Below are 141169 nucleotides of genomic sequence, written 5' to 3'. Positions count from 1 at the left end.
CCTGATGCTGAAGCTGAAGCTCCAGAGCTTGACCAGGTGCGATGTTACAAGGTTCGGCCCCACTGTCTGGGGACCACACACCCCTCCCCCAGCAGGCTGCAGAAGGGGGAGGGGACTGCCAGGGGGGCATGTGGGAGGCACCTGCAGCGAGGGGCTGGGGCTGGGTGACAGCGTCCACTGTTTGCTCATCCTCCCTGGGGTTGCTCCGTCAAAACAGAATTCACAGGCCATCACTTTTATTTGAACCTAGAAATGGCTCTCCCATTCCCTGAAGGAACATCAGTCACAAAGATAAAGCCCTGGCACCTGGTCCCACGTGCATGGACCCTGAGGACATGGGAGCGGACACCAGGGTCACACGTCCTTGATTTCATTCATATGAATCATCACAGCAGCCAACCTGTGCAGACAGAAGCGCCCGCAGTTTCCAGAGGAAGCGTAGGGGGCACCGGCTGACTGGACTTCACTGGTGGCTCAGTGGTGAAGAGTCCGCCTGCAATGCAGGAGATCCCTCTGCCGGGAAGATTCCCCTAGGGGAGGAAATGGCAGCCCACTCCAATATCCTTCCCTGGGAAATCTCACAGAGGAGCCTGGAGGACTGGTCCCTTGGGCTGCAAGGAGATCCAAACAGTCAATCCTAAAGGAAATCAGTCCTGAATATTCACTGGAAGGACTGATGCTGAAGCTGAAGCTCCAATACTTTGGCCACCTGAAGCAATGAACTGACTGATTGGAAAAGATCGTGATGCTGGGAAAGATTGAAGGCGGGAGGAGAAGGGGATGACAGAGGATGGGATGGTTGGATGGCATCACCGACTTGACGGACATGAGTTTGAGCGAGCTCCTGGATTTGGTGATGGACAGGGAGGCCTGGCGTGCTGCGGTCCATGGGGTCGCAGAGTCAGACACGACTGAGCGACTGAGCACACCTCTCACTGTGTGGCTGTGAGAGGCAGCTGGAGGGCTGCGAGGAGGAGGCGGTGGGGCCTCTGAGCTGCGCCTGGAGGAAGAAGGTGGGGGTGGGGTCAGGCAGGGGAGCAGCAGCAGCTGGAGCAGTGTCCAGAAAAGGCCTGGCTGTAAAAAGGCACAAGCTTATTGTCATGTCCACAGGTCACTGGCTGCACGGGTGGCTGTGACCAGGACGGTCCCCCACGGGGGCTCCAGCGGAGGTCGGCGCCCTGCCCGCCCAGCTCCAGTGGAGGTCGGTGCCCTGCCCGCCCAGCGCCAGTGGAGGTCGGCACCCTGCCTGTCCAGCCCCTGAAGCCCCAGCATCCTTGGGGGGCCCCCTGCATGCAGAGCCAGCGATACCAGGGGGACGCCTCCCTTTAGGGTCTCTGGTCCCTTCTCCTGTCTCTGACCCCCCACCGCCCACCAGGGTGAGGAGGGACATCCCCCTGCTTCATGCTCAGCCATCCAGAGGGCAATGTCCCTCTATCTGGAACCTGAGGGAACTGTGCAGTCCTGCCGCAAGGCCACAGAAGCAGAGCCAAGAACCAAGGTAACCTCAGAAGATGACTTGAGCCCTTTTGTCCTGTTAAGTCTGACTCTTTGCGACCCCATGGACCACAGCCCGCCAGGCTCCTCTGTCCATGGGATTCTACAGGCAAGAATTCTGGAGTGGGTTGCCATGCCTTTCTCCTGGGGATCTTTCCTACTCAGGAATTGAACCCAGGGATCCTGCATTGCAGGCAGATTCTTTACCATCTGAGCCACCGGCGAAGCCCTCAGGACAGAAAATTCCTGCTAGATGGCTGGCTTTAGGTGACTGGTTGTGGCACTATAGGGCTTTACTAGAGTGGGCATCTTTGTGTAATTCTGGGGTCTGGAAGCTTGTTAGCGAAGATCAGGAGGCTTTACGCAACCAGTAGAAAGGGACTGGGGCTTCCCAGGTGGCGCTAGTGGCAAAAACCCTCCTGCCAATGCAGGAGATTTAAGAGACCCAGGTTCGATCCCTGGGTCAGGAAGATCCCCTGGAGGAGGGCATGGCAAACAATCGGATGCGCCTGAGCGACTTAGCACGCAGAGGGTATAAACACTGGCTCCTGACCCCTGCGAACTGTCGGGTCCCCTGCTGCACCAGGTAGTCAGCCTGCTTCGCTCACGGTGCTCACAGGATCTCTGCTCTTGGTTCTCAATCAGCTCACTCCCTTCTGAAATCCCATCAGCTCACTCTCTTCTGAAATCCCTTCTGTGTCTGGAAATTCTTTTCCAGCAGAAAGCAGGACTTCTGGAGACTTGGAGAAATCCGGGTGCTGTGACTGAGGAGGGTGACAGCGAGGCGGGGAGGGGACCTGGCTTGGAGGGAGAGGAGTTGGGGCGGCAGGAAGCCCTGCCCGGAGAGAGGGACAGGGGCAGGAGGGAGCTCAGATGAACATGGGAGGCGAGCCCCCAGAGGGAACAAGCAGCTCCTGCAACAGGAACTCAGGGGCAAGGGGGCCACCTGCAGCTGTTTCTCTTAGCCACCCTGTGCTGTCTCTTCCAGCCCCCAGGGACTGTGGCCCCCAGGCTCCTCTGCCATGGGGCTCTGCAGGCATGACCACCGGACTGGGTTGATGCTTCCTCCTCTGGGGTACCTTCCCCACCCAGGGCTTGAACCCGCTCTCTGGCATTGCAGGCAGATTCTTTACCTGCGAAGCCTGGCCACCAGGAGGGTTCCCGGCAATGAGCTGGAATTCATGGTCCGGCTCTGATCCCTTGACCTCCAGCAATGATGTGGGGAAGGGAGGACGGTGGACAAGCCACTTCACTGCGAGGAGCAGAGGGGCTCGTGGAGGGCGAGGGACTGACCCGCCTGGGCTCTGTCACCTCAGGCCAGCGGGTCTGCAGTCGAGGACTCGCCCTGGGGATCCACCTTCACCCGCAGAGACCACACACGGCAGTCAGGGCTGGGACAAGGGCCACTCGGGGCACAAGGGCCGGACACTTCAGTGTAGGACTTGGCCACCTGCCACCCAGCGTGACCCGGCGGGATCAAAGGCTTAGAGGCCTGGATGATGCAACGGAGCCCTGCGCTGACAGTCCTGTTTGCCCCGGTCCTGGGCAGCAGCAACCACATGCTGGACAGCGGCCAGTGCTCAGCCAGGTGGTCAGGTTGCCCTAGCCCAGCTCACGGCCCTCAGGGTCCCTGTGGTCACACCCGGGTCGCGCTGGCATCCCACCGTCTGGGCACTGGGCCCACGACGGCCCCTGGGCAGGGCTGGGCCCTGCAGACTGTCTGTCGGCGGCACCCGGGTCCCCCCACCCGGCCAGGCAGCGCTGTCCGCACAGGAGTCCGCCGCCTAGAGCCGGGCGATGCAGGGGTCGGGGCGGGGCAGGTCTGGGAGGCGGTCCCTCTACCTCGGGGAGTGGGTGTTCCCGGCATCCAGTCGGGCCTTTGAGGAAATGCCTGAGGCTCCCGCGGGCAGAACGAGCTCAGCGAGCAACCCGGAGTCCCGGCTGGATTCCGCGATCAGAGACTGCGGTGCGCACGCGGCGTCCCCCGGGGAGACACAAGGGCAGACTTCCGAGGTGAGGCGGGGGTCCCGGGAGGTCTGCGCGCTCGGGCCCCGGGCCCCGGGCGGCTGGACTGGGCGGCGGGAGGGGCTGGAGGGCTGGGACCTCCCGGGGGAAGGGAGGCATCCGCCTGGAGTCTCCACGTGGAAGGAGAGTCCCTTCGGGTGGTAGCGCGGAGCTCGACAGAGACCCTGGACTGCGGCTCGCGGGGAGCAGTGACAAGCCCGTCACGAGTCCTGAGCCGGTGCTGACCCTCTGCTGGCTGTTGCCACTGGGGGAGGTCTCCATCCTGTCCTGACGCCGAGGGGGTAGGGCCACGGGCTGGTCAGAGTGGATGGGCACTTTGGGAGCCCGGGAAGTGCTTGGGGGACCCAGTGAGTGTTTCAGGGGGCTGGCGGAGTTTGCGGGACAGTGAGCCTTTAAGGGGGCTGGTGAGTTTGGGGATTCAGTGAGTGTTTCACGGGGCGGCGAGTATCTCAGGGACCCAGTGAGTGTTTCAGGGGGGCTGGTGAGTTTGGGGGACCCAGTGAGACTTTCAGGGGGCAACGAGTATCTGGGGAACCCAATGAGCCTTTCAGGGGACTGGCGAGTATCTGGGGGACCCAGTGAGCTTTTCAGGGGGCCAGCGAGAATCTGGGGGACCCAGTGAGTGTTTCAGGGGGCTGGTGAGTTTAAGGATCCATTGAGTGTTTCAGGGGGCTGGTGAGTTTGAGGATCCAGTGAGTGTTTCAGGGGGCTGGTGAGTTTGGGGGACCCAGTGAGTGTTTCACAGGGCTGGCGAGTATCTGGGGGGCCCAGTGAGCTTTTCAGGGGGCTGGCAAGTATCTGGGGGACCCAGTGAGCCTTTCAGGGGGCTGGTGACTTTGGGGACCTGAGCAAAGGTCTAGGAGCCTAGCGCTTGTGAGGCCTGCTGACCACTCGGGGCCGGGTGAGCTGGACAACAGGAACGGCTATGTGCTGGGTTCGCCGGCCCTGCGTTGCTCCATCCATTCATTCACCCGAGAACTATGTCCTGGGCGCCTCTGTGGCCATCCCACCCGCAGATGTGCGTGCAGTCACACGGGGCCTCCCCCGTGTCTCCCCGGGGCCCGCGGGGGTGGAACCTGCACGTGCCCCGCACACTCACCTGAGTGGCCAGAGGACACAGGGCGCGGCAGGCACATGAGGAAGTGCCCCGCGGAGCGAAGCCATGGGGGCATGCTCCCTGGGGTGCTGTCCGAGGCCTCGAGGCTGGGTGGCCCTACTGCCGAGCACTCCTGAATCTGCACTTGGAAACCAGACAGCTGGGGCTGACAGCCAAGGTAGAGAGGGTAGGTGACCGACACATACGTACCTGGCAGACGGGAGAGTGCCCTGCAAGAACGGGATGGGTGTCCACGGGGCATGGGACATTGTCCCTCCCTTTACAGTGAAGCCACCACGGTCTCAGGCCAGCACAAACAGGAGGGGGAAGGGCTTGTGGCACAGTGGCCTGGATTCTGATGGGACAGAGAGGTCCAGGGGTGTGGACACGGGAGGGCTCAGGACTCGGCAGACCTGTGTTATGGGCAGACGTGGACAGGGCACCCAGCGGGCAGGAGGCCTGTGTTATGGGGAGGTCTCCTCTGCGAGGGGAAGAGACAGACACACACACACACACAGGTGTCCGCAGGATGCTGACACAGACGCACCAAAGGAACCCTGTGAGACGGGGCGCACACACCCACAGGCGCTCCCCACGGTGCTGTGCTCGGGCTTCCGACATACTGTTTTGCTGTGTGTTCTACTTGCATCTCGCTGAAGCAGATGAAAATCATATTCGGATTAGACGAGACTTCTGAAGGGTTATTGTGAAGAGCAAAGGGGACTATTACAGGAGGATAAGAGTCCTCCAGGGAGAAGGACTGCTACTCTAGAGAGCCGATTACATAGGGGTGGGGCTTTATGTGTACAAGGGGCACTACTGCTGTAGAGAGTAGTGGCATAGATACCTCCCCTCTAATATGATAGAGGGGAGGTACAACAATAAATGGGGCTATGACCATGCAGGGGGATATTCCTGTGGAGAAAGTGAAAGTCGCTCACTCGTGTCCGACTCTATCAGGCCATGGGATTCTCCAGGCCATAATACTGGGGTGGGTAGCCTTTCCCTTCTCCAGGGTGTCTTCCCAACCCAGGGAGTGAACCCAGGTCTCCCGCAATGCAGGCGGGTTCTTTACCAGCTGAGCCACCAGGGAAGCCCTACTGTGGAGAGGGGACTCTTAATAAAGGAGGACCCTTAGTAGCGGGGGACTATTACTGTGGAGGGGACAGTGATAATAGGGGCACTCTGATAGCTTGGGGGCTGTTACAGTAGAAGGACGACGACAATGGGGAAAATTGTAATAAAGGGAACTATTACAATAGAGGGGGCCATTCTGCAGAGGGGGACCATTACAGAAGAGGCAGAACTATTTCTGTGGAGGGAGGACTCTTAGCATAGAGGGGCTGTTACAAGAGAGGAGGGCTCTCACTGTTGACAGGGAACTATTAGAGTATAGGTGAGACTCTTCTAGTAGAGGGTGGTCCACCACTGTAGAGGGGGGACTATTGCTGTACAGAGGGGACTACGACAAAGGGAGAGTGACTATTATAATAGAAGAGGACTATTACCTTAGGGGGACTACTGTAAGGAATGGGGGTCTATTACTGCAGACAGGGACTATTACAATAGAAAGGGGACTGCTGAAATTGAGGAGGACTATTACTATAGAGCAGAGAAGGCCCTGGCACCCCACTCCAGTGCTCTTGCCTGGAAAATCCCATGGACGGAGGAGCCTGGTGGGCTGCAGTCCATGGGGTCGCTAAGAGTTGGACACAACTGAGCGACTTCACTTTCAGTTTTCACTTTCATGCATTGGAGACGGAATTGGCAGCCCACTCGTGTTCTTGCCTGGAGAATCCCAGGGATGGCGGAGCCTGGTGGGCTGCCGTCTATGGGGTCACACAGAGTCGGACACGACTGAAGCAACTTAGCAGCAAGTACTATAGAGGGGGGAATATTATGATAGGGGAGAGACTATTAATATAGAGTAGCGACAACAGAAGGGGACTATTAGTGTAGAGGGGAAACTATGAGAATAGAAGCAGGACTGTTATAGTAGAAGGGGGACTTTGACTGTGGAGGGGAACACTGACAATAGAGGGAGATTATTAGACTTTTACATAGAAACAGAATTATTACAACAGGGGGTGGACTATGCCAGTAGAGGGGGACGTTTACCACAGAGGGAGATTATAGCAATGGAGGACTTTTACTCTAGAGGGGGCTATCAGAAGCAGACGATTGTAACTATGGGGACTCCTGCAATCAAGGAGGACTATTATTGCAGAGAGGGGACTATGACAGTATAGGATTATTACTCCAGGGCAGACTACTCCTGTAGAGGGGGAACTTTGACAACAGGGGGGGAACTATCACTATAGAGTAGGACTATGACTTTAAAGGGGGCTTATTTTTAGAGGAGAGACTTTTACCACAGAGGGGGTACTATTACAAGAGAAGTATGACAACCGAGACAGGACTATTAGTGCATCGGGCGGAGGGCTCTGACACTAAAGAACTATTACTCTATGGGGAAACCGTTACTGTAGAGGGAGACTGACAACAGAGGGGAGCTCATGCTGTGGCAGAGGAACTATTACTGTAGAGGGGGGACTATGACAACAGAAGGGGACTATTACTGTAGAGGGGGGACTATGACAACAGAAGGGGACTAGTACTGTAGAGGGGAGACTATGACAACAGAAGGGGACTAGTACTGTAGAGGGAGGACTATGACAACAGAAGGGGACTATTACTGTAGAGGGGGGACTATGACAACAGAAGGGGACTATTACTGTAGAGGGGGGACTATGACAACAGAAGGGGACTAGTACTGTAGAGGGGAGACTATGACAACAGAAGGGGACTAGTACTGTAGAGGGAGGACTATGACAACAGAAGGGGACTATTACTGTAGAGGGGGGACTATGACAACAGAAGGGGACTATTACTGTAGAGGGGGGACTATGACAACAGAAGGGGACTATTACTGTAGAGGGGGGACTATGACAACAGAAGGGGACTATTACTGTAGAGGGGGGACTATGACAACAGAAGGGGACTATTACTGTAGAGGGAGGACTATGACAACAGAAGGGGACTAGTACTGTAGAGGGAGGACTATGAAAACAGAAGCAAACTATTACTATAGAGAGGGGACCTTAAGAATAGAGACAACCCCCTGTCCATGGAGAGCAGTAAACCCAAGAATAAAGGCCCAGGCGTGTGTTTGCCATGAAAGGAGTCCTGATGGCATGTGGACCACAGGCCCTGACCCGGGAGGAGCCGTGAGGGGAGGCTTCTGCCCAAGCAGGCACAGTGGCTGCAGTTGGGGCTGGGCAGGTGGAACCAGCGGGTCACAGGCCCATGTTCTGACCGGTCCTGGGAATGACCGGGTCAGCCGCGACGGACGATCCCGGGCAGGGACTGGTCTGTGTGCCGGGTCAGGGAAGTGAGGATCTCGGTCTCTACAGGGAGGGGTCTTTGGGGAAACTGTTTCCAGGACATGGGGGGTGAGGGCAGGGCTTCCTGGACCCCCAGGTCACCTTCAACACCACGCAGAGGGCTCTGTCCCCTCTCCCCGGTGTGAAGACAAGGCAGAGGCTCGGGAGCGATGTCAGGGGCCAGGCAGGTGGCCGAGTCTGCAGCCGCCACTGAAGTCCCGGTCCGTGTCTACAGGTGATTGTGTTTTAAACTGTCTCCTTGCATCATGGGATGGCCGCGCTTGGCCCCGCGGTGGTCAAGACCACTGTTTTCACTCCCCCATCCCCGCCCTGTCAGGACACCCACCCAAAACAGGAGAGAGGGGACGCTCAGACCATGACGGGAGGCGCTCCCAGCTTCTTAGCTGCTCAGCTTGGCGCTCCATCCTGGGAGCCTGTCCAGTCACGTTTCCTGCAGCAACACCCACCAGCTGGACAGAGTGCCTCGGGGGCATGAAGCGGGTGTGATGTAGTGCCTGCGCTCCATCTCCCTAGGATGGAAGCCCCCATTCCTGGAGACCCGCAGGGTCAACCGGGGCCCCTTAGAGGAGGGGGTTGGTGCACAGCGCGAGGGTGGGGGGCCCTCTGGAGGGGGTCGCCAGCTCCAGCCGCAGGGAGAACAACTTGAGCTGCTGGGGTCTGGTCCCTGTCCCTCCTCCCTTGCTCCCCTTCAAACCCTCACTTCACCTCCCGTGTCTCTCTTCACATCTCTGTCCATTTCTCTCTGTCTCATTCTCTGTCTCTAGAGCTCGTCTGCCCTCTGCAGCACCCCATCCTTTCTCTTGGAGAGAAGCCCGCAGGTTCCCGTTTCTCAGAGCCACGCCTCCGCACCGCCAGCACCACGCCTTCTGCACGTCCTGTTTTAACTCCTGCAGAGCCCCGTTTCCTCCCCAAGATCTCCCGGCTCAGCCTCCAATGGGCGGGCATGTGAGCTCGCCCGGCTCTGGCTCCTTCCTCGGCCTGCCCTACGCCTCCAAGGCGAACGCGGACTGGATGTCGGCGCTGAGCTCTCCGCTCTGGGACGTGCCGCTGCACCAGCTCTCCATCCCAGGTGAGGCCCCGCGGGCTCGGCTCAGCAGGAAGGCGATCGCCAGACGGTCCCGGGTGTGTGAAACCTCAGTGCCAAACATGCACACATGCAGGCACACACACGTGCATGCACACACACACACACACCACACGCATGCACACATACAGACCGAACACACATGCACACACAGATACATGCACACATACTGCATACATACATACACACACCAGCACCTTCCCTTCTGAGTCCACTTTATCCCCATTCAACCTGGAAGGTACATGAACCCCGGAGAGCCTGCCTTCAGGACACATGGCACCCTGGGGCAGGGGAGGGGGGCGGGGTCGTGCTTTCTCAGCCACTGACCTACTCCCGGGGACCCCTGGGAACTTCAGCTCCCTCACCTTCGCGCCCTCGTTTTCCATCAGAGCTCGTGCGGCACCTTCTGCACTTGAGCCTGGAGGGCCCAAAGTTTAAGGTGTCCACCCGCCCCCAGACGACTCGGTAAGTGGTACCGGAACTATCTAATTAAAATGAGGAACCTCTGACTCCAGTCAGTTTGGTCGCAAAGTGCTGCAAAGCTCAGCCGTGAGCGAGCATCTCGATTTGGGAATGCCCAGCGGTGCCCAGGCAGGTGGGCACTTCCAAGGCGACACCGCTGTGCTCAGGCCATCGGAGGGGCAGCCACTGGGGCCTGGGCGGGGAGGGTTCCCACCGGCCAGCACCAGCCTGCTCACCTCCCAAGGTGCAAATGCGCCGTTCTCCACCCGCACTCCTCTGGCCGCGACCCTGGGCACTGCCCGCTGGGCGTGCACACGAACAGCGGGAAAAACAGGAAGTGCTGTTTCCTACAGAAGGCAGCTTCAGACCCCTCCTCGCCCTCTCCACGGCTCTGGAGTTTGATGCCCGCCACCCCACCCTCCCCGGGAGGAGGCCCACATGGCCCTTCCCTGCGGGTGTGGAGCAGGCAGGGAACCTCGGACCCCATCTCCGCCCTTCCGCTGCTTCCCTGCGAGCAAGGCCGTGGGGGCCCCGAAAGGAAGGGGTGTCCAGGTCTTCAGGCCGCCTCCACCCACGAGGGGCCCGCTCTCCTTACATAGAACTCCTGAGGCCCTCCTCCAGGCCCGGGCACCACTCGCCTGCTTCGGTCTTTGCAAATGCACCTGTTCTGGACATTTCTTATAAATGGGCATGAAAAATGTGTCCTTCTGTGTCTGCTTCTCTCGCTGACCATCATGTGTTCAAGGTCCATCCACGATGTAGCCTGTGTCAGAGCTTCACTCCTTTTCATGGTGAGTCACACACCACCGTATACATGGACCACATGCTGAGAACCCACCCATCCGGCCACCCATACACTCATCCATCCGTCCATGCACTCACTATCCATCCACTCATCCATACAACCACCCCCTACCCATCCACCCATCCGTACCTCCATCAACCCAGCTACGCACCCACCATCCATCCATCCATCCATCCATCCACTTATCTATCCACCCTCCCATCCACTCTGCCATAACAGCATCAAATCAAATTATACTGTGAACTTGTAAATCCTCCTTGACCCTGAGAATAAATTAAAAAAAAAAATGGGAGAAAGGAATAAAGCTCATCCAAACCTATATTCAGAGACGGAAGGGAAGGATTTCTGGATTGTCCCCAGGTGACTGCTAAGGTGTGGATCTGTCCACACTGTCTCTGAAACAGACCACACAGATTTAAAAGGAAAAAGAACTGATGAAACCGGCATCATAAAGAGCCTGAAAATACTATAAATAACTTCAAGGTACTTGTGACTAGAGAGGGTCTGTCTGTGCTCACTCATGTCACACTCCCTGTGGCCCCACAGACTGCACCCGCCAGGCTCCTCTGTCCATGGAATGCTCCAGGCAAGAATTCTGGACTGGGTTCCCGTGCCCTCCTCCAGGGGCTCTTCCCGAGGGATCACACCTTCGTCTTTTATGTCTCCTGCATCTGCAGGCGGGTTCTTTGCCACTAGCACCACCTGGGAAACAACAAACCATAAAATCAAAAGCCATCTTGAGCCTTTCCTGTCCAAGAATGGGACTCCTTAAAGAAACTGCTCTTCACTTTCTCACATCTGCTGAGACCCCATTGCGAAATAGGATTCAGTTCCCCGGTCTCAGGGGATGTGACTTTCAGGATTCCCTGTGCCCTACAGCGCTATAGCTGTGCGTTCCAAGGGCGGCTTGGGGGCAGAGGACAGGCTCGGGAGGCACAGAGGTCAGGCTCGGGGGTGACGTGTCCCCTGCCTGGCCTGCCCACAGGGAGCCATGACACGATGACCTACTGCCTGGACAGGAAGTCGCCCATCTCCAGCAAGGAGCCGAGGCTGCTGCAGCTTCTGTGCAAAGTGCTGCCGTGTGTCGCCCTGCCCGTGGTGCTCAGGTGGTCCACCACCCAGGTGAGGGTCTGCGGGCACGCCCGGCCCGGCCCAGCTCCAGGCGCTGGTGTCACCCGCGGGGCTGTGCCCTCATCCCTGCTGGGGAAACGGGACTGAGAACAAACCCCCTGTAAAGCGCAATTGTCCTTCAGTCGCTCAGTCGTGTCTGCGCCTTTGCAACCCCATGGACTGAAGTCCACCAGGCTCCTCCATCCATGGGATTCTCCAGGTGAGAACACTGGAGTGGGTTGCCATGCCCTCCTGCAGGGGATCTTCCCGACCCAGAGAGCCTCCCAGAAAGGTAGCAAAGGACAGAGCTTTACTGTGGACCAGCCTGAAGCCAGAGGGGGACCCGCGTACTAAGAGCATCACAGGCTGAAGTCAGAGAGGCTGGGGGGGGGGGGGAGGGGGAGGGGGAGGGGGAGGGTCCCACCCGTGGTGCAGCTGAGGACAGCTCCTTCCTGCTCCCAGATAAGCAGTAGCTGAGTTTGCGCATCCTCTGAGGTGGGTTTGTGTTTGCGACACCCCCTCCAGGGAGGCTTCCTTGGTGGCTCAGATGGTAAAGAATCCGCCTGCAATGCAGGAAACTCAGGTTTGATCCCTGGGTGGGGAAGATCCCCTGAAGGAGGAAATGGCCACCCACTCGGGTGCTGGCCTGGAGAATCCCATGGACAGAGAGCCTGGCGCGCTGCAGCCCGTGGAGTCCCAGAGAATCAGACACAGGCACTCCCTCCCTTCCTCTCCAGTGCCCCTCCCAGGCGGCTCCGGGTTTAGGGGGTGGGGAGACACCGCGTGGGCGGCAGTCACTGTGCGGGATGGAGAGGGGTCGATGGCGGGGCCTGTCTGTGGGGAGGGGGCACCGACTGGCAGCAGCCCTGTCGCTGGCACACACGCCAGCCGGGGGTGGATGCTGAAGCACAGAGAACCTGCCCGGGCCCAGGGGCCCACCTGGGGGGCAGGCTGCCCCGCCTTCCTGTACCCTGCCTGGGGAGCACTCGCATTCCTGGTTTTTCGGCTCCCAGGCTGGTCCTCCCCAGGCGACCAGAGGCTGTCAAGCACACCTCTTGCCTCGTGTAATTGCTACATCTTGCCTTGAGTAATTACTTCCTCCTGGGAGGTCCCCAGTTGCTGAAATCCTGCTGGGGGACCTGAGAGGCAGAGAGCAAGGGCTGGAATGTAGGCAAGCCTCATTCCTGCTCGGGTCAGGCGCCTGCAGCTCGCACCGAGGGGGCGGGTCCACCAGAGCCCGGGAGGCCTGCAGGGCTGGGGACCCTCTGCTCTGAGGGTCCCTTGGTGCCAGGGTCCCTCCGTCCTGGGGGGCCTGGGTGCCAGGGTCTCAAGCGGTACGGCTGCCAGGGAGGCCCGGGGTGTGCACGGTGGCTGGGGGGGTGTCTTTTGGGGGGTGTTGAAGGTCAGCGGCTGCAGCAGCCCTTGACTTAATCCTTTTAGAGGCGGATGGCAAGTCGTAGCTGACAATATTGACATTAGTCTTTGCTTTTTCTTTTATTTTGGATTGGATGGGGGGGGCTGTGACTTTGTTTCCCATTTTTTTATCCTTTTATTTTTTTCTTTTTCCATTACAACTCCATGCAGAGAACACAGTACCATTTTCTGCTACTAGTTGATGTTAATATTCGTTTTTACTTTTTCTTTTATTTTGGATAGAGGAAGACTATTGCTTTCTTTCCCTTTTTTTAAATCCTTAGATTTTTTTTTTTCTATAATGACTCTGTGTAGCAAACACATACCATTTTCTGCTACTAATTTATGTTAATATTAGTGTTTGCTTCTTTTGTTTTGGATACAGCACATCTGTTATTTTCTTTCCAATTTTTTATCCCTATTTTTTTCTTTTTCCATTATGACTTCCTTGTAGAGGACACAGTACATTTTCTGCTACTAATTTATATTAGGGCTTCCCTGGTGGCTCAGCTGGTAAAGAACCTGCCTACAATGTGGGAGGCCTGGGTTTGATCCCTGGGTTGGGAAGATCCCCTGGAGAAGGGAAAGGCTCCCCACTCCAGTGATCTCGCCTGGAGAACCCCACGGACAGAGGGGCCTGTGGGCCACAGTCCCTGGGACTGCCAAGAGGTGGACACGACTGAGCAACTTTCACTTTTCGTTTACGTTGCTGTTATTCTTTGCTTTTTCCTCTTATTCACACGGCGGGCAGAGGTTCCTTCCTTTCCCTCTCCCCCTCAGTTCCTCCTTGGCTTCCCCAGTGCCTTTGTGGGGGTGGCGGCAGACCTCTGTGGCTCCCGTGTGTCCTCACATCTGAGGGTCCAGCTGGGGTGTCCTGGAGCCTGCGCTGGTGAACCCACTGGGGGCTTCTGCCCAGGGACTGCCAGGGAGGAGGGTGAGGCTGGACCCTGCAGGGACCCCCCAAGACCACGGTCTGGGCCCAGGCTGTGTGGCTGCATGTGACCAGTGACCCTGCAGACCCTGCTGCCGGAAGCAGGGCCTGAGCCTGGCGGCGCCACCACAGCTGACTTCACGGTGACGGCGCGTCCTCAACTGGGCGTCTCCGCGCGGGCCCGGCCCCCGACGGCGCTGACGAGCCGAGGCGGGGCAGCCCTGTGCCCAGCACCGGTGACCGACCCCTGTGTGCAGGTGCTGAGCGTCACGGAGCAGCTGGACGCCGGCGTGAGGTACCTGGACCTGCGGATCGCACACGTGGAGGACGGCTCGGAGAGGAATCTGCACTTCGTCCACATGGTGTACACGACGGCCCTCGTGGAGGTGGGGGCGCGCGCGGACAGGGGCCGCCAGCCAGGGACAGCCACGTGCAGTCCAGGCAGGAGAGGCTGACCTGTAAGGAGCAACACAGGTCCACCCCAGTTAGAAGACGCTGACCCCTAAGGGGATAGACACACGTCCGCTCAGATAGACACACATCCACCTCAGAAGACGCTTACCCCTAAGGGGACAGACACACGTCCACCCCAGTTAGAAGACGCTGACCCCTAAGGGGATAGACACACGTCAGCTCAGACAGACACACATCCACCTCAGAAGACGCTTACCCCTAAGGGGACAGACACACGTCCACCCCAGTTAGAAGACGCTGACCCCTAAGGGGATAGACACACGTCTGCTCAGACAGACACACGTCCACCTCAGAAGACGCTGACCCCTAAGGGGACAGACACACATCCACTCAGATGGACCCATGTCCCCTCTAGTCAAGAGAGGCTGACCCCTAACAGGATGGACACATGTCCACCCCAGTTAGAAGACACTGACTCCTAAGGGGATGGACACACATCTACTCAGACAGACACACATCCACTCCAGTTAGAAGACGGTGACCCCTAATGGGATGGACACACGTCCACTCAGACAGACACACGTCCACTCCAGGCAGGAGAGGGCTGGCCTCTGGCATCAGTCACTCAGAATCCCTGACCAGCGTGCGTTTCTGAACTCACACCTATAGCCCTGGCCTCTGGGGCGTCTCCCGCAGTTTAGCTAAACCGGGTCCCCGGCGCGTCTTCCTGCGTCCAGTCCATCCTCTCGGCTGCCAAGTCACTTCATGGCTCCCTCTGGCCATGGCCCCTGTGCCCCCACCACAGACGCCAGCGACCCTCGGGGTCTGGGGGCACCGTCCCTGGGCCTCGCTGTGCACGCACCCTGCTGGCCTCGCACACTCCCTGCAGTGCATACCTTACACAATTCTATGAGCACTGCTCCCTGCTGCTGTGCACGCACAAACACGCATATGTGTGCACACACACGCATATCTGTGCACACACAGGCCCCGACCACATGCACACACGCGTATGCACCCGTATGTACAGGAGCGTGTACACACACCCACCCACACCCATGGCTCCCCGCTGCCACTCAGGAGAGGCTGGGTCCCTTGGGAGTGGGCGCCTTGCTTTGTGTCTGTGTGTGTCAGGACCCCCTGACCTGTCTGTGGAGTGGCCGTGCTGGGGTCACGCTTGTCTCTCACACAATGCCCTTCTCGCCACCCCCGCCCAGGACACGCTCACGGAGATCTCCGAGTGGCTGCAGAGCCACCCCCGGGAGGTGGTTATCCTGGCGTGCAGGAACTTCGAGGGCATGACGGAGGACCTGCACGAGTACCTGGTGGGCTGCATCAAGAACATCTTTGGGGACATGCTGTGTCCCCGCGGGGTGAGCAGGCGCCGCGGGCTCCCCATGCTCTCGGCGGCCGGGGTGGTGGGAGTGCCAGGCTTCACTGCAATCACGGACCATCCGCTCGCTGCGTGAGGCTGATTCAGGCACCAGTTGACACCACTCACGGAAGTCCAGTAATCCACCCACCACTGTCTCCACTCAAACACCCCAGTAACCAGCCCATCACTGCTCACAGGCACCCCCAATAATCCACCCTGACCGGTCTCCACTCAGACACCCCCAAAATCCATCAATCACTCCTCAAGATGCCCCAGTAACCCACCTGCCATTTCCTATCAGAAACCCCAATAATCCACCCACCTCTGTTTCCACTCAGGAACCCCAATAATCCACCCATCACTGCTCAAGTCATCCAAGTAATCTACCCACTAGTGTCTCCACTCAAGCACCCCCAAAATCTACCAATCACTGCTCAAGACACCCCAATAACCCACCCATCACCATCTCCACTCAGACACCCCAGTGATCTACCCACCAGTGCCTCAGACACGCCAATAATCCACCATGACTGTCTCTTCTCACAGAGAACCCAATAACCAGCCCATCACTGCTCACAGACACCCCAATAATCCGTACACCACTGTGGCTTCTCGCACACCCCCGATAACTGACACATTGTCACAAGGCACCCCAATAACCCCTGTGCACGCGTCTCACGGGCACCCGGATGATCCCCCCAGGAGGTGCCGACTCTGCGCCAGCTGTGGTCACGGGGCCAGCAGGTCATCCTGTCGTATGAGGACGAGGCAGCCGTGAGCCGGCACGCAGAACTGTGGCCCGGGATCCCCTACTGGTGGGGGAACAAGGTGAAGCCCCAGGACCTCATCCACTACCTGGAGCTCATGAAGAGCCGCGGCCGCCCGGGTGAGTGCCACCTCGCACCGCGACACCTAGCCACACGCGTGTCCAAGGGCATGGGGCTGGCTTTGGGTTCAAGTGGAGAAATGGAACGGGACGTGTTAGCGGACATTACTGTGTCCACCACAGGGGGTCAGCATGTAGACAGGATGTGGACATCCGTGTGAACATTACTGTGTCCACCACATGAGGCCAGGACATGGACATCTTTGGGGTCACTGTCCAGCCCGCCTGCCCTCTTTAACAGGAGAAATTCATGAGTCGACACCCCTGTGAGCCCCTGCTGTCTGAACTGTGGTCTCTGTCGGACATCTGAAGCTCTGACCTCTGCGGAGGCCAGAGTCTGGATGGGGTGACGGCGTGGGCAGGTGACCCCATGGGTTAGTGGTCGCATGGGTTGGTGACCACATGGGCAGGTGACCACGTGGGCGGGTGACCAAGTGGGTGGGTGACCAAGTGGGTGGGTGAACAGTTTGAGTTTCTGACCACATGGGTGGGTGACTGTGTGAGCTGATAACCCCCTGAGTGGGTGACCACGTGAGTGGATGACAGTGTGAATGGGTAATCATGTGGACAGGTGACCGCATGACCTCACAGGTTAGGGACTCCGTGGGTGGGTGAACACGTGGCTTGGTGGCCAGGTGGCTTAGTGACCCGTAAGCTGCTGACCCCATGGGTGGGTGACTATGGGGGTGGGTGACCAATCTGAGTTGCTGACCACATGGGTGGGTTACTGTGTGAGTTGCTGACCCCATGGCTGGGTGACCACGTGGGTTGGTGGCCACGTGGAGGGATCACCGCATGGGTTGGTGACCATGTGAGTTGGTGACTACATGGGGTGGTTGGCCACATGACCCTGTGGGTTAGTGACCGCACACGAGGGCGGCTGGAGCCGGCACCATGAACAGAAGCCCCTCTCTTGTCCCAGGCGGGCTGTTCGTGGCCGGCATCAACCTCACGGAGAACCTGGAGTTCATCCTCGTCCACCCGGCCTGGTCCCTGGAGAAGCTGACCCTGAGTGGGCTCCCCTACCTGTGCGCCTGGGTGCGGGCCCAGTGCCCGGGGTCGGCCGCCGGCTGCACCAACATCATCGCGGGCGACTTCATCGGGGCCAGCGGGTTTGTCAGCGATGTCATTGGGCTTAACCAGAAGCTGCTTCGGGGCTGACTGATGGCGCGCGGGTGGAGCGGGGCATCCCGGAGGCTGCTCCTCGGGCGTGTCCTGTGACGTCACCGGGCTGAACTGGAAGCTGCCTGGGGCTGACGGACAGCACGTGGGTGGAGCGGGGCATCCCGGAGGCTTCTCCTCCGTTGCGTCCTTTGACGTCACCGGCCTTAACCGGAAGCCGCCTGGGGCTCACAGACGGCGCGCTGAGGAGCTGGACATCGCCGAGGCCGCTGTCAGTCCTGTCCTATGGGGCGGGCAATCCGTCCATCCATCCAGGGAATGTGGGTGGCTGCAGAGGTGGGGCCGGGTGGCAGGGTCCTCTGTGTCTCAGCGGATGTAGGGTGTGAGGTGATGATTAAAGGCGACTGTGTGATTTGTACAATCACATCTTCCAGGGAGACATACTGGTTCTCAGGTCTGTGGCTTCCCCGTGGGAGAGGCTGGGGAACGCCCTCCCTCTGGGCGCTGAGAGCAGCAGACATAACCCCCAGCTGGGTCAGGGGGCGGGGGAGGAGGCAGTATGACCCAGTTCATAGGAGGGGACTGAGCGCATTAAGATCCCACTGAGAAATCCCTTTTATTAGATGAGGCCTTCCCTGGTGGCTCACCTAAGAAGGCCTTCTTATCTCTCCTTGCTATTCTTTGGGACTCTGCATTCAGGTGGCTGTGTCTCCTTTGCCTGTCTCTTCTCTTCTCAGCTATTTATAAGGCCTCCTCAGACAAGCACTTTGCCTTTTTGCATTTATTTTTCTTGTGGATGCTTTTGATCACCACCTCCTGTACGTTAGGAACCTCCGGCCATAGGTCTTCTGGTACTCTGTGCACCAGATCTAGCCCTTGAATCTATTTGTCACTTCCACTGTATAATCACAAGGGATTGGAATAAAGCAAAGAAACAGGAAAACAATAGAATGGGAAAGACCAGAGATCTCTTCAAGAAACATTGGAGATACCAAGGGAATATTTCATACAAAGACGGGCACAATAAAGGACAGAAATGGTATGGGCCTAACTAAAGCAGAAGAGATTAAGAAGAGGTAGCAAGGATACACAGAAGAACTGTATAAAAAGGTCTTAGTAACCTGGATAACCACGATGGTGCGATCACTCACCTAGAGCCAGACATCCTGGAGTGCAAAGTCAAGTGGACCTTGGGAAGCAACAGTGCAAACAAAGCTAGTGGAGGTGACGGAATTCCAGCTGAGCTATTTCAAATCCTAACAGATGGTGCTGTTAAAGTGCTGCACTCAATATGCCAGCAACTTGGGAAAACTTGGCAGTGGCCACAGGACAAGAAAAGGTCAGTTTTCATTTCAACCCCAAAGACAGGCAATGCCAGAGAATGCTCCAACCACTGCACAACTGCATTCGTTTCACATGCTAGCCAGGTAATGCTCAAAATCCTTAAGGCTAGGCTTCAACGGTATGTGAACCAAGAACTTCCAGATGTATAAGCCTGATGTAGAAAAGGCAGAGGAACCAGAGATCAAACTGCCAACATCTGTTGGATCACAGAAAAAGGGAAATCCAGTAAAACATCTGCTTCATTGATTACACAAAAGCCTTTGACTGTGTGGATCACAACAGACTGTGGAGAATTCTTCAAAAGATGGGAATACCAGACTACCTTACCTGACTCCTGAGAAACCTGTATGCAGGTCAAGAAGCAACAGTTAGAACTGGACATGGAACAACAGACTGGTTCCAAATTGGGAAAGGAGGACGTCAGGGCTGTACACCGTCACCCTGCTTATTTAACTTATATGCAGACTACGTCATAGATGGGCTGGATGAAGCACAAGCTGGAATCAAGATTACTGGGAGAAATAGCAATAATACATGCAGATGATACCACCCTAATGGCAGAAAGTGAAGAGGAACTAAAAAGCCTCTTGATGAGGGTGAAAGAAGGAAGTGAAAAAGCTGGCTTGATACTCAGCATTCAAAAAACTTAAGATCATGGCATCAGGTCCCATCACTTCATGGCAAAAAGATGGAGAAACAATGGAAACAGTGACAGACATTTTCTTGGGCTGCAAAATCATTGTGGACAGTGACTGCAGCCACAAAATTAAAAGATGCTTGCTCCTTGGAAGAAAAGCTATAACAAACCTCGATAGAATACTAAAAAGCAGAGACATCACTTTGCTGACAACAGTCTATAATCAAAGCTATGGTTTTTCTGGTAGTCATGTACAGATGTGAGAATGGAATCATAAAGAAGGCTGAGTGCCGAAGAATTGATGGTTTCGAACTGTGATGCTGGAAAACACTCTTGAGAATCCCATGAACAGCAAGGAGATCAAACCTGTAATCCAAGAGGACATCAACCCTGAATATTCATTGGAAAGACTGATGCTGAAGCTCCAATATTTTGGCCTCCTGATGGAAAGAGCCAACTCATTGGAAAAGACCCCAGTGCTGGGAAAGACTGAGGGCAGGAGGAGAAGGGGGCAGCAGAGGATGAGACGGTTGGATGGCATCACCAACCTGTGCATTGGAAGCACAGAATGTTAACCGCTGGACCACCAGGGAAGTCCCAGTTTGTGGCTTTTTGTGACCAGACAACCGAAGGTTGCTAGCAACTTTCATGATAATCCTTGAAGTATCCTTGAAAGTCCAAGGTTGATGGAGCAAAGTGCACGGCTGCTGGGTCAGAAAATAAACCAGGGCTTCCCTGACAGCTCAGTGAATCCGTCTACCAATGCAGGAGACATGAGTTCTGTCCTTGATCCAGGAAGGTTGCCACATGCTGTGCAGCAACTAAGCCCATGCGCCCCAACTACTGAGCCCTGTACTGTAGCACCTGGGAGCCTCAACTACTGAAGCCTGTGCCTCGAGCCCATGCTCTGCAACAAGAGAAGCCACGGCAACAAAACCCCGCACACCACGGCTAGAGCAGCCGCACTGTCTGCAACTAGGAAGAAGCCCACACAGCAGCAAACGGGCAACAGAGTACAAAACCCAACACAGAGTACAAAACCCAACACAGACTACAAAACCCAACACAGAGTACAAAACCCAACACAGACTACAAAAGCCAACACAGACTACAAAACCCAACACAGACTACAAAACCCAACACAGACTACAAAACCCAACACAGGGTACAAAACCCAACACAGGGTACAAAACCCAACACAGGGTACAAAACCCAACACAGAGTACAAAACCCAACACAGACTACAAAACCCAACACAGAGTACAAAACCCCGCACACCACAGCTAGAGCAGCCCCACTGTCTGCAACTAGAAAGAAGCCCACAGAGCAGCAAATAGCCAACACAGAATAAAAAGCCAACACAAAAATTCAAAGCAGAAACCACTAGCTCACACAGTGAAGGATCTAGGCTCTAAAATTCATCTTGGTACCCACCCGTGTCATACAGGTGTTGCGGGTGCCCCTGGGGGTGGGCCCCCCACTCCCCCTTCCTGTGACCATGGCCTCCCACTCACCTAGCCAGGCCTGTTCTTGAAGCCTCGGGTATCCCTGGGCCCCAATGGGGGTGGGGTGGGCAGGGGGGAGCCTGTCTGCAGGAGGGTCTCAGGACAGTCTGGGTACTTGGGTGGTCTTATACCTGTTCTCACTATATGCCAGCCCAAAGCCTCTCTCTGGGACCCCCACCCCATCCTTGTCCCATGAAACCCCTGCTCTCTGCCCCGTGAGACCCAACATCCTCCTCCTCCCTGGGATCCCCTCTCAGCTCCCTCGGCGGGTGTCAGGCCCAGCAGTTGCCTGCCTGTGTCTGTGGCAGCTCTGAGGTGAGTTCTTCTCCCCTGAGTTCTTGGGGTACAGCTTCTAAGACTTGGGGGGACCCTGGGGAGCAGGGGGGGATACTGGGAGGAGAGGGGACCAGAGGCCAGAAGTGACCTGCACTGTCCTTCCTGTGTCCGACAGACTGGGAGGAGTTGGGAATGGACCTGGGAGGAACCGGGTGGCCAAGCCCTGGGGATCCTGGAAGAGACCATGACTGAGGAGGCCCTGGGACCATGTGGGCACCCCCAGGGCAGCCCTGGCCCGCTGAGGGGGGCTGGACCCCGGGAGCCTGGGGGTTCATCCCAAGTCACATGCTCACCACCCACCGGGGTTAGGGTAAGCGCCCGTCCACCCCACCTAGCAGACCCAGGAGGATGGAGACCAGCAGGGGCTGAGCTGAATGAACGGGAGCGGCCGGAGGCTCAGGTGCCCTGAGGCCCTGGCTGGTGGCTCCCGGGTCTGCTCATCCCTCTGAGAGGGGGCTCTGCTCCCGGCCCGCCTCCACAGCCCCGCTTCACCCCGTGCAGGACCTGGGTGTTAACAGGAAACCCGAACTTGTATTTTCCTTTAGATGAAAACACAACGCCTGTGCGGTGGGTTCTGTGTGCTGGGCCCTATTAATGAGCAGATCCTTCCCGCTTGCTGGGTTCTTGTTTTAATCACTCCCTGGACACTGCCGTGTGCAAGGGCAGGCTGTCGGATGGGACCCGTGTGAGATACACAGCAGACACACAAACTGGACCTGCCTGCCTAGAGGGCAGCGTTCACGGGGTGTCTGCTGGGCGGCTGGTGCACAAAAACCACAGAGGCTAGTTCACACACACACACACACACACCCCGCACAAAGCTTGTACTGTCTGGTGTGTGGTCAACCACCCTGGACAGACATGGGCTCCCCAGACGCCCCGACGGTCGCCCAGAACCACTCGAGTCCCGCTGGGTCCCGTCCCCAGCTGGCTGGCTGGGGTGGGGACAGTGGGGTTGGGGGCGAGCACCCACCGCACGTGCTTGTCTCTGAGACTGAACTATGCAGCGCCCTCATCTGTGGGGAGGGGGGAATGCTTTCACCCCGGAAACAGCTTCCGGAACCTTCCGTAAGCAGAGTCACTGATGATGACTTTCACGTCAGCAGCCCCGGCCTCGGGGATCACGTCCACCGCCTGCACCGTAGCCTCCTGGTGAAGCCAGCTGTGAGGGAGACGCCATTGGCGGGGGTGGGGGGTGCAGGTCACAAGATTGGTGGGCGCGACACGCGACTGGTGGGCGGGACATGCGATTGGTGGGCGGGACATGCGATTGGTGGGCGGGAGATGTGATTGGTGGGCGGGACACGCGATTGGTGGGAGGGAGATGTGATTGGTGGGGGGGGCACGCGATTGGTGCGGGGACACGTAATTGGTGGGCAGGAGACACGTAATTGGGCAGTGACCCAATTGATAGGCGGGAGACGTGATTGGTGGGAGACGCAACTGGTGGGAGGGACACATGATTGGTGGGAGGGGGACGTGATTTGTGAGAGGGACATGCGATTGGTGCGAGACACAACTAGTGGGAGGGACACACAACTGGTGGGAACCAAGACCCCAACAGTGTCTGAACCCCTACCCAGCCTTCCCGGGATTAGGAGGCCAGTATCTCCCACAGTCCTGGCGAGTGGACACAGGGCCATACGCCTGCTCGTGCCGGGAGGGAACCGCAATTGATGGGAATGGAGACCCTGACCGAACCTGAACCCCGACCCAGCCTTCCCAGGGTAGGGTGAGGTAATTGGGGGTGGGGGTAGGGGGGGCAGTACCGTCCGCGTTTCGAGGCATGACACGTGGCTGGACCCCTGCTCATACGTGGTGAGCGTGGGGACGTGGGGGTGACAAAGCCGCCCAGCACCGTGGCCTTGCCCGCTAACATGAATGACACCCCACCCAGTACAGCGATCATCGGCGCTACCACCCCTCCAACCAGGCCCGCCCCACGCACCTCAGCTGCGGTCCGGCCAGCCGCACGCGGAGGGTGAGGGTCCGTCTCCCCGTGGCTCGCAGGATGGCGTCCTCCACCCTGGCCATCAGCTCATCCAGCCCGAGCCCCAGGAGGGCAGACACGGCCAGGACGTCGGGCTCCGCGGGTGTGTACCTGTCCGGGCGGCCGGCACAGCGCACTCAGCAATGACGAGCTCACCCGGGCCCCAGGTCACCTCGTTGTGGACTCGTACCATACACTCCAGGGGTGGGGGGCTCACCCGGGCACCTGGTCCACCTCGTTGTGGATTCCACTGCACACTTCAGGGGTATGGGGCAGGGGTGGCTAACCTGGGTACCAGGTGGCCTCCTTGTGGACTCCACCATACGCTGCAGGGGCCAGGGGAGGGGGCTCACCCGGGCACCAGGTCCACCTTGTTGTGGACTTCCACCATGCTCTCCAGGAGGGTGTTTGGCAGGCCCAGGCCCCGCAGGGCTGACAGGACACTGGCCTTTTGCAGCTCCGTCTCGGGGTGGCTCACATCTCTGACATGGACGATCAGATCCTGAGGACCAGACGGGCCAGGTGGTCAGATCTTGGGGCCAGGGGCTCCCACCCCCAGCCCCGGAGGACCCACCAGCCCCAGGACACTGCTCCTCCCGGTGAGGGCAGAGCGCCCCACCATGGGGGCCTGTACCTCGAGGGGTGGGTGCGACCTGAGACCACAGGGTGGCTCTGTGGTGCACGCAGCCCCCCAGCCCCCTCATTAGGGTTTCTGTAGAGGCTGCCATTCCCTGTGCACCTGGACCTGAGAGACTGCTCGGCACCCCCAAACCTGTCGCCCAGTCTCCCACCCCACAGCAATGACGCTGCACCTGGGTGCGGCCACTGACCCCCAGCAGCAGCCACAGCGCCATGTTCAAAGCTCTGGGCTGCTCCACTTTTCTGTGAAACCTGCAAGCTCGCATTTTAAAGAACTTCTTTCCCCCTGTTTCATGTTTTACACACAGGTTTCTCATGCACTGGGAAAATAGGGATAAAAGGAAAGTAACAACGGAGGGTAATTATGTCACGGAAAGGAGGTGCTCTGTCTGGTTTTAAGGGATTCACTTCTAGGTTCTCTTTTTGATGAAAAAAATTTTCTTTTACTTCAGGTTTCATTTCAGAAATTTTACATTTTAAGGAACCTTGGAGGATGAAGCTGACAGCTGCATGGTGCCCTCAGCCTCAGCTGCTGAACCTAGAAGGCCCCAGGGTGCCTGTACCTGGGCCCTGCCGCCCCCCTGCTGAGTAAACGCCAGGCTCTGTTGGGGTTCACTGTCTCTGGGCCCCAGATACTGCCAACACAGAAAGGAAAACCCCTCTTCATTAGTATTTCCTTCAGAAAAATTACAGTTGTAGGGCTTCCCTGGTCACCTTCCTGGCAAGTGGTAAGAAATCCACCTGCCAGTGCAAGAGATGTGGGTTCAATGCCTGGGCCGGGAAGATCCCACATACTGCGGAGCAGCTAAGCCGGTGCATCACAACTAATGAGCTGGCACCCTGCAACAGCTGACCGCTGCGGGCTAGAGCCCCTGCTCAGCAACAAGAGAAACCACCGCAACGAGAAAACTGGGCACCACAACCAGGGAGAGGCGCCCCACCCGCCGCAACCGGGGAGAGGCGCCCCACCCACCGCAACTGGGGAGAGGCGTCCCACCCACCACAATTAGAAGCCCCCCACAAGCCACAACTAGAGAAAGCCCAAACAGCAATGAAGACCCAGCACAGCCGAAAATAAATGTTAATAAATAAAAACCAAAACTTAAAATTGCACAGTCAGGCCTAGCTCCGAGTGGAGGGGCTTGAGAGGATCTGGTCCCTGTGATATCCCGTGTAAGGGGACACAGCCCTGTGCTGTTGTAAGGACCGAACCACCTCCCCTCCCCGTCTGTTGGTAGCTGAGGGGGGACCGGCCTGGCCCTCCCCACTCACTGAATGGGCCACGTCCTGCAGGGTGGCCGAGAAGGACTCGACCAGGCTGTGGGGCAGCTGGGAGAGAAAGCCGATGGTGTCCATGTAGAGGACGGTCAGCGCGGAGGGCAGCCGCCCCGCGTGGGCCGTGACGTCGAGAGTCGCGAACAGCTGGTCCCGGGGCTGTATGGCGGCGTCCCCGGTCAGGGCCTTGATCAGCGTGGTTTTCCCTGCAAGTCGGGGACAAGGGGACATGCATCTCAGGCCGTCTCGGGTGCCCTAGCGTCCACTTCTGAGGCTGGGCTGCTGGACGGTGGGATGGGCGCAGGGAGGGTGTCTGAGCCCGGAGTTCTCTGCAGGGCCCTGGTTCTAGGCACGGGTCATTGAAGAACACAGCTGCTGTTGTCCAGGATTCGGGGTAGGATAGATCGGGCCTGGGTGGGAGGATTAATGTAGACAGATGAGGGGCATGGTGTAGACAGTGGTCACATGTGTGTGTGAGATGGGGAGGCGTCCCTGGTGACAGAGGGAGGTGTCCTGGACCATGAGTTGTGATGTGGGTGTCCTCATACAGAAGCGTGATGGTGCAGTTGGGCAGATGCTATGTGCCTGCCTCGGGGTGGGAATGTAGACACAGGCCCACCCAGCCCTGCCCCAGGGAGGCCCCGCCTACCAAGGCAGCCTGAGGGAGAGCCCACCCACCACCCTGGCCCCAGGGCGGGTCCATCCACAAGCCCCGCCCCAGCGAGGCCCCGCCCACCAGGACAGTCCCGCCCCAGGGAGGCCCCGCCCACCAGGACAGTCCCGCCCCAGGGAGGCCCCGCCCACCAGCTGCTCCCTGGGGACGGCCCCTGCCCCTAGCCCTGCCCAGGCCCCTGCCCCTGACCCGCCCCTCACCACAGTTCGTGTATCCCACTACAGAGACCACGGGGAACTCCTTCCGCCTACGCTGCTGCCCCAGAAGGTGCCTCTTGCGGCGGAGTCTCTCCAGGGCCTTCTGGATCTTGGCTTCCTTGTCTCTCAGGAGACGCTGCTGCAACTGCAGGAAGGACTCCCCTAAAAACACCCGAGACGGCGAGTCAGCGAGCAGGCCCGGGGTAGAAAGGGGGCAAGAGCTGGGGGGTGGGGGGTGGGGCGGGCGGAGGGGAGGAGGGGCAGCCTGTGGGGCTCTGACAGGTGTCAGGACCCCGGGGACAAAACCCCTAGCCTGCGCCCCCGGCACAGCCTTGGCACCTCCTGTTGGGAGACGGCTCTGTCCGGAGAAAGACGGCCTTGCCCCGGCCCTACTGCCCTTTGGGGTCACCTGGTCTCCCCCTTATCCTGAGAAGGAAAGGCTGAGGGGAGAGTCCGCATGATGGCCACAGTGGGCTGAGCAGTGCCCCAGAGATACATCCACGTCCTCACGCCTAGGACCTACAAAAGGGGCCTTATTTGGAAATGGGGTCTCTGCAGACGGGATGAAGTGAAGGACCTGAAGTAGGGGCGGCCATTAACCCAAGGACAGAGTCCGTATAAGACACAGACACAGAGGAGAAGCCACGTGAAGATGGAGGCAGAGACAGGAGAGAGGCAGCCACCAGCCCATGGATGGACGCCTGGAGGCCCCAGAAGCTGGAAGAGGCGGGAAGGATGCTCCCCTGGCCTCTGGATGGAGCTCAGCCCTGGGGCCCCTTGATACCCACCCTTTTTGAATGCAAACACAGAGAGGCCTTCTCAGGACTTGTGGGGGACACTGTCCCCTTTGTAGGAGTGGTGGCCATGATAACCCCCTTCTGCACATCTAGTGAGGAGACGTCAGACACGTACCTGACCCCATGGTATAGCGAGAGCTCCGTCCGCGTCCGCCCAGGTGGGCAACATTGCTTTTCATGTGGGACCTAGCTGGAAACGGGTTGGCTCAGCAGACGGGCGGACATGTGCGTCCACCACAGGACGTGGGGTGAGGACAGAGCAGGGGGCCAGGATAGGGGTGGGGTTCCTGGAGGAGGGATCGCTGGGGGCCCCCTCCAACGTGGGCCATCACGGGCGAGGACAGAGGGCCCCTCCCTGGGTGACATGTCTCTGCTCGTGTACAGATGGGACCCGCAGCCACAAGCGTGAAGCCCTATCCACCACATCCCACCCTCAGCATGCCTGGCAACATGTCTAGATACATGAAAACTAGATAAAGTCCTGGGAGGGCTCCCTAGAGAGGGTCCCGGTTGGGGGGGGGGGTCCCTAGAGGGTCTCGGTGGAGGGGGGGAGTCCCTAGAGAGGGTCCCGGTTGGGGGTCCCTAGAGAGGGTCTCGGTGGTGGTGGGGGTCTGTCTGCCCCGGCCCGGGTCCTGCTCGCACCTGAGCAGAGGGAGCTCGGCCAGCGCCACCTGCAGTCGCGCCTCCTTGGTGCGGGCGTTGCAGCGGAATATGTGAAGAACCACGGTGAACCGGTCAAACACCGGGACGCGCCAGGCAGCTTCCAGGTCTTTCTAGAAAAAACAGAGAGCGAGGGAGGGAGGGGATCAGCCGTGAGCCCAGGCCCCTGGAGACCTGCTGACCCGCTGCTTCGCCGTACCTTGGTGGGCGTGGCCAGCCTCTCCACGTTCAGGAAGACGGAGGTGATTTCCGGGGAACCTCTGATCCTCTCTAGGAAAAGAGAACCCCCGGTCAGAGGTTGGCACGCCCACAATGTACGTCTGGGGAGCGACTCTGTGTTTTGATCGGCTGTGACCCCGGGACATCCCCTGGGTCTCCGAGCACAGTGTTCAGGGAGCATGGAGCATGAGGTCAGGGAGGACCAGGCTACGGTCCACATCCAGGAAAATAGATCTCATACCTGCTGAAGCTGAAGCTCCACTACTCTAGCCACCTGATGCCAAGAACCAACTTATTGGAAAAGACCCTGATGCTGAGAAAGATTGAGGGCGGGAGGAGAAGGGGACGACAGTGGACGAGATGGTTGGATGGCATCAACCACGTGCCATGAGGCCCAGAGGGACGGTCGAGCTCGTGCCACTCTAGGAGGGGGCTGTGACGCATGCGATGGACTCACCCGTCAGCCGCTCCAAGGTCCCTCTGCCAAAGATGAGCTTCTTGTCTGGCGTCTTGGTGGGTACCACCATCGTGTCCACCACCGACCAGCCGTCCAGCGTGCACACCAGCGCTTGGGCCTCCGCCACCTGCCACTCGGCTTAGGGGAGAGATGGGCCGATGTGAGGGCCACTTCCGGGAGGGTCAGCCCTGCCCAGGGTCCTGGCCCACCTGCCCCCAGGCTGGGATGGCTTCCTGCTTCCTGGCCACATGAAGGTTCCCAGAAAGCACCCGAATGGGCGTTTCCTTTAAGTGGAGATCTGTTCTGGGTGGATGGTCAGGAGTGGGAGGGAGGATCGGGGAGGGAACAGGAGGGGAGGGGAGGGGAGGGGAGGGAAAGGTTAGAGGGGAGGGGAGCCAGAGCTGAGCAGGGGACGCAGGGACAGCACCACCCACCCCCCCACCCCCGCCATCAGAGATGAGCACGGGACGCAGGGACAGTCCCCCCCGCCATGTTGGAATTGGGCAAGTCTGCTCTGTGGGGACTCAGGGTCCTTTGTGACCCACTAGACAGCATCTCCCATGAAGCTCCAAGGGCCCGCAGAGCCTGCCGTCCTGTATGTGGGGTGGGCTGAGTCCCGTCCTGGGAGGCTGTCATGTCCTGGGTGACCAGAGCCTAGTTCCAGCCTCCCTCAGTGGCCGCCCTTGCCGAGCCCATCATGAGCAAGGAGGCGCCCACCCAGGGTCTGTGGCCCTGAGGAGTCAGAATAATGGGGCCGGCGGGAGGCAGGGCCCACCCAGGACAAGAGTCTGGAGGAGTGGGGACACAGGCCGTGGATCAAAGGCGATCAGGACCTGCCCTGTCCTCGTCTCTCCTCCGGCCGGTCCCTCGCAGGGCAGCTGACGGACAACAGACACGTGGGCAGTGGCGCCACCACGCGGCTCTGAGCCCTGACAGCCGGGGTGGACAGGGCTGGCGCAGGTCTGGAGGGGCTGGGAGCCTGGGGGCGATGGCCCGGAGCACAGTTGTGCCCTGGCTGTTCTCCGGTGAGACGTGAAGCTCAGTGGCCAGAGCCTCACGGGAGGTCAGCCTCCCTCCGGAGCCCGTCCCCTCTACCCTGCGACCACAAGCGCCCCCGCCCCGCCGCTCAGGGCTCAGCCGGTTCCCATTTCTGCTACAGAAGCTTGTGCACCATCTCCGGGCTTAGTACTCAGCGGCACAGAGATAAATGGGGTCCATAAAAGGCTTAAAGCCGAGGGGCACCCCGCGTGCACCCCGCGTGAGTTGCTGGGGTCGTTTGCATTATGGATGGGGAGGCCCCGGGGGAGTAGAGCAGAACGACACCCAGGAGTGGCTCAAAGGGAAAGGGGCTCGCTGCGCGCAAAGCAGGAGGGAGCCTGTGCCCAGAATGAGGGTTTCCAGGCCCATGGTGGGGAGGGGGATGCGTCTCCCGGAGCCAGAGAGGGAGTAGGCGGTTCAGCCTCCGAGTCCGCCTCAGAAGCCCCACCTAACGGCCTGCAGCGTCGGAGGTAGGCCCCAGAAACCCCGCCTCCGGCGCCCCGCCCCGAGAAGCCCCGACCATCGAGGTCCAACCCCAGACTGCCCGCCCCCAGAAGCCCCGCCTCTGGCGCCCACGACCTATGAGCTCCAGCCCGCGAGTCCCGCCCCCAGAAGCCCCGCCTCCGAAGCGCCGGCTTCCCCGCCCCTTAAGCTCGAGCCTTCTCGCTCCGCCCGATCCCGCCCCCGTACCCCCCCCCCCCCGGCCCCGCGCTCTCGGTCACCTCGGGTCCCCTGCGGCTTCCCGGGCCCCCACTTGACCTCAGGGTGAACCAGGCACACGCGCTGTGTCCCCGCGGGCAGCAGCGGGTCCCTCCTCAGAAGCTCCTCCTCGTCTTCCTCCTCCTCCGCATCTTCGGGCTCCTCCTCCCCGTCAGCCCGGCTTCTCCGGCCATCCGCACGTGGGCCGCCCCCTCCACCCTCCCGCCCCTCCGAGCACCCCAGACCCCCGCGGAAAGTGGCGAGGGCGCGCTCGGGGTGGGGCGGCTGCGGCGGCAGCGCGGCCCTCGGGGGCCGGCAGCCGCGAACCGCGCGAGACAGCCAGGCGCCCCCGCGGACCGCGGCCCGCAAGGCCCACATCCCGCGCACCTCTGCGCACCAGGGCGGGGCCTCCGGGGCGGAGCCAGCTCCCTTGCCAGCTGCCCGTCGGTCACCCGGGTCAACAGGGCGGGGCCTCCTCCCTTGCCGGCTGCCCATTGGCCACCCGGGTAAACAGAGCAGGGCTTTGGGGCGGACCAGCTCTTACAGGCTGCCCATTGGTCGCCGGGCACACGCCGCCGCCGCCTGATTGCTGTGCGCGAGTCTCTGCCCTGAGGCGGGTCCGGGCGGTTCCGCCAGGCACGCGCCTTTCTCTGTTGGGGATGCTCGCGGCCACCTCCCCCGGCGCGTAGCGCCAGAACCGAGCCGCGCCGCGCACCCAAGCCGGGCCCCACTACAGCCTCCGCGCGGGGACGGCGGTCTGGGCGGTCCAGTTCTGCCCTCGGGAGCCGGGAGCTCTGCCTTGCGCGTCCGAGTGCGCCCCCTAAGCCGAAGGTCCCAGCTCCTGCCTTGGGGCCTGGAATCTGACCCGAGGGGTACCCTGAACCGTGTTTCGGGCTCCACGGCTCTGAAGTGTACGCTGGTGGCTCGACTGTGTTCCTGGGGGGTCCACATAGGTCGCCCCCGGATCCTGAACTCTGCCTTGGGGATGTGTGGGGCTCAGTTCGGTTCAGTTCAGTCGTGTCCGACTCTGCGACCCCATGAACCGCAGCACGCCAGGCCTCCCTGTCCATCACCAACTCCCGGAGTCCACCCAAACCCGGGAGTTTTGGTGGAACTCAATGTCCATTGAGTCTGTGATGCCATCCAACCATCTCATCCTCTGTCGCCCCCCTTCTCCTCCTGCCTTCAATCCTTCCCAGCATCAGGGTCTTTTCAAATGAGTCAGCTCTTCGCATCAGGTGGCCAAAATATTGGAGTTTCAGCTTCAGCATCAGTCCTTCCAATGAATATTAAGGACTGGTTTCCTTGAGGATGGACTGGTTGGATCTCCCTGCAGTCCAAGGGACTCTCAAGAGACTTCTCCAACACCACAATTCAAAAGCATCAATTCTTCGGCGCTCAGCTTTCTTTATAGTCCAACTCTCACATCCATACATGACCACTGGAAAAACCATAGCCTTGACTAGACGGACCTTTGTTGACAAAGTAATGTCTCTGCTTTTGAATATGCTGTCTAGGTTGGTCATAACTTTCCTTCCACGGAGTAAGCGTCTTTTAATTTCATGGCTGCAGTCACCATCTGCAGTGATTTTGGAGCTCGGAAAAATAAAGTCAGCCACTGTTTCCCCATCTATTTGCCATGAAATGAGGGGACCGGATGCCATGATCTTAGTTTTCTGAATGTTGAGCTTTAAGCCAACTTTTTCACTCTACTCTTTCACCTTCATCAAGAGGCTCTTTAGTTCTTCACTTTCTGCCATAAGGGTGGTGTCATCTGCATATCTGAGGTCATTGATATTTCTCCCGGCAATCTTGATTCCAGCCTGTGCTTCCTCCAGCCCAGCGTTTCTCATGATGTACTCTGCATAGAAGTTAAATATGCAGGGTGACAATATACAGCCTTGATGTACTCCTTTTCCTATTTGGAACCAGTCTGTTGTTCCATGTCCAGTTCTAACTGTTGCTTCCTGACCTGCATACAGGTTTCTCAAGAGGCAGGTCAGGTGGTCTGGTATTCCCATCTTTCAGAGTTTTCCACAGTTTATGGTGATCTACACAGTCAAAGGCTTTGGCATAGTCAATAAAGCAAAAAGAGATGTTTTTTCTGGAACTCTCTTACTTTTTCAATGATCCAGCGGATGTTAGCAGTTTGATCTCTGGTTCCTCTGCCTTTTCTAAAACCAGCTTGAACATCTGGAAATTCACAGTTCACATACTGCTGAAGCCTGGCTTGGAGAATTTTGAGCATTACTTTACTAGCATGTGAGATGAGTGCAATTGTGCGGTAGGTTTGAGCATTCTTTGGCACTGCCTTTCTTTGGGATTGGAATGAAAACTGACATTTTCCAGTCCTGTCGCCACTGCTGAGTTTTCCAAATTTGCTGGCATATTGAGTGTAGCACTTTCACAGCATCATCTTTCAGGAATTGAAATAGCTCAACTGGAATTCTATCACCTCCACCAGCTTTGTTCATAGTGATGCTTCCTAAGGCTCACCTGACTTCACATTCCAGGATGTCTGGCTCTAGGTAAGTGAGCACACCATCGTGATTATCTGCGTCATGAAGATCTTTTTTTTACAGTTCTGTGTATTCTTGCCACCTCTTCTTAATATCTTCTGCTTCTGTTAATTCCATACCATTTCTGTCCTTTATCGAGCCCATCTTTGCATGAAATGTTCCCTTGGAATCTCTAATTTTCTTGAAGAGATCTCTAGTCTTTCCCATCCTATTGTTTTCCTCTATTTCTTTGCATTGTTCGCTGAAGAAGGCTTTCTTATCTCTCCTTGCTATTCTTTGGAACTCTGCATTCAAATGGGTATATCTTTCCTTTTCTCCTTTGCTTTCCGCTTCCCTTCTTTTCACAGCTATTTGTCAGGCCTCCTCAGACAGCCATTTTTCATTTCTTTTTCTTGGGAATGATCTTGATTCCTGTCTCCTGTACAATGTCACGAACCTCCGTCCACAGTTCATCAGGCACTCTATCAGATCTAGTCCCTTAAATCTATTTCTCACTTCCACTGTATAGTCATAAGGGATTTGATTTAGGTCATACTTGAATGGTTTAGTGGTTTTCTCCACTTACTTCAATTTCAGTCTGAATTTGGCAATAAGGAGTTAATGATCTGAGCCACAGTCAGCTCCTGGTCTTGTTTTTGCTGACTGTATAGAGCTTTTCCATCTTAGGCTGCAAAGAATATAATCAATCTGATTTTGGTGTCGACCATCTGGTGATGTCCAAGTGTGGCTCACAGACCCCAAATTTGGCCTTGAAGTGTCCTGACTCGGGGGAGTATGACGTCCGCCTGGGTAGCCCGAGTCTGGGACTGCACCCCCAGAGCCCAAGACTCTGCCTTGTGTGGGAAGTGTTACTGGGGTTCCCAGAGGTCCTGAACCCTGCTTTGGGGTCCCGTTCTACCCCTGGAGTGCCTCAAACCCTGCAGCCGGGGCTCCATTCTCTTCTTGGGGACCCGAGAGCCTGCCTTGGTGGGGGGGCTCTGAGTGCAGCCCTGGGGGGGTCCAAAATCCGGCCTGAGAGGTCGAAGCTCATCTCCACTGGCCCCGAACTTGGCCATGGGTGTCCAATGCTGAACCCCCCACCCACCCTCAGAGGTCCCAGATGCCACGTGGGCCTTCCCAATAGGGCCCCGGGGGTTCTGATGGATGCAGGGGATGGAGAAATGGATGGACTGCAGGCTGGGTGGGATGGACAGCTACACGGAGGCGTGGGCCACTGTGCAGGTAAATGGACAGAAAGGTACACACAGGAATGGGTGCGCGGGTGGGCAGAGCGGAAGGACGGACGGGTGGATGGACACAGGTAGAAGGGGAGGCATGGACGGGCAGATGGATAGATACGGATGGCTAACCGCACAGATGTACGGATGGACGCATGGACCAATGGGTGGCCGGTGGGGGCAGGCGTCTGGATGAGCAGACGGAAGGGTGGAAGGAGGGAAGCAGGGGAGGAGGAAGGCTGGATGTGCAGGTAGAAGGTGGGCGGGGTACTCTGCTGGTCACTGTCACCCGCAACCCCCCCACAAAAGGAAGAAGCCCGGTCAGGAGACCGCCGTGCGCACCTCCTGACACGATGGAGCCTTTGTTGTCCTTGGTCACAGGCATTTTCCCCAATGGCCTTTTCAGTCTTACTTTTCCAACGGGGGAATGGGTTCTTATCTCTTCAATCTCTAACCCCCGGGGTCCACACATTCTCACCAGGTTTTCTTTCTCTACGTTCTCTGAGCCTCCTCTCCTCTCCACTGACCTCCCGCGTCCACCTCTCAGCGGGATGAGTCCGGAGACAAGCTGGGTCCCTCTGGGGACTTGGCGGCCAAGGGGAACGCCCGGCCTGTCTGAGCTCTGAGGAGATGGTGGCCACGCCCATCTCCCGGGGACACCCGGAGCCTTTCCCAGGAAGACATGACTGTAGAGTCCGTCCTCTGGACGGCGGGGCGGCCAGGAAGACAGGCCCACGTGGCCCCGTGTGGTCTGGCGTGAGGGACCCCTGCTCCAGCTCTCACCGCCCCACCCACTCTTGGAGCGCCTGTGTCCGGCAGAGGGGCTCAGCTGCGGGAGGGAGGGACCCTCCGCGAGGTCTGCTTGGTGCAGGGACCTGAGACGACCTGCGCAAGGCCTGGTGGGCAAATGCTCCTCGGCCACCTCCACTGGACACACGGGAGCCCACCCTCCCCTGGAATCTCAGGCTGATGCCGAAGCACGGAGCGGTGCTGGACCCGGGGATGGGCGGAGTGGCGTGGAGGCTGGACGTCTGGTCTCACGGTGTGGTGTCTGCAGGGGAGGCTCGCACCCTGTCGTGCACAGAAGTGACCGCAGGAGAGGTGGCCGCCCAGGGCCGTGGCCAGAGTGCAGGCTGCACGGGCCTGGGGCCCCGGCCTGTGACCCGCGCCCGGCGGCTCCGCGTCCGGGGGGCCTGCACGCCCCGCAGTCTCCCTGCAGGGACCCCCACGTCCGTGTCAAGTCCATCTGTGACCCACGTTCAGGATCCCCAGCTACTGTGCCTCGTTTTGTCTCGAGGTTAGCCTCGGGCTGAAAATCCTTAAATTCTTTATTTCAAAATACAAACGTGATCTCATAAAACTCTTTAAACCGCTCTGCACAGCAAATAGAAGGAACTTTACACATTTTGTACACGTACACAGAAACGTTGGGCCACACTGACCTGGGTGCTCCCTCGGCCCTGGCCGGGGCGGCCTCCCCACAGGGGCCCCGAGGGACAGCGGGCGCTGGGGCTCCTGGAATGTTCCTGCCGACACAGCCGGCCCAGGGTCAGCACGGGGACGGCCCGGGCAGACTCGCCACAGCGCCGCCGGGTTCCCACCGGGGTGAACCGTCCGCGGATGGAGGCCTCCACGCGCCTGGACGGGGCAGCGGGCCTAGGCCGCCTGCCCGCTGGGGAGGCACCGCGGGGCCGTCTGCAGCCACTTCTGTGCTGAACAAAGACGCACGCACCACAGACAAACGCACTGCACTTGGTGAGGCCGAAGGCGGCTCGGCCGCGTTTCCCACCCATGGGCCGCGGGGACCCGAGGGGCCACGGGTCACGAGGGCGGCAGGTCGTCGTCCCCACACTCATACTCGTACAGCTCGACGGCGCCCAGGCCGCCCGGCGCCTCCAGGAAGGGCCTCTGGGCCAGCGGCGACCTCAGGGCACTCAGCTTCTGCTCCACCGGGCTGAGCTCGGCCTCGTACCTGCGGGGAGGGGCCCATGAGGACAGCGCCCACCCTCTGCGCCTGCTGAACGGCTGTATGCACCCCGACACCCCGACAAGTGGGGGCAGGACAGCGAGCCCACTGAGTAGATTTCCCCCAAAACCCCCAACACCCCAACATGTGGGGCAGGACAGGCAGGCCCACTGAGCAGCTGTGCCCCCAACACCAACACCCCAACAGGTGGGGGCAGGACAGGCGGGCCCACTGAGCAGCTGTGCACTCAGCAGCTTAGCTGCCCAGCTGGCTCCCCACCCCATCCCCCCACGTGGGGTCTGCGCCACTTGGCGGCCTGTGGGTGCCACCCCCAGAGGGTAGATGGAGCCCTGGTAGGTGCCCCACAGGGGCCCTGGCAGGACGCTCCGTGGGCTGGGGGAGGGCCTGACTTAGCAGGAAGAGCTCCCAGAGTCAGGGTGCTGAGGCTGGGCACCTGGGGCAGGACCAGGAGCAGTTCGGAATCAGAGCGTGCCTGCCCTTGGCGGTAGGGCCACAGTCCCTTGGAAACCCTCCCCCAGAAGTGGCAGCCAGAGGTGGCGTCCTCCCCGGCTGGCAGCCCATTTCCCTGCCCCCATCCCTGGCCTTCCCTCGGCTGGGACCTGGTTCTCCCCCCTCCCATTCCTCCTGCACTCACCCATCCTCCCAGGGGTCCCCTGCGGCCTCCTCAGCCACCAGGATGTCGTACTCCTCGGCAGCGAAGCGCTCCCAGTCGGACAGCTCGGGGCCCTCACTCTCACTCTCCTGTGGGTGACAGGCGGAGCACGGTGCGGCATCGCCCAGGAGCGGCCCGGCGCCCCCACCCCCGCACGTCCCCCACCGGCCTCCCCCGTCACCTCCCCTCACCCTGAGCAGGGATGCCTGCTCTTTCTGCTCGTGGTCCAGGTACTTCTCGATGTTGAAGAAGGTGTCGAAAAACACATTGGCCAACTTGCAGCGCTTCAGGTCTTGCAGCGTGATCCTCCCTGCGGGAGGGGCGCGGCCATGAGCACACGGGTGGGGGTGCACGGAGGGGACTTCAGGGGACAGCTGGGAGCGCAGGTGGGCAGCGTGGGGCGTGAGCGCTCAGGACAGCTGCGGGGTAAGCGCGGAGGAGTCTCATGGGCCCGTGAGGTGGCTCATTGGCACGCGGTGGGCAGCTCCTGGGTGCAGGGCGGCTCACGGATGAGCGGGCATGTCGTGAGCACACACGGGCGGCTCTGAGCACACGCGGCTCCCAGGCACCCCGAGGAACCCAGGCCCCTCACGTGTGCAAAGCCACACGCCTTACAGCACAGCACCGTGCGCTCTGCTGCCAGCCCGGCCACGGGAGTGCTCCCGGTGTGGAGGAAGCCTGGCGGGTGGCTGGGGGACCAGAGCCCTGTCTGTCCCTGACGGTTCGTCGGGGGATACAGGGGGTCCACACCGGGGCTCCGTACCCCCTGGGGTGTCCCCTCCCCAGGAGCACCCCGGTTCCCAAGGGCATCCCCCCCGGGCTGTCCCCCTCCCCTGGGGTGTCCCCCACCGCCGGGTGCCCCACTTCCCTGGGGAACCGCACCCCCCCCAGGCTGAGCCCCGTCTCCCCCGGAGCTCCCCACCCCGGGGGCAACCCTATTCCCCACGGCATCTCCACCCCCTGGGTGTCCCCCTCCCCCATTGGGCCCCACTTCCCTGGGCGCCCCCCTCCCAGGCCATTCCCCTCCCAGGGCCCCGCCCCCGCACAGCACCTTCAGTCTGGGGCTTCACCAGGTCCAGCATTTGGCACAGGCAGTCCTCGAAGGGCAGGGCCTCGATGGCCATGCTGTCCAGCCGCTGGCACTGCTCCTCATAGAAGTACTCCAGCTCGAACATGGACAGCGCCCCGTCCCCGTCCAAGTCCATGCAGCGGAACCAGTACTCGATGCTGCGGCCAGGAGGGTTAGACGTCCACTGGGACAGCCGTCCACCCAGACCCGCTCTGACCAGGGTGACCCCACCCCCGGGTCCAGTACTTGATGCTGCCGCTGGGAGGGTCACACGTCCGCCAGGACAGCCGTCCACCCAGACCTGCTCTGACCAGGGTGACCCGCACGTGGACAGACCCCAACCCCAGGACCACCCCCTTGTGTGACCCCCTCCAAGACGACCTCATGGGGATGGGCCACGGGGAGCGCCCTCACCGATGGGTGACCACTGGGCTCCTCTTGAAAGGGCCCTAACAGCCTGAACAGAGCGCGGGCCCCAACACCCACCTGGTGGGGGTCTTCTTGTCCTCCTCGGAGATCAGAAACCAGACAAAGTCCGCATAGCTGATTTTTCCTTCCTTCTGGACCTTTTTCCCTCTGGATTCAAGAGATAAGGGCGGTGTCAGGGAGAAGCAGCCTGAGGCAGGGGTCCCTGCCCATGCCCAGGGATGACGGGAGCCCTGCAGGGACCCAGTCCCAGACTTCTTCCCACCCGGAGGTGCCTGACAGGCTGTGTGGGTACAGGGGAGGGTCTCTCAGGGCCGGAGGGGGCAGGGGGGCGAGGATTGGGGCAGAAGAACCTGCCCAGCTCAGAGCCCCCTCACAGCCCTGCATGCCCAGGGCCGGAGTCCCCCTCATGCACGGCGTCACATGCCAAGAGCGTGCTTTGTGTGCCCGTAACTTATGATGTCACACACGTGATCATGTGTGTCCTTTATATATGCCTGCACATGGCAAAGGCATGTGTGTCCTTTACATATGACCTTACATGAATAGCACATGTGTCTCTCTTACTCATGACTTCCCGTGACAATGCCGTGTATCCCCGTTGCCTGTGGCCTCGTATGGCAAAACCCTATACACGTGCTCCCAAGGCACGACTTCAGGTGCCTCAGAATACGCCCCCACCCCGGTCAGGAGTGACAGGCAGGGCCGGATGCTTCCGGGAAAGCCAGCCCAGCCCTGCTGGGAGCCCGCTGGCACGCACCGCGTCACGGCTCCGGAGAAGATCCGGTCAATCATCTTGGTGGAAATAGCTGCAAAAGAGGAGTCAGGCCGTGAGTCCTGCTCGGGGGTCCTGGTGCCCCACGCGGCGGCTGTGGACGCGGCCGGGCGGGCTCCAGGCCGAACCTGGAGACCCACGTCTGGCTGGGCGGGACCCTGGGGGCCTGAATTTCCTGCACACACCTCCTCGGACACTGCCCACCGTTTCCCAGTCCTGGGTGTGTGTGTGTCGGTGTGTGTGTACATGTGAGCTGCAAGGGCTGCAAGGAGATCCAACCAGCCCATCCTCAAGGACATCAACACGGAATATTCACTGGAGGGACTGATGCTGAAGCTGAAACTCCAATACTTTGGCCACCTGAGGCAAAGAGCTGACTCACTTTCCCTGATGCTGGGAAAGATTGAGGGCGGGAGGAGAAGGAGACGACAGAGGATGAGATGGCTGGATGGCATCACCGAGTCAATAGACATGAGTTTGGATATACTCCAGGAAATGGTGATGGACAGGGAGGCCTGGCGTGCTGCGGTCCATGGGGTCGCAAAGAGTCGGACACGACCGAGCGGCTGAACAAAGGTGTGTCCCAAGTTGTCTCGGTCATGTCTGACTCTCTGCAACCCCGTGGACTGTAGCCCACCAGGCTCCTCTGTCCATGAGATTCTCCAGGCAAGAAGACTGCAGTGAGTCGCCATTCCCTTCTACAGGGGATCTTCCTAACCCAGGAATTGAACCTGAGTCTCTTGCATCTCCTGCATTGGCAGATGGGTTCTTAAACCAGCTGAGCTGCTGGGGAAACCCACCCAGTCCAGGGACCTGAGCCAGAGTCCAAGTTGCAGAGGGAGGCACTGGCCCCGGAGCTCCAGGAACAAGTGGAATGTGGACGGCAGGACACACGTTCACTCCTGCATGGGCTCTGCCTCCAAACACACAACGCGCTTGTGGTCAGAACCCAGATGCATGTCAACCACGTTCAAGGAAGAAAGAGTGGAAGGCCGGGGCTGTCAGATGGATCACCACACACGGGGTGGCTTAAACAGCACATGGTGACCCTCCCCTCATCCTGGAGCCTGCAGTCGGAGCCCCAGGGGTGGGCAGGGCTGGTCCCTCCTGTGTGTGTGGACGGCGTCTCCTCCCCAAGTCCTCACATGCTTGTCCCTGTGTGCGTCTGTGTCCCGACCTCCCCTTCTCATCAGGACCCCAGTCCTGTGGGATCAGGACCAGCCTAGTGACCTCATTTCACCTTCAGCCCCTGTTTAAAGACCATGTCCAAACACAGCACCTCCTGAAGTCTCAGGGGTCACAACTCAAGTATATTAATCTTGGGGACACTTTTCAGCCCCTACTTAGGCAAGTAGCCACAAAAATGGGGAAATAAAGACAAAACGTCCTTTCCTCCCCATTCATCCTGGCTCAATAAAAGTCTCCTCTGAGACGAACGACTGGATGGTGTCAGAGGCTGAACAGGGTTTTCCAAAGAGATATATCCACATCCTGCCTCCTGGCGTGGGAACTGGATCTTATGTGAAAACAGGGTCTCTGCAGAGGTGATAGTGAAGGTCTGAAATGACACCCTCCTGGACGCAGATGGCCCTAAACCCAGGGACAGGGTCCTTATAAGACACAGAGGAGAAGAGGCACGGACACAGGAGAAGCCATGTGGAGACGGAGGCCGAGACGGGAGGGAGGCGGCCACCAGCCCAGGGACGGACGCCCGGAGCCCCCAGAAGCCGAAAGAGGTGGGAAGGACCCTCCTCTGGAGCCCCTGCAGGGAGCCCAGCCCTGGGACCCCCTGACCTCAGATGTGTGGTCCCCAGGGCTGGGAGAGGACGGGTGTTGAGCCCCCATCTGTGGTCATCTGTTACAGTTGCCTCAGGAAACCCTCACGGCCCTCGTGGGTGTCGGGCCTTGATAAACAAGTTCATTTAGGATCTCCGGTGTCACAACTGGGAGGATAACTTCCTGTTTGAGGGCCCCCCCCACGCACATGAGAACAGCCCCAGGGAACCAGGACAGCTGACTCAGATGCACTCCCACACCTGGCAACATGACGGCAGAAAAACCACTCGGGACGGTCAGCTCCACCCCGGCCCGCTCCTCTGCACACAGGAGGGCGAGCCCATGCAAAACCCGCGCTGACACAGCCTATGGGCACACCGGGGACTGTACTCGAAACCACCCCGTGTCCTGTCCCGGCCGGCAAGACCACCATCCCAGGGTCACTAGCGTCCCCAGGACAAACGAGGCCACGAAGACCCCAGCAAGCGGCCCTGTTTGGTGACAGACCCTCAAAAGTGGCTGACGAGAGCCGCCGGACATGAGAACCACACAGGTGGACAGAAGGCCCTGGGGACGTGGCAACCAGCCCTGGGCCATGAGGTGGGCGCCTCAGGGCCTGATGAGCGCGTCCTGGCCACCAAGGCCTGTGCTGATCTCACAGCGGAGGTCAGAGTCGACACCAACAGTGGAACTGAGAGGAACCCACGCACACTCAGGCGTCCATGCACCAGGATCGCGGGGCCCTTGGGGGACCAGCCTGAGGGATTCAGGGAGCAGACGGCTGTCCTGGGGGGCTGACCTCGGGGGCCCATCCAGGCCACACTGACCACAAACAAATGAATGCCCAAGAATTCAGAAACTCGCTCGCGGCTGCAATTACCTGACAGCCCATCACATCAAAACCCACAGTTTTAAAGAAATAGTTGACACAACTAGAAATCCACCACACAGGTAAATTCTAGCCCATTTTGCGTACCCTGAAGGTTTGGTTTCTTATAAAGGGAGGTGCAGGGAACTCAAACCGGGGTTCTGTGAGAACCTAGAGAGGTGGGAGGGGACATGTATGTACCTATGGCTGACTCACCTTGAGGTTTGGGAGAAACCAACACAATTTTGTAAAGCAATTATCCTTCAATTTAAAAAGTAATAAATTTTTAAAAAGCATTTATACAGGCTTCCTCACTGCTGCTCCTAAAACACAGGGAGGCTGGGATTTAGCTTTTCCAGCCTCTCTGTCGTGAGGACAGACAAAGGCTCTGGGGTCAAACCCAGAGGCTGGAGTCGAAACCTTCCCAGGAAACGTGTCTCTGCTGTTCTCAACAGGCTGAGTCCAGGCCTGACGCCGCCAGCCCACCCGTCGCGGCCACAGGGCCCTGGGCTGGGACTTGGTGTCCAGATGGCACCGTGCCCCCACAGGCAGGCGCTAGAGGGCCTGGCAGCAGGCAGCAGCAGAGACACAGCAGGAAGGGGGACACAGAGCCCTGTGGGAACAGGCGTCTCCCCTGCGGGGACAGGTGCTGTGAGCTCGGCGCTGACCCACAGACTGGCCCCCACCGAGCCCATCAGGGGACCTGGCCTGAGATGGCGGCCGGTGACCCCCTCTCTGCAGGGACACACACGGGAGGAGGGGAGGGACTCAGCCCCTACGTGAACAGGCATCTCCCCTGCGGGGACAGGCTTCCTCACTGTGCTGTGAGCTCGGCGCTGACCCACAGACTGGCCCCCACCAAGCCCATCAGGGGACCCAGCCTGAGATGGCGGCGGGCGTGACCCCCCCTTCTCAGGGACATAGAGGAGACCGGGGGTGGGAAGAGTTGGGGAATGAAAAGGGCTCCGAGGGGGAGCCACCAAGTGCTGGACATCTCCCCGTCCACGCCAGCCTGAGGGCGCCCCCAACGCCACGTGGCCGTGTGTATCCCTGTCTCCCGCGTCCTGCAGCAGGTCCGGCAGGAGTCCAGGTCAGGCCCCGAGGGTAGGGGGTCGCGTGGCATGGGGGCAGCCACGGCCCCTCTCCGGAGACCAGGAGCCCCTGAGTAGCGCCCGCTCCTGCTGAGTCCCGGCCCTGCCCCACCCCCGGCGGACAGAGCGCTCACCATGATCGTTGTGTCGGGCCAGGTCTTGAGCGTCAATGAGCAGGTCGTGGTCCGTGTCCAGCTCCCAGAACTTGCAGTAGATGACGTAGAAGTGCTCGTAGGAGAAGAACTCTGTCAGCTGGTTGATGTCTGCCTCCTCCTCCAGGAGAGCCACATTCTGCGGGACACACCACAGAACTGCCAACGGGGACTCCAGGGCGCGGAGCACAAACAGGCCGTCCAGTGGGGATGGGCCCAGATCCCGTGTTGGGGAGGCAGGGTCAGAGCAGGGCAAGGCCGTGTGAGGGCCGGGAGGGGCAACCAGGTCAGGGGTGCACCGGGGTCAGGCCAGGGTCACAGACACGGAGGGGAGAAGGTGGGGGATGGAGGAGGAGAAGAGGATGGAGGATCGGTTCTGTGCGGAGAGACTACAGGGTGGGAAGTAACTGATGAAGAGAAGGATGGACGGGTGGACGGGTGTGGGGACGTGTGGGAGGGGGGACGGATGGACGGGGAGGGGCGGGGGCGTGCCTGGCCGGGGTGGGGGGGGGGGGGGGACGACGGGCGGGTGGAGGCGGGGTCCCTGTCCCCATCCTGAGGCCATAGCGCGCACCTGCAGGAACGTGCTCCTCCGCAGCTCGGCACACGTGATCCTGCCCGACCAGGACCGGTTGACGGTGTAGAAGATCCTCTGGATGACCTGCGGGGCACGGACGGGGCACGTCAGTCCCGCACAGCGATGTGGGCGCTGCAGGGCTCCACGGGAGGCCCACGTGTGAGCGCGCCAGGCTGCCCGGTGACCCCCAGGTGGCCTCCCCAGGGACTCGGGACGGGGCACTGCAGGACCGCGAGCCGCCAGCAGAGGGCGCCCGCCCCGCACACGGCGGAGGGTCGGGAAGGAGGCCCGCTGGATCCCATGGGGACCTGGTGCGGCGGCGGGAGCTGCCCTCGGCCGCAGTGTGCAGCCCAGCGGAGAGCGGGCCGCCCTCGAGCTGGATGGGGCGGGGACAGCAGCTCTAAGGGGCCGGCAGCCCACACAGTGCGACCTAAAGCTCGGCTCCGGCCCTTCCGCGTGCACCTGACCGACCTCCGGGAGAAGAGCATGAGCTCGAAGCCGAGAGCGCACCCCCCGCCCCTGCACACGGAGGCCCGGCAGAGCACAGGGCCCCCTGGTCCGGACGGCAGTGCCTTGGGACAGGACGCCCCTGTCCCACTCCTCCAGGACGCCCCCTCCCCTGTCCCCTCCTCCAGGACGCCCCTCCCCTGTCCCCTCCTCCAGGACGCTCCCCCTCCCCGTCCTCCTCCCGTCCCCTCCTGTTCCCACCCGGGATGCCCCCTCCCCTGTCCCCTCCTCCAGGACACCCCCTCGCCTGTCCCCCTCCTCCAGGACACCCCCTCCCCTGGCCCCACCTGGACGCCCCTCCCCTGTCCCCTCCTCCAGGACGCTCCCCCTCCCCGCCCTCCTCCCCTGTCTCCTCCCTTTCCCACCAGGGACGCCCCTCCCCTGTCCCCTCCTCCAGGACACCCCCCCTACCCGTCCTCCTCCCCTGTCCCCTCCTGTTCCCACCCGGGACACCCCCTCCCCTGTCCCCCTCCTCCAGGACGTGCCCCCCCAGCCCCCCCCTTCCTCCTCCCCTGTCCCCTCCTCCAGAAGGCCCCCTCCCCTGTCCCCCTCCCCCTCCCATCCCCACCCAGGGCGCCCTCTCTCTGTCCCCATCCACGATGTCCTATCCCCTGCTCCTGTGAGACGGCCCCTACCCACCCCCGCTGTAGGCTGTCCCATCCCCTAGGACAGCCGCCACCCCGTCCCCTGTGTGTTCAGGAGCCCTCGACACGCAGCAGTGTCCGCTCCACCCACACGTGTGCATTCTGTGCTGCAGGACAAGAGTGCTCCCAGCCCGTGTTTCTGGGGGCTGCCCACCCCCCACCTGCACCCAGAGCCAGGCCATGTGTGTGGGCAAGAGCCCTTCCCCCCAGGTGGCCCCAGCCCAGGGCAGGGGCGGGGCCTGGGCGGCGGGGCCTGGGCTGCGGGTCCGTGTCCCCAGGCGGGGCCCATGCCCCACGCAGAGCACCCCCGCCTGATGCTCAGAACCTGAAACCCTGCTGCCCGGGAGGCAGAGGGTAGGCTCTCTGGATGTGCTCTCGCCTGCCGGGACCTGCGCCCCGTCCAACCCTGGGGCTCGGCGACGTGCCCTGCACAGGGCCCGTGTGGGCCTCACCGCTCACCCATCCCGAGCCCGAGAGAAAAGGACCACAGACACCTGAGCCTGGTGACGAAGTGGGGAGTGAGGGCCACGGACACTGCACTCACCGTGGTGATGTAGCGGGAATGGAACTCGGCCGCCTCCTTCAGGAACGCCAGGCCGGGATGCGTGTTCACCACATCCTGCGGGGGGACAGCACCCGGCCCTGGGACGCGCCACAGGACCGCCCGCAGCCCCCAGGGCCGAGAACCCATGTGTCCACCAGAACCCCAGGGTCGCACAGGCAGGCCCAGAGCCGCCCCCATGGAGTCCCCTCGAACACACAGGTACATGAAATCACGTCAGAGCAAGACTGTACTGTCGGGCCGTGTCTGAGGAAGGACGGAGCTCTGAGCGGAGGTGGCGGTCACGGCCTCTCACGACCAAGGGTGACCTGACACGTATGAACACGCACACACCAGCGTGTAAGGGCACCCCACGCTCTGAGAAGGGGAATGTGACACGTCCTCGTGTGATGAAGGACTAGAGTCCCGGGAGCCCTTTACACGGCTCTCACTCGCACCCTCTGCCTAACTTTGCCTGCTCCGTGTTCTAAGTGGAACGTGCAGGTAGCCAGCCATCACTTTAAACTCTCCTCCAGAGAATGGAGCATGAAGTCCTGAACAAACTGTGCTAAAGGAAGCAGAAAGGCATTTGGAATGAGCGTCCTGCAAACCCTGACCCGGTCTGTGACAGCCTGGCACCGAACGGCACGGTGCCTGTCTGAGTCCAGGCTCCCAGGCTCAGGGGTGGAGCTGTCCACTCCGTCCCACTGCTCACACGGCTCCCGAGGGGCTGCACGGGGCCAGCCGGGGAGGCGGCCCCCCGAGGGCACAGAGCCAGGCTTCCACACAGCAGAGGCGGCCCCCGGGGGCAGAGAGCCAGGCTCCCACACACAGGTGTAGAATAGGGATGCGCCTGAGGGGGGGGGGATGCGTGCAGCAGAGACGGGACATGCGTGTGGTGGGCAGGGGCAGAGGGGGTGTGCACTGCACAGGCAGTGACACATGGGCAGTGCCGCGTGCGGAGCACAGCAGGACACACGGGAGGGGGCACGGCGCGGGCGGCGGGCACGCACCTGCAGGAAGGGCACGAAGTCCTCCTGCACCAGGTAGCTGCAGCCGGGGCTCACGAGCAGGTGCACGAACTTGGCGGCGTCGTCGTGACAGTTCTGCAGCACCCTGGGCGACAGAGCACCGCCCACTGGCCCCCGCCCACAGGCCCCGCCCAGACTCGGGCCCCAGGAGGTACAGAGCACCCCCACTGACCCCCGCCCACAGGCCCCGCCCAGACTCGGGCCCCAGGAGGTACAGAGCACCCCCACTGACCCCCGCCCACAGGCCCCGCTCAGACTCGGGCCCCAGGAGGTACAGAGCACCCCCACTGACCCCGCGTCCACAGGCCCCGCGCCCACACTCGGGCCCCAGGAGGTACATGGCCGCTGTGCTGGGAGCCCCAGGCACGGTCTCCCCCAGACGTGACCGTCCCGGCCACCGGGAACCCCCAGCTGTGACTGTCCCAGCTGCCGGGAGCCCCAGGCAGGTCTCACCCAGAGTGACGGTCCCGGCCACAGGAGTACCAGCCGGGGTGGGGGACAGCTGGGGACACCCCCCTCTCGGGACTCACTTTCTCCACATGGCGACGAACTTGTGGACGGACACGGAGCCGGTGCGCTCACCGCCAGCGCTGCAGAAGAGCGGTCCTTTCCAGTAGAGTGGGCAGCCACAGGCCTGCGGGAGGGGCGGGGACACGGGTGAGCTCGTCCTGGCCCCCACAGCGGCCCGACCCCGACGAGGCAGGGAGAGCCGCTGTGTGCAGACGGCACGCCCCGCACAGCCCAGCGTGTCTCTGAGGACACAGCAGTCCCTCGCCCTCGGTCACACGGTGATGGGGACACAGACACTGCGCCTGAGGATGCGCTGTGCACCTCGTCCCCCAACCAGAGCCTGACAGTCAGCAACCGGGACAGGGGAGGTGAACACACCCCCAACGCCAGAGTCTCAGCATCTCATGACCTGTGAGGAGAGCGTACACGACAGAGGAGACCGTGAAATACTCGGGACACGACAAGGACGCTGCTGCAACTGCACATCTCAGGGCTCACGGCGACCACATCACTCACAGCCACAGCTTTCAAGACCCCGATGCTGGGAAAGACTGAAGGCGGGAGGAGAAGGGGACGACAGGGGACGAGATGGTTGGATGGCATCACCGACTCCATGGACGTGGGTTTGAGCAAACTCTGGGGTTGGTGATGGACGAGGGAAGACATACTGCAGTCCATGGGGTCACAAACAGTCGGACATGACTGAGCGACTAAACAACAACAGAAGGCATTGAAGAGGAATGGAAACAACGGAGACGCTCTGACTGCTTCATTTCCTGGTGGCAGGACTGCAGATGGGCTTCAGTTTCGCCCTCAACGCTTTGGTCAAATCCTGGGACAGACACCAGTAGACGTGAACACCTTTACCAACAGTTCTGCAGACACCCAACTCATGCGGGCAGAACCAGCAGAGTCCAAAATACATGGGAACACTCCCCCCAGACCCGGGTTCGACTCCTGGAGGAAGATCCCGTGGAGAGAGAAACGGGAATCCAGTCTACCATCCTTGCCTGGAGAATCCCACGAATAGAGGAACCTGGCGGGCTACATTCCATGGGGTTGCAAAGTCAGACAGCCCGGAGCGACTGAACAAGAACAACAGGAAAAAGGCAAACAGCTCAGTGAACGGCTCAGGGTGACCCCCCTCAGGCCCACGAGCTGTGCACTGATGGGCCCCGCAAGCAAAGAGCATGAACTGGGTCAGGACTGCAGAGGGAGACGTGGGGGAAACACGTAAGCAGATCCCAGCAGACGCGACCGCGTGACGGTCTTGAGAGCTGGACCCGGACACCGGCCACAAGAGGACTTGTGGCTCCCACCGGCGACCAGGGAGGGGGTGCCCTTCCCCAAGGCTGTTCCCGCAGCGCCGGTGCGCATCCCAGCCAGCATCGCACAAACCCAATCAGCACACGAGGCAGGGCACCCCGACGCTGTTCCCGCAGCCCCAGTCTGCATCCACAGAGACCCAGCCACAGCCACGGGGAGACCGTGAGAGCAGGGAAGACACGCAGTGAGGACAGGGAGGGTCAGCACTGAGGAGGGAGCACCACAGTGAGCACGGGGAGGGGTCAGCGCTGAGGAGAGGACCATAGTGAGGACGGGGAGGGTCAGCACTGAGGTGGGAGCACCACAGTGAGGACGAAGAGGGGTCAGCGCTGCGGAGGGAGCACCACAGTGAGTACGGGGAGGGGTCAGCGCTGAGGAGGGAGCACCACAGTGAGCACGGGGAGGGAGCACCACAGTGAGCACGGGGAGGGGTCAGCGCTGAGGAGGGAGCACCACAGTGAGCACGGGGAGGGGTCAGCGCTGAGGAGGGAGCACCACAGTGAGCACGGGGAGGGGTCAGCAGTGAGGAGTGAGCACCATAGTGAGCACGGGGAGGGGTCAGTGCTGAGGAGAGGACAGAGCACCACAGTGAGGATGGCGGTGGGGCAGGCAGGGTCCAGGAGTGTCCAGATCCTGGGGCAGGATCGCCCTGCCCGGCTCTAGAGATGACCCGTTGCCCACATGCAAGAGCATCCAGGGCGTGACTCCTACACGGCTGCAGAAAGTGCCAAGGCAAGTGGGTGTTGGAGGAGGGGCCTGCTGAGCGGGTGAGAAGCCACTCGGCACCATGTGCAGAAGTGCCCCTTCTTCCTGCCCCTTGCAGGCAATCACCCCACTACGAGCGCAGTTCGTACCTGAACAGAAGAGTTTACCACCCCAACTTTCAGAGGAAAACACAATAGAAAATGCTCGTGGCCTACAGTTTCTATCAAGGACAGAAATACGTAAACCACAAAATAAAGAATCTGAGGACCAAGCAGGATGTAAATTAAAACCATCTGTAATTCCAGAGGCTGATAGAAGAGTGGAAAGGCAAGGGAAGACTGGGAAAAAAAAACAGCTGGGACAAGGACCTCTGACCAGTGCTCGTATCTGGAGAACGCACAAGACACGTGGACCTCAACACTAAGGAACACTGAGTGCTTGACGGGCAAACGATCTCAACACACGTGGCGTCAAACAAGGTATAAATGACACAAATGCTCCGTGCACAGATGCTCAGTGCTGTGCGTCATTAGAACTGTGCAGCCAGAACAAGTGCCCGCTGTGATTCTACACAGGTGAGGTGCTACTCAACTAACCAATCCAGGGACAGAAAGTGCCCGGGGGGGCCTGGCTGGACTGGGCTGGACCGACAGTGAGTTGGGGGTTTGCCAGAAACGCTTCTCATCTGACGGGTGGACAGTTTCAAGGAGACACGCACCCCAAAGGGGATGAAGCTGTCCACAGTAAACACCTACTGCTCACCTCACATCACTGTACCCAAGACAGCACCTGAAAAGGGGAAAGATGCCGACGAGAAACACATACATCAGCAGAGACTGAACCTAGCCGTTACGGAAATGAGACTAGAAGCTAGAGTGAGCGACCTCAGCACCCAGACACACACACACAGACACATACACACATCCCAGTGTGACCTCAGCGTGCACACACACCCCCCCCCAGTGTCACCTCAGCATGCACACACACACCCCAGTGTGATCTCAGCACACAGACACATACACACAGACACGGCAGTGTGACCTCAGCACACACACACACACACAGCACTCACACATCCCAGTGTGACCTCAGCATACAAAGACACACACACACACACCCCAGTGTGACCTCAGCACACAAAGACATACACACACAGACCCCAGTGTGACCTCAGCACACACACACAGACACCCACACATCCCAGTGTGACCTCAGCATGCACACACATACACACACACACACACACATCCCAGTGTGACCTCAGCATGCACACACATACACACACACACACACATCCCATGTGACCTCAGCATGCACGCACGCACACACACACACCCCAGTGAGGCTGAAAACCGCAGACACCAAGAGCCGGCGTCTCACTGCTCGCTATACGTGCCCAAGACAGGCACGCCGGAAGACGGCCTTGTACTTCATATTAAATTAAACATACTGCCCGCGGACGACCCAGCAATCCAACAGAGGCATTCCTTACCTCAGGCAGACGCAGAGCCGTCGCTGGAATCCTGGGAATGCAAACGTAAACAGCGGCTATAGTCACGAGACGGCGCTGGGAAGGAGCAAACATTCACGCACCGGTAAACACACACCGAGGGACGCGCGTGCACAGGATGCCACTCGGCAGTAACGCTGGGGACAAATAGCACAGTTGTGCCCAGAAACCAGAGACAGCCCCCACGGGTCCCCCGTGACATTCTTGAGCAGGCGCAACAACGGCAGCAGAAGGCCCGGGAGTAGGCGGTGGGGCCCGGGACAAATGCCGTCTGGAGGGGCAGACACGGAGCCCATAGGGGGCAGCAAGACTGCGCGCAGCTGAGGGGCGCGGCACTGCCGCCAACACACAAAGGCCACGGCGGCCCTTCTGGGGGCTGGGCACAGACGCCCGCCCTGCCCCACTGACCCCTGCATGCAGCCCCGCCAAGGTGGGGCACACGCCCCAGCCAGGCCCTCGGCCCTTCTGGGGGGCTGGGCGCACACGCCCGTCCTGCCCCACTGACCCCTGCACGCAGCCCCGCCAAGGTAGGGGCACACGCCCCAGCCAGGCCCTCGGCCCTTCTGGGGGGCTGGGCGCACACGCCCGTCCTGCCCCACTGACCCCTGCACGCAGCCCCGCCAAGGTGGGGGCACACGCCCCAGCCAGGCCCGGCGGCCCTTCTGGGGAGCTGGGCACAGAAGCCCGTCCTGCCCCACTGACCCCTGCACGCAGCCCCGCCAAGGTGGGGGCACACGCCCCAGCCAGGCCCTCGGGCCCGACCACCGATCAAGTAGTCCAGGAAGCCTGGTCAGCAACACGGGGAGGGGACCTGGAGCAAGAGGGGGCGCATGAGATGTCCTGGGCTGACTGGTGTTCCCTCTGTTCTTCAGTCACTAATTCGTGTCCAACGCCGCGCAACCCCACGGACTGTAGCCCGCTGGACTCCTCTGTCCATGGAAGACTCCAGGCAAGAATACTGCAGAGGGCTGCCGTTTCCTGCTTCAGGGCATCCTGCCAACCCAGGGATCTAACCCACGTCTCCTGCACTGGCAGGCGGGTTCTTTACCACCGAGCCACCTGGGAAGCCTTTAGCGCTGCCTATATAAATCTAAAAATGGAATCACCATGTCATCCAACAGCCCCACTCCTGACCATGTTATCTGGAAAAGATGAAAACTGAAATTCAAAGATTCATGCCCCCAGCGTTCACAGCAGCACTATCCATAACAGTGAAGAGATGGATCCCGGGGCGGACACTGACGCTGTGGAAAACTGTATACTTACGGTGGGGAAATTTTACTCTGTGCCCGTTATATCTCAATAAATCTGACTGAAAAACAAAATTAATTGTTTGATTCAAGAATCTAAGAAAAACTGACAATAGACAAATGTGTAAGAAAACAATAAAGATGTGAGCAGAGACTGATGAAACAGGTAAGCAAAAAACTGAAGTACTCCACAAAGCTGACGGACGCTTATCTGAAAAAAGAGAAGTGAATCTCTAGACTAGTCAAAATGAATCAGAAATAAATAACCCTACAAATAAAAATGGCCACACGTACAGATCTGACGTTCTTGTATTAGAAGAATATTGTCACAATGACTAACTGCGCAAGGTAGTCTCTAGATTCGGTGCAACTGCTATCAAATTAACTGGTGGCATTTTTCACAGAACTAGAACAAAAACTTTAAAAATCTGTATGGAGACATAAAAGACCCCAAATAGCCAAAGAAATCTTGAGAAAAAACTGAGCTGGAGGAGTCATGGCTTTAGACTAGAAAGCTACAGTAATCAAAACTGTATTTGTTGCTGTTCAGTCGCTCAGTCCTGTCCGACTCTTTGCGACCTCGTGGCCTGCAGCACGCCAGGCCTCCCTGTCCTTCACCATCCCCCGGAGCTTACGCAAACTCATGTCCACTGAGTCAGTGATGTCAAAACAGTGCGGTACTATGACGTGAAAACAGTGTGGGACTGGCATAAAAACAGACAAAGACACGATGGAGCAAGACAGAGAGCCCAGAGAGACAGGACGGAACAAGACAGAGAGCCCAGAGGGAGACCCACGCACCTAGGATCAATAATCTATGACACAGGGGGCAAGAACGCAGGATGCAGAAGACAGCCTTTTCAATACGTGCTGCCAGGAAAACTGGAGAGTTACAGGCCAAAGAAGGAAAGCAGAACACACCCTAACAGCACACACAAAAGAAAACTCCAAATGGATGAAAGAGCTAAACGTGAGACCTGTTGGGGGCCGGCGTGAGGCACTCCACCCGTGGCAAAGGTCATGAGGAAGGAGGCTCGACATACGCAAAGGCGGGATCGAGCCTCAGGAGTCCCCCTGGAAATCCTCCAGCATCTACCCCCATAACCAGAGCCTGCCTACTTTACTACTTTGTGCTCTCACCTACACCTCTGACTTTACAGGGAGCTGTCCCCCACCACCTCTTTCGGAGAAGGAGTTAACCTAGAGCTCCAGTTAATAAAAACTCCTGGGCGTGACAAGAGTGTTTTAACCTACAAACTCCTCTGAAGGTTCTCTAGCCTGCCTGACAGGCTTGTCCGGCCACATGTGATTGCTCGCAGCCTCCCAACCGTGAGAGGCATGAGATGCTTTAAACCTTCTAAAAACAGGTTCCTTAGAAAAGTTAGAAAGCTATTAGTATAAGTATAATGGGCGGATTAGAAATTGTATTGGTGAAGGGTTTTTTCATTTGTTGAGCCAATGTTTATTGCTAAGTGTCCATATCCCCTGCCCTTACACACATTAATGAATATATAGAAGAAATAAGTATTAACCTTTGATATAAATCACGTTAGACCTTAGGCTAAGTAAATTCTTTCCTTAACTAAAACCCACTACACCCTCATCCTATAGGAATGTAACTTTATTTGGGTGGCATCTGTTTTAAGAATAATCACCCCTGGAGAAATAAGTGTCCTGGTTGACTGACCGCTGTCACAAGGAGAGGGTCATAAATTGTCAGCAGGTCCCCTGGCCAGAAGATGATGTAACACCCCTAAGACCTCTGTATACATTTGTATGAAGCACCTGACTTTGATAAAAGTCAGGACTGCTGACCCCATGTGACTTTTGCATAACATCTCAGTGTATAAAAGTAGACCATGGAAAATAAAGAATTGGGATCAGTTCCTCGAAAGACTGGTCTCCCCATGTCTCTCTCTCACTCTGGCTGAGTCTCCATCTGGAACGCGGAACCCACCATGCTTACTAATTACGCCTGGGCTTCTAAGATCAGACCGGGGAGGCCTCATTGTCTCCTCTCCTTCGGGAGAACGGAAGGACGCCTGCGGCCTACGTAAGTGGTGCAAACTTCTTGTCTTGAAGTTTTATTGGTCTCCCGCATAAACCAAGCTACTCAGCCTCTTTTCTCCACTGAATTTTCCTACTGAGCTATCCTTATTCTATTACTCTTTATATCCTTAATTAACGTTTAATTAAGCAGTTGTTTCCTGACCCTCGCCTACGCCGTCTCTCCTTCGAATACCCTGGATCAGCTGGGGCTGGACCCCGGCAGACCGGACACTACAAAACTCCTAGAGGAAAACAGAGGCAGAACACTCTCTGACATCAATCACAAAATACCTTTCTGGACCTAACTCTCAGAGTAATAGAAACAAAAACAAAAAATAAACAAATGGGATCTGATGAAACATACAAGCGTTTGCACAGCAAAGGAAACCATAAACAAAATGGAAAGACAGAATGGGAGAAAATATTTGCAAACGATGCGACCAACAGCAATTGATCTACAAAATATACTAATAGCTCGTGCTTGTACAAATAGCTCCTGTTCGTAATACAAACAGTTCAATATGAAAAAACTACCCAAGGGACTTCCCCGCTGAGCCAGTGGCTAAGACTCCATGTTCCCAAAGGGGGCCTGGGATTACTCCCTGATCAGGAAACTGGATCCCACGTGCTGAAACTAGAGCGCCTCATTCCACCAGTATCAAAGATCCTGGATGCTTCAACCAAGACCCAGTAGGACCAAAGAAATAATAAACGTGTGCTCGGTCACTTCAGCCAAATAAATAAACAAACATGTCGCTTCAGTCGCGTCCGACTCTTTGCAACCCCATGGACCATAGCCCACCAGACTCCTCTGTCCGTGGGATTTCCCAGGCAAGAATTCTGGAGTGGGCTGCCAAACCCTACTCCATGGGATCTTCCCGACTCGCGGATCAAACCCAAATCTCCTGCTTTGAAGGTGGATTCTTTACCACTAGCGCCATCCTGGAAGCCCCAAATAAATAAATACATATATTTTTTAAATCCAATCAAAATATGGTCAGAAGAGCTCTGGAGAATGAAATGGAAACCCACTGCAGTATTCTTGCCTGGAAACTTCCATGGACAGAGGAGCCTGGCTGGCTACAGTCCATGGGATTGCGTGGGGCTGGACACGAATGAATGACTGGGTTTACTACCACCAGAGAGCTTCACCCACATGGCACAACATGGCCCAGTCAAATAAAGAAGAAACAAGAAATAAGATGGTCAGCAGAGCTGAACAGGCATTTCTCCAGAGAAGCCAGTACAGATGGCCAAAAGCACGTGAAAAGACATTCAACATAACTGACTGCTGCTGCTGCTGCTAAATCCCTTCAGTTGTGTCCGACTCTGTGCGACCCCACAGGCGGCAGCCCACCAGGCTCCGCCGTCCCTGGGATTCTCCAGGCAAGAACACTGGAGTGGGCTGCCCTTTCCTCCTCCACACACACACTGCTGATATATAAAATAGAGAATCAACAAGGACCCAAAGGGCAAGGGATAAAACAGGGGCTTGGGAGTAACACATACACACTGCTGATATATAAAAGAGACAATCGACAAGGACCTACTGTACGTAGCACAGGGACTCTACTCAGTACTGTGTGATAATCAAATGGGAAAAGAATCTGAAAAAGAGTGGATGCCTGTCTAAGGATGCCTGACTCCCTCTGCTCACACACACTGTAAATCAACTCTTTGTTGTTCAGTTGCCCAGTCACGTCCAACTCTGCGATCCCATGAACTGCAGGCTTTCCTGTCCTTCACTATCTCCCAGAGTTTGCCCAAGTTCATGTCCGGTGAGTCTGTGATGCCATCCAACCATCTCATCCTCTGCTGTCCCCTTCTCCTCCTGCCCTCAATCATTCCCAGCATCAGGATCTTTTCTAGTGAGTCGGCTATTCGCATCAGGTAGCCAAAGGATTGGAGTTTCACCTTCAGCATCAGTCCTTCCAGTGAGTATTCAGGACTGATTTCCTTTAGTATTGACTGATTTGATCCCCTTGCTGTTCAAGGGACTCTCAAGAGTCTTCTCCAACACCACAGCTCAAAAGCATCAATTCTTTGGTGTTCAGCCTTCTTTATGGTCCACCTCACATCCATACAGGACTACCAGGAAAACCAAAGCTTCGTCAGACGGACTTTTGTCGGCAAAGTAGCGTGTCTGTGTTTTAACTCTCTGTCTAGGTTTGTCTGTTTTTTTTCCAAGGAGCAGGCGTCTTTTAATTTCAAGGCTGCACTCACTGTCCACGGTGATTTTGGAGTCCAAGAAAATAAAATCTGTTACTACTACCATTGACAGAAAATAAATAAGATAGAGATAAAAAAAAAATACAATAGACCAAGAACTGATTCTCTGAAAGAGTACACAAAATTGACCAACCTTTGACCAGGCTCACCAAGAAGAGAGAGCAAATCCAAAGAAAATAAGAAATAAAAAAGGAAAAATATCAACGAATATCACAGAAATACAAGAAATCCGTAAGAGAACAGTTGTGAAGACTTATGTGCCAAGCAATCCAACAACCGAGAAGAAAAGGACAGCTTCCCAAGAACACACAGCCCCCAAAACGGAATCTCAAAGAAACAGTAACTCGAACAAAGAGACCATTGGAAGTGAAATAGAATCTGCCATCAGAAAGCTCTGTACAAACAAAAATCCACTACCAGATGGTTTCACCAGCTAAATCTAGAAACACACAAAGAAGAACTCTTACTGATCCTTCTCAAACTGCTTCGAAGATTGAAGAGGAGGGAATACTCTCAAAGACAAGCAAACATCACCCAAATACCAAAACCAACACTACCAAAAAAGAAAATTACAGGCCAACATGTTTGATAAATACAGATGCAAAAATTCTCAACAAAATACTGGCAAACCAAATCCAACAACACATAAAAAAGATCATACACCATGACCAAGTGGGATTCACCCCAAGCTCACAAGGATGGTTCAACATACGCAAATCAATCAATGAGATACACCGTGTCAACCAAGTCCAAAAGTGCGTGTTCAACATCCATACATGACAACAAGTCTGACCACAGTGAGTGTAGAGTCAACACATGTCAACGTAACAGAAGCAGCTATGACCAGGCCACAGCCAGTACTGTCCTCAACGTGAGAAGTCGAAAGCCTTCCCTTTTGGGAACAACACAAGGATGTCCAATCTCACCATTTCTATTCAGCATAGGACTGCAAGTCCCAGCCAGAGCAATCAGACAAGGAAAAGATATAAAAGGTGTTCAAACTGGACCCGGAGCAGTGGGATGGGGTGGGAGATGAGACGGAGGCTCAAGCACACATGTATACCTATGGCTGATCCACGTTGATGGATGGCAAAAACCAACAGAATACTGCAATTAAGCTTCAGTTAAAAATCCATAAATTAAGAAAATAAACGGCATCCAAACTGGAAGCAAGTGGTGAACTGTCACCACAGGCAGATGATACCATAAACAGGAAACCCTAGAGACTCCACACACACAACTCTGCAACTGATAAATGAGTTCAGCAAGACAGCAAGATACAGGACTAACATACAGAAAGCAGCTGCATTTCTTCACACTAATAATGAAATAGCAGAAAGGGAAAGTAAAAAAGAAATTCTTTTTAAAACTGTATCCAAAAAAAATAAAGCCAACCAAGGAGGTGAGAGAGTTACATGCTGAGAAACTACAAAAATCATTAATCAATAAATTAAAGATGATTCAAAGAAACAAATATTTCATGCTCCTGGAGTGGAAAAATTAATATGCTTAAAACGACCATACTATCCAAGCAATCTACAGATTTAACGTGATCCCTATCAAATCAGCCATGGCATTTTTCACAGAACTGGAACAAGCAATCCTAAACTTGATATGGAATCACAAGAGACCCAGAATCGCCACAGCCATCCTGAAGAGAAAGAACAAGGCAGGAGGCGTAATGGCCCCAGGCCTCAGACAGCGCTGCAGAGCTAGAGGCAGCAAAGCAGTACGTGTCGCCGTTATTGCTGCTCAGCAGCTCAGTCGTGTCCGACTCTTTGCGGCCTCATGGACCGCAGCACGCCACGCTCCCCCGTCCTCCACCATCTCCCAGACTTTGCTCAGATTCATGTTCATGGAGTCGGGGATGCCATCCAGCCATCTCATCCTCTGTCGGCCCCTTCTCCTCCCGCCTTGAAAACACGGTGGCGCTGACACAGGAACAGACACCCAGATGAGGGGCTGCAACAGACTCCAGAAATAAACCCACAACTATGGCCAGTCATGCTCTGACCAGGAGGCAGGAATATACAATGGAGAAAAGAAGACAAACGCTTCAGCAAGTGGTGCTGGGAAAGGTGGAGAGATGCATATAAATCCGTGAAGTTAGAACACACCCTCATGCCACACACAAAAAACTCCAAGTGGCTTAAGGACGTAAACGTAAGACATGACGCCATACAACTCCTAGTGCAGAGCAGGCGCAACACGTTTTCTTAGCTCTGTCTCCCAAGGCGACAGGAAGAAAAGCAAAAATAGACAAACCGGACCTAATCAAGCTCACAAGCTTTTGCTCAGCAAAGGAACAAAAGACAACCCACAGAACAGGACAAAATATTTGCAAACAATGTGACTCACAAAGGATTGATTTGCAAAATGTACACGTAGCTCATACAACTCAACAACAACACAACAATCGAAAAACGGGCCAAACGTCTAAACAGACATTTCTCCAAAGAGGACACACAGATGGCCAACAGACTCAGAAAAATATGCTCGACACCAGTAATTATTACAGAAACGCAAATCAAAACTACGATGAGGCACCACCTCACACTGCCCAGAATGGACATCACTGAAAAGGTCTACAAGTAACAAATGCTGGAGAGGGTGTGCAGAGACAGGAACCCTCCTACGGTGTTGGGAAGAATGTAAATTGGTGCAGTCACTATGAAAAAGTTTGGAGTTTCCTCAAAAAACTAAGAACAGAACTGCCATATAATCCAGCAATCCCACTCCTGGGCATATACCCAGAAAAAATTCTAATTCAAAAAAATACACGCACCCATGTTCAGGGCAGCATTATTTACAACAGCCAAGACATGGAAGCAACCTAAATGCTCATCCACAGATGAATAGATAAAGAAGTGGTACAGATACAATGGAATACTACTAGGCCACAAAAAGAATAACATGATGCCATTTGCAGCAACATGGATGGACCTAGAGATGATCATACTAAGTGAAGTCAGTCAGACAGAGAAAGACAAATACCTAAAGATATCATTTATATAACGGATGTAAAATACGGCACAAACGAACTTATCTGAGAAACAGAAAGACTCACAGACACAGAGATCAGACTTGGGGTTGCTGGGACGGGGGAGGGGGTGTGGTTGGAGAGGGATGGACAGGGAGTTTGCGATCAACAGATGCAAACTATTATATATATATGACGGATACACAACAACGTCCTACGACACAGCAGAGGGAACTGCGTCCGATATCCTGTGATAAACCACAGTGGAAAAGAATGTGCGTATCTGTACAATGCACGTTGTTGTACAGCAGAAGTTAGCACATCATTGTACTGCTGCTACTGCTAAGTCACTTCAGTCGTGTCCGACTCTGTGACCCCACAGACAGCAGCCCACCAGGCTCCCCCGTCCCTGGGATTCTCCAGGCAAGAACACTGGAGTGGGTTGCCATTTCCTTCTCCAATGCATGAAAGTGAAAAGTGAAAGTGAAGTCGCTCAATCGTGTCCGACACTCAGCGACCCGATGGATTGCAGCCTACCAGGCTCCTCCACCCATGGGATTTTCCAGGCAGGAGTACTGGAGTGGGGTGCCATTGCCTTCTCCGACAACACTGTAAATCAACTCTAATTCAATTTTTAAAAAGGTGAAAAAAACCTCCCAGAAAATGGGATAAAATATTTACACAGTACATATATCCGATAAGGGATTGTATCTGGACTACAAAGAATGCTTATGAGTCAACAATAAAGTGACAAACACTTCAACTGAAAAACAGTCAAAGGACCTGAAGACACACTGTCGGAAAGAATGCATAGAAATGGCTAACAGGCACACGAACGGAGTCTCAACATCAGGCAGAAAGGAAAGCGGGAGTCGCTTCAGCCGTATCTGAGTCTTTGTGATCGCAGGGACTGTAGCCCGCCAGGCTCCTGTCCAGGGGATTCTCCAGGCCAGAACACTGGAATGGGTTGCCATTCCTTTCTGCAGGGGATCTGCCTGACCCAGGTCTTCTGGGCTCTTTAGCATCTGAGCTACCGGGGAAGCCCGTGGTCAGGAAGGAAATGCAGTCACAACCGCAGGGAGGCAGGCAGCGCTGCCCTCACACCGGGAGGGCCGGTCCTCACCCGGAGAGACGGCGAGCGCTGGGAGAAACGGGAACACGCCGGAGCCCTCGCATGGCGCAGGTGGGAACTGTGGCAGAGTCCTGAGGTTCCTCAGAAAGGCGAACAGCGCCACTGTCTGAGGCCGCCATTCCACTCCCTGGGCCTCGACCCAAGAGAAATGCAAACGCGCCCACCCGCACAGACCTGCAGCACAGGAGAGCCCACAGCCCCATCGCACACAACAGCCAAAGGCCAGAGCCGCCCAAGTGTCCGTGAAGGGCACAGCCGCCCGAGCGTCCCTGTCCACGAAGGGCACAGCCGCCCAAGTGTCCGTGAAGGGCACAGCCGCCCAAGTGTTCCTGAAGGGCACAGCCACCCAAGTGCCCGTGAAGGGCACAGCCGCCCATGTGTTCCTGAAGGGGAAGCACGGAAAGGAACAGTAAAAGGAGGGCAGCTCTGACACAGGCCACGGTGTGGATGGACCCTGAACACATGACGTTCAGTAAGAAGTGCAAGCGCAGAAGGACACACAGCGTGTGATTTCATTGATAGGAAACGTCCAGAACAGGCAAATCCATGGAGACAGGAAGTGGATTCATGGTTGCCAGGGACTGGGGGAGGGGAGTGGGTGGGTACATGGATGGATGGGCAGGGGGGTGGATGGATAGACAGATGGATAAATGGACAAGTGTGTGCGTGGGTGAGTGGGTGGGTGGATGCATGGATGACTGAATAGATGGGTGGTTAGGTGATGAATGGATGGATGATGGAGAGATGGTTGGATGGACAGATGGATGGATAAGTGGGAGTATGGATGGATGGATGATGGATGCATGGTTGGGTGGGTAGACAGGTGGGTGGATGGACTGACAGGTGGATAGATGGGTGGATGGATAGGTATATGGATAGATGGATGGATGGATGGGTGAGTGGGTGGATGGGTGGGTGGATGGATGGATGGATGGATGGGTGGGTGGATGGATGGATCATGGATAGATGGGTGGATGGATGGGTGGGTGGATGGATGGGTGGGTGGACGGATGGGTGGGTGGACGGATGGATGGATAGATGACGGATGGATGAATGGATGGATGGATGGATGGATGGGTGGATGGATGGATCATGGATAGATGGGTGGATGGATGGGTGGGTGGATGGATGGATGGATGGATAGATGATGGACGGATGGATGGATGGGTGGGTGGATGGATGGATGGATGGATGGATAGATGATGGACGGATGGATGGATGGGTGGGTGGATGGATGGATGGATGGATGGATAGATGATGGACGGATGGATGGATGGATGGATGGATAGATGATGGATGGATGGATGCATGATGGATGGGTGGATGGATGGGTGGGTGGATGGATGGATGGATGGGTGGGTGGGTGGATGGATGGATAGATGGATGGATGGATGGATGGATGGACAGAGGATGGACGGATGGATGATGGATGGATGGTTGGATGGGTGGATGGATGGATGATGAATGGATGGATGGATGGATGGGTGGGTGGATGGATGGATGGATGGTGGACGGATGGATGGATGGGTGGGTGGGTGGATGGATGATGGATGGATGGATGGATGGGTGGGTGGGTGGGTGGATGGATGATGAATGGATGGATGGATAGATGATGGATGGATGGATGCATGATGGATTGGTGGATGGATGGGTGGGTGGGTGGATGGATGGATGGATGGATGGGTGGGTGGGTGGATGGATGGATGGATGATGAATGGATGCATGGATGGGTGGGTGGGTGGATGGATGGATGGATGGATGGATGGGTGATGGATGGATCATGGATAGATGGGTGGATGGATGGGTGGGTGGATGGATGGGTGGGTGGATGGATGGATGGACAGAGGATGGATGGATGGATGGATGGATGATGAATGGATGGATGGATGGATGGGTGGGTGGATGGATGGATGGATGGATGGACAGATGGATGGATGGATGGATGGATGGTGGATGGATGGATGGATGGGTGGGTGGGTGGATGGATGATGGATGGATGGATGGATGGGTGGGTGGATGGATGGATGGATGGATGATGGGTGGGTGGATGGATGATGAATGGATGGATGGATGGGTGGGTGGATGGATGGATGGGTGGGTGGATGGATGATGAATAGATGGATGGATGGATGGATAGATGATGGATGGATGGATGGATGGATGGATGGGTGATGGATAGATGGACGGATGAATGGATAAAAGCATGTGGCCCATGCACACACTGGAAGACAACTCAGTGACTGAAGAGGGGGGAAGCTCTGACACAGGCTACAGCGTGGATGGACCCTGAACACAGGGTGCTCAGTGAGAGAAGCAGGCACAGAAGGACAGACAGTGGGTGGTTCCATTTACACAAAGAGTCAGAAAGAGGCAAATCCACAGACACTGGAGGCAGACTCGTGGTTTCCTAGGGATGCAGGGGAAGGGGAGGCGCGATGACAACCACGGGGTACAAGGTTTCTTTCTCAGGTGGTAAGAGCTCACTGTAGAGACGGCTGCACGACCCTGTGAATACACTGACGGCTGAGCTGTCCTCTGTCCAGCAGGCCTCCCAGTGCAGGACAAGCGGGTTCCATCCCTGACACAGGCTGATCCCCTGGAGAAGGAAATGGCAACCCGCTCCAGGATTCTTGCCTGGAGAATCCCACGGACGGAGGAGCCTGGGGGGCTGCGGTCCACGGGGTCATCAACAGTCGGACACGACTGAGTGACGGACACACACACAGAGTGAGACAGCAAGGGACCACAGGGAGCCCGGGCCCCTTACAACAGCCACCCGGCCACTAGGGACGCCGAGGACGCCGTGTCGCGTTCCTGCAGGAGACGGTACACACACCAAAACGACTGGGCGTCCACACGGAGGAGCCAGAGCCGCACTCTCCGCAGTGAGCACTTTGGTCACACTCAGGGTCAGTCTAGAGTCACACACGCAGCGTGTGGACTGTGGACACGCATCCCTTGGACGGGAGACACACGGGAAGGCCTGAGCTGAGCCCGTGGGGACGGTCCCTCCAAGATCACGAGGCCCCGGGGAACAGCACGCAGGCCGTCCGTGTCCTCCAACAGCGAGCACGGAGCTCAGCACGTCCTCTGCGCCTCAGGCTCCAAGGACGGCAGAGAGCGGACGCAGAAGCCGAGCCCTGGGCCTGCCCACACCTGAAAAAGGACCCCCCCCCCAAGTGCCCGCGGGGACACCCACCTTGGCCACGCAGCCCATGTCCTCCATGGTGGCCCTTTCATGCGGGAACTGGGCGAAGGTCCTCTCGATCTTGGCGATGACGGCGTCTATGTTCACCGTGTCCTGCGGGCGGCCGCGGGGGAAGTAGAAGGTGGGGATGCTCCGGCTCGTGGCGGGAGGCAGGGGCTCCTCCTTCCTTGTCTGGACCTGAGGAAGACAAAAGTGAGGGCCTGGGCATGTGGGCACCTCCTCGGGACCCACATTCAGTGAGGGCCTGGGCACATGGGCACCTCCTGGGGATTCACGCTCACTGAGGGCCTGGGCACGTGGGCACCTCCTCAGGACGCACACTCAGTGAGGACCTGGGCACAGGGGCACCTCCTCAGGATGCACACTCATTGAGGGCCTGGGCACGTGGGCACCTCCTCAGGACGCACACTCAGGGAGGGCCTGGGCACGTGGGCACCTCCTTCCTCTATTTTCTTCATCGGAGGCAGGTCTGATTCACGTCTCCCCCAACCGCCCCAAGCCCAGTTGACCCACTGTGGACGGGGCACCCAGACCATCACTGCGGGCTGACTGCAGACACGGGAGGTCACGCAGCCCACACGCAACACCACACGTGACCACTGGCCTGGTCCACACTGCCCCACCTCCCTGATCCTGCTTCAGCTGTGAGCCCCTGGACAGGACAGCTGACCGCCGAGGCTACTGAGAGAACCTGCCCCATGTCCTGCAGGAAGTCAAGGGAGGCGCGGCGGGCTGTCCCCTTGGTGGCAGGTTGCACCTGTGACCGTTTGTGCCCACACCCACCCTGCCCCGTGGAGGTTTCAGTCCCAGCCAGCACGGCCCTCAGGAAACACACGGCCCCAGGGCTCTGCCTCCCAGGACGGGCAGCGGCGGGCACCACACAGGAGCCAACAGCACGCTTTCAGCCACAGCTGACATCAGCCAGGCATCTCCCCATGCACCTGCCACTTGGTGGCGGGGTGTCCACCCGGTGCCTCAGCAGGTGGCCTGTGGGCGGGCACAGTGGCCACCAGCCTCCAGGGCCGGGGGCTGCGAGGGGTCGCATCAGGGAGGGCACAGCAACAGGCCTCTGTCACCCCAGGACAGCCTCCCGTCAGACCCCACCCCTCAGAGGCCCTGTCACCCCAGGTCACGGGGTCATCAGAACTCATGACACACCCTTCCGTCAGAGATCTCTGGAGCCCGTGAGCCCCCAACAGGATCACAGAAAGAAACCCACACCTGGACACAGGAGGCCAAAACCCAAAGACCCAAAGGCAGCCAGCAGGTGCTTAAACGCAGCCCAAGCACAGGAAGCAAGACAGATGAGGAGAAATCTTCAAAAAAGCAAACAACCGGGGCTCCATCCAACTCTCAACAGAAACAACAGATCCTACAAGCCAGAGGAAGACAGTGCCCACCTCATCCCCTTCTACCTGTGAGGAGGTAGCTGTCACATGAGGTGAACACTGAGACGTTTTAATGACCCAAACAGAACAGAAAGCCAAAGTGAGCGTGCAACAGACAGCTGGCCCAGGCGACGCTGAGGCGTGCACGTCAGGGGGGAGCAAAGCGCCCCCAGATGGAAAATCTGAACTACAAGACAGGGTGGGGGGGAGAGCAGTGCCTACCTGGCTAACTCCACACGCATCCACCAGAGAAATCAGTCATAAGAACACCATTTTACTTCTTCCTGAAAACTCCCAAGATGACAGCATAAAACGCAAGGGAGATAGAACGGAAGTGGGTGAGAGTTTTGAGTTGGATGATAAAGATATGGATTAACTCAGTTCCTACAAAAAGGACACTGTCAGCTGAGCAGTGAGCTGGTGGGAAGCACTGCAGAGGGAGACAGGCAACGGAGAGCACACAGAGAAACACAAAACAGACCAGAACAGAGTCAAAGTCATGTAAGTGAACTAAGCGTTCCAGTTAAAAATACAAAGGTCGGAGGCTCTGCCTGGTGGCTCAGTGGTGAAGAACCCACCTGCCAACGCAGGAGAGGTGGGCTCAGTGCCTGGCCGGGGAAGACCGCGCACGCTGCAGAACAACCGAGCCCGTGCACCACCACTGCAGAGCCTGTGTCTAGAACCCGGGAGCCACAGCTACTGAGCCCGACTCCCCAGCTGCCCCGAGCACCCATGCATGCAACAGGAGCATCCACATCCACGAGAAGGCTGCACATCTCAGGCAGAGAGCAGCCCCTGGTCACCAAAACTAGAGAAAAGTTCACACGGCAACTCAGCACAGCCAAAAGCAAACTCAAACCAAGTTAACTTTACAAAACAGAAAGATCAAACCACAAAAAAAAAAGATTTATTTATAAGACACACGCATAAGGTCTCAGGACACAACAGCTCAAACTTAACAAGTGGAAAGAGATACAGTGGCCAACAGCGATGGAAAGAAGGCGGGCACAACTGTGTTCACGCCCACAGAGTGGGCTGGGGGCCTGGACTTCCAGAGAGAGGGTCAGGACACCGCGCTGGGGTCCACCACAGGCCGCGCCGCCGACCCCGAGCTGACCGCTGCCCCGGCGTGGCCTCAGCGCCCACCAAGCCCTGGAGCCGGGAAGTGCGGCGCAGGCAGGCAGGGCCGGGCGACGGGAAAACAGAAGCGCCGGGTGCGGACACGGGAGATTTAGTTATCTCTGGGCCATAAATAGCGGCCGGCACAGCTGCGGGACAGGCGCCCTTCGCCAGCAAACAGGGCGCCGCAGGGGCCGCCGCGTCCGGCCGAGCGGGGCTCCCCAGGGCCGGAGAGAAGCGACGGAGGACGGCGCCCTGAGCTCGGTGCGGCCGGCTGGACGTCCGCGACGAAGGCGGAAGGGCCACAGCCATGTATCTGTGTGGGTGAGAGAGAGACACGCACACACACACAGAGGACTCCCAAGTGGGGCTGGGCCCCCTAAGCAGCCCGCAGAGCAGGGGCGCCGGCCTCGCCCCGCCCCCGCCCCAGGCCTCCCTGTCTCCGGGCGCCGCGGCCGTCAGCACGGCACCTGCTGCCGGCGGCAACTTCTGTCGCGGTGCGGACACCCGCGCTCCCTGACTGATCGCGACTGCGGGGACCAGAGACGCCAGCGGCCCTCGGGACACGCGCAGCCGCGAACAGGACTGAGGACACGGCCTCGTGGAGAAGCGAGGCGCCCCCGTGCGGCGGGAGCGGCCACATGGGGGCAGTGCCCGCCCTCGGGAGCAGCCCGGCGCCCCTCCCGGCACGGCTTCTAGCGCGTCCTCAGCCGGTCGGCGTCTCTGCGGACAGAGGGCGCGCGCTGGGCCGGAGGGGATGACCATGGGTCTAAGCACCCAGGAGGGGCGCGGGGCGAGCGGAGCAGGGCCGGGGCCGGAGCAGCACGCGGGGTGCAGCCGGCAAGGGCCCCATCGGAGCAGAGACCCGGGTGTGGGGACACAGACGGCCGAGGCGCCCCGCGGAGTCCAGCACCAGGCTGGGAGGCCCTGCAGGCCGGAGCCTCTCCTCCTCCAAGCCTGGGAACCCTCCGCACAGGCTGGAGAGGCTGGGGAGGGCCAACTAGGACCTCAAAAGGCCCACCGATGGACACACAAACAGATGAGAACGTGTGCACCCCTGGGCAGAGGACTGTGCGGCCCACGGAGCCAGGAAGCAGGGCTGGGGTGTGGAGCTGGGGAGCAGCCCGAGGGCCCAAGTCCACGGGCTCGGGGACCATGGGGACCACGTCTGACCCCCGGGTCCCAGGAGTGCGGATCAAGGGGGCACACTCAGGGGCACCTTGCACAGTGATGTGACCCCCTCGTGGTCTGACACGGGCAGAGTCTGCACGTTAGGCTGTCAGCACAGGGAGGGGAGGGGAGCCTGGACTGTCACGGCGCCGGGGTCTCCCCTCCGTGGGGCCCCTGCGTCCACCTGAAGGGCCCACAGGGAAGCTGGATGGGTGAGAGCGGGACCAGGACCAGGGATGGCGGAGGGGGGCTAGGGAGCCCATCCCAGGGCGTGCTGCACCCCAGATTCAGTCCCGGGGATGGAGGCCAGCACCCAGCTTGGACGGGGCGGCGGCACAGCCGGGTGGGGTTCTCGTGGGCTTGGGACACGTGCTGAGGGCCGCCATGAAGGATAAGCTGGGGGCCTGAGGGCTGCTCAGCGTGCGCTTGGCCCGGGCGTCCACAAGTAGGGGGTGGACAGGAAAAGGGCTCTGCAGGAAGAAGAGAGCCTCACTCCCAAAACACAACAGCCACACTGCACACCTTCCTGTGGCCCTGAACCCAGCACGGCTGCACCAAACTGCAAGTGCACGCGTGTGAAGCACCGAGTCCATCTCCACATGCCCTCCAAGCCCACACACCCTCACCACCCCCGCCACAGCCCTCATCCCTCCCAACCATCACGTCCCTCCTCACCCCATCCCCTCCTCACCCATCTCCACACACACCCCACCATCCCCCTCCAGACCCCATCTCCACATGCATGGCCCCCACCATCCCCTCCTCACCCCATCTCCGCACACCCTGAGGTTTGCAACTCCCCCAAGGCTATGTCTGGAGTCCACACTCAAACACCGAGACGTGAAGCCATGAAGCCAGCCAGGGAAGCTCCCCTCCCCAACACTCTCCCCAGGACACTTCCCCCTCAAGAGCTGAATTCTGCACCTGAGGAGCACTCACTGCCCAGGGCAGGCACCCTCATTCCCAGGAAAGATCGCCGGGATGTGTTTTCTGTAACCCGAAACTGCTTCCTCCGAAAGGCCTGAGTGACTGGATAAGACGCACAGCTGTCCTGGGAAAATCAGGCTTTCCTGCAGCTCCCGCTTGTAGCCGGTGCTCCCCTCCCCTCCCCTCCCCCTCGACGAACATCAAGGCCTGGCCACCAATGGCGGAGGGCTCCCCGATCCGGGGACACCCCAGCACTACTGTGTACCACATAAACAGCAACCAGCAGACGTACCCCTCCGTCTGTAAAACGAGACCAGCCTCATCTGATCGCACACTCCGAGTCTGAACAGACTTTCCTGCCCAAACGGGGCACCGATTTACAAGCGTCACCCACTCGCAGACCAAAACTCACACGTTAGAAAGACAGCCGTCAGACAGAAAAAAGAAGACCCAATAGCTCTCTAAAAGCTCAGACATGGCCCCAGGATGGGGAAAAACTCGATTTAAAGTACCAGCAGAAAGCAAGGTTTTCCTACCCCAGACAGGCCGGTGTGTAATTCGGCGACTTTTTGCTTTCTTAAGGCCACCAGATGACCTTAACTCCTCGCCTGCGATAAAATACAAGCGATTCACAGTGCCAAACATCCCTAAAACAGCAGAACCTGCCGTTACCAGAAGACCCCAGGGTGGCCGCGGGTTCTACATGCCCCGGTCCCTTTACTCGACTTTATAAACCACAGACGAGGCCCGGGCAGAGAGAGAGACCGGCTCTGCTCTTGTGCCCGCGGGGGAGAAGCACCGAGAAGTTTAAAAGCCGAGTGCCTGCTGAAACCGCCGAGCGATGCGCTTCCTCTAAAGCGCTCAAACTCCACACGCGCTCGCGGCGAACCGCGCTCGGTCCTGAGAGCACTGCGTTAATGCGGCGGGCGCTGTGCTCCGACCACGCGGGGAGGCTGCCTGCGCGCCTGCGGAGCCGGGGCTAAAGCCTCCCCAGCCCGCTCGGTGCGCTCCGCAGGCGTTTTCCAGGCACCGCGGTCCTTGCGGCTGAATCTCCCAGAAAGGAACTGTGGGCACCTCGCTTCAGAGCGGCTGTCCCAACAAACTTTACGGGCCACACACCTGCTCTCCGCGCGCAGGGGCGCTGTTCCCGGGCGGAGGTGAAGCCCCCACCCCCCAGCACGGGCAGCCCCCCGCCCCGACCTCTCCGGGGCTGAGCGGACGCAGCAGCCCCGCGCCCGCACCTGCTGGAAGGCCTTGAGCCGCTTCTTGAAGCGCGAGGGCAGCACGAAGTCGCAGCCGCGGGCCAGCGAGGCTAGCTCCTGCCGCAGGTCGGGGTCCTGGCGCAGGGAGAGGTCACGGAGCCGCATGTCGGCTCGCGTGGGCCGCCGCGGCCCAGGTCGGGTGCGCTCGCGGGGCTGCGGCTGGCCGGGGCCGGCGGGGTCGGGACGGTCCAGGCGGCCGGGCTCAGCGCGCTCCATGCGTCGCCGGCCGGCGCTCTGGGGGCCGGGCCCCGGGCGCGCGCATTCCTCCGGCGGGGCGGGCGCGCACGGCGCGGGCAGGGGAGGCGCGGCCAGCAGGCGGCGGGCGGCCCCTCCCGGGGCCCCGCTGCGCTCCGCGGGGCAGGCCGGAGGCAGGGCGCCCGCCCCGGGCCGGACCGAGCGCTGGACGAAGCGCAGGACGCCCGCCCCGGGCCAGCCCGCTGCGCGCGGAGGGAGGTGGCCGTCCCCCGTCCCCCCCGACCCTTGCTCGGCTCAGCCCGCAGACAGGCCGCCGAGGCCCGCCGCCCGCGGGCTCCCCGGGAGGGACCCGGCCTTCTCTCCGGACGCCGGCAGCCAGCCCAGGGCTAAGCTGGAAACCAGGACAGAGCAAGCCGCCCGGACGCGCGGGCCCACAGCCCGCCTGCGGCCCAAGAGCTGTTCGCTGGGAAACCGGCGGCAAAAGAAGGGCTTTGGAGGTCACCACCCACGCGCACTTAGGAGTGTAGGGGAAAAAAAAAAACAGTGAAACTGTTCGTAGCTCAGTCCTCTCTGACTCTGTGCGACCCAATGGACTGTAGCCCGCCAGGCTCCTCGATCAGTGGGATTCTCCAGGCAAGAATGCCGGGGTGAGCGGCCAATTCCTTCTCCGGGGACATCTTCCCCATCCAGGGATCCAACCCAGGCCTCCTACACTGGCGGCGCGTTCTCTACCCTCTGAACCACCAGTTGGGAAGATGTTCACTCAACTTGCACACTATCTCCTGTGAAAACTCAGGGTGCCGGTGCGAGGGTTCTACCGCATTCCGGGGTGTACACAGGTGCACAGCGTGATGAGAACGAGAACACGGGGACAGGACGGAATCCGACTCAGACTGTCGTGTACTGGGAACCCTGAAAACGGAACCTGGGCCCTGACGTGGGGGTGGACTCCCCACAGAGCCAGGCCCGCTCTGGGCGGGTCTCCCCGCCCCCCCCCCCACACACACACACAGAGTCTACCTCTGGCCTGAGGGTCGCACCCCTGACATCGCAGGACCCCAGGGATGCGTGTCCCTTTGCCCTTCCCTGCCCCAGGACAGAGCTGTCTGGGGAAACGGCCTTGGGGGTCAGGAACCTCTTCACCCACCCACCCTCTTCCTGTCTCTCTAATGGACTTCGGGTTTGGGGCTCGTTTTTCTCCAGTCGTGTTTGTCTTACAGAAACAGAGGGCAGAAAGTCCAGAACCGCCTGCAGGGCCCAGGTTCCCCTGTCAGGAACACCCTGAGCAGGGCACTGCGTCTGTTAGAAATAGGAGCCCACATCACTGCGGTGAGGAACCCACGCAGATAAGGCTGCCCTGAAGACGCGCAGTCTCCCCAGGGTGCGTCTGGTCCCGCACACCCTGAGGGTTCATTGGTTCAAAGGCACAGCGCCTTGTGGCCACCACTGCGGTGTCACTCAGCAGGCTTGCTGCCCTGGGGGCTGTACATTTTTGAAGAGTTTAAAACAGTATTTTTTATGTGGCCCACTTTTTAAAGTTTTTAATGAATTTGCTACAACATTCCTTCTGCTTCCATTTTCAATTTTTGGCCCCGGGGCATGTGGGATCTTAGCTCGCAGATCAGCAATCGAACCATACTCACTGCCTTGGAGGCAAAGGTGTCAGCATGGGACAGCCAGGGAGGTCCCTCCCCCAGCCCCTGCCCTGGAGTCAGTGGGCTCAGCCGGTTCACACCCCTCCCCAGCACCGTCCATCCTCCCCGTATCCTGTCCCGCGTATCCACTCCGCCCGTCCCGAGTGTCCCCAGGAGGAATCACAGGGATGCAGCCTCTTCCAGCTGCAGCGTCACCTGCCCCAAACTCCTGCTCAGGAGCCCCCTGTCGTGTGCCTGCCCTCTGCCTCTGCCCCTGTCTCAGCCCCGCTCTGTCCTCCTGTTCCCAGAACATCCTCAGGGGCTCGGGGCTCGGCGGCTGACCCCCACATCCCCCATTCTGCAGACACGGGGACGGTCTGGGGCAGAGTGTGTACCACTCGGTGGCCACGGCGCCATCGCGTGTGGTGTGAGGTCACGGTGCCCGAGCCCTGCCCTGTCAGACCCGCTCACAACACGCAGGAAGGCCCCCAACAGCGCGCCGGGGGGGGCCCGTGCTCGGGACAGACTTCTCATTCCAGGGTGTCAGCAGGGGCACCGGGGGCTCGGAGACTGCCCGATGCAGGCGCGGCCCTGCCAGTCTGCCCTGGGGGCCAAAAACCAAAACATAAAACAGAAGGAATATTGTGACAAACTCATTAAAAGGTGGTCCACATCAAGATTAAAAAAAAAAAAAGCTTAAAAATATAGTGTCGGGAACATGGTCACTTATTACAGTAATGTCTTCGTACAGTGAGGAATCACAGCCTTGTTGAAATGTACAGAAATATCAAATCACTGTGTTCTGTGCTAGGCTTCCCAGATGATTCAGTGGCAAAGAACCCACCTGCCAATGTAGGAAACTCAGGTTCGATGCCTGGGTTGGGAAGATCCCCTGGAGGAGGAAATGGCACCCCACTCCAGTATTCTTGCCTGGAAAATCCCACGGACAGGAGCCTGGTGGGCTACAGTCCACAGGGTCACAGAGAGTCAGAAACGACTGAAGCAGCTTAGCACGCACGCGAAACTGGTGGGAGAGACGAAACATACAAGTCACTTGCTACAGAGACAGCCTGCCAATCCCACAGTGGTAAATAGAGCAGCTGTACCCAGAACAGACACAGAACTTGCCAACTGAATGAGAAAAAGCAACCAACCCGTGTGTAAACCAGAAGAGCATCTGAAAACACACCCCAGCAGAGAAGATGCTTGAGGACAAGAAGGTCACCTGGGAAACGGTGACGAAGCCCCAGAGGTGCCACCAGAGAGCCGTGTTAGGGACAGGGGCCGGTCAGGTGCCCACCGGGGATGGGTCGCTGGAACCCTGGGCTGCTTTCGGGCAGGGAACACCCACGGTGCAGACCCTCTGGAACACCACTTGACGGGGTCTTGAAAAGAGAAACGGGTCTGTGACAACCTAGATGGGTGGGATGGGGAGGGAGGTGGAAGGGAGGTTCAAGAGGGAGGGGACACGTGTGTGCCTATGGCTGATTCATGCTGATGTACGGCAGAAACCAACACAATATTGTAAAGCAATTGTCCTCCAATTAAAAATAAATAAATTTTCAAAGGAGTCAGAAATGCTGCTGAGCCTTAAAACGCAGCAGTTACTCCGCAGGCGTCTCCCTGAGACCACAGTGGCTTCCCAGGTGGCTCAGGGGTAAAGAACCCGCCTGCTAAGGCAGGAGACCTGGGTTCGATCCCTGGGTAAGGAAGATGCCCTGGAGGAGGAAACAGGAAAGCATTCCGGTATTCCTGCCTGGAATTCCATGCACAGGGGAGCCTGAAGGGCTGCAGTCCGTGGGGTCGCACAGAGTCGGACACGACTAACAGACTGACCCTTTGCTGAGATGAGAAGAGACGAGGTCCTCGTGAGGACTGAGCTTGGACGTCCTCGGTGCAAGGATCTGAGAGCTGGGGGCCAGGGCCAGGGCAAGGGTCCACCTGACACAGCACGAGGCCCCGCGGTCCGGAAGCAGTGCTCAGCGAGGACTCGGGAGGAGGGCCAGGCACTGGACCGTGGGGAGTGTCCTGGAAGAGCTGGCAGGTGCTTGGGCCCCTGCAGCTGTAGGAGAGACCTCAGACGGTGTGCCCTGGCCCAGAACCCTGGATGCCTCGGGGCCCAGGGTAAGACTAGACGAGTTGTGTGCACAGCTTTCCTAGTCCTGTGAAAGCTGACAGGAAAGCGCCTCGTCTTCCAAAACTAAGCCAGCTCCTCTCCACCAGCAGGGATGCCGCAGAAGTGCCCTGCACGGCCCGGGCGCTCTCTGCCCGTGCCAGTGACTGGGAGGACGCGGGCCACCTGACGCTGTTGACCAGGGCGCCGCCTCAAAGCTCACCACAGCGCACACACAGGGACGGAGATCCCAGCCACGGGGCTGGGGTGCAGACGGCCCAGGTCTCGGTCAGACAGGGCCTCCGCCCAGGGGAGCACCGGGGCCCTGCAGCCGCAGGGAACCCCTCAGCCACAGGCACCCCCACATCTAGGGAGCAACAGTGGCTACCACCTCGTGATGGACACCAGCCGCTGCCACATCCTCAAGCAGACTCTGAAAGCCTTCTTCAGAGACCCCACACACGAGACCCTGCATCACCCTCCTAGGGGGCCCCATTCCCCGCTTCCACACGGGGACCCCGCTTCCCCTCTTCAGAGACCCCACACCAAGCTCCTAGGGGACCCCATGCCCCCATCCTCTTCACGGGGACCCCGCTTCCCCTCTTCTCTTCAGAGACCCCACACCAAGCTCCTAGGGGACCCCGTGTGCCTCCTCCTCCTCACGGGGACCCCGCTTCCCCTCTTCTCTTCACAAGACCCCACACCAAGCTCCTAGGGGACCCCGTGCGCTTCCTCCTCCTCACGGGACTCTGCACCCCTCCCCTTCTCACAGGGACCCTGCATGCCCTCTTCTCATAAAACCCTGCATCACCCTATGGGACCCTGTGCCCCTCCTCCTCCTCATGGGGACCCCGCACCTTCCCCCAGGGCAGAAGGCAGTCCCAGGAGGTGAGGAAGCTGAATCTGGACTGAACGTGCACTGAACGTGGACTGAATGTGGACTGAACCCAGGCTGAACATGGACTGGACCTGGACTGAACCAGAGCCCTAAACCAGGGCTAAACCATGACCCTACACCAGGACTAAACCAGTACTGAGTCAGGTCAAGTCAAATCACCAGGTAACTGGACACCCCATATCTACAAACAGAGGCAAAGCACTAAATGTCTAAACAAGTAGATAATAAATTTCACCAAGGAGGCAAAGCACTGGAACGCATGCAACGTCGCTGATGGAAAATGATGAGATGCAAGAAGGCAGAAAGACATCCGGAGCTCGTGGGCTGGGAACCTGACATTTTTAAAGTATTAGTGGTGCGAGATTGATCTACAGACTCAATGCAGCCCAAGTCAAAACTCCAACAGGCTTTCCTGTGGAGGCTGACAAGCTGATTCTCAGGGTTACATGCAGATGAGAACGTTAGGACAGCCTGAGGTCAGAGAACATCTGAGAATCTCAGACCGTTTTAAAAGAACTGGATTGGCCGTACGCCACTTGCTTTCCACAGGTTCACCCCCAAAGAGCTGCAGAGTGAGACTTCAAACACAGATCACGGGATCAGAGATCGGGAAACAGACCCACATGCACAAGGCTGACTGATTTTCGACAATGTGACTCACGGTGCAGCTCTGCAGGAAAAGAGACTTCAAAGACGGCTGGTTACCTGGATGTCTTACACCACACACAGAAACTGAAGAGAAATGGATCGGAACTCTAAACGCAAAAGGGAAAACCAGGAATGTTTTAGGAGGAAAACAAAAGGCAACCCTGACAGCCTGGGAGACTCACACGTTTTGTAGATTGGATGCAATACATAAAAACCATGCAAGAATGAAATTAAAAGAATTAAAAAAAATAACAGCTTTTTGTGTTCAAAAGACATGTTAAACCAACAACAAAATGGGACAAAGACTGAAGAGAAATATGTGAAAATATAAGTCTCACAAAAGAGCTGCATGCAGATTCTACACAGAGCCCTTATGTTGCTGTTGACTGGCTCAGTCGTGTCTGACTCTTTGTGACCCCATGGACTGTAGCCCACAAGACTCCTCTGTCCATGGGATTCTCCAGGCAGGAATACTGGAGTGGGTTGCCATGCCGTCCTCCAGAGGATCTTCCCGACTCGGGGATCAAACCTGTGTCTCCTGCGTCAGCAGGTGGATTCTTTACCACTGAGCCACCAGGAAAGCTCCACATGAGGTTTCTTCACTTCCTATTAGCTCTTAAAGAACACAAACTCATAACTTTTCTTATGGCATTTTATGTAGGAACATTTTCCTAACACTAATTATCCATTTATTGGGGCCAAAGAAGACTTATCATTTTATCCCAATGACAACAGTCCTTTTTGGGTTACTAGCCTCTCAAAATTCAACTGAAGCCAAAAACTCCACATTCACCGAGACATGTTTAAAGCCACCTTCAGGCCCCAGACAAGGTCCATCAACAGTTCTTTTGGCCGCAGCAGAATGTTGGCTGTTCGCTCCCTGACCACAGGTGGAGCCTGTGCCCTCTGCACTGGCAGTGTGGAGCCAACCACTGGACCACCAGGCAGGTCCCCGTCATTCCTTTCTGAAAACTCTTGGGACAGTTAAAAGAGAGTCATTCTGCTTTCCCTCAAAACCGGATCCTCAGGGGACTTCCTTGGTAGCCCAGTGGCTAAGACTCTGGGCCCCCAAAGCAGGGGGCCTGGGTTTGATCACCAGTCAGGGAACTCGATTTCACAGGCCACAAGTAAGACCCTGGTGCAGTCAAATCAGTAAATAAAAATAAGTAAGTATTTAAAACAAAAAACCAAAAACCGGGTCCTCATGATGACTTACTCTATCTGGTCATGGAAACTGCAGACCAGAGAAGGGGTCTTCAGTCTTACCCGCCCCCGTCAGCACTTCTTTCATTCAACAGACGCCCCCCCCACCCCCCCCGACTATTCCAGCCCCACCGCCGAGCCCGGTCGCATCCTTCCGGGCAGAAGCTGGTGTCTCCATGGCCCCAGGCAGCACGGTGCATGAACCTGTTCTTGGGGAAACACCACTCTGGCCTGAGGACTCACGCCCACACTCTGTGGCTTTCTGCCTGCCATGCATAAATGAGGTCTTTCTCAGGCATCAGAGCCGCCCTCCTCAAGTTTTCTGTAAACAGTTCCAGTCCCGGGGGACTCACACACTCTATGGGGTCACGAACACAGGAATTCATCTTCCAGTGGTGTCTGTTGGGCTGTGTCACAGAACGCAGCTAGTGGCAGCGTGGACGGCTCCCCACGTGCGATTCCGGGATCCCAGTAAGAGCACCAGGCGGCGGGAGGGGGGGCTGTCACTACTGCAGGCGGCTCTCCAAGCCCTGGCTTTCCTCACACAGCCACCTCCTCATATGGGGGGGGCTGAGGCAAGACGTCAGCAGCAGGGGTCCCCAACACCTGAGCCGTGCACTGGTACCAGTCTGCAGCCGAGCTGCACAGCAGGAGGTGAGCAACACAGCTTCCTGTCTATTTACAGCCACCCTCAGTGCATCTGGGCTTCCCAGGCAGCACTAACGGTAAAGAACCCGCCTGCTACTGCAGGAGAGGAAGGAGACTAGGGTTCAAGCCCTGGATCAGGAAGCTCCCCTGCAGAAGGGCATGGTAACCCCCTCCAGTATTCTTACCTGGGAACTCCCATGGACAGAGTCTGGCGGGCTACATACAGTCCCCCGGGTCTTGAAGAGTGCGACATGACTAAACATCAAAAGGACGACAAGGGGAGCGATATGCACCCACCACACTTTTTCTTCTTCTTTTGATTCCCGTGTTTTCCATAAACACCCGGAGACGCTTTATTACATTTAACCAACACAGAAGCACTTTACTTTTATAGGCACTGCTGTCCGACTGTCGTTATTGTAGAAAAACTGTTAGTCCCTCAGTTATGTCAGATTCTCTGTGACCCCTTGGACTGTAGCCTACCAGGCTCCTCTGTCCATGCGACTCGCCAGGCAAAAATATTGGAGTGGGTAGCAATTTCCTTCTCCAGGGATCTTCCCCACCCAGGGAATGAACCTAGGTCTCCTGCACTGTGGGCAGATCTTTACCATCTGAGCCACCAGGGAAGCCCTGTTGTCGAAACTCAGGGACAAAGGCAGATGAATCTGGGATAAAATGTCAAGGTTTACAAACTAAGCAGAGCAGGAAAAAAAGCAGCCATGCATGCATAACTAAAACCAACTGTAAACAAACTCCAAAAACATGATCAATGTGGAACATGCTGAAGACAGTACTTTTCAGTGGGCAGGACTTTTTGGGGGGCGAAGGGAGGAGATGAGATGGTTGGATGGCATCACCGACTGGATGGACATGAGTCTGAGCAAGCTCCGGGAGTTGATGATGGACAGGGAAGCCTGGCGTGCAGAAGTCCATGGGGTTGCAAAGAGTCGGTCACGACTGGGCGACTGAACTGATCACTGGTCACTGAAGGAGACAGCCTAGACACTCAAGCGGTTAGCACGCTTGACATTCCTCCACCTGCCTCGGCCACCCCCAGCCATATGTCGGTGGGAACCCCCCAGTTACCTTCGCAGGCGTCAGGAGAAGCAAGAAGAACTTACTACTCTCGTCCCTCCGGATCGTCGAGGCCCTCGAACCGGCGGCCCACTCCTGGCACTGGAGGCGGCTCCCACGGGAAGCGCGGTGGACGCTGGGGTCGGGCCGGGCGCCCCGGGACCTTCGCACTCGCGCGGCCTCCAGGCGGGTTCGGGGGCAGCGGCTGCGAGCCGGGGCCCCGGCTGCTCCGCGTCTCCCGCGCCCCTCTCGGCCCTCGCGGGCATCTGGATCCTCCGCAAGCAGTCCCGGAGCATCGCCTGCGTGCTGGACTCGCTGAGCCAGCACAGGAAGAGCTCGTCCACCTTCATCTTCAGGACCGGCTGCAGGACCTTGCCGGGCGGCATCTCCGGGGCTCCGGCCCTCCTTCCCGAGGGACGCCCCCACCCCTCTTTCCTGGCGCACAGGTGCCTGAAGCCGGGACCCACGTCCTGCCCGAATGGACCACACACGGGGCCGGCGACCAGCCCTTGAGGGCACGAGCCAGTGGGGGTCAAGGGCCCCGGGGCAAGAGACGGGAACCCGGCCGGGGGGCTCCCGGGGTCTGGTGAGGAGGCAGCGACCTGGCGAGGGGCCCGGGCCCGGGGTTCGGGAAAGAGGAGGCCCGGCCCGGTGGGGGTCGCGGGCCTGGGGTCCTGGGGTCCGGGGTGAGGTGGCGCCCGGCCCGGAGCGGGTCCCGGGGTCTGATGAGGAGACAGCCTGGCCCGGCGAGTGTCGCGAGCCCAAGGTTCGGGGAAGAGGAGGTCCGGCCCGGTGGGGGTCCTGGGGTCTGGTGAGGAGGCAGGGACCCGGCGGGGACCGCGAGCCCCGGGTTCGGGGAGGAACTGGTCCGGCCCGGTGGGTTTCGCAGGCCCGGGGTTCAGGAGGTCAGGGGTGAGGCGGCGCCCGGCCCGGTGAGGGTCGAGGGCCTGGGGTTCGCGGAAGAGGACGCCCGGCCTGGTGGGGGTCACGGGCCCGGAGTTCAGGAGGTCAGGGGTGAGGCGAAGCCCCGCCGCGGGGTGCTGCGCGGACTCGAGGTCCCGGCTGAGGCGGACGGTCCGGCCGCGGGGGGACCCGCCCAACTCAGGGCAGCTTCAAAACGGGCGCGCCGGGACGAGCGCCCAAAGAAGGTCGCCTCAGCCGTGCGTCAGCACGACGCGTGGCGTCATCACACGGCGCCGCCCGTCCACGCCCCGAGGCAGTGCGGGGCGCCTTGGTGGGCCGGACGCTGCGCGGGACGTGTGGGCGCACCGGAGGGCGCTCAGGAGCTGGACTGTGGACGGGGGCGAGGGGTGACGGGCACCGGACTCGAGGCCTTTTACTTCTTAGGCTTTTGGTGGGTGTGGCCCCGCGCCAGCGAGACGCCCTGGCTTCCCCCAACCGCCCGCAGAACTGCGCGCATGCGCGGTGAGAGCTCGTCGGGAGGGGCACGCGGGGTAGTTGGCTGGGGGAGGGGGTCGAGCATGCGCAGTGCGTGTCTGTGGTGGCGGCGTTCGGGGGGGGAGGGGCGCCTGTGGGTCGAGCATGCGCAGTGCGTGCCCGCTGGGAGCGAGCCGGAGGCAGGGCCGTGTGCCTGGAGGCGAAGGGCTACAGGGGGAGCATGCTCCGCGTGCCCGCCGAGCGCGGGAGCGGGCACGCGCGCCGCGGGAGCGAGCGCAAGGCGGGGTCGAAGGCCAGGGCAATTTTTTTTAGATAAACGGGCCCCTTGGAACCGCGAGGGTCGCGGTTACGTTTAGTGTGTTAAATCTTAATGATGCATTGGAGGCGTGTAACTGCTTTCAAGCTGGCCTTTCGGGATGGTTTCTTTACTTCTGAGCCATCGGCTAAATAACTCTTGTTAAACTGTGATTTTGTTTGTAATGATTGCAAACTTTTTGTCTACTGAAAAAAATTCTTTTTCTTTTGTCACTCAGTCGTGTCCGACTCTTTGCTACCCCATGGACTGTAGCCTACCAGGCTCCTCTGTCCATGGGATTTTCCAGGCAGGAGTACTGGAGTGGATTGCCATTTCCTTCTCCAGCGGATCTTCCCGACCCAGGGATCAAAAAATAAAATAAAATAAAACATCATCTCAAAGCTGAGAATTGTGTTTTAATTTGAGGACTTGCTGAAGACTTAAGCTCAGGAGGTATCCTCTCAGATCTTTCTGAGGGACTTTTCAGAAGACATAAAGGAAGGGCCGTGATATATAGGGTTTTTTGCAACAAAAAAGATTAGAATATCAAAAGATGACAGTAATTTAAAGAAAACCAGACATTACAAGTTAATGAATTTAGCGCTTTTCTATGTGTGGGAAAATCTAAAATTCTGGGTTCCATCCCTGGGTCGGGAAGATTGCCTGGAGGAGGAAATGGCAACCCACTCCAGAATTCTTGCCTGGAGAATTCCATGGACAGAGGAGGCTGGAGGGCTACGGTCCATGGGGTCATAAAGACTCAGACACGACTGAGGAAATACCATTCCATTGCATTCTGTAGGAATTAATGACAGGATGAGCCTGTGTGTCCTGAGAAAGGGAAAATATTTATATCCAAGTTGATGCTGTTGCAGATCCACAGCCCTCGTCCTTGACGAAGCCCACCTTGGGCTCTCAGTGTCCCCCCCGTGGCTGGAACCTCACTCTTACCGGGGACGCTGTTTAGAAATTGTGACACACAACAGAGCGCACTGTCCAGTGCACAGAATTCTGGTTTCTTCACCCTAAAACCCTCAGGGCGCACCATTGGGGTGTCTGCAGCGGCCAAGGGCTTGGTGGCCTCGACATCCTTTGCTTACCGATACGGCAGACGGTGTTCTGTCCACATTGTGTGGCCGATACTGCAGACGGTGTTCTGTCCACATTGTGTGGCTAAAGATAAAAACGGGAGTATCCTGGGTCACGAGAGGGCCACCACACGGGAATTCTGTGCAGTCAGGAAGCTGATGCTTGTGTGTGCAGGTTGTCAGTTCTGTGAAAGTGTTAGTCCCTCAGTCATCTCTGACTCTTTGCAATTCCATGAACTTTAGCCCCCCAGGCTCCTCTGTCCATGGCATTCTCCAGGCAAGAATACTGGAGTGGGTTGCCATTCCTTCTTCAGGGGATCTTCCTGACCCAGGGATCAAACCCGGGTCTCCTGCCTTACAGGCAGATTCTTTACCATCTGAGCCACCAGGGAAGCCTATGTCAGTTCTGGAGGGAGGCAAATATTAATACGTGTTTCTGTTTGCATTTATCACACACAGACATCTCAGAGCACAAACGGGCTTTTCACTCTGGGTCTGTAAATGAGCTGCCACTCATCCGTGTGGTTTTTTGTGTGTGGGGGTGGGGGTTGGGGGCGGGAATGGGATTTTTCAGTCCCTGCACAAGACGGCTTTATACCCTGGGGTCTGCAAGGCCTGTGCGTCTGCCAGCGGAACATTAACAAACTCCAGGAGGGAAACAGAACCTCCTTCAGTCTGTGCGGTGGAGCGGGAGCCTGCCCCAGGGATCAGAGAGGTGCTGTGAGCTGGAGGCTGGTGGGGCCTGGGATGGGCACAGCCACAGCTAAGCGGGGGCAGGACCCTGCTGATAATAGGAGTGTAAGCTCTGCTGGCTGCATCTGCGTGCCAGGGGTGGCCGGAGGTCTCAGGGCAGAGGGTGGGGGTGAAGAGGAAGATTCTAGAAGCCAAGGACAAATTGGCACTTGCCATCTCATCTGAAAAAGCAGAGACGTCACTTTGCCAACAAAGGTCCATCTAGTCAAAGCTATGGTTTTCCCAGTAGTCTAGTACGGATGTGAGACTTGGACCATAAAGAAGGCTGAGCACTGAAGAACTGATGCTTTTGAATCATGATGTTGGAGAAGACTCTTGAGTGTCCTTTGGACTGCAAGGAGATCAAACCAGGCAATCCTAAAGAAAATCAGTCCTGAATATTCATTGGAAGTAGTGACTAATGCTGAAGCTGAAACTCATACTTTAGCCACCTGTTGTGTGAAAACACGCTGATGCTGGGAAAGATTGAAGGGAGGAGGAGGGGATGGCAGAGGATGAGATGGTTGGATGGCATCACTGACTCAATGGATATAAGTTTGAACAAGCCCTGGGAGATCGTGAAGCACAGGGAAGCCTGGCGTGCTGCAGCTCATGGGGTGAAAAAGAGTTGGACACGACTTTAGTGACTGAACAACGGCAACCAGCGGTAAGGACTTGGTGCCTTCACTACTGAGGCTGTGGTTTCAGTCCCCAGTTAGGGCACTAAGATTCCACAAGCAGTATGGTGTAACCAAAAATTAAAAAAACTTATCTTTTTTGGTTAGTGTGCATTTTGATAAGCATCCAAAGAATAAAAATGTTGAACAAAATAGAAAAAATGACATGAACTCACCCCTGTTCCAGCCAAATTTTAGCATAAAATTTGAAAAATCCCAAATTTTAGCATAAAATTAAAGAAAAAAAATTTCTAAAATAAAATTTGAAAATTGTAAAATTTTAGTATAAGATAAAAAAAATTCTAAACAAAGATTGGGGAGCGTGCAAATAACCTGCCCTTTTATCCGCATGAAACAGTTTTCATGCGTTCCTGTGTTCCTGGTTTTGTACTATTTCTGATGAAACCGTCCAGACGTCCACCGATGGTCTGCATTCAGTATACCCGTTGTAAGCGTGGACTCAGGACCCTGACCTATTAAGGGACTTTGACCCTGCCCTGTTCTGTGTTCTGTTTGTTCGTCCAGGGTCTGTCACGGTTGTGATCAGTTGTAACTTCTCGCCCTCAGCTTGCCGCCTCTCTCGGTCCCTCGTCTTTTAATTTACTGACAGTTTGTTACGCTGGGACGTGGCGTAACTAAATGGGCTAACATTGGGTCGTCTGAGTGTGTGCTACATGCCCAAGAACATGGATAAATAACACAGTCCATAAAAAGGCCAGATCTCGGAGATCTGGTAGCGTAATGGCATGGGAGAGGGGAATCATTTACTTAGATAATTCAGCGTTCAATTACACGGTATGACGCAGAAAGACGACAGAGAAACATAGGGAGAGAGGACAGGCTTGGGAGTGGGGCAGTGCTGTTGAAGCAGAGTCTTTAAAGATGACTAATAGCCTTAAGGGGTTTCCCGCGCGGCGCTGGTGGTCAGGAACCCGCCTGCCAGTGCAGCAGACAGGAGACCCAGGTTCGATCCCTGGGGCGGGAAGATCCCCTGGAGGGGGGCACGGCAACCCACTCCAGTATTCCTGCCTAGAGAATCCCATGGACACAGGAGCCTGGTGGCTACAGTCCGTGGAGTCGCAGAGTCAGACACGACTGAGTGAGCAGGCACTCCAGAGGACAGGAAGAGGACAGGCCTGCTGGCAGCGGCCCTCAGCCGGCGCACGGCTCCTTCCGTCGCTGCTCACCTGGGTCGCACGTCGAACGGGACCCCAGACAGATGCCCCTCTGTCCTGCTTCCCCCCACCCTCACTGCCACCTGTTTGGCAACAAAAAAGTCTGTCAGTAAATGCTCTTGTTAGGGTTTCATGTGTGCTCTGAATTCCCTCCCTGACAAGCCCTGCCGGTTCACCCTCCCCTCCCTGCCCCCAGCTCCATTTCAAGGTTTTTTGATGATACAGAAAAGACTTTGGTATTTGGATAATAAAATTTTCTGACTTGCCTTCCACCACCTTCAACTCAATTTCCTGTCCCAAGAGACGGTGCGTCTCTGTGTGTGTGTGTGTGTGTGTGTGTGTGTGTGTGTGATAGAATCGAATCAAATTCCTTATACATGGGGAAACAGCTGCGGTTTACTCTGAATATTCAGCACTGTGAACAGGTCAGGGTGATGGATGGAGTATGGAAATGTGTCTGGGGCAGGTAATGAAACCGCAGAACGCGCGGCCAGAGTGCAGGAAATAATGAAGTCGATTGCACATCCCCACAAAGTGCGGAATTGCGCATTACAGCGCGCGGCCCCACATCCTCCTGTCATCGGACCCATGAGAGCTCCGTCTTGGGGTGGGGGAAACGGTTGTTCACAGATTACAACTTGATGTACAAGAGGGTATGGAAATACAGGGGCCGCCTGCCACAGCGTCCGCAGACAAGACGGATGTCCCCGTGGGAAATGAGTGTGAGCTGTGGGTCACGCAAGCTCAGACGGTAAAGAGTCCGCCTGCAGTGCAGGAGGTCCAGGTTCCATCCCTGGGTGGAGACAGTCCCCTGGAGGAGGGCGTAACAACCCACTCCAGTATTCTTGCCTGGAGAATCCCGTGGACACAGGAGCCTGGCAGGTACAGTCCATGGGTCCCAGAGAGTTGGACGTGACTGAGCAAATGTCACTGTGGGTCATGCAAGATATCGACGCATCTCGTAAGGACTCCCAGGGCCCTGGAGGTGATACAGAACTGCAGACACATTAGAGTGTGTGCGTATTTGCTCAGTCGTGTATCCCACTATTTGCAAACCCATGGACTGCAGCCTGCCTGGCTCCTCTATCTGTGGGATTTCCCAAGCCAAAATACCGGAGTAGGTTGCCATTTCTTCCTGCAGGGGATCTTCCCAACCCAGGGATTGAACCAGTGTCTCCCACACTGCAGGTGGATTATTTACCATCTGAGCCACTTGGGAAGCCCCACTTTATACAGACAAGGGTGGACTTTCACAGGATGGACAGCCTGGACAATCAGACACTGGCCCATCCCAACACGGGAGGCGGGACAGGGATTCCTGGGCACAGGAGAGTGTTGGGAGGACAATTTGTGCTAAAAATGAAGCAGTTCGCAGTCTGTGAGGGCCCTGGGCTGTGCGCTATGGTGACCTGTCCTGGGTAAGCACACACATTGTAACTGTCTGTTATTTATGCTGCAAAAGCTGGTGTTTACTGTGTTTCTTCCTTGGTCACCATGCCGGACACAATGCTGGGAGAGATTTGGGGTGCACAGAGGCGGGGCTGGAGGGGCTTCGGGAGGGGACGTGCCTTCCTGGGAGGTGTTTAGAGCAGTAAGACTTAGCTTTTCCCCAAAGTCTCGCTGAGACACGTGTGATGCCCACAGGGCCCCTGATACAAAAGGGGGTCAGCGCCGTCCTTGTGCGGACCAATGGGGAAGCAAGGTCTTCAGCCCAGACACTGGGCTGGACCCACAGGGCCCAGGGGCCCAGATGCACTCAGTGGTGCCCTTTCCTCCCCTTCCTTCTTCGTCAGCCTCTCAGAACCTCAGCACGGGGCCTTATGAGAAAGCAGGGTCTCTGCAGCTGTGATGGAGTGAAGGATCTGAGATGAGGTCCTCCTGGATGGGGGTGGCCCTAAACCCAGGGACAGGGTCCTTATAAGACACGGAAGAGGAGAGACACGGACACAGAGGAGAAGCCACGTGGAGACAGAGGCAGAGACGGGAGGGAGGCGGCCACCAGCCCAGGAATGGACGCCCGGAGCCCCCAGAAGCCGAAAGAGGCAGGAAGGACCCTCCCCTAGAGCCTCTGGACAGGGCTCAGCCCTGGGACCCCTTGAGCTCAGACGTCTGGTCTCCAGGGCTGGGGGAGGATGGATACCTTGCTTTTAAGGTGTCCACTTAGCAGGTATCTGCTGGCCCCGGGGAGCCCACACGGTAGGGGACAGCGGGGACTGAACACAGCCCGTCAGCCTGGAGCCTGGCTGCAAGCAGACATCACGACGACTGTACTCAACAGCACACGCGGTGTCTCGTGACAGGCGGTTCAGGCGAGTCTGCCCGGACACCGTGGTCCTTCTCTGACCACCACCCCCGAGGCTGAGGAGGCGGCCGTCTGGGCTACCGTGTCCCCCACCCACCAGGAGCCTCGGGGAGGGGACGGCTGGCAACAGGCTGGCGTTTGGCAGCACATACGTCGCACTATTTTAAGGGCTCGCGTGCGTGCCCCAGAGGTTACATCCCAGCACATTTCGGGAAGTGACAACCACACGTGAACTGCAGCTGCCGGGCTGAGCGGCTGTGGCAGTGAGGCTCTGAGGACAGAGGCGCCCCGGGCGCTGGGGGGCTTTCGCCGGGAGCAGGGGGATGCGGAGCCCGCATGGGTTCCGCTGACAATGTGGAGTTTGGTGTTGGGTGTGCGGGGCCATGCCCGGGAGGAGACTAGATAGTTCCGTGGTGTCGGCAAGTGTCTTCCTCCGTCTCCCCAAGGGCTGTCCTGGCGGCGTGGGAAGCAAACTCTTCCTTGCAGGGGCTCGAAGAGCCAGGGGCACCACTGATGTTCACACAGAGCGGACGCCGTCGGTGGGAGCTGAAGACTGGCCTCTCCACTGCCCGTCCCATCACCATCGTCAGGGACACCAGGGGTCAACACGGGTCTTGTTTTTGGCTGTCTCAACTTCTCTGCCGAACTGTCCTGCCACTGATCACTAGGGCAGAGTTAGATCTGTTCGTCAGGAAAAGTGTTCGTTGCTTGGTCGTGTCCAACTCTTTGTGACCCCATGGATTATAGCCCACCAGGCTCCTCCGTCCATGGGATTCTCCAGACAAGGATGCTGGAGTAGGTTGCCATTCCCTTTTCCAAGGGATCTTCCTGACCCAGCGATCGAATCCACATTTCCTGCATTGCAGGTGGATTCTTTACTGTCTGAGCCAACAGGGAAGCCTGGGTTTCAGAAAGGAATTTGTTTACTCGCTGGGCCTTTGTTTTTGACTCTCTGTAAACCCAAGCCAGACCACATTGCCCAAACCAGTCAAATGCTTTCTATGCAAAGGCACTGGCGTGGTGGATGTTGGAATCCTTGAAAACTAACTCACGTATTGAGCTTGAGTTTCCTTCCAGACACCAGATGAAAGGGAAATAGGTGGTAGACAGACATGACAGACAGACGGATGATAGACAGATGAGCAGATAGATAGATCATAGATACACACATGCAGTAGGTGGATATATAGACTAGAGATACACGGAGAAATGATACATTAGATTAGATGGAAATGTAGGTGATACATAGATGATAGATTTATGATACATACATACATAGATGCTGTGTGCTCAGTCACTCAGCTCTGTCCAGTTTTATGTGACCCCATGGACTGTAGCCGACCAGACTCCTCTGTCCAGGGGATGCTCCAGGCAAGAATACTGAAGTGGGCTGCCCTTTCCTCCTCCAGAGGATCTTCCTGACCCGGGGATGGACCTCGAGTCTTTTGCATCTCCTGCATCGTCAGCCGGGTTCTTTACTGCTGAGCCATCTGGGAAGCCCTGATTAGCAATTAGGTTTTCTCATTAAAAACTAGAGTCCACCCATCGCAGGCAGGGGGTCTTCATCACTCCATGTGTTGAGCAGGCTGCACCCACCAGCCCTTGAAAGTTCCCCACCTGGTGGGTCTGAGGGCACAGGGAAGACTGTGTCGCACCCATGCTCTCGCGGGGGGAGGCGGAGCCCTGGCCCCTTGAACGTGATAACCGCCCCCAAGGAGGCCTCAACCAAGTGCCTTCTGCAGCTCCGAGCTGCTTGTCTGGCAAGGGCTGCAGGTCAATAGCGTATGGTTATGGTGCCAATGAGGGTGTGATCAAGGTGGACTGTGTTGTCAGAGTTCAGAGGACGGAGCCCCATGTGGACGCTGAGCGCCAGGAGAAGGGCTGGGGTGGTCCTTCGGCTCATGAAAAAGAGTGTGGTGGAGGCCTTCCCGGGGCCTCCCAGATGACTGGAGTGGTCAAGAACCCACCAGTCAAGGCAGGAGATCTTAGAGACATGAGTTCGAGTCCTGGGTTGGGCAGATCCCCTGGAGGAGGGCATGGCAACCCACTCCAGTATTCTTGCCTGGAGAAGCCCATGGACGGAGGAGCCTGGTGGGCTACAGCCCATGGGGTCGCAGAGAGTCAGACACGACTGAGCTACTAAGCATAGCACAACTAGAGAAAGCCCGTGCCCGGCAATGAAGACCCAGCACTGCCCGAAATGAATGAAGGTATTTTTACAAAGTATGGTAGACACACACTGGAAAAGACCACGATGCTTGGAAAGAGTCAGGGCAGGAGGAGAAGAGGGTGACAGAGGATGAGATGGCTGGATGGCATCACTGACTCAATGGACGTGAGTCTGAGTTAACTCCGGGAGATGGTGATGGACAGGCAGGCCTGGCGCGCTGCAGTACACGGGGTCGCCAAGAGTCGGACACAACTGAGCGACTGAAGAACAGGACAACCGCAAGCACTTAAGTTCATTTAAGGAACTGTTGTGTATTTTTATAATTTCCCTCCGGCTGAATGCCATTCATTTCATGACGATGATGTTAACTTGAAGCAAGTCGGACACGACTTGACGACCGAGCAGCAGCAATAACAGACACGCAGACACACGACGCCAGTGGGGCCCTGCGGAGGGGCGGCCAGTGAGGGTCCAGGCGTGGACGGGGTGCCATGCTGGGCTGTGTCCAGCATCTCTACAGCGCGGGGGGCGGGGGGACCACATGTCGCCTGGCCCACGTCTCCCGGACGCCTCGCCCATCTGAGTGGGAGAGTTTATTTCTGGCCGCAGCACAAGTGGACCAGATTCCGACGGTCTAAAAACATCCCCCGGGAGCGTGCAGGGGACATGTGTCCACACGCCTCCCTGCCCGACACCTGATATTGGGCGGCCTCGGCAGGGCTATTTTGGGACAGCAGCTGGAGGAAGGCTGGAGCTGGGCGGTTCTGCCGTTCTAGCGGTAGACGGCCGAGGGATTCCTAGCCTGGCTGACGTGTCCACATCCAGGGCTTGGGAGCCCCGAGGGGCTGATAACCTCAAAAGGGTCCCCCCGGGACTTCCCTGGTGGCGCAGTGGCTAAGAACACGCCTGGCAGTGCAGGGTGGTACTCCAGTTCCCTCCCTGGTCTGGGAAGATCCAACATGCCGTGGCACAACCAAGCCCGAGTGCCACGACTCCTGTGCTTGCCTGCCTGGAGCCCGCACTCCACAACAGGAGACGCCACCGCTCTCTCCCGCTGCACAAAGCTTGCTCGGAGCAGCGAACACCCAGCACAGTCAAAAAATAAAATTGTTGATCAGTTGTTCAGTCATGTCCGACTCTTTGTGACCCAATGGACTGCAGGATGCCAGGCCTCCCTGTCCATCAGCAACTCCCGGAGTTTACTCAAACTCATACCCATCGAGTCAGAAATGCCATCCAACCACCTCATCCTCTGCCGTCCCCTTCTCCTGCCCTCAATCTTTCCCAGCATCAGGGTCTTTTCAAATGAGTTAGCTCTTCGCATCAGGTGGCCAAAGCATTGGAGTTTTAGCTTCAACATCAGTCTTTCCAATGAACACCCAGGATGGATTTCCTTTAGGATGAACTGCTTGGATCTCCTTGCAGACCAAGGGACTCTCAAGAGTCTTCTCCAACACCACAGTTCAAAAAGTATCAATTCTCCAGCACTCAGCTTTCTTTACAATCCAACTCTCACATCCATACATAACTACTGGAAAAACTATAGCCTTGACTAGACAGACCTTTGTTGGCAAAATAATGTCTCTGTTTTTAATATGCTGTGTAGGTTGGCCATAGCTTTTCTTCTGAGGAGCAAGCGTCTTTTAATTTCATGGCTGCAGTCACTGTCTGCAGTGATGGTGGAGCCCAAGAGAATAAAAAATAAAGTGATTAATTTTATAAAAAAGCAAGGTAAGCATCCTGTGGTGGGACCACTTGGCCCCAAGGCTCCCGGCTCAGTTATGGAATCCTTGTTATTGAAGTTCGTTTTTATTTTCCTCTGGGTCAGAGACAGAGAAACTGCCCTATATCAGAACCGTGCAGCTTCATCCCAGCCAGGACGCACAATTCCGATTTCTGACCCCTGCACTGCTGACGTCAGAAACCCGTTTCCCCTCCCCGTGCCCTTCAAGCAGAGCAAATGCTGATGGGTTTAAGTCCAGTCTGCGATAAACGAGTCGGCAGTTTAAAGAGGCAGGCAGGACCGAGGTGCAGAGCGCTGACCGCTCCCCGGAGGGAAACAGGTCCTAGATCCTTGGCAGCTGCTTCACTGCTTCCTAAAAGTGTGAGGGCTTATTTAATACACGAAGAATTTTTCAATCAGCTACTAAGATGGGATGCATCAACTCTGTTACTGATGACGGGCTTGCAGGACCAGACTGGCACCCTTCCCTCAGATTTCTATGGGGAAAGTGAATCTAAACTCTTTGTGCTGTTTTGTTTTTTTTTTTTCTTTTTAGCACTTCACAGGCCTGCACATGGTAAGAGCCACAAATTGCATAGCGTAATTGTTTTGTCTTCCCGAGACAAAAAAAAGGGGGGGCTTTTTGTTCAAGCAGGTAATAAACCTGGACAAAACATAACCGTTATTTTTTTTAATGCATATATATGGAATCTAGAGCTTCCCTGGTTGCTCAGTGGTAAAGAATCTACCTGCCAATGCAGGAGACACAGGAGACTTGGGTTCCATCCCTGGGCCAGAAAGATCTCCTGGAGGAGGAAATGGCAACCCACGCCAGTATTCTTGTCTGGAGAATCCCATGGACAGAGGAGCCTGGCGGGCTACAGTCCATGGGGTCGCACAGAGTCAGGCTTGACTGAGAACACTCCCGTGGGTATGGACTCTAGAAGGATGGTACTGAGGAGGCTGTTTGCAGAGCAGCACAGAGAACAGACTCGTGGACAAGGGTGGGAACGAGAGGGAAGGGGAGATGAATGGAGAGCAGCGTGGATGCATGTGCACCAACATTTGTAAACAGACAGCAGTGGGAATTTGCTGTGTGACTCAGGGAACTCAGACTGGGGCTCTGTAACAACCTAGAGGGGTGGGAATGGGCGGAAGGTGGGAGGCAGATTCAAGAGGGAGGGCACGTGCACCCATGGTTAATTCATGTTGATGTATGACAGAAATCAAACCAATATTGTACTCATCAATCAACTACAAATAAATATTAAAAACATATATATCGTTGTGTTAAAGTGAAAACGTTCTACCAAAAAATAAGAAGAGGGATGTCCCTGGGGATTCAGTGGCTAGTGTTCTGTGCTTCACTGCACAGGGCACAGGTTTTGATCCCTGGTTAGGGAACTAAGATCCCACATGCTGTGTGGAACAGCCAAAAGAGGCAGAAAAAAAGAAGAAGAAACCCAAACCGTTCACTGATGTTTACGCATTCCCATGTACCTTTGATCTCCAATGACGAGGCTGTGTTTCTGTGATCTGTTTTCCAAAGGAACAAAAGAGTGCTTGGTTGTAGATAGTCTGTTGGTACGTCTGCTTTGATATCTATTTTAAATAAAACCTAAATTTGTGTTGGAGATCCAACAAGTCACTCCTAAAGGAAATCAGCCCTGAATATTCATTGGAAGGACTGATGCTAAGGCTGAAACTGCAATCCTTTGGCCACCTGATGCGAAGAGCTGACTCATTGGCAAAGACCCTGATGCTGGGAAAGACTGAAGCTGGGAGGAGAAGGGGGCGACAGAGGATGAGGTCGTCGGATGGCATCACCCACTCAATGGATGTGAGTTGGAGCAGGCTCCGGGAGACAGGGAACGACAGGGAAGCCTGCGTGCTGCAGTCCATGGGGTCGCAGAGTGGGACGTGATTGAGCGACTGAAGACCAACAACAGCGGCAGATCTGTGTCGCTGCCCATGGGGCTCCTTTGTGCACTGTGTCTGCTGTGTCCAGGGGTGAAGGATGCTCCCAAGGCTGGGTGCCCCGGGACCCTCAAGGACCCCACAGTTCCCTCATTCCTCTGGGCCGTGCCGGGCTGGGGACAGGGACAGTTCAGGGTCCACTGAGCGGCCAGCGGCTCTCTCTCGCCTTGTGGTAGCCACTGCTCACGCCCTCCCCTTTCTTTCGTGTTTGTTTAAACTCAGACACTCAAAGTCTGTGCTTCCTTTAGCCACGACAGGTGGGCAGGAGGGTGACCACTTAGCTTTTATTTTTTTTCTAATAGAGTTGTTTCCCTCAAATTCACATAAGCATTCAGTATGATGTTAACTGTGGGTTTTTTGTAGACGCCCTTCGTCAGGTTGATGGAGAGCTTTCTGTTCTTTGTGCATTGATTTTTTATCATCAAAGGTGTCGGCCTTTTTTCCCAAATGCTTTTTCTGTGTAAATCACGATAATCATGTTTTTTTTCTTTTCCTTTATGCTATTCGTAAGGTGGCTGAAACAGATTGATCTTGTTTAAAAACAGGGCTTTACTGAGATATGAAAGCTTCCCTGATGGTTCAAGCAGTAACGTTGTCTCTCCACCTACAATGCAGGAGACATGGGTTTGAACCCTGGGTCAGGAAGATCCCATAAAGAAGGGAATGGCTACCCACTCCAGCGTTCTTGCCTGGGAAATCCCACACACAGAGGAGCCTGGTGGTCTATAGGACGTGGGGTCGCAGAGAGTCGGACACGCCTGAAGCCACTGAGCACACAGCAGGCTAAGATATAGCTCACATGAGACAATTTACCCACAGAAGGGCCTGATTCACCGGAGAACTCTGCTCAGTGTCACGTGGCAGCCTGCATGGGAGGGGTTTTGGGGGGAGAACGCATCCATGTATTTGAGTAGCTGAGTCCCTTCACACTCCACCTGAAACCACCACAGCGTTGTTAATTCACGATCAGATCAGATCAGATCAGTCGCTCAGTCGTGTCCAACTCCTCGCGACCCCATGAATCGCAGCACGCCAGGCCTCCCTGTCCATCACCAACTCCCGGGTTTGGCGGGAGAACGCATCCACGTATTTGAGTAGCTGATTCCCTTCACATTCCACCTGAAACCACCACAGCGTTGTTAATTCACTAACCCAATACAAAATAAAAAGGAAAACTAATCAAGTGTTCAGTTCAGGGATGTTTTAACGTGTTCATCGTGGAACAGCCATCAGTTCGGTCACTTTCAGACCATGTTCATCAGCTTAGAAAGAAAGTCCACGTCCCTTTGCCATGACCCTGAAGCCCTCCAAGCAGCTTCTGGCACCATGGATTCATTTTCTGTATCCATGGATTTTCGTGTTTGGGACATTTCCTGTAAATGGAATCCTTTTCCATAGACGGGTGTCCCTGCATGTCTGCTTCCCTCACTGAGAATCTCGTGTTCAAGGTCCATCCTTGCTGTAGCCTGTGTCAGAGCTTCACTCCTTTTCAGGGCCACATAATATTCCACCGTGCTGATAGACCACATTCTGTTTATCCATCCATCCATCCACCTGTCATCTATCCATTCACCCATCCAACCACCCATCCATCCACACACTCATCCATCCACCCATCCATAAACCCTCCACCCATCCATCAATCCATCCTGCACCCCCTCATCCATCCGTGCACACTGGGTCACTTCTCAGATGCTCCTCTGAATAATGCCACTGTGGGCATTGTTGTGAAAGAATGTCCTTCAGACCTTCCTTCCAATTCTTCAGGGTAAACACCCAGAACGAAGGCTGCTGGGTCACATATGCAGTTCAGTTCAGTTCAGGTGCTCAGTCGTGTCTGACTCTTTTCGACCCCATGAATCGCAGCACGCCAGGCCTCCCTGTCCATCACCAACTCCCAGAATTCACTCAAACTCACATCCATCGAGTCGGTGATTGCATCCAGCCATCTCATCCTCTGTCGTCCCCTTTTCCTCCTGCCCCCAATCCCTCCCAGCATGAGTCTTTTCCAATGAGTCAAATCTTCACATGAGGTGGCCAAAGTATTGGCGTTTCAGCTTTAGCATCCTTCCTTCCAAAGAACACCCAGAACGGAGGCTGCTGGGTCACATATTACATCTATGTAATCTTTTTTCCCCACAGCAGCTGCACCATTTTGCCAGCAACATGGATAAACCTTCCCTGTAAAAAGTCAGGTTAACAACTGTGGTCCTGTGAGCTTCTCTTTCTGTTGTTGTCAAGTGCTTAGGGAGGTTGGATATGCCGGGTTGAAAATATGGCCCCAACCTATGCCTGTGCTGGGTTCTTGTTCAGTTGCTAAGGCATGTCTGACTCTGCGACCCCACCGACTGTAGCCCACCAGGCTTCTCTGTCTATCCTCCGTCCATGGGATTCTCCAGGCCAGAACACTGGAGTGGGTTGCCATTTCCTCCTCCAGGGGATCTTCCCAAGCCAGGGATCGAACCCGTGTCTCCTGCATTGAGGGCGTATTCTCTACCACCGAGCCACTGGGGAAATCTCCCTCCTGCAGGGAATTAATGCCTTTAGGGGCTCACAGCGGGCTGCGGCTGGTGGCGGTTGGCGACACCTGGTGGACAAGACGGAAATGACCATCGCAGGCGAATCCTTCCAACCAGCCCGCCCTCCCAGCAGCTTTCAAGGGTTCTCAGCCAGAACCCAGAAACCTGGCCGAGCACAGGCGCCCAGACTTCACCTGACCGCACAGATCTGCTGGTCTCCGTGACCGGACAGCTCTGCCAACCCTGTGAGCACGGCAGTTAACCCAGCTCATGGCCCGGGACGTGGCCACGCTCCGGAGGTGTGTCTGTCTCATCGGTCTCCCAGACCTTCTTCCTGACGGCGGGCGTGGGGGTACCAGCTGCCACCATGGCCGGGGTTGGGGGGGACAGCTGGGCTTGACCTCTCCACCGGTGAGGTGGCTTCCTTCCGCCCTTCCTTCCGGGCAGGCTGGGTCCGTTTACAGGTCTCTGTGGGCGTCGCTACACCCATTTCCCATCTTGTCCCCAGGAGGGTGACCCTTCCATCCTGACGCCCACCCCCTCTCTCCCAGCAGACCTGCCCACTCTGCACCTGCTAGAAGAACAACATTCCAGGGGCTCCAAGGCGGCTTCAGAGGCTTGGTGACGGTCCTCGGGGTGAAAGCCAAGGCAGTATATAGCCCAGGAGGAGGGGACAGACCGGCTGGGTCAGCAAGATCGCACAGGCCTGGATCCGCACGCCATGTGCCTGGCACAGCATCTAAAAAAATGTATAACTTAACGTGCAGTTTATTTTGATTCTCTTTTTAAAACTGCTGTACGCTTGATTTACAAGAGTATACTAGTTCCTTGGAAGAAAAGCTATGACCACCCTAGACAGCACATTAAAAAGCAGAGACGTCACTTTACCAACAAGGGTCCGTCTACTCAGAGCTACGGTTTTTCCAGGAGTCACGTATGGATGTGAGAGTTGAACCATAGAGAAAGCTGAGCTCAGAAGAATTGATGCTTTTGAACTGTGGTCTTGGACAAGACTCTTGACAGTCCCTTGGACAGCAAGGAGATCAAACCTGTCACTCCTAGAGGAAATCAGTCCTGAATGTTCATTGGAAGGACTGATGCTGAACATGAAACTCCAATCCTTTGGCCACCTGATGCGAAGAACTGACTCTTTGGAAAAGACCCTGATGCTGGGCAAGATTGAAAGCAGGAGAACAAGGGGATGACAGAGGATGAGATGGTTGGATGCAATCACCGACTAAATGGACATGAGTTTGAGTAAACTCCAGGAGTTGGTGATGGACAGGGAGGCCTGGCGTGCTGCAGTCCATGAGGTCGCAATGAGTCAGACACGACTGAGCGACTGAAGTGACTGCTTCCAGGTGTACAATGTAGGGGTTGACCACTTTTAAGGGGGGGAGCAGGAGAGACACCAACCTAACCCTCCCAGGCTGGGGGCTGTTGGGTCCAGAGTTCTACCCACCTGTCACTAATCTCTCTCAATAGTTCTGTCTTTTATCTCTCCATCCACCCATCATCCACCCATCCACCCATCCACCCATCCATCCACCAGCCACCCATCTATCCATCCACCATCCATCATCCATCCAGCCATTCATCCACCCATCTATCTATCCACCCATGTATCCACGCACCCATCAATCCATCATCTATCTATCATCCACCCATCCGTCATCCACTCATCCATCCATGGACAACTTGGATGGTTTCCCCCACTTGGCTCTCACCCTCAAGGAGGGTTCTGAAGCTGCGTTGGCTGGACCCAACTCTGGCTCCAGCTGAGAACTGACCATCATGGAGAGTGTGGGGCCAGAGAACCCAAAGCCTGGGCCCAGACCAGAGACCATGGCGGCTCACACCGTGGGGTATGGGAGGCAAGACCCGGCTGGAGATGGAGCCCCAGGAACCTGCCAGCTGCCTGGAGGTGGGGTGCAGAGGAGGACGAGCCCAGGGCTGGCCCAGCCAGCGGGGCCCTGGGGGTTTGCTTTTTACCATCTGAGAAGGAGCCAGGAGCTCACTCATTCGTGTTGACTATTGTTTAGTCACTCAGTTCTGGCCGCTCTCTGTGACCCTATGGACTGTAGCCCCGCCAGGCTCCTCCATCCATGGGATTCTCCAGGCAAGAACACTGGAGGGGGTTGCCATGCCCTCCTCCAGGGGATTTTCCCAGCCCGGGAATCGAACTTGCATCTCTTGCATTGCCAGCGGATTCTTTGCCACGAAGCCTCCAGGGAAGCCCCAGGCTCAGCATTAGCTGCCGCTGTCCCTGAGATGTGAACAGGCTTTGTTTGTGTGGAAAGAAGCGGAAAAGGCTTATAAAGAACACACAGGTTCAGGGTCTCTAGGCGTCCAGCCAGCGCGGTTGAAGTCAAGATGGAAAACGCAGTGGCCGGGAACAGCTGTGGCTGCCGGCTCGCATCCCAGGCCAGCCCCGGGGCCCCGCCCGGAATTCCAAAGCTTTTGCTTTCACGAGGCCAGGGCACATGCTGAAAGCCACTGGCTATTAATAGGGGCCGAGCAGTGAGCCGAGATGCCCACCTGGTGAAAACCTCCCGCCCGGCGTTGCCAAGAGCCAGGACAGTAGCCGGGAGGACGGGGCCAGAGTGACTGGGCCCGGACGTCCAGCAGGACTGAGAATCCCCGATTTCCATGCCTCTGTGGGTGGCAGGGCACACTGCATTTTTAAAAATTGATTAATTTGTGTATATTTTGATTCTTTTTTATTGAAGTACGGTTGATTTGGGCTTCCCAGTTGGCACCAGAGGTAAAGAACCCACCCGTTAGTGCAGGAAGACGTAAGAGACGCTTGTTCGATCCCTGGGTTGGGAAGATCCCCTGGAGGAGGGCATGGCAACCCACTCCAGTATTCTTGGGCTTCCCTGGTGGATCAGTTGGTGAAGAATCCACCTGCAATACGGGAGACCTGGGTTTGATCCCTGGGTTGGGAAGATCCCCTGGAGGAAGTATAGGCACTCCAGTATTCTTGCCTGGAGAATCCTATGGACAGAGGAGCCTGGTGGGCTACAGTCCATGGGGTCACAAAGAGTCGGAGACGACTGAAGCAACTGGCCACGGCACATGGCACATGGTTGAGTTACAAGATTATACTGGTTTCAGGTGTACAACTAGGGATTCACCATTTTTACAGACTGTACCCCATGTATTGGAGAAGGGATAGGCTACTCACTCCAGTCTTCTTGGGCTTCCCTGGTATCTTAGTTGGTAAAGAATCCGCCTGCAATATGGGATACCTGGGTCCAATCCCTGGGTTGGGAAGATTCCCTGGAGAAGGGGACAGCTACCCACTCCAGGATTCTGGCCTGGAGAATTCCCTGGACTATATAGTCCACAGGATCGCAAAGAGTTGGACACGACGGAGTGCCTTTCACGTTTTCACCCCTCGTGTAAAACGTCGCCTCTGTTCTCTGCTGTTCCGTCTATCTCTATTGCTGATTTGCTTTATACACAGCCGTCGTATCTGTTGGTCCCTGTTCCCTAAATTGAACCCTGTCCAGTCTCCTCTCCCCATGCGAACCACCACTTTGTCCCTTATACCCGTCAGTCTCCTGTTTTGTTGTATTTGTTTGTTGCCTCTCCTTCTGCTTTGATATATTTGTTCGTTTCTTCAATTTTCTCAATTCCACACCTAAGTGGTAACGCACAGGAAGTGTCTGACTTATTTCACTTGGCGTCAGGGCCCATCCATGTGGTCACTCGCCTTTTAAAGGGACGCAGAGCGGCTGAGCACGGGCTCGTAAACCTCCGCCGTGACCCCGCACACCGCACACCCTCCGGCCCCGAGCCCGGGGGGCGGCCGGCCAGCGCTGACCTCACCCTCGGGGACCGCGGAGCCCTCCGCGGGTCGGAGGAAATGCATCCACACCCGGGGAAGCAGGGGCGGTAACACAGCCTCCCTAGTCCTCCGGGCCTGGCTCACTCGGAACATCCAGACACCCCTGGGCTGGGCACGGGGCAGGGGCCGAGCTTGACCCCGGAGAGGGCACCCCGGGCGCCCTGGGCCCGGCTCTCTTTCCAAGTGCATGTAAGGAAACAGGATCTCTGCATCTGAGATCTCGGGGCCGCACCCCCGGCCCGCAGCTGTCGCGGGAGCTGTGTTTGTGCGGTTGCTGGGAGACACGGGCTAGAAATAGGTCAGCAGGGGCTGGAGCTGGGCGTGGAGCGGCCAGGGCCCGCGCTGTAACAGCGACAGCCGGGGCTGGCATCTCGGTGGGCACGGGCGGTTATGGCGGAGACGCGCCTCAAAATAGCCTTCCCGGAGGTTTGTGATGTGCCCACAGGCAGTGCCAGCAACCCTGAAGACCCCAGAGGAGGAGGGGCCAAGTCAGAAAACGAAAAGCGCTCTCCCGAGAAGGGTTAACCGTCTGGGCACTTTTGTAACTGCTTAGGGCTTTCCCACGGCTTCTTAAAGCTTCCACTAGCAGATGTTAGGTAATTAACCGCAGCTGCCCGCGGGTATCAATCGACACATCATTCAAACAGAAAACTATTTTTTTCTGGTCTTATGTTCTGTTTTCCCCATCTGTGTTGCGAGATGTGATCAGATATGATTCTTTTTTAACATGTGTGCCTAATTTTGTACAAGGCTGCCAGTTTTGAGGTTTTGTTTACTCTTTTGAGGCAGGAGACCCGGGGTTCGATCCCTGGGCCAGGAAGATCCCCTGGAGAAGGAAATGGCAACCCACTCCAGTATTCTGGCCTGGAGAATCCCATGGACAGAGAAGCCTGGTGGGCTACAGTCCATGGGGCTGCAAAGAGTCAGGCAGGACTGAACCACTAATATTTACTTATTGACACTTTTTAGAGCTTATTACAGGTAGAAATAGCATTGGACTTCCCTGGTGGCTCAGATGGTAAAGAATCTGCCTGCAATGCAGGAGACCCAGGTTTGATCCCTGGGTCAAGAAGATCCGCCTGAGGAGGGAATGGCAACCCACTCCAGTATTCTTGCCGGGAGAATCCCATGCACAGAGGAGGCTTTCGGGCTAAGGTCCATGGGGTCGCAAAGAGTCAGACATTACTGAGTGACTAAGCAACAACAAGAAATAACATTGGTACTTATTTTCCTATAACCTTGCCCATTAGTGAAAAAGATGAACTTTTTAAAAGCATCTAATTGAAAGAAATTAAACTTCCCTTACTAAAGTAAAAAAAAAAAAAAAAATACAAAAAGAAACCCAATGTTACAAAGCATTCCACCTGCTTTATTTACTGAGCCTTGACAGCCTTAGCAAACATCCGAACATCTTTGAATTTGACCCAGAGTCCGTGGATGTGAACTTTGAGCCTGAGAGCGACAGGCCTTTCACTAAGCTGAGACAGATGGGAGGGGAGTTTGGGGAGAATGGACGCGTGTCTATGTCTGGCTGAGCCCCTTCGCTGTCCACCAGAAACTATCACAACAGTGCTAATCAGCTATACCCCAATACGAAAAAGAGGTGGGGGGAGGAAGATGAGACAGAGATGAAAAGAAGACAGCAATTATCTCTTAATTATTTTGCAGTTCAGGACCTGGGCACCCCAGGTAGCTCTGCTTAGTCACTCAGTCGTGTCTGACTCTTTGCGACCCCGTGGACTGTAGCCCGCCAGGCCCCTCTGTCCATGGCATTATCCAGGCAAGAACACTAAAGTGGGTTGCCATGCCCTCCTGCAGGGGATCTTCCCGACCCAGGGATCAAACCCAGGTCTCCTGCACTGCGTGCGGATTCTTTACCATCTGAGCCCCCAGGGACGCCCCCAGGTAGCACTAACTCATGCAAATTGAACGCCAAGCACTTAGTTTTTGCGGCCTCGGAAGCATTTGACGGGAAGTAATTACACAAAGGAACTGAGGTCTGCGACGCAGGCCAGGTCTTGACCCGTGGCTGCTTAACCAGCGCTGTTTATCCTGTGTTGGTAAAATACACAGAACGTAACACTTTCTGTTTTCACTGTTTTAAGCGCACAGCCCAGCAGCATCGATATTGTTCACACTGATGTACGACCCTCCCCACCATCGTCTCCGGGACTTCCTCACCTTCCCAGACCCAGACTCCGTGCCCCTGAAACGTGGACTCCCAGCGCCCGGGCTCACCATCTACCCTCTGTGTCTGTGAATCTGATGACTCCAGGGACCTCCACGAGTGGGATCTCGGTGTCGATCGTTTGCGGTCTTTTTTTCACTTAGTGGAGAATCCCATGGACAGAGGAGCGTGGCAGGCTATACATGGGGTCACAGAGAGTCAGACACGAGGGAGGAAATCCACCCACTGCAAGAAGTACTTCGTCAGACGTGGAGAAGAACCTTCCTCCCCACAACCCAGAGTAGGTTCAGTGAGGTTTGAATAGACTCTGTTTCCAGGGGAACCTTCGTGAATCTGACCCCAGAGCCCAGTGCCTGCTTTAATCGGGAAACCCGTGAGGCCTTGTGGTTGTTGAGTCGCTCAGTCGTGTCGGACTCTCTGCGACCCCATGGACTGCAGCACGCCAGGCCTCCCTGTCCTTCACCATCTCCTGGGGCTTGCTCAGATTTATGTCCATGGGTGAGTTCCAAGACCGAATTCAAAACCACTTCCTGCCACATCTGAGCATCCTATGGCCGGCAGGGAGGAGACGCACAGGATGAAGACACAGAAGGCCCCTGAACACCCACCCAGCAGGGGATCCAGGGCTCCTGGTGGCCCCCGTGGCTGACGGGCCCCCCAGGGACACCGCCCCACCCCCGCTCTGAGACCAGGGACACCCCATGGCCTAGGACCAGGCAGAGGTGGGGCCCGCAGCTGGTTCCCGTGACGCCCACGCCCGGAGCGGAGCTGAGCAAACAGGAGCAATGCTGCTCGTGGCCGCGTTCCCTACGGCCGGATTTCGTGGTCTCTCTTTAGTGGCCTCAGAGCGCCGGGCAGACGGAGCGCTCTCGCTGGTAGACAAACATCGCCGCCACCCGGCACAGAGGCCGTGTTTACAGACGCCGCCGTCTGCCCCGCCGGGTACGGCGCCCTGGGCGCGCATCCGCCCGCGTCTGCGGCGCTAATCCCACGGCCGCCTCCCGGCTACCTCCACACCCAGGAGGGGCGCCCAGGGCTTCCCAGAAGCCAGGAAGGCGTCTGCGGCCACTGGGCTGGGCTAGGGCCCTGCCCGGGGGAGACAAAGTGCAGGGGGGCCGAGGGGCCCCCGCCTGGGACTCACATGTGCGGAACCGGGGGCCAGGCAGGTGGGCGGCCTGGGGTTCCGATGTTGGGCCCAAACCCTTCCTGGGTCTGCTGTGTGGGCAGCAGAATACAGGTCCTTGGGTCTGCTGAGCGCTCTCAGGCTGGGCCCCTTCCTGACCCGGGGGGCGCTCGGTGCTTGTGGAAGACAAGCGGGGGGGGGGGTCCCTTCTTCCTTCAGAGGCTCGGGATGGGGGGCGAGCCCTACCATCCTCCAGACCAAGACGGAAGGAAGGTTTCTCTTGGCTTTTGCACGCCACGAGATGCTTTTCCCTGATGACAAGAGCAGTCCGCACAGGCTCCTGGCAGAAAATGCCAGAGAATAATAAAGAAGAGAATTGAGACAGTGAAAAAGAAAGGGCTTCCCTGGTGGCTCAAACGGTAAAGAGTCTGCCTGCAGTATAGGAGACCTGGGCTCAGTCCCAGGGCCAGGAAGATCCCCTGGAGAAGGGAACAGCAACTCACTCCAGTATATGTACAAACATATGTATATATAGGGCTTCCCTGGTGGCTCAGCTGGTAGAGAATCCGACTCTAATGTGGGAAACCTGGGTTCGATCCCTGGGTGGGGAAGATCCCCTGGAGAAGGGAATGGCTACCCACTCCAGTATTCTTGCCTGCAGAATCGCATGGACAGAGGAGCCTGGAGGGTTACAGTCCATGGGTAGACAGCAACAGCGCGTCTTATAAAGCTGGGATCTCACCAGGAGAACAGCTGCTGCTGCTGCTGCTGAGTCACTTCAGTCGTGTCCAACTCGGTGCGGCCCCAGAGACGGCAGCCCACCAGGCTCCCCCGTCCCTGGCATTCTCCAGGCAAGAACACTGGAGTGGGTTGCCATTGCCTTCTCCAAGGCATGAAAGTGAAAAGTGAAAGTGAAGTCGCTCAGTCGTGTCCGACTCCTAGCGACCCCATGGACTGCAGCCTTCCAGGCTCCTCCGTTCATGGGATTCGCCAGGCAAGAGGACTGAAGTGGGTTGCCATTGCCTTCTCCAGGGTAACAGCAGATGCTTTTATATCCAGAATTTCTTTTTCCAGTTAAATTGTGTGATGAGCAGTCTCTGTACCACACACACACACACACACACAACCCTCAGAGAATGTTTTTTTCTTCTTTCAAGTGACGAAGCTGTTTCGCGGTGTGTCTCCTCCGCGGTTGATTCAGCCGTTTCCTTGCTGTGCAGGCGTTTCGCTTGTTTCCAGATTCAACAGGAGGAGCTGCTCGGTGAGGACGGCGCCCACGCACGGACCCTCGGGCGCGGCTCTGATTTATGGCTCTGGAGCGGAGCCCGGAAGGCAGGGAGGCAGGAGCTCTCTCCAGTCTTCACACCGAGACCCTGAAGGCTGCACCGTCGGCTTTATTACAGCGTCGGCCTCTGCCGGGTTATCATCCCCTCGATGGCCTCCGGCCCCACTGAGGAAAACGGCTTTGTAGGGGTTTCCAGCGGCCGCTGTCACGAAGGACCAGAGTGGGGATTTCAAACCACACACATCCATCCTCCCCCAGCCCTGGACCAGACGTCTGAGGTCAAGGGGTCCCAGGGCTGAGCTCCCTGCAGAGGCTCCAGGGGAGGGTCCTCCCCGCCTCTTCCAGCTTCTGGGGGCTCCAGGCCTGAGTCCCTGGGCTGGTGGCCGCCTCCCTCCCGTCTCTGCCTCCATCTCCACGTGGCTTCTCCGCTGTGTCACTGTCTCCCCTCTTCTGTGTCTTATAAAGACCCTGTTCCTGGGTTTAGGGCCACCCCTATCCAGGAGGATCTCATCTCAGACTCTTCACTCCGTCAGCTTTGCAGAGACCCTGTTTCTAAACAAACCCCATTTGTAGCTTTTGGGGTGTCAGCATGTGGAAGTGTCTTATGTTAAGGGCACAATTCAGTCTATAAGGGCTTCCCTGGTGGCTCAGAGATAAAGAACCTGTTTGCAATGCCGGAGATATAACAGATACATGTTTGACCCCGGACTGGGAAGATCCCCTGGAGGAGGGCATGGCAACCCACTCCAGTATTCCTGCTTGGGAAATCCCATGGACGGAGGAGCCTGGTGGGCTACAGTCCAGGGCGTCACAAAGGGTCGGACGCAACTGAGCAGCTAATGCTTTCATTTTCCACAGAAGAAGCTCGGAGTTTGGGGGCACCTGAGACGGCGCTGGGGCCACAGGATGTAGACGGCTGCTGGCTCCGCAGGCCACGGCAGCGACGGGATATTTATCCCGTGTGTGGCCTCGGAGCCACAGAAGCAAAGAGGCTGCAAGCGGCTCTGGCCCTTGGAGCGGGCCTAGAGAATTCTTTTCTCCTCCGCACTACACCTCTCGGCCCCGCCCTGCGGCGTTTAGCTTAGGAGATGCCCGTTGACCATCCACTGTGGAGACTGAAAGTGCATGCGTGCGTGCTGAATCGCTTCATGCGTGTCTGTTTGTGACCCCATGGCCTGTAGCCCGCCAGGCTCCTCTGTCCATGGGATTCTCCAGGCCAGAATACTGGAGTGGGTTGCCATTTCCCCCTCCAGGGGGTCTTCCCGACCCAGGGATCGAAACTGGGTCTCCTGAATTAGCAGGTGGGTTCTTTACTGTCTGAGCCATCAGGGAGGCCCTGGAAGTGCATAGACAAACAAAATAATATATAACTGCTGCTCGTGGGACGTTCCTGGGAGGAAGTGACCTTGTAGCCTGCAGAGAAGGGCAGAGGGGGCGGTGTCCTTGGGCTGGTGGTGGAGCTGTCCACAAAGAGGGGAGTACATGCAGATGGACACTGAGAGCACCCAGGAGGAGCCAGCTGTGGATGAGGAACAGCAATCCAGGCTGTGCAAAGACTCTGAGCTGCTGGGAAGGAGCTTGGCAAGTTCTCAGAGCTGAAGGCAGTCAGGGTGGGCCAGAGTCCAGGCAGAGTATTCTGGGGGGTAGAAGTGTTTAGAGGCTAAACCCGGGAAGACTCTTGAGAGTCCCTTGGACAGCAAGGAGAGCCAAACAGTCCATCCTAAAGGAAATCAACCCTGAATGTTCAGTGGAAGGACTGATGCTGAAGCTCCAATACTTTGGCCAACTGATGCATAGAACTGACTCCTTGGAAAAGCCCCTGATGCCGGGAAAGACTGAAGGTGGGAGGACAAGGGGACGACAGAGGATGAGATGGTTGGATGGCATCACCGACTCAATGGACATGAAAGTGAAAGTCGCTCAGTCGTGTCCGACTCTGCAACCCCATGGACTATAAAGGCTGTTGAATTCTCCAGGCCAGAATACTGGAGTGGGAAAGCCTTTCCCTTCTCCAGGGGATCTTCCCAACCAGGAGATGGAACCCGGGTCTCCTGCAAGTGTGAGTAAGCTCCAGGAGTTGGTGATGGACAGGGAGGCCTGGCGTGCTGCAGTCCATGGGGTCGCAGAGAGTCAGACCCAGCGACTGAATAAGAAAATCCGGGATCTGGGCGCCCATTCCCCATGTAGCCACACGATGGCGCTGTCACCCACAGAAAAGCGGAGACGTCCCTAAGCGTCTGCACAGTTTTGGAACGCATACTTCTTTACCAGAGTATTTAAAATTTTTTTCTCTGCTGGCCAAATGGAGCCTTCCCCACCTTTCTGTGTTTATCATGGCTGGCATTTCTTTCTTTCTTTTTTTAAAGTTCATTGTAAACTAGGCTTCCCTGATGGCCCAATGGTAAAGAATCCGCCTGTCAATGCAAGAGACGTGGGTTCCATCCCTGGGTCAGGAAGATCCCCTGGAGAAGGAAACGGCAACCTACTCCAGTATTCTTCCCCGGAGAATCGCACGGACAGAGAAGCCTGGCGGGCTACAGTCCATGGGGTTGCAAACAGTTGGGAGGGGACTTATCGACAAGCATTCATAAACTAGCATGAACCCTCTTCCAGCCTGACCCAGGACCCTAACTTGGTCCAGGTTACATCACAAATCAACTAAGCCAGGAGGGATGCTGGCAAGCTTGCAGGCTGCTCCTAACAAACCACACCCCCTCGGCCGTCTTTCTGACTTCTGCCTGACTCTGTGGATTCAAGGGTCACCACGCAGACCCGATGTAATCTGATTCAGGAGACAGCTTCCAGTAATATCCCACGTCCACCCCAGCCGGCCAGTGATCCCAACAGAGCAAACATCAAAAGCCTGGGTGTGGAGCCGTCCAGAAGGCATTTAGTCGGTTTCAGCTGCTTTCAGGGCGTGCAGGGTGGCCGGCGTGATTCTCACGTACACTCAGCCACACGCAGGCGTCAGACGGGGTCGGGCAGGTGTGCAGGCATCCCAGTGCCTCCCTGCACAAATTCGGTCCAGCTCAGCGTCGTCTGGAAAGACCGCTTTCCCTGCAGGTTCACCGGGAACTGCACGGTCAGCCTTTCAAGGTTTCCATGAAGATTTTCTTTCCGCAGAAATCTTTAAGGAGCCAACAAGTGAGTGAAATGCCTTGCTGTCATCCTCTGTGGAGACTCACGTTCTCAGGGGCATGGGGGTCTCCTGACGTCCAGGTGAATGGTTACCGGGGGGAAGCCCGGACACAGGCTGCAGCGTGGATGGACCCTGAACACACAGTGCTCAGAGAGAAGCAGACACACAAGGGCACACAGCATGTGACTCCATTGACAGGAACCGTCCTGAACAGGGAAATCCACAGAGACAGAAAAAGGGGATTTGTGGTCCCAGGGGCTAGGGGAGGGGAGTGGGTGGATGGAAGATGGATAGAAGGATGAATAAATGATTGATGGATGGATGATGAATGGATGGTTGGGTTGATGGATGGATGAGTGGGTGGAAGCATGATGGATGGATATATGGATGGATGGATGATTGATGGATGGGTGATGGATGGAAGGATGGATGGATGGATGGAAGGATCATGGATAGGTGGTTGGATGGAATAGATGGATAGATGGATGATTGATGGATGCATGATGGCTGGAAGGATGGCTGGAAGGATGATGGATAGGTGGTTGGATGGATAGATGCATGGATGGATGATGGATGGATGGGTGATGGATGGATGGATGGAAGGATGATGGATAGGTGGTTGGATGGATGGATGCATGGATGGATGGATGGATGATTGATGGATGGATGATGGATGGGTGATGGATGGATGGATGGAAGGATGATGGATAGGTGGTTGGATGGATGGATGCATGGATGGATGGATGGATGATTGATGGATGGATGATGGATGGGTGATGGATGGCTGGCTGGAAGGATGATGGATAGGTGGTTGGATGGATGCATGCATGCATGGATGGATGGATGATTGATGGATGGATGATGGATGGGTGATGGATGGCTGGCTGGAAGGATGATGGATAGGTGGTTGGATGGATGGATGCATGCATGGATGGATGGATGATTGATGGATGGATGATGGATGGAAGGATAGATGGCTGGCTGGAAGGATGATGGATAGGTGGTTGGATGGATAGAGGCATGGATGGATGATGGATGAATGGGTGATGGATGGAAGGATGATGGATAGGTGGTTGGATGGATGGATGCATGGATGAATGGATGGATGATTGATGGATGGATGATGGATGGAAGGATAGATGGCTGGCTGGAAGGATGATGGATAGGTGGTTGGATGGATGGATGCATGCATGGATGGATGGATGACTGATGGATGGATGATGGATGGGTGATGGATGGATGGATGGAAGGATGATGGATAGGTGGTTGGATGGATGGATGCATGGATGGATGGATGGATGATTGATGGATGGATGATGGATGGAAGGATAGATGGCTGGCTGGAAGGATGATGGATAGGTGGTTGGATGGATAGATGCATGGATGGATGGATGGATAAACAGCATGTGGCCCAGCCACACAGCGGAATATGACACAGCCATGGAAAGGGGGGCAGGTCTGACTCGGGCTGCAGTGTGGCTAGACCCTGAACGCAGGATGCTCAGTGAGAGAGGCAGACGCAGAAGGAGCCACAGTGGGTGATTCCACATGTAGGACCTGGACACCGGCAGATGTGTCAGTTTAAAGCTTAGGGCTTCCCTGGTGGCTCAGTGGTGAACAATCTGCCACGAGGTAGCAAATAGACACAGCTGAGAGACTAAGCAAGGAGCTGCCAGCTTATCCCTTCCCCCGCCTTATCCCCCGGTAACCGTAGCTTTGCTTTTTGTGCCTGTGATCCAATTTCAGTTTTCTAAATAGGGTCACTTCTATGTCATTTTTAAAGTAAGCAATTTGGGGGCATTTATGCACTCACAGTGCTGTGAGACCACCGCTTCTATCGTCCAGAGCATTCCCGCTCCCCCGAGGGGACCCTGTCCCCATTAAAAGTCACTCTCCATCCTCCTCCTCCCGTTCTCGGTTCCACTCACTCACTTCCCGTCTCCGTGGATTTGCGTGTTCTGGACGTTTCCTATAAATGGACAGACACACTGCGTGTCCTTCTGCGTCTGCTCCTCTCCCTGGGCATCGTGTGTTCAAGGTCCCTCCACGTCGCCGCCTGTGTCAGGGCCTCTCTCCTTCTCTCCTTTTCATGGCTGCGTCATACTCCACTGTGGGCAGGGACCCCTCCCCCATCCTCCGTATCCTTTTGCAGTCTTCTTTATTCCTACTGAGAACAATTCCTCTGAAAATACCTTGATGATTATCCTTATAACGAGCATCCTTTTGTGTCGGTTTGACGCACGGAACAGTGGAAACGAGGGCAGGGGTCCAATGGAAGCAGAAACCCGTGCTGGAACATGGTGTGGGGCCAGGGAGAGGTTGGCTGCCCACACGAATCCTTGCTCCCTCCTCCCACGGTGCTGGCCGCGTTTTCGGACTTGAGTGTCAAAACCTAGGCTTTATTTTCCTACAGTCTTGCAGCTGGGAGGGTCTACGCCCCAGTGGGTGGGCTTGAGCAGCTACCATGTCATGTGCTTCCAAGGCAGGTCTGAACCTGGTCTGGCCCGTTCCCTGTTCCAGCTCAAAGGGACTCAACCAGGGAGGGCAGCTCAGCTCGGGCAGTTGCCATATCCAGACCGCAACCCCACCGTCCACTAAGCTGGGCCGCAGCCTCCGGCTCCTGTGGGTTCCCGTGCATCTCTTCAGCCTCGGAAGTGTAGGGGGAATCTTTGTGACGATGGCTGAGCGGACCCCAGGCAACACGAGAAAGTGTGGGTGCCATTGCAGGGGATACTGGCGTGGCCCTCCCTTTTCCATCGCCTGCGTGGAAACATGCAGAATGTTCTCCAAGGGGGTGCATCCCACCTTCACGCCCGATCAAACTGAGGGTGGAGAGCCTGGACTGTCTGAGACGCAAGAAGACAGGTGGACAGAGAGACTGAGTGCGTGTCCAGCAGTCGTCTTGGGGTCCTGGGGACACTGCGTGGGAACTTGGCTGGCCCGCCGTGTTTGGGGGCATTTGCTTCATCAGACAGAAGAAGGTGTGACTCTGAAAACGGAGGGAGACAGTGTGCGTGTGTGTGCTCAGTGGCTCAGTCGTGTCTGAGTCTGCGACCCCGTGCAGTGCAGCCCGCCAGGCCCTGCTGTCCATGGGATTCTCCAGGCAGGAATACTGGAGTGGGTTGCCATTCGCTCCTCCAGGGGATCTTACCGACCCAAGGATCAAACCCAGGTCTCCTGCGTTGCAAGTTGGCTCTTTACCACTGAGCCACCTGGGAGGCCCCCAGACCCCTCTGTGGTTCCCCCCCCCCTCCTCTGACCCTCCTAGCACCCGGCTGATGGTCTGAGGTCAAAGTGCCTTGCTGGAAATCCGAGGTCAGGCTTCATCATGCTGTTTTCTGAAATAAGCCGGACGCCTCCGTGATGAGGGGTGGGATTTCAGATTTTTTTTTTTTTTTTTTTAAGGAAAACAAAGCATGAGGCTGAGAGAGCAAAGGTGATCCTGGAAATCTTTGATAAAGTTTCTGAGCGGAACTCCCCCGGGGGCCGCGGGAAGCACTTTCTCAGGACCCGAGGTGAAGGGGAGGTTGAGGGTCTGCTACGTGGATACAAAAGGTCAGGTTGATGTTAGATTTATCTCGTTTTGGGTGGAGAGGGAAACGGCGAGATGTGAGAAGACCTTTCTCTGGGTGTAGTGTTTCCAAAGGCATTCGAGATTTCTTTGTTGGCAGAAAGCATTGCTTCCACTGCTTTACAATCTTTGTATCAGTTGCTGAGTCGAGCTCTGTGACCCCCGTGGACTGTAGCCCAGCGGGCTCCTCTGTCCGTGGGATTCTCCAGACAAGAACAGTGCAGTGGCTTGTCATTCCCTTCTCTAGGGGATCTTCCCCACCCAGGGGCAAAGCCCCATCTCTTGCACCTCCTGCCCTGCAGGTGGATTCTGTACTAGGACCACCCGGGAAGCCTGGCTGGGACCAGAGAAGTGTTTCATAGTCGGGGTGCGGGTGCTATAGCAAGTGTGAAGAGCATTTTCCGGTTTAGGAAGCAGTTTTAGAGCCCCGTTAAAGTGTTTGGAGGTGATGTAGCTTTCAGAAAAACACAGTAGCAGGAATTGCCTGCTGGTCCGTGGTTAGGGGGCTCCTCAGGTGGTACTAGTGGTAGAGAACGTTCCTGCCAACGCAGGAGATGTAAGCGACACGCGTTCGATCCCTGGGTCGGGAAGATCCCCTGCGGAAGCCAATGGAAGCCCACTCCAGTGTCCTTGCGTGGAGAATCCCATGGACAGAGGAGCCTGGCGGGCTACAGTCCACGGGGTCGCAGAGTCAGGCAAGACTGAGTGACTAACATTTACATGGAATAGGGTCTCTGCAGAGGTGATGGAGTGAAGGTGTCAGATGAGGTCCTCCTGGATGGGGGTGGCCCTAAACCCAGGGACAGGGTCCTTATAAGACACAGAAGAGGAGAGACACAGACACAGAGGAGAAGCCACATGGAGGCGGAGGCCCAGGGACGGACGCCCAGAACCCCCAAAAGCCAGAAGAGGCGGGGAGGACCCTCCCCTGGAGCCTCTGCAGGGAGCTCAGCCCTGGGACCCCCTGAGCTCAGATGTCTGGTACCCAGGACTCGGGGTGTCTGGTGCCCGGGACTCGGGGTGTCTGGTGCCCGGGACTCGGGGTGCAGGGGGGATGGATGTCTGTGGTTCGAAGCCCCAGGTTTCATCTGTTACTACAGACGCTGGAAGCTCACGCAGGTTGCAACAGTCCCAGGTCCTCCTGGATGATGGGAATGACTCTTCATTCTCAGGTAGGAGAACCGCGCATGAAATGAAAGTTCTCCTCGACGACCTTAGCAGCAGGGCGAGCCGGAACGGGACATCTCACCACTCCCAGGACCCTTGCTGGTGGGAATCAGGGATGCTGGGGTTAACCCGCCCCCGCGTCCTGGTGTGACCGGCCCTTCCCCGAGCCCCTCGAGGGCCCAGACTCCAGCCCACCCGGGCCTCACGCTGCCCCAGCGAGTGGGCCCCCCTGCCCAGCCCCGCCTGCCAGTCAGCATTACCTGCGGAGTTGCACCAACAGGCCTTTGATGTAGCGCCTGACGCGCGGAGACGGCGAGGAGGAAAATAATTTTAAAAATGTTAAGAAGCCTTAATTGGAGTTAACATAAAAGGAGACGCGGGGTGTTAATTGGTCTGTCTCGGGCGCGAGGCAGGGGCCCCTGAGACCTGTGTCCCTTACCCCCTGCCCAAGTGTCAGGGCTGGCATCTTTAATTCAACACACTTTGTGTTAATTACCTCCGGATAAGGTAGGCTTTGACTGGGAGCCCTCTGTGATGGAATCACGGCGTATCGCCCGGCCTTAAGATAAATACATTAGAGCCGAAGGAGGAGAAGGGGAGAAGCGCCCTGTCCAGCTGTGAGCGGGGAGGGGTTTGGTGATCGAACGCCTGGTGGGAGAAATATTTCCTCGAGGCCTCTGTTGGGGAGTGGGGGGTGCTTCCTGACACCTCCCCCCCACCTCCATCGTGCTGGACCACGGGAGCCATCTGCTCATGGCTGGGCGCTGTCTGCTCATGGCCGGGTGTGGGGCCTGTCCGCGATGAGGGGGGAGTCCGGGCTGCTCGGAGGGAGCCGGCCCCCTGGGTGGGGGGCCAGAGGGTCCCCACGGCTCTGTGCCGTCTGCCAGGGGTGCAAACGAGGGAGCCAGATGGTTGACGCTGGGAGGGGGCGGACGGGTGGGTGAGCGGGGTGTGAATTTGAGGACTGCGTGCATTCCAGGTCACTCAGTCATGTCTGAGTCTGCGACCCCGTGGACTGCAGCCCGCCAGGCTCCTCTCTCCGTGGGGATTCTACTGGCAAGAACACTGGAGTGGGTTGCCATGCCCTCCTCCAGGGGCTCTTTCTGACCCACGGATCGAACCCATGTGGGCAAGTGGGTTCTTTACCGCTAGCACCACCTGGGAAGCCCAAAGAGGTGCACAGTTGACCGGGGAGCGTGGAGTCGAAAGTGCCTGGGGGGGTAGGGATGACCGGCACCGAGGAAAATGCAAGTGCTGACCCCCAGTTAGACCTGGTAAACGTGTGTCTGACTGTCCCAGGGCTGACGGGAGGAGTCACCCCGCCCAGTAGCAGCCCATATCCTTCTCACAAAAGCGAGACTGCTGGTAACAGCAGTGGGTGCAACCACGTCCCCCAGAAAGATACATCCCCTCGGAACCTGGAACGGGACTGTGTTTGGAAAAGAGCTGTGTTCATCTTATAACACCTGGAACCTCAGAAAGGCTCCTTCTGAGGAAAGACAGTCTCTGCAGAGGTGATGAGTGAAGGAAACCCAGGGACAGGGTCTTTATAAGACACGGAAGAGAGGAGACACGGACACGGAGGAGAAGCCCCGTGGAGACGGAGGCAGAGACGGGAGGGAGGCGGCCACCAGCCCAGGGACAGACGCCTGGAGCCCCCAGAAGCTGGAAGAGGCGGGAAGAACCCTCCCCTGGAGACTCTGCAGGGAGCTCAGCCCTGGGACCCCTTGACCTCAGGCATCTGGTCTCCAGGACTTGGGGAGAGTGGATGTCTGTGGTTTTAAGCCTCCTGGTTTGGGTCATTTTGTCATGGCTGCCCGAGGAAACCCATACATTGAGCTCGGTTCTTGTTGAATAAACATATTCAGAGAGGGCAGGGCAGGGCAGACGTGTTCCCACGTGTCTACACACATTCCCAGACACACACGCATGTGCATTTGCCTACCACTCACTGCTTTTCACAAATGAAAACATTGGCAGAAAATAGAACACCAATGGTCAACTTTTCCTTTGCACTAAACATTTTTTTAGGACATGTGGGTTCAATCCCTGGGTTGGGAAGATCCCCTGGAGGAGGGAATGTCAACCTGCTCCAGTATTCTTGCCTGGAGAATCCCATGGACAGAGGAGCCTGGTGGGCAAGTTGCAAAGAGTCAGACATGCCTGAGTACACACACACATACACGCACACACACACAGACATCTCTTTCTACAGACTTGGGGCAGAGTGAACGGCCTTTCCCATGACGGGTCACCACACAAGATACACCTCCCCCTCAGCCGAGCCTTCCTGGGGCTTCTGATTCCCTGCGGCGTTGAGGGGGCGTCTCTACCTTTCTCAAATGCAACACGTCCCTCTCCTGGGCTGGCAAACCAAATCTTGACACGTGGGCACTTGGCACATAGGTGATTCAAAAGGCGTTTTCAGTGTGAGGACCACTGATGCACAAATACCAAAGCAGCTTCAATACCAAAGCTTGAAGAGTATTTCTCCACCAAACCTGATGTTGAAACAACATGGCTGGTCACAGTTAAGTGGGTGTGTTAGGTATGAAGGTCAAGGGTTCATACTTTTTCAGGATTCAACTGATCAATTTGTTATGGTCATTTACTGACGTATATGAACACCCCACATGGACCTCCCTGGCGGTCCGGTCGTTAAGAATCTGCCTGCCAGTGCAGGGGACACGGGTCCAATCCCTGGTCCTTGAGGATCCACATGCCGTGGGGCAGCTAAGCCGGTGAGCCAGAGCTACAGAAGCCCACGCACTCTAGAGCCCGTGCTCCACAGCAAGAGCAGTGACCGTCATGAGAAGCCTGAACATCGCACTGAAGAGCAGCCTCCACTCGCTGCAACCAGAGAAAGCCCCCACATGACACTGAAGACCCAAAAATAAATCAACAAAAATTACAAAGGGACTTCCCTGGTAGCTCAGATGGTAAAGAATCTCCTTGCAATTCAGGAGACCTGGGTTCCATCCCTGGCTTGGGAAGACCCCCTGGAGAAGGAAACAGCAATTCACTCCAGTATTCTTGCCTGGAGAATCCCACAGACAGAGGAGCCTGGTGGGCTGCAGTCCATGGGGTCGCAAAGAGTCGGACACGACTGAGCGATGAACACAAGGACCAGAAAAACAAAAACAGTGAATGTTGCATGTGAGTATTTTTACATTTGTGCTGAAGCAACATGACAGGAAAAATAAATTGCTAGCTTTAAGGGGTCATGAAAAGCCCTGTCTTTAAAAGGGTTTTTGCATCAATCAGTAGAAGGAACAGTTGATTGTGTTGAAAATCTCGCTAAGGAAAAGTTTAAGACAGACACCACCACCACCACGCCCTGGGCTGCCGTCATGGGCAGCTGGCATTTTGGGGGGAGGGGGCTTCACTGCCTCATCCCTGCCCCTCACCTCATTTGTAGACCCCAGATCCACCATTCTATGCCCATGTGATGAATACAAGATCATTCCTTCCATGCCTGCATGTTCTCAGAGTTTGCAGGGCCCTCTGCAGCACTTGCATTGGGTCTGAATGAACCAGACCTAGCTCTGCCTGTTGGGTGTGCCGTCTTGCTTTGGACTTAGGTCAGTACAAACTTACGCTGTGTGGGAATCCAAATTCCAATTTCCCTTGATTTGCCCAAGTTAGAGGCTAGTGGTAAAGAACCTTCCTGCTAAAGCAGGAGAGAGAAGAAATGCAGGTTCGATCCCTGGGTCAGGAAGATCCCCTGGATGAAGAAATGACAACCCACTCCAGTGTTCTTGCCTGGAGAATCCCAGGGACAGAGGACCCTGGCGGGCTACAGTCCGTGGGGTCACAAAGAGTTGGACACGACTGAACGATGAACGCTTAACACTTTCAGCCCGCAGCGGGGCTGTAGAGTCTTTGCGCCCTGTCTCAGGACCCAAGAATTAAAATGAAAGTGTCAGCCTCTCGGGGGGAGAGCACGGGCCCCATTTCAGTATGAGGGGGTCACAGCCTTTGTCCAACCGGGCTGCAGGAGCCATGGGATCCAACTGGCCAGCAGGGATGTGGCCTAGGTGACCGTGGGTGCCGGAGGAGCCTGGAGACAGTAGCTCCCGCCCCGCTTGAGCTGTGAGGTATGGAGGGAGGTGGTCAGCGCATCCTGGGGAGACAGGGGCAGGTTACCTGCGGGAGGGAGCCTCCGGGGCCCAGCCCGTCCTGGAGCCGGGCAGAGTGACCCTCTGGGCATGCACACCTGTGTGTTCATAAGGGTCGGGACCACGGGTCCCCAGGCTGCCCGATTCCCGCCTGGACCAGCGTGGGCTGGCCATGGCGGCGTGGAGTCTGGTGTCTAGTTGAGGGGGGCCGGCTCGGTGCCTCAGAGCTTGGGCAGCTCCAGAGGGTCCCCGGGTGGCCGCCAGCATGGGGCCCATTAGCACCCGGGCCCGGCTTGCTGCTGCTAATTACCGCTGATTAGTATTCCCCAGCGAGAGCGGTCCGGTCTGGGCTCCGGGCGAGCAGGCCAGGCTGCGGTCGCTTCATAAGGGGAGACGTGGAGAGCGGGGTGCAGCTAATTAGGCCTGGATGTCAGTCTTGATCACGGGCATCGGGCTGGCTGGCTTCACACGCACACGGCCAGCGCCCCTGAGCACAGGGTGGCCTGGTTGACCAGTACCTCCGCGGTGTCCCAGGTCCCAGCCCCACCATGCAGGGCGCAGACCGGCTGAGCTCCCATGGCCCCCAAGGGCAGGTCCAGGGTCTGCAGAGATGTCAGCTGGGACCTTGACTTGGGATCCGGGACTTGGTTGTCATCGCCCCTGGAGAGACGTACAGGTGGAGGCAGAGATGATATTCAGGGAAGAACCCACAGGCCCTGGAGATGGGAGGCCTGCGTGCAGGGTCCTGGGGGAAGGAGGCATGGCAGTGGGGACGTGGGAGGATCCGGGAGGCAAGTGACGAAGCTGAGCGGGGTGGGGCTGGCTGGACGGGCTACTTCTGCAGGCCATGGGGTACAGGGCACGCCTGAGTTTTCTGCACCTGTCCCTGGGCTGAGGAGGGCTGCAGGGTGCAGGACCCAGAGAGGGGTCTGCGGGATGTGTGCACTGGGTGGGTTGTTTGTAATCAGGATTCCCTGGTGACTCAGAGGATAAAGAATCTGCCTGCCAATGCAAGAGATGGGGGTTCAATCCCAGGGCTGGGAAGATCTGCTGGAGAAGGGAACGGCCACCCACTCCAGTATGCTAGCCTGGAGAATCCCATGGGCAGAGGAACCTGGTGGGCTACAGTCTACAGGATCGCAGAGTCAGACACCACTGAGTGACTAACACTTCACTTCCTGTAACAAAGGACCACAAAGCATGAGACTTGAAACCACAGACATCCATCCTCCCCCAGCCCTGGGGACCACACGTCTGAGTCAAGGTGACTCAGGGCTGAGCTCCCTGCAGAGCCTCCTGGGGAGGGTCCTTCCCGCCTCTTCCAGCTTCTGGGGGCTCCAGGCATCCGTCCCTGGGCTGGTGGCCGCCTTCCTCCCGTCTCTGCCTCCGTCTCCACGTGGTTTCTCCTCTGTGTCCGTGTCTGTGTTCTGCGATGGAGAGAAAGATGGGGTAGAGTCCAGGAATGCACTCTTGGCACATTTGTAATTCAGCTGCTCGAAATTTCATTTCTTGTTCTTCATCCAGGCAGCCTGGCCTAAGCACAGACGATGGCTTAGGGCCAGTAGTACCCCATCGCCCTGGATTTGATCCCTGTGTGGGAAAGACCCCTTGGAGGAGGGGAATGGCAACCCACTCGTGTTCCTGCTTGGGGAACCCCGTGGACAGAGGAACGTGGCGGGCTACAGTGCATGGGGCCACAAAGACTTAGACACTGCCGAGCGACCGAGCACAGAGGTGCAGAAATCCCAACACACAACCCAGCGGTTTTTACACACAACCTCTCATTATGTTGCTCGTGTTGAGGCAGACACTGCTTCCAACAGCCGGGAGGTTCCCACCTGCCGCTTCTGGGTCCCTGTCTCCTGAACTAATCTCACCAAGGCTCTGGTTTCTATGAGACTGTGAGACCTTCTCATTTCACTTTTTCACTGTGTATGTCCATTGTAAGTGTATCTACAGATGTACACACACACGTCACACATATGTGATGGAATACATTATACACTGCGTTCTGTTACTGGTGGTGGTTTAATCTCTAAGTCATGTCTGACTCTTGAGACCCCATGAACTGTAGCCCTCCAGGCTCCCCTGTGCATGGGATTCTCCAGGCAGGAATACTGGAGTGGGTTGCCATGCCCTCCTCCAGGGGATCTTCCCGACCCAGGGTCTCCTGCATTGCAGGCAGATTCTTTGCTGAGTGAGCAACCACAGACCTTATGTAATAGTGCAAGCTGGTCTTATCTCTATTCCACTCTTGCGGGAAAGCGTAGAGTGGTGGGTATTGGACAAGACCACCCTTCCCCGATTTTCCGACGACGACAGTCTACTGTTGACACTTAGTCCCTCCGTTGTGACCAACTCAGGACGACCCATGGACTGTAACCCGCAGGCTGCTCCGCTCTCCACGGGATGCCCCAGGCAGCAATGCTGGAGTGGGCGAAAGCTGGGCACAAGACCTAGCTAGACATTTCTCCAAAGAAGACGTATGGATGGCCAAGAGGCACATGAAAAGATATTCAACATCACTTATTAGAGACAGGCAAACCAAGACTACAATGAGATATCACCTCACGCCAGTCAGAATGGCCACATCATCAAAAAATATCCGTAAACAGTAAATGCTGGAGAGGGTGTGGAGAGAAGGCACCTCTCCTACAGGGTTGGTGGGAATGTAGATTGGTGCGGCCACTGCGGAGAGCAGTATGGAGATGCCTTAAGAAAGTAAGCATGGAGCTATCGTGTGACTCCCACAGAGCCAGTCGTGCGCATTCTTTGAAGAAAAGCATGATCTGAAGCCATGTGTGCTCCCCAGTGTTCACTGCGGTGCTGTTTGCAACAGCCGAGGTGTGGGAGCCACCTAGGTGTCCATGGACAGAGGAATGGGTGAATCAGATGCGGCATGCACACACACACACACACACGTGCTCACACACACGTGCACGTGCACACACACATGCACGCACACACATGCGTGCACACACGTGTACACATGGGCACGTGCGTGTGCGCACACGCACGTGCACACACAAGTGCTCGCACGTGCACGTGTGCGCGCACATGCGTACACACATGTGCACACACATGGGCACACACATGCACACACATGGGCACATGCGCGTGCACACGTGCACACACACGTGTGCACGGACGTGCATGCACGCACACACACACACACACGCACACACACCCTGCACTATTACTCAGCCATGAAAAACAATGAAACAATCCCATTTGCCACAACGTGGATGGACCTTGAGAGTGTCATACTGAGTAAAGTAAGTCAGACAGACATGGAGAAATATCATGTGACATCCCTGACACGTGGAATCTAAAAAGATAGGATGCAAATGAACTTACAAAACGGAAACAGACTCATGGACTTAGAAAATGATGGTTCCAGGAGGGAAAGGGGGAGGGATAGTCAGAGAGTCTGGGATGGACACGGACACACGGCTGTATTTAACACAGAGAACCAGCAAGGACCTGCTGGACAGCACAGGGAACTCTGCTCAATCCTCTGTAATAACCTTATGGTTCCCAGGAGGAAGGATGGGGAAGGTATAGTCGGGGAGTCTGGGATGGACATGGACACACTGCTGTATTTAACATGGAGAACCAGCAAGGACCTGCTGTCCAGCACAGGGAGCTCTGCTCAGTGTCGTGTGGCAGCCGGGAGGGAGGGGCTGGGGGAGAAGGGACAACCGTGTATGTGTGGCGGAGTCCCTGTGGTGTCCGCCTGAAGCCATCACCACGTCGTTACCTAGACTCCAATACAAAGCATACGGAAGTGGGTAACCATTCCCTTCTCCAGGTGATCTTCCCCACCCCCACAGGTATCAACCCCCCGTCTCCTGCATCAGCAGGCCCATTCTTTACCGCTGAGTCACCAGGGAAGTCCTGAGGTCAGTCTAAAGCATCACTAAAGTGTTGGGGTCCGTTCTCAAACCCTGTGTTCTGCACGGATTGGAGTTAATGCACCTTCTTTTGTGGACTTGCCTAGTGGGGGACGGGGACAACAGACCGAGGCTCCCCGAGGGGCACCTCACTGCCCACTGCAGCACAAGGGACCCTGTTCCTTATAACAGGAGGCCCTCGGGGACCCCAAGTGGAGCCCTGAGAGCCGGACACGAAACCCATGGGATTCCATCCATGCAGGCAGCACCATGACCCACAGGCTCTGCATGAGGCAGCATCTGGGTCTCCCCAGGAAGGTCTCGCTTTTCTTTTCTTAGTGTTCATGTTATTTACGTGGTGGTGCCGGTCCCAGCTGCGGCACACGGGCTTTCAGCTGGCACGCAAACTCTTGGTTGTGGCCGGTGGGATCTCGGTCCCTGGCCAGGGATCGAACCCGAGCCTCCTGCACTGGGCACGTGGAGTATGAACCACTGGGCCACCAGGGAAATCCTTGGTCTCGCTTCTCCAAAAGCTCACGTCCCAAGAACAGGTGCAGCGGGGTGGACCAAGGCGTACGGGTGCCTTCATTCCCCCAGCACGTGGGAAACGTTGCAATGGAGGTGGCCGTTGCAGAACGTTGCAGAAGGGAGTCCTCGGCCGGCTGGCTAGAGGGGTGCCCGTGGGGGTGCCCTACCTCCAGGCACGCAAGCTCAGTGCCTATGACACGACCTCTTGTGGGCTCCGCCTGCCTTGGAAGGCATCTCCAGGAGGCAGGAGGACTTGTCTCCAGCAGACAAGCCCGGGAACTAATGCGAATGCTTGTTGACAAACGCTCATCAAGAAAAAATTCCAGGTGGAGTGGGGGAGAGAGAAGAAAACCTACGGACCCTCTCCTGCCCTCCTCAGGGACCCCTACCTGAACTCTCCCTGATTCATTCACTGCGAGGCTGAACCCGGCTCTCAGAACCATGCAAGTTTTTACAAAAAAGTTTACAGTCAGTCTTTTCAAGTGTTGTCTGTTTTTTTTTTTTTTGTTTTTTTTTTTTAAGGAAAAAGGGGAAAAAAAAACAACCCAGAAAACCCACATCTCTCCCCGTCTTCCTTATTCTGACACCGTTTTCCTTCAGAAGATCTCACACTACAAGCGGGTACATGACATCCGCGGCGCTCCCCGGCGAACAGACTTTGCGTTTGATTTATGACACGGCTCCATAGGTGCGGCTGACAGCTCTCAGATTGAAGCTGGGGCGAGCGGGGCTTTCAAGAGAGGCGGGCGATCGGGGGAAGCTCTGACGGTGCGTCCCGGGAGCCGGGCGGGCAGCCTTTGTAGAGCCCCCGCCGCGGAGGCCCCCACGCTGGGCGCGCCTCCCCGCTCACTGACAGGCAGCCCGCACTTCACCCTAATCACGAATAAAAGCCAGCTCCCTGTAGGTTACAGATCTTCTCTGTTTTGACATTGACCTTAATACATAATTTAACCACAAAGCCTGAGCAATGTGGAACAAGATAAGAAAAGACCACAGAACTGGCAAATAAAGTGATGTTCAATCAGAAATCATATTTGTTCCTGATGGCAGAGACGGGGGCGTTGAGGGGAGAGAGAGAGCCAGCTGGGGAGTGCGTGGGGAGGGGAGGTGGGCAGGGGAAAGGGGGGGGTGCCCGCCTGGCCCACTGGTGCGCATGAGTGGTCCAGGGCGGAGGGCTGTCGTTATAAAAAAGTTGGTCCTGGATCCAGGATGCAGGGCAGCTGTCAATTAGCATCAGGATCCCAGAGATACGACGGGTGTGGAGAGGTGCCTGGGTGCTGGTGTGCCTGTTTGTTTGCATTGAGAAGTGGGAGTCCTGCAGAGCATGGAGAACAAATGTTGACAGTCTTGGGGGAGCCAGGAATTGGCCATGGAAAGGAAGGGGGCAGGGGGTGCCTGGACCAGCTGGGTGCTGCCCGTGCCAGGTGGGTGATGCCTGTATCCAGTGGGTGATGACCATACCCGGTGGGTGATTACTGTATCTGATGAGTGGTGCCTGTATCCGGTGGGTGATGCCTGTATCCAATTGGTGATGCCCGTATCCGGTGGGTGATGCCTGTACCTAGTGGGTGACGCCTGTATCCAAATGGTGATGCCTGTATCTGGTGGGTGATGTCTGTATCTGAGCGTCTGTATCTGGTGAGTAATGATTGTATCTGGTGCTGACGAATGTATCTGGTGGGTGGTGTCTGTTCCTGGTGAGGACATCTGTGTCTGGTGGGTGATGTCTGTGTCTGGCAGTGACATCTGCATCTGGTGGTGACGTCTGTGTCTGGAGGTGACGTCTGTGTCTGGTAGGTGATGTCTGTACGTGGTGGGTGACGTCTGTATCTGGACGTCTATACCTGGTGGGTGATGTCTATACCTGGTGTGTAATGTCTGTGTCTGGTGGTGACGTCTGTGTCTGGAGCTGACGTCTGTGTCTGTATCTAGATGTCTGTGTCTGGCAGGTGATGTCTATACGTGGTGGGGACATCTGTGTCTCGTGGGTGATGTCTGTACCTGGTGGTGACGTCTGTATCTGGACGTCTGTATCTGGTGGGTGATGTCCATACCTGGTGGTGACGTCCGTGTCTGAAGGTGACGTCTGTGTCTGCAGGTAACATCTGTGTCTGGTGGTCACGTCTGTGTCTGGTGGTGACGTCTGTGTCTGGCAGGTGATGTCTGTGCCCACAGGTGATGCCTCTACCTTGTGATGCCCGTACCCGATCAGGGTACCAGCGCCTGGCAGGGTGTCCTGGTGTGAACGTAGGGATGTGTAGGCAGGTGCACCCGCCTGTGCCCCAAACCCTCTGAAGGTTCAGTAGCTTCAGCATCACTGCCCAGCTCACTCCGTCCTCCAGATCTCTCCAGTGTGTCTGCTGAGTCCCGTGGTTACACCACACTGTATGTGGGGCTTCTGTTTTTACTGAGCTCCATGAAATTTTCAGAGCTTGAATCAGAACCCCCTAGGAGGCAGGTGGGTCTGGTGGGGAATTCAGAGCTCGAGTGTCAGGGCCCCTTGGAGTACAGGTCCAAGCCTGCCTGGCTGGGAAGATCACCTCCTGTGGGCAGGGTGGTGGGAACCAGGGCTGTGCCAAATGCACGTGGGGTGTTCACTGGTGAGGGTGGAACTTTGGTCCTGGACCTCTGGTGGTTGAGGAGGCGGGTCGGCTGGTGAGGGGTGTCCAGCGCCTCCAGGCCTGGCCTCTCAGCGCTGAGTGTCATGGGGCTGAAGACATTCTGTCCAGGGAGCAGGACACACACATCTGTCAGAGGAAAGTGCCAGTTTCTTGTGTTACAAGCTTGTGCAGCTTGTACACGGACAAAGAAGTGTGAAGCGGAACACATGGGATGACATACACAGCCACACAAACACACACACATCTGTACACATGTGCAGATTCACCCAGACACACTGACCCCCACACACAGACACACTCACACAAATACACACACACACGCCTGTACACATGTGCAGATTCACACAGACATACTGACCGACATCTGCACGCACACACACAGACACACTCACACAAATACACACACACACCTGTACACATGTGCAGATTCACCCAGACGCACTGACCCACATCTGCACGCACACACAGACACACACAAATACACACACACACACACGCCTGTACACATGCGCATACTCACCCAGATGTACCGACCTGTTGGGGGCCGGCGTGAGGCACTCCGCCCATGGCAAAGGTCATGAGGAAGGAGGCTCGACATACGCAAAGGCGGGATCGAGCCTCAGGAGTCCCCCTGGAAATCCTCGAGCATCTACCCCCATAACCAGAGCCTGCCTACTTTACTACTTTGTGCTCTCACCTACACCTCTGACTTTACAGGGGGCTGTCCCCCACCACCTCTTTCGGAGAAGGAGTTAACTTAGAGCTCCAGTTAATAAAAACTCCTGGGCGTGACAAGAGTGTTTTAACCTACAAACTCCTCTGAAGGTTCTCTAGCCTGCCTGACAGGCTTGTCCGGCCACATGTGATTGCTCACAGCCTCCCAACCATGAGAGGCACGAGATGCTTTAAACCTTCTAAAAACAGGTTCTTTAGAGAAGTTAGAAAATTATTAGTATAAGTATAGCGGGCTGATTAGAAATTGTATTGGTGAAGGGTTTTTCATTTGTTGAGCCAATGTTTACTGCTAAGTCTCCCCATCTCCTGCCCTTACATACATTAATGAATATATAGAAGAAATAAGTATTAACCTTTGATATAAATCACGTTAGATCTTAGGCCAAGTAAATTCTTTCCTTAACTAAAACCCACTACACCCTCACCCTATAGGAATGTAACTTTATCTGGTACCTTTGGAAGGTGGAGTCTTTTTTAAGAATAATCACCCCTGGAGAAATAAGTGTCCTGGTTGACTGACCGCTGTCACAAGGAGAGGGTCATAAATTGTCAGCAGGCCCCCTGGCCAGAAGATGATGTAACACCCCTAAGACCTCTGTATACATTTGTATGAAGCACCTGACTTTGATAAAAGTCAGGACTGCTGACCCCGTGTGACTTTTGCATAACATCTCAGTGTATAAAAGTAGACTATGGAAAATAAAGAATTGGGATCAGTTCCTCAAAAGACTGGTCTCCCCATGTCTCTCTCTCTCTCAAACTCTGTCTGAGTCTCCATCTGGAGTGCGGAACCCGCCATGCTTACTGATTATGCCTGGGCTTCTAAGATCCGACTGGGGAGGCCTCAGGGTGTCCTCTCCTTCGGGAGAACGGAAGGACGCCTGCGGCCTACGTAAACTTCTTGTCTTGAAGTTTTATTGGTCTCCCGCGTAAACCAAGCTACTCTGCCTCTTTTCTCCACTGAATTTTCCTACTGAGCTATCCTCATTTTATTACTCTTTATATCTCTAATTAATATCTAATTGAAGCTATTGTATCCTGATCCTCGCCGACACCATCCCCGCTTCGAATACCCTGGATCAGCCGGGGCTGGACCTCGGCACCGACCCACATCTCCACGTGCACACACACATATACACACACAGACACCTGTACACATGTGCACACTTACCCAAATTTACCAACCCAAATCTGTACAAACATACACAGCTACACAAACATGCACACACACCTATACAGATGTGCACATCATTCACCCATACCGACCCACATCTGCGTACAGACACATGGATTCACATATGCACACTCACCTCTATGTCCATACATGCAACTCACCCACACACAAACCCACTGTACACAGCTCACACCTGCTCACACCCATATGTACAACACCCGTGCCTACACTCACCTCTGCACATATACACACTCACAGTTCTACATACACGTAGACAGCCCTGCACCTACACTCACCCCCAACCACACACAAATCCATATCTAGACACACAAGCACACATGGCCATAGACCACACCTAAACACATACAAACGTCCGCACACCCACACACACGCCACACACATGTGCACACACTTCTGCACCCTGCACACCCGCACACCCCCATACGCCCCCATTCCCACACACCCTTCACAGCGCCTGGCCTGTTCGCAGGGTTCCTGAGGCGGAGCTGACAGCAGGGGCCAGGAAGGGGGCGGCCAGGCTCCCGGGATGCCCCCTCCTCCTCGGAATGCACCCTCCTCCCCGGAACACCCCACCTCCCTGGGACTCCTCCTCCTCCCCGGAACACTCCCTCCTCCCTGGGATGCCCCCTCCTCCTTGGGATGCCCCCTCCTCCCTGGGATGCCCCCTCCTCCTTGGGATGCCCCCTCCTCCCTGGGATGCCCCCTCCTCCCCGGAACGCCCCCTGCTCCCCAGAACACTCTGTCCTCCCCGGGACGCCCCCTTCTCCCTGGAACACCTCTCCTCCCTGGGATGCCCCCTCCTCCCCGGAACGCCCCCTGCTCCCCGGAACACTCTGTTCTCCCTGGGAGGCTCCCTCCTCCCCAGAACACTCCCTCCTCCCCAGAATGCCCCGCCTCCCTGGGACACCCCCTCCTCCCCGGAACACCCTCCTCCCCGGAACACTCTGCCCTCCCCAGGACACCCCCTCCTACCCAGGATGCCCCCTGCTCCCCAGAACGCCCTGTCCTCCCCGGAATGCCCCCTCCTCCCATGGATGCAGAGAAAGGAGTCACCAGCTGCCTTCTCCTGTGGCCAGGAGGGTCTGCAGCAGCTGGAATCACTGAATCCCCACCTGCCCTCACCTCAGGCCGGCGGTGACCACAGAGCAGCCTGCTCACTCACAAGGTGGCCCTGTCCACGGTGGGTCCCCTGTTTCCACAGCCCTACTTGTGGAGCAACGAAAGTTGCGAGCTTCAAACAGGCTTGGAGAAGCAGGTGACTGGTGCGTGTCTGTGGGCACCTGTGTGTCACGTGTGAACCACACATATGTCTCCAACAACAAGCACTTACTCCTGCGGATGAAGAGATAAATGCTCCGGGGCGTTTTCCCTTTGGTCTTCCCCACTGTAGCTCAGAGTGTTAATTTTGGCATCTTCCTGCATATAAAAGTTTCTGATGCTGTTAGACTTCCATGCTTTATATTAGAGACGAGTGTGGAGTTTTTATAACATCTTGTTGTCTTTGCATAGCTTACTGTAGCACGGCCCATGAGGCAAAAACTACTAATTAATTTTCCATGAGAAAATAAAAAATATATAAAGGAAAGAATTGAAAAGAGAGGAAATCGTAACACAAATACTTTTGTGCATTTTGCTGGAATTTTTTTTCACAGTCTTCACTTTTTTTAAAAAAAATTGCAGCGTTGTTTCTGACAACCCAGAGTGGGTGAGCAACTTTCTCAACGTTGCACAAGTGGGTTCTGACTCAGGCTTCACTGGTCCCAAAGAGGGTGAGCTTGGCTGGTGCAAATGGCTCTGGAAACAACACAGAACACACACACAAGTGTGCACACACATGCATACTTCTAGGCAATAGCAACACATGCCTGGTGAGCTTCATTCTTTTCTGTTCTGGTGTTTTGTTATCTGTCCGTGTGTCCATCCATCCACCCATCCATCAGCGTTCGTTCCTGTCCTCCCTGCCTTGTATCATCTACCACTGATGCATCCATCCATCATATGTACTATCTACCTACCCACCTCTCTGTTCATCACCAGTCTAGGTCTATTATCTATCTATCTACCTAACTAGGAAAGTGGTTCTAATTCTTTACTAAGTGCTAAAGAATCCGCCTGCAATGGAGGAGACCCAGGTTTGATCCCTGGGTCAAGATCCGTTGGAATGGCAGAGAAGGGAATGGCAACCCACCCCAGTGTTCTTGCCTGGAGAAGTTCATGGACAGAGGAACCTGGCAGGCAACAGTCCGTGTGGGCACAACAAGTCGGACACGACTGAGCGACTAACACTTTCACTTTTTTTTCATGTACCTACTTATCTATTATCTTTCATCTATCTATTCTATTATCTGTCACCTCTATATCTGATATCAATCCATCCATCCACTATCTACCTATCCATCTACCATCTATCACCTATAACTGGAGAAGGGCATGGCACCCCACTCCAGTGTTCTTGCCTGGAGAAGCCCATGGACAGAGGAGTCTGGTGACTACAGTCCCCGGGGCCGCAAGAGTCGGACCCGACTCAGTGACTGAACCACCACCACCATCTATATCTCTCTCTGTCTTTTCAGGGATGAAGGAATGTTTCTGCTTTTGTTTTCCTAGTTTGTCTGTTTGTACATTATGCCCATTTTCTGTAGGATGTCTGGTCTTTGCCCTTATTAAAAAAAGGTATTACAGTAGGAATGTCAGCCATTTATTTGTGATATATGAGCAAACATTTTTCTCAATGTGTCTTTGTCTTTTGACTTTGCTTATACTTTTTTTTTTTTTTTGAGGGGGGCATCAGTTGGGCCAAAAATATTCTTTTGTTGTTAAATCTGCCACTCTTTCTTTTTATCATATCTAGATAGCTTTTCCTTACACACAGATCATGGGGGAATTCAACCAGTTTTTTTTTCTATTGCTGATATAATTCCATTAAACAAAAGATATCCAGGTAGGCAGTGAGTCTGTGGCACATAGTGTCCATAGCTGTTATATCTTGATTGCATGCTGTGGTTTTAGCCTTAGGTAATGTCCTTCTTTGTCTAATTTAAGGGTCTTTTTGGTCTACCTTGTAGTTTGTCTTTGATTACCACTTTAATCCCTGCGGTCAGATGGTTTTTGTTTGCCAGATATTTGTCTTTCTTTTTGAAACTTTGAAATGTCTTTGTTTTAGGTGTGTTTCCCATGTAACACCTGCAGCCTTTCTGTTTTAATAGGCAAATGAAGCCTTTCATTTTTACTGAGATAATGATACTTTCGCTTTCAATTCATCTTACTTTATAACCACTGTTTAGTTTATAACCATAATATTATGCTGTTATTTTCTGTTTCTTTCAGTATTTGATGAGTTCACATGGTATGCGGGTCAAGAAGCAACAGTTAGAACCAGACATGGAACAACGGACTGATTCAGAATTCGGAAAGCAGTACAACAAGGCTGTATATTGTCACCCTGCTTATGTAACTTCTATGCAGAGTACATCATGCAAAATGCAGGGCTGGGTGAGGCACAAGCTGGAATCAAGATTGCCGGGAGACATATCAACAACTTCAGATAAGCAGATGACACCACCCTTACGGCAGAAGGTGAAGAGGAACTAAAGAGCTTCTTGATGAAAGTGAAACAGGAGAGTGAAAAAGTTGGCTTAAAACTCAACATTCAGAAAACGAAGATCATGGCATCCGGTCCCATCGCTTCATGGCAAATAGATGGGGAAACAAAGGAAAGTTTCTCTCACTAAAGTGAGAGATTTTATTTCCTTGGGCTCCAAAATCCCTGCAGATGGTGACTGAAGCCATGAAATTAAAAGATGCTTGCTCCTTGGAAAAAAAGCTATGACCAACCTAGACAGCATATTAAGAAGCAGAGACATTACTTTGCTGACAAAGCTCTGTCTAGTCAAAGCTATGGTTTTTCCGGTAGTCAGGTATGGATGTGAGAGTTGGTTCATAAATGAGGTGACAGAGGATGAGATGATTGGATGGCATCACCGACTGGATGGACATGAGTTTGAGCAAGCTCCGGGAGCGGGTGATGGACAGGGAAGCCTGGTGTGCTGCAGTCCATGGGGTCGCAAAGAGCTGGACACGACTGAGCGACTGAACAACAGCAAAACAACACCACTGTTGTTAATTCTTTTCCTCTAGCATTTAGGAAGGTGTGTCTTTGTTCTGGGGCTTACCTTTCTGTTCATACTTTTTAGGGTCCCCTCATTTGCTATCTTATCCTCTTCCTCTCTCATCTGTCAGTTTAAGGGCCTGAAGAGACACACAGTTTTTTGCCTTATATGCATAATAAAAGTCTAAAATGTGTTGTCAAAATTGGTCTCTTCTCCAGCCTCCAGGGGACACTGCTTCGTCTTTTCTCTGAACTCCTGCCTTCCTCTTACAAGGACCCTTGCGGTGACCCTGGGCTCACCCAGAGAACCCAGGAAAATTCCCAAACACAAGATCCGTCACTTAATTACAACTGCACAGTCCCTTTCACCATATAAGTTAAGATATTCACAAGTTCCAGGTTAGGGCATGGACATCCTCGGGGACATTATTTTGTCCACCACACAGGGGACCAGGAGGTGGACATCCTTCAGTTCAGTTCAGTCAATCACTTGTGTCCGACTCTTTGCGACCCCACGAATTGCAGCACACCACGCTTCCTGTCCATCACCAACTCCCAGAGCTTGCTCAAACTCACGTCCATCGAGTCAGTGATGCCATCCAACCATCTCATCCTCTGTCGTCCCCTTCTCCTCCTGCCTTCAATCTTTCCCAGCATCAAGGTCTTTTCCAATGAGTCAGCTCTTCACATCAGGTGGCCAAAGGATTGGAGTTTCAGCTTCAGCACCAGTCCTTCCAATGAATATTCAGGACTGATTTCCTTTAGGATTGACTGGTTTGATCTCCTTGCAATCCCAGGGACTCTCAAGAGTCTTCTCCAATACCACAGTTCAGAAGCATCAATTCTTCAGCACTCAGTTTTCTTTATAGTCCAACTCTCACATCCATACATGACCACTGGAAAAACTAGCTTTGACTAGATGGACCTTTGTTGGTAAGGTAATGCCTCTGCTTTTTAATGTGCTATCTAGGTTGGTCACAACTTTTCTTTGAAGGAGCAAGTGGCTTTTAATTTCATGGCTGCAGTCACCATCTGCAGTGATTTTGGAGCTCAAGAAACGAAAAGTCTCTCACTTCTTCCATTGTTTCCCCATCTATTTGCCATGAAGTGATGGGACTGGATGCCATGATCTTAGTTTTCTGAATGTTGAGCTTTAAGTCAACTTTTTCACTCTCCTCTTTCACTTTCATCAAGATTCTCTTAGTTCTTCCTCGCGTTCTGCCATAAGGGTGGTGTCATCTGCATATCTGAGGTTATTGATATTTCTCCCGGCAATCTTGATTCCACTTTGTGCTTCATCCAGCCCGGCATCCTTGGGGACATTATTCTGACCACCACATGGGAAAGCAGACCTACCAAGTCTACCTGTGAGGCTCATAAAACTTTGCCCACTGACCTCCCCCAAACCCATCCCCAAACCAAACCAAACCCCTTCATATACCAAGTTTAGTTAGGGCTGCAACTCTCCAAGGCTGCCCCTTTTTTGAGTGATGAGCAGAAAACCTTCGGGCACTTTTCAAAAAAGTCAGAAACGTATTAATTTTTCAGAGACTCATGAGTCTGAAATGGCTGGTCCAATTTGCTTCACACATCTTAGCCCTAGATGAAGCTGGAAGCTTTTTGGCTAAGGGAGGTATTTCATCAGAGTCAGGAGGTCGGGTGAGGGTCTGAGCGCCAAGGACTGGGAACAGAGGCAGGTGTCTGTCCTTATAATGAGCTGCTACCTTCTCCCCGGGGCCGGATGAATGGAACTGTGATGCCCGCCGGGGGCATCTAAGGAGAGGTGGTCCCCACTCATGCTTCCTCAGGAGAAGATGGAGGGGGTGAGAGATGTGGGGGCTTTCTCCAGCTTTTCCAAAGCCTGTCCGCTTTATCATACAAAACCTCATCTCTGGGAGGAAAGGGGATTCTCAGATGATGCGTGAAAATGAGCAGATTTTAAAACCAGTTTTGGGCAAAGGATGCTAGGTGGAGGGGTGGGGTGGGGGTTGGTGGGATGAGAAAGTGCTCTGGGGGACCTGATTACTGTGACTTTGTGATCCCAGCGGGGCGGGTGATTGGAGAAATATTCATGCCCCAAACCACCCATCACCTTTGGGGATGCTCTCTGAGCCTCTTTTATACCCTGCTGTATGTGCCAAATAATTGATGCTTTTGAACTGCAGGGTTGGAGAAGAGTCTTGACAGTCCCTTGGACTGCGAGGAGATCCAACCAGTCCATCCTAAAGGAGATCAGTCCTGAATATTCATTGGAAGGACTGATGCTGAAGCTCTAATATTTTGGCCAGCTGATGAGAAGAGCTGACTCATTGGAAAAGACCCTAATGCTGGGAAAGACTGAGGGCAGGAGAAGGGGACAACAGAAGATGAGATGGTTGGATGGCATCACTGACTCAATGGAGATGAGTTTGAGTAAACTCTGGGAGTTGATGATGGACAGGGAGGCCTGGCGTGCTGTAGTCCATGGGGTCACAAACAGTTGGACATGACTGACTGAACTGAACTATACACAGGGTGGTCTCCGAGCTTCTTTTATATCTTGCTGTTTGCATGACTGAGGACAGGAGGGGAAGGGGACGACAGAGGATGCGATGGTTGGATGGCATCACCGACTCAGTGGAGGTGGGTTTGGGTGAACTCTGGGAGTTGGTGATAGACAGGGAGGCCTGCTGTGCTGCGGTTCTTGGGGTTGCAAAGAGTTGGACACAACTGAGCAACTGAACTGAACTGAACTGTATACATGCTGGGCTTCCTTTGTGGCTCAGCTGGTAAAGAATCCGCCTGCAATGTGGGAGACCTGGGTTCAATCCCTGGGTTGGAAAGGTGCCCTGGAGAAGGGAAAGGCTCCCCACTGCAGTATTCTGGCCTGGAGAATTCCATGGACTGTATTAGTGTATGGGGTCATGAAGAGTCAGCCAGGACTGAGCGACTTAAGAAAAAAATGCACACCGTACCCACTATGAATTTATTTACTTTTGGCACCATTAACATCACAGCAGGCAATCCCTAACTTTAGACCTGAAGGGGATTTTGTTTCTCACCACCTACCTACCCACCACCCTCCCCACCCCTGGTGAGGAGCCTGAGCACCCCTGTATCTCAGACTGTATCTCAGACTCAGGACTTCCCTGGTGGTCCAGTGGTTAAGAGTGGACCTGCCAGTGCAGGAGACACAGGATCCCACAGGCCACAGAGCAGTTAGGCCTGTGCACAACAAGTTCTGAGCCTGTGCTCACAAGCCTGGGAGCTGCAACCGCTGAAGCCCGCATGCCCTGGAGCCCGAGCTCCACAGCAGAGAAGCCACCACAGTGAGAAGCCCGTGCACCCCAACCAGAGAATAGTCCCCACTGACCACAACCAGAGAAAGCCAGCGAGCAACAGTAAAGACCCCCTGCAGCCAAAAACACAACTAATGATGAAAAAAACAGAACAGGCCCTTTGTGGCTGGTCAGGGGGGCTGCCAATGACCCAGTGGACGTGGACCAAACCCCGCTCCCATCACTCAGAACTAGTGATATCGTTTGGGATGGTGTGGGTTTCCAACTCCTATAGCCTCAATGAGACTCAAGTGCACCCAGTCCAGAGAAGGGGTGTGAAGTGACTAGAAATGGAGGAGTGATGGGACATCCCTGGGGGTCCAGTGGCTATACTCCGCACTCCTGACACATGGGACCCGGATTCGATCCCTGCTTGGGGAACTAGATTCCACATGTCTCAGCTAACACTTGGCACAGCCAAAGAAATTTTTTTATTTTTAAGTGCCGGAATGAAAATGTTATTCATGTAATCACAGCCCCTAAGAAATCTGGATGTTAGCAGGGTCTCTTGGTTTGCCTGAGCTGAAAGAGGGTCCCCAGCCTACACTCTGGGACCCCAGAGAGAAGGATCATCAGCCCACTAGACGGGAGAGTGGCTCCCAGCAAGGTGGGACATTATTCTGTCTACCACATGGGGACCAGAATGTGGCCATCCTCAGGGAAATTATTCTGTCCACCACACGGGGTCAGGACCTGGACATCTCTGGGGATGTTATTCTGGCCACTCGGGTACTAATCAGGTCCTTGTTGTTGATGTTTCTCTTAGACCCCATTTCCTTCACCTCCGAATTGCCCCCAAGGGCACCGCCACCGTTCAGTTAGGGTTCTGAGAAGACAAACACGTTGCCTTCTAAATTCTTGGCCAGGCTCCCCTCAGTCACGTCTGTATGGTGTAAAGTCAGAACATTTAACTTAGAAAATAGTAGAAGGACGCCATTCTGACATGAGTGGCTACTGAGTCTGTTCAGTTCATCAACCCTTGTTCTCTGTGTCCACACAGAGCGGGCTGTAGAAACCCTCCCGGAACCACGGTGTCTCTCAACGGGAGGACAGTCTGGGGGGAAAGGCATGGGACTGCTCAGTGGGGAGTGACCAGGACTGAGTCACGGGGCCCTGACACCAAGGTCTGAGGGGCTCTGGTCTTGTGTGATGCTCAGGTGGACATCACCTGCCCTGTGGTCCAGCGAGGCCAACCAGTCTCCGCCTGTGACACGAAGCATCGCTCTTCCCGTCAAGGTTGCCCACGTGCCGGCAAACGCTGTTCGGGGCTGTGCCTGGAAGGACTGTCAGAGACCCTGTGCAGAGGAGACAGCGGTGTGACGAGAGCTCCTCTCGTTCACTGCTGACGTTTTGAATCAGCGGATACGGTTAATAAACAGCCAGCCGGTGCTTACCACATGCCTGCCACGGTTTTGACATACCCACTCGCTTCACGCCCGTTAATTGTCACATTTTGCAGTGAAGGGAACAGAACGTGACAAACGCCGAGTTTGTAAGAACGGTGACATGTTTTAAGTGTTCCCATTTGCATAACGACTGTTAACAGAAAGCAACCCCGTTCACGTGAACACGTGAGGCAGAGCGTCCGTGTTGTTCGCCAGGCGTTTTCTGGGTTCATGAGCTGTTTCTCTCGTGGGGCAGCAGGGGGTCTGGTCCCACGGTGCTAACCCGACACGGTCTGTCTGGCTGGCCTATTGCTGGGATGCTCTGTGTGGTGTCTTCTGGGGATTCTGTCACAAGGTCACATCTGTGGTCCTTCACGACCGTGAGTCTGTCTCCAGGTCACGGCCAACCCCCTTGGACAGGTCTGATGAGAACGCCCACAGTTGAGCGAACTCTCAGAGGCTTGAACGTTCAGGTCTAGAAGATTCAGGCTGCAGGAACCACTGGGACCCCTCCCGCTCGTGGTGACTGGAGATTTAGGTGACAGGCAGTGGGAGACCTCTTGTGCACACGTGGGGTCCCAGGGAGAACTCAGTTACTCAGTTTAAAAAAGTGAGATGAAGGGAATGAGCGTGCAGAGCACGTGGTCCATCCCAGCTGGTTGACCACTGTACTTCTCGTTACGCCTTGAAGACCTGGGGTTGATGGTATGGACGGTCTGTTTCCTTCAACCCCCAAGGACTGTACTGGGAATTTTCAAAAGCAAACACATGGCCAGTCAACAAAGCGCCAAGGACAGCTGGCACGTCATGCCACCTGCCTCGTTTGTCTACACTGGGGGAAGGCAGAGGAACATGGCGGACAAAGGCCACGTGTGGCTCAGAGGTGCACAGCGGGGCTGAATGGATCCATCAAACCCGCATCTGTATTCCACTTCTTTGAATGGTGTGGACAGAACTGCTCTGATTTTACGCAACTCGGATATTTTACGTTGGCTAAAAACTTTGGGGTGAATGTGTTTCTGGCTAAGGGAAAAATCTTTTGTGCCCCAAAGATGCTGGCTCGCTCTCAAAGAATATTTTTCAATTTTGACACTTTTTGTTTTGGAAGGGTGAAGTTATTCTGCATGCATGCATTCTAAGACTTCAGTCGTATCCGACTCTTTGTGACCCCATGGACTGTAGCCCTCCAGGCTCCTCTGTCCATGGGATTCTCCAGGCAAGAACACTGGAGTGGGTTGCCATGCCCTCCTTCAGGGAAGCTTCCCAACCCAGGGATGAAACCCAGGTCTCCTATGTCTCCTGCATTGGCAGGTGGGTTCTTCACCACTAATGCCACCTGGAAAGCCTGGGCATTCTATCCTATCACTAAATTCAGTGAATCATGTCATAGGCCAGTTCTGTGCTGAGGTAACCTAGATGTCCTTCAGAACCACTGCTGGGGGGCTCAAGGCTCAGAGGGGCAGTGGATAGAGTCCTGGCCCCTCTCCTTCATTCTGTATTTCTCTCATCCCCTTTACTATTTCCAAGTAAATTTCACTTCATCAAAGAGTCCCTCCACCTTGAAATGCTTGAAAACCATCCAGCTCAAGAACTGTACTACGGGTCGATGAGTCAGTTTATCCACATTGGAAAAGCTACTCAATTCTTACCAGGTACAGGGCATTCCTTAAAATTCTGTGATTTGTGTTGCGGTCATAAAGAATCTGCCTGCCAATGCAGGAGATGCAAGAGATGTGGGTTTGATCCCTGGGTGGGGAAGATCCCCTGGAGAAGGACTTGGCAACCCACTCCAGTAGTCTTGCCTGGAGAATCCCATGGACAGAGGATCCTGGCAGGTACAGTTCATGGGGTCATAAAGAGTTGGACACGACTGAGCACTCATGCGCGCACACACACACGCCACGGGGCTAGCCCTACCAGACCACGTGGTACAAGCTGGATATGTTTGAATGAATAGAACCAACCCCACCCAGAATCTTTGAAAAGCTTCTTTAGTGACTCACGGTCACATATGGGCTCTTGGTCACTTCCTCTGAGGCCCTGCAGGTCAGTCAGACTGCTCCTTCGGATTTCCCTTCCGTTTTAACAGGATATTCAGAGAATTTTATTGTTCAGTGGCTCAGTTGTGTCCGACTCTTTGCAACCCCATGGACTGCAGCACGCCAGGCCTCCCTGTCCATCACCAGCTCCCAGAGTTTACTCACACTGATGTCCATTGAGTTGGTGATGCCATCCAACCATCTCACCCTCTGTCGTCCTCTTCTCCTCCTGCCTTCAATCTTTCCCAGCATCAGGGTCTTTTCCAATGAGTCAGTTCTTCGCATTATGTGGCCAAAGTATTGGAGTTACAGCTTCAGCATCAGTCTTTCCAATGAATATTGAGGACTGATTTCCTTTAAGATGGACTGCTTTGATTTCCTTGCAGTCCAAGGGACTCTCAAGACTCTTGTCCAGGACCAGTTCGAAAGCATCAATTCTTTGGCGATTTCAGAGAATGTCATGAGGGAAATAGATAACAGATCATCTGATACGTGCAACAAAGATGAGGTAGATGACCAGAGGGCTCCATCTTTGCACAGGGTGGTTGTGGAAAGCTTCTCAACCTCATGACACTTCAGGTGGGACGTAAGTGAGAAGGAACCTGGCTCCATCCCCACATGTATCATTGGACATGGGTCCTTGGGACCTTGGGAGATTATTATTATTTTTTATTAAAGATTTTAAACTGTAGACCATTGTAAGGTCTTTATTGAATTTGTTATTATATTGCTTCTGGCCCCCGAGGCATGTGGGATCGATCAAAGCCACACCCCTTGCATTGCAAGGCCAAGTCTTAACCACTGGACTGCCATGGAAGTCTTGAAAGATTGTTTTAAATGGGCCTTGAGCATGATAAATAATAGCACATCGTCCACTCACATGTTCGTTCCATTCATCGCTTTTGCAAACGGCTTGGCAGGATTACCAGACTAATGGCCCTGATTTCGATACTCAGGGTGCCAACCTGAGTAGATCAAATGCATGACAATCAACGGCATTTTCTTCTTGGCATGTGCCCTCCACGGACCTCCATGTGACACGTGTTCAACCAGGAGTGGCTCTGTGCTTCCATGAGCAGGCCCGCAGAGCTCAAATCACTCCTGTAGACACAAGACTCTCTCAGCGATGCCGAAAGCTTCTGCTGGTCCATTGAGTCCCTCTGGGCACAGGTTCCTTAAATAATCATGCTCAGAGCTCAGTGGGACATGGAAGAAGATGCTGTTTCCAGCCCCATTTTCCATACAAGGAAAGGCTGCCGACGAGTGCAAGACGGTGAAACGGGATCCACGCCGGGTGTGTGTGGTCCAGTGTGCCGTCACTGAGCACACAAGCTTGTGCCCTCTTTGTGTTCATCTCCTTCTTAGAGAGTCCTCTGCACATCCAGTGTCTGGTAACCAGGAAGTTCCTCTTTGTAGCTGACCCGAGTCCCTCATGCTTTGAAGGCTTGTCTGTGCTCAGTTTCATCAGTCGTGTCTGACTCTGTGACCCCATGGACTGCAGCCCGCCAGGCTCTTCCGTCCATGGGATTCTCCAGGCCAGGATACTGGAGTGGGTTGCCATTTCTTTCGGCAATATGTATTCATCTCTGGTTTATCCTTTGAGCTCCTCTCAGGTTCTGCACCTGCCTCTGATTCTTCCTCACAGTTTCTGCCCACCTCCTGCGGCCCCTGACTGCAGGAGCCTATGAGGGCGGTTCTCTGGGGCTCCCACTACAGTTCACAAAGCGCGGAGACAGTAGAATTACCAGACTAGCATCCTGCAACCTCGGTCAGGCACTCTCAGTTCTGGTGCAAAGACTCATGAAAAGAAAAAACCCACTTCTTTTTATGTGGAAGAATTCAGTCTAGGGATTCAGCCAGCAGAGGACTCTGTGGGTATAGATATAACTTTAGAAAAATTCCACATGCATTCACAGAGCAGGGCCTGACTGTTCTTGGAGAGAACCAGCCCTTTCAGATTCCTGGGATGTTGGGAAACAGGAAGTCCTTCAAGGCTGTACCGGACAGGGGAGACTGTGTTCCCACATGGCCCATCTGACCACGTCGGGGGGCAAGCTAGGTTGTTGTCATGGTGGCGTGGGGAGATCCCAGCATGTGGTGGCTGGAGACCAGGGATGCTGTTCCCCACCCCTCAGGGTCCAGGACGCCCCACATCAGAGAGAAGTCCAGCTCTGGATGTCAGTGATTCTGAGAAAGCCTGACCAGGCATGAGACAGCCTGTCTAATTATCTGTCTCTCTGTCTATCCATCCACCCATCAAATCTATCCATCCATCCATCATATCATCTATCTATCCATTCATCCTTCATATCTATCCATCCATCCATCCATCCTTCCATCATATCATCTATCTATCCATCTATCCATCATATCTGTCTATTCATCCACCCATCTATCCATCCATCCATCATATATGTCTATTAATCCATCCATCTGTCTATCCATCCATCCATCATATCTATCCATCCATCCATCATATCTATCCATCCATCCATCCATCTTTCCATCATATCATCTATCTATCCATCCATCCATTATATCTATCTATCCATCCACCCATCCATCATATACATCCATCTATCTATTTATCTGTCCACCCATCATATCTGTCTATCCATCCATCCATCATATCTATCCATTCATCCATCAAATCTATCCATCCATCCATGATATCTATAATCTATCTTTCCATCTATCTATGTACCCATCCATCCATCTATCTATCCATATACCTATTTGTTTATTTATCTATTATCTATTTGTTTATTATTATCCATCCATCCAACCATCAAATCCATCCATCCATCATATCTATTATCTATCTATCTATCCATCCATCTAATATCTATCATCTATCTAATATCTATCTATCATCTATCTTCTATATCTATAATCTATCCATGCCTCTACCCATCTGTCCATCCATCCATCATCTCTCTCCACCCATTTGGCCATTCTTCCATCCATCTATCCATCACTCTTTTCATCCATCTACCCATCCATATCTATCCATCTATCGTCTACCCATCCAGATCATTTTATAGATTAGGAACCAGGGATCCAAACATGATGGATCTGGTTTGTGGCCAAAGCAGCCAGTCAGTCTCTCTCGTCTCAGCCCCTCTGAGAGGCCGCCCTGTGTCCTGGTGGGTGAGTGAGGACATGTGTGATGATGGGAATGTGGATGGGAACGAGACAGCGTGTCTGTCTCACCAAGTCCAGCTCTTACCTTCGCTTCTCCTCGGCTGAGAGGCGTCAGAAGATTGTTTCCTGTGTCATGCCTGCCGCACAGGGGGCCCTGGCCGTGCCCCTCTGCGGCCCGACGGTGCCGTTTGTGGTGGGGATGCCTGGGACCAGAGTTTCTGCTTGGAACCAGGATTCGAAGCTGAAAACCACTCAGATGTGGTAAAGACACATGCTCCCCCCCAAAATACTGTGCTTTTTTCATTGTTTCAAAGCTTTATTTTTAACTGGAGGATAATTGCTTTACAATACTGTTAGTTTCTGCTATACAAAAACATGAACCAGCCACATATATACACATGTCTCCTCCCGCTTGAGCTTCCCTCCCACCCTTCCCCTCATCCCCCGCTCTGGGTCATCACAGAGCCCGAGCTGAGCCCCCTGGGTTGCACAGCGCCTTCGCACTTGCCGTCTGTTTCACACAGGGTGGTGTGCATCTGTCTTTGCTACTGTCTCAGTTCCTCCCACCCGCTCCTTCCCCCAGATCCTGGGTTTGAGAATATCTCAAAGGAGGGAGCCTGCTGGCTTTGCTGGGGAAAGATGAAAAATACACTTTTAGGAAAATAGGGTGGAGAAATCATTGTTGTAACTTTTATATGAATATCAATCAATTAATGGTCAATGTGGATAACATCACTACTTTTTATTAATACAATTAATGCCATATACTATAGTAATCTATTGTAATTATAGAATTATAATAGATAAATATAATAGATTACTTTGCCAGCAAATGTCCATCTAGTCAAGGCTATGGTTTTTCCAGTAGTCGTGTATGGATGTGAGAGTTGGACCATAAAGAAAGCTGAGCTCCGAAGAATTGATGCTTTTGAACTGTTGTGTTGGAGAAGACTCTTGAGAGTCCCTTGGTCTGCAGGAGATCCAACCAGTCCGTCCTAAAGGAAATCAGTCCTGAATATTTATTCATGGAAGGCCTGATGCTGAAGCTGAAACTCCAATACTTTGGCCACCTGATGCAAAGAGCTGACTCATTTGAAAAGACCCTGATGCTGGGAAAGATTGAAGGCAGGAGGAGAAGGGGACAACAGAGGATGAGATGGTTGGATGGCATCACCGACTCAATGGACATGAGTTTGAGCAAGCTCTGGGAGCTGGTGATGGACAGGGAGGCCTGGCATGCTGCAGTCCATGGGGTAGCAGAGTCGGACACGCCTGAGAGACTGAACTGAACTGAATAGATTATAAATTATATAATACATATAACTATGTATAGCACTCTTAGTCACACAGTCATGTCTGACTCTTTGTGACCCCATGGACTCTAGCCCGCCCAGGATCCACTGTCCATGGGATTCTCCAGGCAAAAATACTGGAGTGAGTTGCCATTCCCTTTTCCAGGGGATCTTCCCAACCCAGGGATCGAATCCGTGTCTCATGCATTGCAGGCAAATTCCTTACTGCTGAGCCACCAGGGAAGCCCATAATTATATGTAGTATATAATTAATTAGGATCAAACCTGTGTCCCCTGCATCGGCAGGTGGATTCTTAACCACTGGACCACCAGGGAAGTCTGTCTCATTGCATTTTGAAAAAAAAAAACAATCTAGGCGATTCTAATTTTTAAGTTCATAAAGACTGCATTATTGCAGCATAGGGGTACAACACCCACCGCATTTGCAGCTCTGTTCTTTCTGGAAATCAGTGCTGTTGGGGCTTCTCTGGGTGGCAGCCACGTGAAGATCTTTCTGGTTACTTCCTGAGACAGCAAGCTGTCTGATTTTGGTGGCAGCTGGCTAGAGCCAAGCGTCCCATTCATTAGAAACACGCTGGGGCTTCGAGCCAGAGGCGGGGAGGCAGGAGTGAGCGGGGTGACTGACGCTCTGGGGTCCAGAGGTTAGAAGCACGCCCACCCCCACCGCCCCCGCCAGTCTTTGCTCGATCTCAGGAATCCTTCGTTTTGCTTGACAACCCGGACGGCGGCGGGGCCTGTCTGCTACTGCAGGACGCCTGGCATTGCTCCACCGAAAACACTGCTAATTTGCTTATGTTCTTGCCTCCTGGGAAGGGGGTGTCAGGACACACACGGGTTTTCCGTGCCGCCCAAGTCGCCGGCAAGTGGTGGGGGGCGGTGTGCACCTGGTCCCACAGACCCCGGCCCGGAGACAGGTCCAGCTGCCACTCACAGAGGCTTCTTTTCCCCCGAGTGGTACCCGCAAGGCGGGCTGCCGGGCAACCTGCCGAACGTGCAGGGTCTGGTTACAACTCCTCACATCAGGGGGCTGCTGCAGACATGGGTGACAGGCTAAACAAGCACGGATCGCCCCTTTTGATTCCCATGGTGAGGCTGAAGCAGGCTCGGGTGTGTGCATCCCTGTGTTGCTCCTGGTGTGTCCACGGGGCAGGGTGGTCTCTCTGCAGATGACTTGCTTCAGATTGCACCGTTCCCTGCTTCCACAAAATACCCAGGACTCCTTTCTCCACTGGACCCGCGTGTCAGTTTTATTAAGAGCTTCTGATGATATATGTAAACCCGTATGTTTGGATTCCTGTAATTCCTTCACGGATGTCTATATGTGGGCTTCCCAGGTGGCTCAGTGGTAGAGAACCTGCCTGCCAACGCAGGAGACGTAAGAGACATGGGTTCGATCCCTGGATCAGGAAGATCCCCTGGAGGAGCAATGGCAACCCACTCCAGGCTTCTTGCCTGGAGAATCCCATGGAGAGAGGAGCCTGGCGGGCTACAGTCTGTGGGGTTGTAGAGAGTCGGACACGACTGAAGCAACACGGCATGCATGACTGTCTATGTGTATCTGCATTCATCTATCATATATCTATGCATCATCAATTTATCAATCATGTATCAGCTGTTCATCTATCTGCCATCTTTGTTACCTATGCATCCATCTACATGTTTATGTATACCTGTACGTGCGTGCTCCGTTCTTCAGTTGTGTCCAACTACCTGTGACCCCATGGGCTGCAGCTCATCAGGCTCCTCTGTCCATGGGACTCTCCAGGCAAGAAGACTGGAGTGGGTTGCCGTGCCCTCCTCCAGGGGATCTTCCCAACCCAGGGATCAAACCAGCGCCTCTTACGTCTCCTGCACTGGCAGGCGTGTTCTGTACCACTAGGTCCACCTGGGAAGCCCATGTACATCTGAGGCAGCGAAAGTCATTCAGTCGTGTCCAGCTCTTTGCGACCCCATGGACTGTACCAATCCATGGGATTCTCCAGGCCAGAATCCTGGAGTGGGTAGCTGTTCCCTTCTCCAGGGGATCTTCCCAATCCACGGATCAAACCCAGGTCTTCCACATTGCAGGTGGATTCGTTACCAGCTGAGCCACCTGGGAAGCCCATGTATATCCTATATATCTTTTAATCATCTATTTCTTATCCATCTCTCTATCACAGGTCGATCCATCCATCAGTCTAGTCATTTCTTCCTCTCTGTCATCTGCGTATTATCTACCTGTCTGCATCTATCTCTGTATCTATTAACATGTATGTATCAATCATCTATCCATATGTCATCTGTCTGCTATCTCTCCCTATCTCTGTATCTACCTACTACCTATGTATCATATTCACTGACCCGTCCGCCTGCCTACCCTCCATCCGTCTGTCCACACATTACACCCTCTATCTATCATTTATCTGCCTATTATTCATGTTTGTCTGTCTGTCTGTCTGTCTGTCTACCCATCATCTTTCTCTCTCTCTGTCCAGTTACAGGCAAAGTAGAATCACTTGGTTCTTGCATTGGGTTGTTATGAACCAGCTTCTGGCATCGCAAACCTTTGGATAGCCTGATGGAGGTGGAGCCTTTCGGGGTCCCTTTCTGCCCCAGGACTATGGTTCACGTGGGTCTGGCCTGGCGCCAGGCATGTGTCCCATGGATGGGGGCATGGGGAGCCCAGTTCACCCCTGGCCCTCCTCTCAGATGCCTGTTGGGGATGGATGGTACAGAGAGACCTGGGTGGGGGCTGTTTGGGGAAGTCACTGCTGGGGCCGTAGTTCTCCCAGAGTGGCTGAGTGGTAATTCCAGCAGGACCTGGGGCTGGAGACGCTGCTGCTAGGTCCCGTGGAGGTGTCTAGCTGGCTCTGATGACGTCCCAGTGGCGGACGTCCTGTCCGCTCCATCCTCGCTGGCCCCTGCATGGGGACCCCAGGAGCCGGTGTCCCTGCCCATCCCAGGAGGAGATTTCCAGACGACCTCTCATCTGGGCAAGAGAGGGAGCGACCGGCTCCGCCGTACGCTGGGCACCAGGCTTGGGGGCTGGGATCCCGCCTGCAAGAGGGGCCGGTCACATCTCTGTGCGTGCGGGGATGAGCCATTTGGTAGTCCTAAGTACAGGGCGAGCTAACATTACAGACTTATTTGGGATTTAAGGCTTTAGTTAAATATGCCCCTCAAAAAAGTTTTCTGACTTTTTTTGATACGCGACTTTTGCTATCAGGGTATTTAATAAGGCCGGGCGAGGCAGCACTGGGGAAGGAAGCTGTTGCCGTGTCAATTACACGGGGCTGAGCCTCTGCGCGCATCATT

The 141169-nt window shown here is 55.8% G+C and overlaps 4 protein-coding genes across 5 annotated transcripts; 2 read left to right on the top strand and 2 right to left on the bottom strand.

Moving 5' to 3' along the window:
- The first annotated feature begins 8816 nt into the window (after positions 1–8816).
- On the top strand, positions 8817–17660 carry LOC129639199 (PI-PLC X domain-containing protein 1). The gene is made up of 6 exons (XM_055564214.1): positions 8817–9088; positions 11356–11492; positions 14082–14210; positions 15456–15611; positions 16316–16499; positions 17422–17660. The coding sequence occupies exons 1-6, from the start codon at positions 8953–8955 to the stop codon at positions 17658–17660; spliced, it is 981 nt and encodes a 326-aa protein (XP_055420189.1). The 5' UTR covers positions 8817–8952.
- GTPBP6 (GTP binding protein 6 (putative)) lies at positions 12159–30504 on the bottom strand. Of its 2 annotated transcripts, XR_008708256.1 has the most exons (11): positions 30111–30504; positions 28351–28488; positions 27874–27944; positions 27657–27787; positions 27130–27200; positions 26221–26379; positions 25345–25553; positions 23787–23935; positions 23392–23544; positions 22417–22605; positions 12159–14280 (listed from the first exon to the last, which is right to left on the bottom strand). XR_008708256.1 is itself a non-coding variant. In XM_055564213.1 (10 exons), the coding sequence occupies exons 1-10, from the start codon at positions 30463–30465 to the stop codon at positions 22482–22484; spliced, it is 1560 nt and encodes a 519-aa protein (XP_055420188.1). In that variant the 5' UTR covers positions 30466–30504; the 3' UTR covers positions 18046–22481. The 2 variants fall into 2 exon arrangements, 1 of the variants encoding a protein (XP_055420188.1); XM_055564213.1 differs by lacking the exon at positions 12159–14280 and having other exon boundaries at positions 18046–22605.
- Positions 30505–35133: 4629 nt separating this feature from the next.
- On the bottom strand, positions 35134–78077 carry PPP2R3B (protein phosphatase 2 regulatory subunit B''beta). The gene is made up of 13 exons (XM_055565619.1): positions 77145–78077; positions 62810–62995; positions 46450–46553; positions 45902–46004; positions 44892–44966; positions 43194–43280; positions 42602–42758; positions 38718–38766; positions 38018–38107; positions 37514–37689; positions 36654–36772; positions 36445–36551; positions 35134–35795 (listed from the first exon to the last, which is right to left on the bottom strand). Exons 1-13 carry the CDS (start codon positions 77481–77483, stop codon positions 35645–35647), a joined length of 1743 nt encoding a protein of 580 aa, XP_055421594.1. The 5' UTR covers positions 77484–78077; the 3' UTR covers positions 35134–35644.
- On the top strand, positions 77576–79199 carry LOC129640259 (uncharacterized). The gene is made up of 3 exons (XM_055565464.1): positions 77576–77622; positions 77987–78522; positions 79029–79199. Exons 1-3 carry the CDS (start codon positions 77576–77578, stop codon positions 79061–79063), a joined length of 618 nt encoding a protein of 205 aa, XP_055421439.1. The 3' UTR covers positions 79064–79199.
- The last annotated feature ends 61970 nt before the right edge of the window (positions 79200–141169 follow it).

This window comes from Bubalus kerabau, chromosome X, assembly GCF_029407905.1.
Source record: "Bubalus kerabau isolate K-KA32 ecotype Philippines breed swamp buffalo chromosome X, PCC_UOA_SB_1v2, whole genome shotgun sequence".
Taxonomy (NCBI): domain Eukaryota; kingdom Metazoa; phylum Chordata; class Mammalia; order Artiodactyla; family Bovidae; genus Bubalus; species Bubalus kerabau.
The sequence above is the reverse complement of the archived record's forward strand: the minus strand, read 5'-3'. Positions and strand labels throughout refer to the sequence as shown.

What these genes read in the sequence shown, in the direction of transcription:
- GTPBP6 (XM_055564213.1), bottom strand. Translation starts at nt 30,465, where the DNA reads ATGTGGGCCTTGCGGGCCGCGGTCCGCGGGGGCGCCTGGCTGTCTCGC. An exon ending in GACCTTGGAGCGGCTGACGG is followed by an intron (nt 27,945 to 28,350) that starts GTGAGTCCATCG and finishes CTCTTTTCCTAG; the next exon opens with AGAGGATCAGAGGTTCCCCG. An exon ending in CTGGCCGGACCGCAGCTGAG is followed by an intron (nt 22,606 to 23,391) that starts GTGCGTGGGGCG and finishes TCTCCCTCACAG; the next exon opens with CTGGCTTCACCAGGAGGCTA.
- PPP2R3B (XM_055565619.1), bottom strand. Translation starts at nt 77,483, where the DNA reads ATGCCGCCCGGCAAGGTCCTGCAGCCGGTCCTGAAGATGAAGGTGGAC. An exon ending in ACTTCGTGCCCTTCCTGCAG is followed by an intron (nt 44,967 to 45,901) that starts GTGCGTGCCCGC and finishes GTCCCCCCGCAG; the next exon opens with GATGTGGTGAACACGCATCC. An exon ending in ATTCCCGCTACATCACCACG is followed by an intron (nt 43,281 to 44,891) that starts GTGAGTGCAGTG and finishes CGTGCCCCGCAG; the next exon opens with GTCATCCAGAGGATCTTCTA.
- LOC129640259 (XM_055565464.1), top strand. Translation starts at nt 77,576, where the DNA reads ATGGACCACACACGGGGCCGGCGACCAGCCCTTGAGGGCACGAGCCA. An exon ending in GCCCTTGAGGGCACGAGCCA is followed by an intron (nt 77,623 to 77,986) that starts GTGGGGGTCAAG and finishes TGGGTTTCGCAG; the next exon opens with GCCCGGGGTTCAGGAGGTCA. An exon ending in CAGAACTGCGCGCATGCGCG is followed by an intron (nt 78,523 to 79,028) that starts GTGAGAGCTCGT and finishes TTTGTCACTCAG; the next exon opens with TCGTGTCCGACTCTTTGCTA.
- LOC129639199 (XM_055564214.1), top strand. Translation starts at nt 8,953, where the DNA reads ATGGGCGGGCATGTGAGCTCGCCCGGCTCTGGCTCCTTCCTCGGCCTG. An exon ending in GCACCAGCTCTCCATCCCAG is followed by an intron (nt 9,089 to 11,355) that starts GTGAGGCCCCGC and finishes GCCTGCCCACAG; the next exon opens with GGAGCCATGACACGATGACC. An exon ending in TCAGGTGGTCCACCACCCAG is followed by an intron (nt 11,493 to 14,081) that starts GTGAGGGTCTGC and finishes CCCTGTGTGCAG; the next exon opens with GTGCTGAGCGTCACGGAGCA.